At 50.4% G+C, this 140,959-nt stretch overlaps 5 protein-coding genes across 9 annotated transcripts in view; 4 read left to right on the top strand and 1 right to left on the bottom strand.

The window, feature by feature from the left end:
- Golt1a (golgi transport 1A) overlaps positions 1–4,411 on the top strand; it is a 10,849-nt gene extending 6,438 nt beyond the window's left edge. The window contains exons 2-5 of the mRNA XM_036201978.1: positions 646–902; positions 2,408–2,586; positions 3,286–3,349; positions 3,961–4,411. Coding sequence (XP_036057871.1) covers positions 646–902; positions 2,408–2,586; positions 3,286–3,349; positions 3,961–3,999 — 539 coding nt within the window. The 3' untranslated portion in view covers positions 4,000–4,411. The remainder of the gene's footprint in view (positions 1–645; positions 903–2,407; positions 2,587–3,285; positions 3,350–3,960) is intronic.
- A 512-nt stretch (positions 4,412–4,923) lies between these two features.
- Positions 4,924–11,047, top strand: Kiss1 (KiSS-1 metastasis suppressor). Its single transcript, XM_036203098.1, has 3 exons — positions 4,924–5,146; positions 8,742–8,870; positions 10,650–11,047. The coding sequence occupies exons 2-3, from the start codon at positions 8,780–8,782 to the stop codon at positions 10,934–10,936; spliced, it is 378 nt and encodes a 125-aa protein (XP_036058991.1). The 5' UTR covers positions 4,924–5,146; positions 8,742–8,779; the 3' UTR covers positions 10,937–11,047.
- Positions 11,048–26,747: 15,700 nt separating this feature from the next.
- Ren (renin) lies at positions 26,748–36,950 on the top strand. The gene is made up of 9 exons (XM_036202557.1): positions 26,748–26,952; positions 30,392–30,542; positions 31,131–31,254; positions 31,893–32,011; positions 32,769–32,965; positions 34,853–34,972; positions 35,347–35,491; positions 35,798–35,896; positions 36,598–36,950. The coding sequence occupies exons 1-9, from the start codon at positions 26,858–26,860 to the stop codon at positions 36,757–36,759; spliced, it is 1,212 nt and encodes a 403-aa protein (XP_036058450.1). The 5' UTR covers positions 26,748–26,857; the 3' UTR covers positions 36,760–36,950.
- A 3,939-nt stretch (positions 36,951–40,889) lies between these two features.
- On the top strand, positions 40,890–61,649 carry Etnk2 (ethanolamine kinase 2). 4 transcript variants are annotated; one of them, XR_004946156.1, is made up of 9 exons: positions 40,890–41,365; positions 43,140–43,399; positions 46,414–46,536; positions 51,314–51,456; positions 52,328–52,411; positions 54,974–55,119; positions 56,516–56,589; positions 58,065–59,083; positions 59,214–61,649. XR_004946156.1 is itself a non-coding variant. In XM_036201917.1 (8 exons), the coding sequence occupies exons 1-8, from the start codon at positions 41,111–41,113 to the stop codon at positions 58,135–58,137; spliced, it is 1,158 nt and encodes a 385-aa protein (XP_036057810.1). In that variant the 5' UTR covers positions 40,890–41,110; the 3' UTR covers positions 58,138–61,649. The 4 variants fall into 4 exon arrangements, 3 of the variants coding, with proteins under 3 accessions (XP_036057810.1, XP_036057812.1, XP_036057811.1); XM_036201917.1 differs by having other exon boundaries at positions 58,065–61,649; XM_036201919.1 differs by lacking the exon at positions 43,140–43,399 and having other exon boundaries at positions 58,065–61,649.
- On the bottom strand, positions 61,540–109,993 carry Sox13 (SRY-box transcription factor 13). 2 transcript variants are annotated; one of them, XM_036201915.1, is made up of 14 exons: positions 109,431–109,993; positions 73,419–73,617; positions 70,588–70,699; positions 70,418–70,504; positions 69,414–69,586; positions 69,185–69,253; positions 68,697–68,811; positions 67,081–67,163; positions 66,732–66,894; positions 65,967–66,076; positions 65,770–65,866; positions 65,260–65,403; positions 63,813–64,029; positions 61,540–63,226 (listed from the first exon to the last, which is right to left on the bottom strand). In XM_036201915.1, exons 2-14 carry the CDS (start codon positions 73,614–73,616, stop codon positions 62,950–62,952), a joined length of 1,845 nt encoding a protein of 614 aa, XP_036057808.1. In that variant the 5' UTR covers position 73,617; positions 109,431–109,993; the 3' UTR covers positions 61,540–62,949. The 2 variants fall into 2 exon arrangements, with proteins under 2 accessions (XP_036057808.1, XP_036057807.1); XM_036201914.1 differs by lacking the exon at positions 109,431–109,993 and having other exon boundaries at positions 61,841–63,226; positions 68,697–68,808.
- Positions 109,994–140,959: the final 30,966 nt, after the last annotated feature.

Here is a 140,959-nt window from a genome sequence, read left to right as displayed (position 1 = left end):
AAAAAAGGCAGCATAATGAATGGTTGTTTATTGCCTATCACAGTGGCAGAGAGTCAAATTCACATTTCCTTATGAGATGAGAAGGACTTCAGACCAAACAACCACGTGTCCTGTCCATTATTTCTGAAGAGAATGATCAGAAGCACACACCACAGGCCGGAGTACAGCCCTTGACTAATCAGGTGCCCTGACTGCCCCACACTTCTGCCTGCTGCTCATTGGTTTTGTTAACTCCCGTGCTCTTCCATGGCACCCACAGGACATTGCTAATGGATAGGGACACTGTTAGTGGTGGCGGTCAACCCTGTCAGCCAATGACTGACTCTGCTGAGTTGAAAGTTAGAGGAGACTAGGGGGAGAGGGGTTACCTAGAACCCCCGCTGCAGGATAGGTGAGCGTCTTCCTAACTGATGGCTTCTCTTTTCCCAGTCACTTGGGGCAGGTCAGCACTGAGGGCTGAGGAGAGAGGAGAGGGCACAGAGGAATCCAGGAGCCAGCCAGGGCCTGGAGCTCACAGTCCTGAGCTTTCAGCCACGTCTCTCTCTCCTTGCTGCTGCATACGGCCCTGGAGCTCTCAGCCGAAGGAAAGAATAGGCAGGTTACTGAGTTCTGTCGGGGCTCAATCCTGAAAACAACGCGCTGCAGGCACAGGGAGGGCTGTGTTGACAAAATGTGAGGACAAAGCTGCCCAGGAGCCCAGCAGCTCCTGCCCATCTTCCTTCCCCTGGCCGGCTTTCTCCTACACAGAGAGCCTACACAGAACGCCTGACCCATGGGGTAGGGAAGCTGAGCTCTCCTTGCTTCTTGCAGAGATTGGTGTGGGCATCACCGGCTTCGGCGTCTTCTTCATCGTCTTGGGTATACTCCTGTACTTCGACTCCGTACTCCTGGCTTTCGGCAATGTGAGTCCCCCAGAACTAGGTACCTCTCCTGGATGGCCAGGAGGGTCAGCCCCGAGTTCATTCAGATCATAGCTGTTCAGGGTGGAGGAGGACTTGGGGAGGGGGGCGGACGACAGCAGGGTCTGTGGGCACGGAGAAACTGAGATGATTACACCAAGCTCTAGGTGAGGTCCTGGTGTTCCCACGATGAATCAGACCCTGTCCCCGCCACCAAATCCCTGCATTTAGGAACAAGGATATAACCCATGGTAGCAGAAGCTGTGGGGAAGCCAGAGTAAGATGAATGCTTCGCTATGAAACAAGGACTGAGAGGGAGGAGTGGACCAAAGACAGCTAGCTGGGAAGGAGATGGAGGGGTTGGGACATTGAAAGAAAAGGCACAGTGGAGGTGTGGGTGGGGCATGGAACTAACTACTAGAAGGAAGAGTTCAATTCTGTGGGAGCCTGGGCCCCATAAAGTGACCACTAGGAACCATGTGGAAGGCTCTGGCAGAAGCACACAGGGGGCACCTTTCAGGGACTTTGGGTACCAACATCTTGTCTGTAAAAGAGGAAGATCTCACCCCACAGCAGCCTCCCTGGGAGTCTATATGAGGAGCTTGGAGCTGAGGAACTGGGTGGAAAGTGAAAGGCCTTCAAGTCCATCCCTCTGCTTCAGGACATTTCTATTCTCTACTAGATAGAGTCATTTCCAGCTCTGGGATTCTGTCCCACTGCTGGGACACACACACACACACACACACACACACACACACACACACAGTGACACACACAGACACACAGAGACACACACACTGTGACACACACTGTGACACACACACACTGTGACACACACACACAGACACACAGAGACACACATACTGTGACACACACACACATCGTGACACACACACACTGTGACACACACACACAGACACACAGAGACACACATACTGTGACACACACACACATCGTGACACACACACACAGACACACACACACCATGACACACATACACATACACACACACACTGTGACATACACACACAGACACACACACACTGTGACACACACAGACACATACACACACTGTGACACACACTGTGACACACACACACAGACACACACACAGACACATATACACACACACTGAGACACACACACAGACACACACTGTGACACACACACACTGTGACACACACACAGTGACACACACACACAGACACATATACACACACACTGAGACACACCCACACCCACACACTGTGACACACACACTGTGACACACACAGAGACACACTGAGACACACACAGACACACTGAGACACACACACTGTGACACACACACACAGACACACACCCTGAGACACACACACACAGACACCCTGAGACACACACACTCACACGATGACACACACACACACAGACACACACACACACTGTGACACACACACATACACCCAGAGCCCTGGGGGATGGGGTGGAACTTGCTCTCTCTGTCCTCACTCACTCCCCTGGGCCTGCAGCTGCTGTTCCTGACTGGCCTCTCCCTCATCATCGGCCTGAGGAGGACGTTTTCCTTCTTCTTTCAACGACACAAGCTCAAGGGGACCAGCTTCTTCCTGGGGGGTGTAGCCATTGTGTTACTGCGCTGGCCCCTGCTGGGCATGCTCCTGGAGGCCTACGGATTTGTTAGCCTCTTCAAGTGAGTACCATCTCCCTCAACCTCAGAATACTGGGGTTTAGGGAGAAATGGCCTGGTGGCCAAGATTCAAATCTCCAATCTCCTTACTCATTCAGGACACTAGGGGTTCACTTCCCAGCCTGGCTGCCTCCATGCCCTGTGAACGATCAGGCATCCATCCCATCAGGCCTGGCCAGCTTGAAAAGGGAAGGAAGCCTCGGCGGCAGGAGGATGCTGAGACACAAGGCTGTGCCCACATGAACACAACCTCTAGCCGCCATCCATGCCAGGGGCTCAGCCTCTAGTGTAGATGTTCCCCACCCCATCAGGCCAAGATAATAATCATGAGAGTAACTCACAAAAATGTATGCCCTTTGAGCTTGGCTGTATGTGAGGTCCTATGACGTAGGTACCAATACTGTTAAGCACATTTGAAAACTGGCCATGGGTTCAGAGAAGTGAGGGATTTGTTCAGAGTGTACAGTGTTAGTAAGAGGCAGAGCCATGCATCTGTAAGACCCCCGGAGCTCAGCCTGAGGTTCTCAGTCACTTTACTCTGCTGCTTCTTTCAACAGACCCCAGGACATGTCTGTCCCCAGGGCCGAGGGGCTGCTCTCCCAGGAGCCAAAGTCTGATCCTTTGAGTAGGGGGATGTCAGTTTGCTACCTTCCTCCTCCCCTCCTGGGCCACCACTGACCCTGGTCTTCTCTTTGTTCCTAGGGGCTTTTTCCCTGTGGCCTTTGGATTCCTGGGCAGTGTTTCTAACATCCCCTTCCTGAGCACCGTGAGTAGATGAAGTCTGGGCTTGGCGGTGGTGTTTGGGGTGGGAGAGGGTATGGAATGGGTTAAAGTGGTCTCCTAAGTGCCCCAGACCCCCTGCTACCCTCCCTCCTGCCCCCCCCAAACCCTCTGAGACACACCCACCCCAGGTTCATTCCCCTCCCTCCCTGTTTCTTCTCCACTCGACAAGATCCAAAGCAAGGGCCCTGTAGGCTGGAGTAGCTGAGGTGTGGGTGAGAGAAGGCAGTCATGAACAGCTCCCCAGCCCAAGAAATGAAAACTCCAGGTGACCCAGGCAACATGTGCTTCTGGGACACATGATTAAGTCTGGGCCACGGGCATGTACGACAGCTGGTGACATCAAGTAAAGCAGGGAGTGGAGCCTGTTCTGGGCCCACACCTACCTCTGAAGCACCTGACAGATGCACACTGAGACACCCAAGAAGGGGGCCAGAACCCCACATCTTGCAGCGCCTGCCAGCTGGGCACACCCCACCGCCACTGGCCACGTGTAGTGCAGCATAGCCCCGCATCTCAAGGCCAGCTGGGTAATAGCCTGGATATTGAGTCCACTTCCCACTCTTTGTCTGGAATAATGATTCTTGGCTCCCACAGCTGTTGCAGAAACTTCAAGGCTCCAGCTCAATGGTCTGAACCGTCGAGATGCGCTCCTTGAACTTGGATTGTTGGTGGAGGGGGCTGGAAGGGAAATGGGGGTTATCCTCATGAGCCCCCCTCCCCAGCACTGACTTACTTCCCATCACACTCGGGCATCTCCAAGTCCGGCAGGAAGATGGAGCTGACTGACTGATCTTAGACCCCCAAGTTATCTCAAGACGCTGCCAGGAGTAGAGATCCTGACCCTGACACCCAGTGGAGGCTGGAAGCAACTTTCCCAATCTGAATTTATACAGGGGAGTGAAGATTAAATCCTCAAGCTGTGAATGTGTCTGAGATTTGGGGTTGATGTCTCCAGTCCAGGGTATCCAGCCCAGCCCTAGGTTGGACGTGCAATCACTTCCCAACCTAATACTACAAGGTGTAATTGCAACCTCTAAGAGTCGGACCCTGTAATTGGCGTAATTTTCATGCTGGTATTTAACATCCTAAAGGGGCTGATATGGTTCTAAGCTTCAGTTAACATTAGGCAAGCAATGGAAACTAACCCACACAGCACCAGGAAGAGTATCTCAGGCCTGAGGTGGCCACTCCAATTAGGACACAGCAGGTAGAGTTGGTGCAGAAACCACCTTCTGTTTGGGGGTGGATGGCGCCATTGCCTTCAGAGAACCCAGCCTCACAGAGGAGCTGGTCCTTGTTCTGGGGAGCCCCTCGTCTCATGGTAAAGGAGTTTTTCTGAGACAAGGTTGGCCTGGAACTCACGATCATCCTGCTTCGAATGTCTGAGTGGTGGGATTATATATATGATGCGCCATACAGGCTTAAAAGGAGTGGACCGAAGAAAGGCACAGGCCAGGCTTTAGTAGCACACACTTTGAATCCCAGTACCTGGGAAGCAGAATCAAACCGATCTCTGGTGGGTTCAAGGCCAGCCAAGGCCACAGTGAGACCCTGTCTAAAATAAAATAACAAACAAACCACAACAAAACCCTTAAGGGAAGAAGGGGGATCAGAGTCATGGTGAGCATCCACTGAGCTCCTTCCTCTATTTGCCTGGCAGCGGAGTAGGTGCTAGGGGGTACCAACGGAGAGGCTGCCCTCGCCCTTCAGGCACCCAGTGCTGCCCACTCTCTGAATCTGCTTTCTCAAGGCCAGCTAGGCAGCATCAAGTACAAAATAGGTATGCCCTCTCCTCTCTTCCTTCTGTAGTATGATTATAATTGGGGGGGGGGGCGGGGCAAGGTCTCACCATGTAGCACAGGCTGTCTTTGCAAACTCATAGGTCTAGCTGCCTCTGCCACCCAAGTGCTGGGGATGTACCACTATGCCTGCCACGTTTTGATTTTTTTTGAGACAATAGCTCAATTCTGTCAACCAGCCTGGCCTTGAACTCTCTGCACATCCCAGACCGACTTCAGACTTATCCTTCTGCTTCAAGCACCCAGGAGATAGAATTCTGTGTATGGGGCACTAGGGCCAGCTTTACTGTCCTTCCTTAGAGCCAACTGCTTATATAACTGTCCAGCACATCTGACCATGCCCTGTCTCATGCGTGTCATACCCCATGTCATGCAGGAGTTCGGTAATTGAGGGGAAAAAGAGGAGAGCAGACCCCCCAGCCTCACCCCCCACTCTCAATTCACAGCACAGGAGCCACCCCTGACAGAGGCCAATCTGACCTGGCTTTCTCTCTGAGGGGGCAGCATGTGGGCATTGAGCAGCCTCTGGGTCAGGCTGTGCCCTTCCTTTCCTCCTCCAGCCTATGTCTTCTATTCACTTCGAGGTGTGTGTGTGTGTGTGTGTGTGTGTGTGTGTGTGTGTGTGTGTGTGTTGGCAGAGAGGGATAAGACATTTCACACACACACTCCTCAGTCACTTTCTCTTTATTGTTTGGGGCAGACTGAGTCTCCAGCTGCAAGGGAGGGGCGTCAAGAGGATGGAGATGATGGAAGAATTAGTGAGATTAGGAGAGCAGCCTTGGATGGTTTCTGGGGGCGAGGAAATCAATGGCTCCAGCCAGGAGGCGGAAGCCAGCGGCGGGGCGTGGAGTTCCAAGGAGGGTCTGGGAGGGCAGAGGTGGGACTGTGCCTGGAGACGTCACCCACCCAGACTTCATAAAAGGGGCTGTGATCAGGGAGCCAGAGAGAGGGAACCCGGGAGCCAGTGGCTTCTCTCGGTGTGTTCCAACTATCCAAGTGGTTCTTCTCCCTCCAGCCCTCAAGCCAGAACCCAGCCAAGGTAGGTACCCTGCTGACAGGACCCGGGACTGCCCGGACCCGGGGAGGGTCTGGGGAAGCAGACCTTCAACCCAAGGCCAACTGAAGCATCAAGCAAATAGAATGCCAGGAGCACTGATCACTCCTGATTGACAGGCTAGCCACATGATCCTGGGATGCCTGGCTGAATACACTGGCCCTGTTTTGTGTGTGCGGTATGTGTGTGTGTGTGTGTGTGTGTGTGTGTGTGTGTGTGTGTGTGTTCTTTTTGATTTTCAAGCAGTTCAATTCTACTGCACACATCATGTGCCCTGTAGACTAAGCAGTTAATTAAGTCCGGGGTGTCTGTGTGTGGCATGTGTATGGTGCATGTGAGATATATGTGGTGTGTATTTGGGGTAATGTGTTGTACATTATTTTATGTGTTTATTATTATTTATTTATTTTGCTGTGTATGTGTGTGAGCAGAGCTCACATTCGGGAGTCAAGAGGACAACTTTTGGGAGTTGGTATTCATTCCCCTTTCATCATGTGGGCCCCGGGGATCAGACTCAGATTGTCAAGCTTGATGGCCAGCACATTTACCTACTGAGCCAACTCACCAGGCCCATGTCGGATGTAGTGCGTTTGTGTGTGGTCTGTGTGTGGTATGTGTGTATATGTGGGGTGAGGCCGTGTTGGGGGCCGGCAGAGTTCTCCCATGGTACACATGAGAAGTGCTGTCCATGATGGGACGGAGTACTACAGTGACGGAGAGGGAGACATCAGGATGCCCAACCTCCCCCTCTGATAACCCCTCCCCCCTCCTCACCTCCCACCCTGCTCTGTTCAGAGAAGCCAGGAGGCCCCATCTTCAGAGCTGATACATTCCTGCCTTCCTCAGGCCCCTTTGGGATAGAACTTGGGATGGTTTTCTCTCCGTATGAAGCTCTAGCTTTGTATCCAGCAGCCCCTATATATACCTAGCTCTGACTGCCATTCCAGCACCCTGGCACCAGTCCAGGCAGATCCCCTGAGGTGAGTGGCTTCTGCGAGCCCTCTTCATCTGGCATAAGCTTGCCCAGGTGCCCCCACCGCCTGGACCCTCCAGGTTGGGCTTCCCTGCCTTTTAACATGTGTCTGCTGTTGTTTTGAAATGATCCACTTGTCTAAGCTGCCTATGAGTCAACTTCTTACCTTAGGCTTGAGGTCAGCCATACCCTGTGTGGGCACCCTCAGCACCCCAGCACCTAGCACAGTCTCAGTTTGCAGTGCCTTCCAAACACTAGCCTTTAGAACTAAGGCTCTTCCTAGTGGATTTGGTCTCTCCTCCGTGTTCTATTCGGCCTTAAGGCAGCTGCAGAATGTATCTGACTTCCAAGGTGTCACAGAATCAGTCTTAGTAGCCATCTGATCAGGCAGCAGGTGGCCAGGCTAAGCAATGGTGCCTGGAGATGGGCGTGGCCTACTCATGATTCATGGGATGAGGGAAAAGTTGGAGTACTTCAAGTCAGGATTCTCACCCCACCATGTGTGAGTCTGCAGTTGGACTGGGGCGGGGGGGGGGGCGCGGTAGTAGGGGGCATAGTGGCGGGATGCATGGTGCTGAGAAACTGCTCCTAACACTTGGTCACAATGATACTCCTCACCCCTGTCCTCTGACAAAAGCCTAGGTTCAACCTGCTGTGGCACCAGCCTCCTGGGTACTTTGTCCTTAATCCCATCTGTTGGACAGTTTCAAAGTGCATGATGACTTCTTCAAAGGGAAATTGGACTTGGGAGCTGGAGAAGTGGGGAGGAATGGGGAGCAGGGGAGGAGAGAGGCAGAGAGGCTAGATGAGGGTCAGCTCCTATCTCATCAGTCAAATGGATGCGGCCAATTTAGTTGACGACCTCCCAGAGCCCGTGAGAATAGAGGCAACTGATGGGTTAGACGAGGGAAAGGCTTCCCCCGTCCTGAATTACAGGCAATAAGACAATTTGGTGATGGTCTCCAAGGCTGCGGAGAGCTTTGAGAATGTGCTAGATGATTGCCTCTTTCTTCCCTTTTTCCTGGAAGAGATAAGGAATTGGGTTTCTGTCTTAGCAGCAGGGCCAGGGCCAGACTGAGGAAGGCGTGTACTACCTGGGAGAGCTGAGCAATAAAGCATATTTGCACAGACCCCAGCACAAAGGGGAGAAGGGCTTGATCCTAGACTCCTGAGAGAATAGTTGAACCTCAGAGCACACTCCTGTGTGACCTCCTCTGCCTCCCCTCCCTGGTCACCCCCAAGCATGGCACCTTCCTCTCCTTCTACATCCTTCTCCAGCAAACCTACGACCCACAATCCCCCACTCCCCACTGTTCAGCATAAGCAGCTCACTCCTTTCATCAAATCTGACCCTTCCTTTTCATCCATCCTTCCTTCCTCCCTTGCTCCTTCAGTCCTGGTCCCTGTGGCCTTGTTTCAGGCTCATCCCTCCACAGGTCATCTCTGGTCACGGGGCTTTCTCCTCTCCCCCAGGCTCTCTCTCTGACCTAGGCTCTGGCACAGTGCTAACTCCGACCTGGTCTTTATTGCCTCTCTCTGTCTCACTCAGCCTCTGGACACCTTGTGGACCTGCCTCTTTCTGCCAGAATGACCTCATTGGCTTCTTGGCATCTGCTGCTTCTCCTCTGTGTCGCCACCTTTGCGGAGCCACCGGCAAAGGTGGCCCCTGGACCCACAGGTACGCACGGTCCAGGAAGAGGGGCGTGAGAGTCATTGCACATAAGACTTAGCGTATTTCTCAGACAGGAGTTTAATGACTGCACCTCATGGATACCTGGGGCTGGCCCCGGGCCCAGTCTGCTGTGAACACAGGAGGCTCAGGAGCCTATTAACCCCAGACCCTTTGTGACTGTCTCCTCCTGTGCTCTCTGCTCTATCCCAAGCACTTCTCTGTGTGGATGCTGGGAAGGAGCTGAATGTGTAAGCGGCTTTAATCTGTGACCTCACATCCCCTAAGGGGGGGGGGTGTTGAAAACAACACAATGAAAAACAAAAACCTCAACAGACAGACAGACAGCCCTTGACACCTATCAACCTCATGAGTTCACTGGGGGAACTGATGAGCTCGGGGAACTGAAGTCCATAGAGGCAGTGTGCCCCCAAGTTATTCAGCCAAATGCTGACGAATCCCAGCAGGTGCCAGGGTACCCCAAGAGCCTGGCTGCTGAGTTCCAGCATGAATTTGAATTCTCCTTGGTGGTCTGCTTTCTGTACATACTAGAGCTTGCTTAGCCTCTCTGGACCTCAGATCTTAGGCATGGGATGCAGGATACCCCCTCCGAATCTGACATCATTGTACATAACCAAATCAAAGGGAACAGGGCCCCAGACACTTCACCAATGGTGCCATCATTCCAGGGCAAGGAATAACCCCACCACTGTCCAGGGACATTGGCTCTGTCTGGCCACACAGTATATCCTGTGTATAGAACTGAGATCTCTCCCGCACCAGTTACCCAGAGAAGGTAGGAGAGGCCTCCCAGATGGTTATTATTAATCTTGGACCGTGGCCACACTCATCTCTAAAGTGTGCCAGGGAATCGAGGAGCCAAGCTCAATGCCATCCTCCGCCCCAACACCCACTCACACCAGGCCTCTCTGCTACTAACTCGCTATAATTGACTAGACTTATTGTGTGCTCTCAACTACTTACCCTGTTTTACTGCCAAAGAGAGAGGGGGAGGGAGGGGGGAGGGAGGGAAGGGAGGGGGGGAGTGTTTAATGAGCCTTGTCTGTGAAGTGTTTCCAGAGTGAGCCTTATTAGCCTCCAGCAGGAAGCGAAGACATTGCACCTGCCTGGGGAGCTGTGCCTGCAAGGGTAATGTAGGTAGATAATGTCTGGTCATCACCGAGTCTTGATACTGTATGTGGAGTTTTGCAATTGTCCTCGGTGACCAGGGTCAGGCCACAGGGGCTGGGGCCACAATGGCCTTGGCCCCACGTCGTTGATTTCCATTACTCCAGGTTTCTCATTAGCCTTTACTTGATGAGCACTTATTGAGGCCCTACTATGTGCGGGGGTACTGTTTCAAGCATTCTGAAAGATAAATGGATTGCCCTCCCTCCCCTGCGCCCCAGGTGCTCCTGAGGCACTCAAACTGCAGATGCAGACACTCAACTAGGCAGAAAGCCCAGAAGAGAGACAGAGTAGAGTGTCCCCCCTACACACTTTGGTTTTCTTGATTTCCAAACTCTCTGCTTCCTCAAAGGAGGTAGTTTAATCAAGTTATTTAGGAGAATTTTGGCCAGCACTAAAGCAAAGCTATTGAGGGAGTTGGGGGAGGGGCAAACATCCCAATCACTCTAACCAAGCAGCACTTTGGCTCCACACTGAGGTCAGAGCCCAGCTTCTGAGGTTGAGGACCCAGGGCCAGCATCCGGAGGTCTGAGCCTGTGTCCAAAGCAAGCCTTCAAGCCTTGCAGCCCCAGCCTCACTTGCCTGTGCTCTCTGTCCTAGGCCAGCGGCCGGGACCCCAGGAACTCATCAATGCCTGGGAAAAGGGCCCGCGGTGCGCAGAGAGGAAACCCGGGGTTGCAGGGCTGCGAACTCGTAGGACCTCGCCGTGCCCACCGGTGGAGAGTTCCGCGGGGCGCCAGCGGCCCCTGTGCGCCGCTCGCAGTCGCCTGATCCCCGCACCCCGCGGGGTGCTAGTGCAGCGCGAGAAGGACCTGTCGGCCTACAACTGGAACTCCTTCGGCCTGCGCTACGGCAGGAGGCAGGCGGCGCGGGCGGCGCGGGGTTGAGTGCAGGGCGGCCCGGGGATTGCAGCCGGCCCGGGGATTGCAGCCTCAGCCCGCCGGCATGCAGGGCTGGGGTAGACTTCTGGACTAGGGTAATAAAGTAATGCTGCTGTCTCACTGCTTGCGATTCTTCCCTGACCTCTGCGAACAGTGCAGATGGGGCAGGTCCTCTTCTCTCTCTCTCAGTTGCCTCTTAGCTGATTGCAAGATGTCTCTGGTGCCAAAGTTGGTGCTTTTGAAACTAACTAATAGTTAAGGAAGGCCCCAGCTGTTCCCCAGTCTGTTGCAACTCAAAGCATTGAAAATATAAAATAAAAAAAATAAGGGGCGGGAGAAATGACCTCGGCTGTTAAGAGCACTTGCGGCTCTTCTAGAGGATTCGAGTTTGGTTCCTAACACTCAGTGGACACAGCTACCTGTAACTCCAGCTCCAAGGGATTTAAAGCCCTTTTCTGGCCAATTGGGCATCTACCCTCACACGCACATACCCTCAGACAGACAGACATGCATACACTAATTAAAAATAAATCTTTACATTAAAAAAATGAATTGCTGAAAAAATATAAAACCTAAAGAGGTGCCCAAACTGGATACCACTTGGACACTTCAGCAAGATAAAATTTTGTTCTTTTTAAAAAATACATATCTAGCCGGGCGGTGGTGGCGCACGCCTTTAATCCCAGCACTCGGGAGGCAGAGGCAGGTGGATCGCTGTGAGTTCAAGGCCACCCTGGTCTCCAAAGCGAGTTCCAGGAAAGGCACAAGGCTACACAGAGAAACCCTGTCTCAGGCGGAAAAAAAAAAACTATTAGAATGAAGTTGTTTATTTATTTTGAGACAGTTTCACTACATAGCCCTGGCTGGCCTGGAACTCATTAGCTAGACCAGACCGGCTTGCAGATATGGACCTGCCTCCACCTGTCAAATGCTGGGATTAGAAGCTGTGTCCACCACTTCCAAGCCCAAGCTCAAGTTTCTCTGCAATGTTCTGGAGCGGCCTTCCTCGTTCTGAGACTTCCCTTCTTTCCTGATAGAAGTTTTGCCTCACACTTTGATGGTGGTGGAGGGGGACACAGACCCATCAAGTTCCTTCCCTTCAATTTCCATGTCAGTTGAACAGAGCGATCCACAAGATAGTGCCAATCACTGCCCTGTTTGCAGCGGATTAACTGTCACCTGAGCCTGTCACCAGGCTTCTGTAGGGGCTGCCTGGCCCCTGAGCATGGAGGTGAAAGGGATGTCAGGAGTATCCTTCTCTCCCAGGAAAGCTCTTTGCTTGGGACCATCCCAGCATGGATGTCTTTTTCTGGTCTTCATAGTACCATGCTGAGGACCCAAAAGATGGATGTCATGGAGTCCAAGCTTGTGACAGTGAGCTAATGGTTCCCCCCACCCCATCACAGCTGCACCTGCAAGCCTCTTTAAGATGGCAGGGCTCTCATCTGAGTCAACTCCTGGGCCCCCAACAGCTGGGGAGTAGAACTTTAGGCAGAAAAGAAGTAGAACCTGTCATTAGGAAACCCCAGGAAATCTACCCTCCTGCCCACAAGATGCCACAGCCTAATCTGAGAGCCTTGGGGCTCCCTAGTCCACTTCCTCAGGGATTATAGGGTCTCCTCACCCCCATGCTGTAAAGCACCACAGTGTTCTTCTGCTCATCACAGAAACCAGGAGTGCATAGGATGGAGGCAGAGCTGTGTTGCTATGGCAACACAATAGGCTATCATGGGAACATGACAACCTGTCCCCATCCCCATCTTTATCCTTGAAATTGCCCTCCAGGATCTTCTGTGAGCTCGTGTGGAAGCGTGTTGTGTCAGTATCGTGACACTGTTGATATTGGAAAGGGCGCTGCAATAGCATGGGCGTGCTGCTGTACCTTGTGGGGAGGAATAATAACACAACACCTATTCCCAGGAGTGTTTTTTCCCTCACAGACTCCAGTCCTTTTTTTCTGATGAAGCTTATAGGTAATAAAAGACTATGGGTCCCTGAGCTCTGTTCTCAGCCCAGTTTTTATGAAACCCCTGTGGCTCCCTCTACCCACCCCTTTGTTGTTGAGGCGAGGAAGATTGCCACTTTAGGGGCAGGACAGTGCAGTATGTTCTTTGCTATGAGAAGCAGGCCTCTCTGTGCGGAACTGGAGTGGAAGAGAGAATCTGCATGCAGGTACGTATGTGTGCGTGTCCCTGTGTGACCTGGGTGTGGTTCAGCCCCCTGACCACATTTCAGGCCTTGCTAGCTCTCAGCACAACCAAGGCATCCTGAGCCCTCTGTGGTAACTAGCCCAGAGGTCCACTGCAGCAGACAGCTGAAAGGGTTGCTGATTCTATGTCCCATGCCTCTTGACCCTAAACTGCCACCTACAAGACTCTGGGCTTCCCAATTCTTGGCCCCATGTCTCTGGAAAGGCTGGGGTCTCTATGGGACAGGAGAGATCTTTGCCTTTGTGTGGCTCCAATCTTAACTTTCAACCTGCTCTCCAGATTGAAGGAAAGGCAGAGCAAAAGGAAAGTGAAAGACATAATATTACATGTCCCCAAGGTTCCCAGGACCCTCTCCAAAGCTCAAAGACTTAAAGATGCACAGGAGCTCTCAATCCTAAAGTGCCCGGGGGTAAGGCATCTAGAGGGATGAGTCTACCCCCAGGCTCCACCCCTCTGGAGTAGTCTCCCATCCCTGAGGAAAGAAATACAGTGGTCAGGGGTAGGAGGGGAACAGGGAGATTTTGGCCTCTAGTATCATCCTTAGTATGTTCACAAGCAACGTTAAGTACCTATAGTTTGTCAAGCAAAGAGTCACCTCATTTCATCCTCACAATAACCTATGAGATGAGAGATATAATATAAGCTCCACTGCATAGAAAAGAAAGTGGGCTGGGTGGTGGTGGTGTACACCTTTTATCCCAGTATTCAGGAGGCAGAGCCAGGCAGATCTCTGTGAGTTCAAGGCCAGCCTGGTCTACAGAGCGAGATCCAGGACAGGCACCAAAACTACAGGGAGAAACCCTGTCTTGTAAAGAAACAAAAACAAAAACAAACAAACCAAAAAAAAAAAAAAAAAAAAGAAGAAGAGGAAAAAGCAAAGAAAAGAAAGTGGGCTCAGAGAGGTAGGTAAAATGTGCCCACATGATGTTCCTGGGAAGGTATAGCATCAAGAGGAAGACACATTCCTACATGCCCACCATCTATCTGCAGTCAGTCACCTTCCCCCAGCCCCTCCTTCTCCAGCCCCCACCCTTTGGAGCAGCACCCCCACCCCACTCCTGTCTGCCCAAGGATTTGCTTTAGGATGCAGATCCAGGAGCCAGAGTGACAGCACAGATAAGGTTCCTGGTCCCCCTGTGGAATATTCCTTCACACAGTGTGAATATACATCACTGTGATTGGTTTAATAAAGAAGCTGACTGGCCAATAGCTGGACAGGATAAGGTTAGGCGGGAGAGCCAAATTGAGAATGCTGTGGGAAGAACAGAGTCTGACGAGTCAAGAGCAGTTGCAGAGAGAAGCAAGATGGGCATGCCGTACTGAGAAAAGGTACCAAGCCATGTGGCAAAGCATAGATAAGAAATATGGATTAATCTAAAATGTAAGAGTTAGCTAGTAACAAGCCTGAACTATTGGCCAAGCATTTGGGTTTGTTTGTTTGTTTGTTTGTTTGTTTGTTTGTTTTTGTTTTTGTTTTTGTTTTTGGAGCTGAGGATCGAACCCAGGGCCTTGAGCTTGCTAGGCAAGCACTCTACCACTGAGCTAAATCCCCAACCCATTGGCCAAGCATTTGTAATTAAGTCTCTGTGTCGGTTATTTGAGAACCGGCGGGTGGGAAAGAAAAGTCTGCCTACAACCCCCAGAGCAGGAGAGCCTCAGACCTGCCTTTTGCCCTGTCTACTTCCTCTCTCTGTCAGCAGCTTGCCTGGGCCCAGATGTGGTCACAAGAAGGCTAAGGACATCAAGTCCAAAGAGCTGGTGTGCTCTTCCCTGACTGCTTCTGTTACCCATCTTTCCTCTTAAAGATAGCAGAGCCCAACATGGTTCCTTGCTTGAGTCAAAGTGGGGTGCCTTGGATAGGGGTGGCTTCTCTTGTGGGAGGGGAAGTAAGACATGACAAGCAGCCGTACGATCATCACTCAGGATGTGCTTTCTTGTGATTTCCTTCATATCAGCCTGATGCAGTCTGCTACTATCCCTTTAGTACGTTATATCACAAGAAGTAAAAAGTACCACCCTTGAGCCATTTGTGCCTGTGACCTGACCAGGCTCTCAAAAGTCAGCAGAGATGGTGTTGGGGCCCACAGAGGTTTCCTAGTGAGATCTGAGTTTGCTTTACCAGCAGTGCTGCATGAGAGGATGATTGGACCACAGGCCTGGGTACCAAGTGTTTGAAAGGGTCTACACTTGGTTGCATCTAGCAAGGGGCAGGTCTTTTGTCTCGCCCCTTGGCATTGTTGAGAAAAGCCCTTTTGAATAAAGTTCTGGGCCATTGGGTTTTGACCCAGGTCCTCCCGAGGCGATCCTGTGTTTCCATCTTTCCTCTCCTCATCATCTAGGTCTCTCTATCTAAATATTTCCCACTTCTCCCTGCTCAAGAGGACCCTGGACATAAATGTGGGAATGGGTCTCCCACAAGGAGGAAGAATAGTACAAAGCCACTTTGCTTGTGCAGTATCACTAACTGACAAGAAGGACCTTGAGGAGCAAGGGTTTATTTTGGCTCACAGTTTGAGATGAGACAGTCCTCGAAGGTGGGAAAGGTGGGATGGCAAAGACAGGAAGCAGCTGGTCATACCGGCTCACTTCCTCCTTCTGATTCCATCATGGAATGGTACCACCCACATTCACAGTAAGCCTTCACTTCTCAGTTAAAACTCAGTGGACATGTCCTCATAGACACATAGAGGCGCGTTTCCATGGTGATTCTAAATCTGGTCACGTTGACAACAAAGATTAATCACCACAACTCCCAAAGGACAGAGAGAAGATTTAAGAAGGGAAATAAATAAGTAAATGTAATTAAGACAAGACAAAACAAAAACAGAGATGGCTCAGTGGGCAAAGACACTTACTTGCTGCCAAATCTGAGTTCTGTTCCTGAGACCTCCATGGTAGAAGGAGAGAACATAGTCCCCCAAGATGGCCTCTGACTTCCGCAGGTAAGCATGTCATGCTCATACCCAATCCCCTCCCCACCCCACACACATAAGTAATAAAGGTAATTACCACACACTTTACAAAGAAGAGAAACAATGTCAAGATTTTGAGATGGAAACTACATGGGGTGGGGGGTGGCAGAGCAAAGGAGGTTTCAACTACAAAGCCAAGAAAAGCTCCTGACTTGAACCCAGTACCCAGAACTATGTCTCTGGATGGGAAGTGTTAGCTTGGCCCAGATGAAGCTTGGCCCAGAAACGGGAGGCTGGCTGAAAATTCCATATACAGGTATTGGACTTTCTTAGTGTGGTGCCCTTTCATCACCCCCAGCCTACATGCCCAGCCTTTCCTGCTAGCTGGGTATTCTTCCTGGAAGAGGCAGTTTCCTCTCCTGAGGACTGCGTGAGAGAGGGCAGGGCAGAGCCCTGTCTGGGCAGAGAGAGAGAATGTGTGGCTGTGGAGAGGCACTGTGTGGATGCTTAGGTGAGGCCTGAGTTCCCTTTCTCTCTCTGCTCCAGGAATCCAAGCAAGCAGCAAGGTTTATGTCCCTGGATAGGAGACATAAGGTCTGGAGAAAACACCTTCCAATATTGGAGAGTGCCCCAGAGAACCGTAGCATAGAAACCTATAGTCGACACCCCCAGTTGTGAGCATGGTTAGTGCAGTTTGCAGACCCTCCTACCTGCCCTGGCTCTTAACCCTGCCAGTAGAGAGGTAAGGAGGCATGGGCGACCTGAGAAAGCCTGGTGTTCCGAAGACCAAAGCAAACAGAGAATAGATGATGCAGAAAGTGTAAAGGTATAGAGGGCAGTTTTCTTTTTCTTTTTTCTTTCTTTCTTTCTTTCTTTTTTTTTTTTTTTTTTGAGACAGGGTCTCTCTACATAGCCCTGGCTGTCCTGGAACTCATTATTTAGACCCAACTGGCCTTGAACTCACAGAGGTTCACCTGCCTCTGCCTTCTGAGTGCTGGAACTAAAGGTGTGCATCACCACACCCAGCCCAGGACATTTTAAATGTATAGTTAAAACATGAAATTTACCATCATAATCATTGGTAAGTGGGCAGCTCAGAAGTATTAAGTATATTCTCATTTTTGTGCAATGAAAGTTTTCATATCAGAGATAGCATTTAAAATTACTCTATAATTAATATCTTACTGGGGAGAAGTAAGAGGGAAAATTTGCATCTATAAAAATATAGAAGATGAAATAAAAATAGGAAGAGGCAGATCGAAAACTTAGGAAGTTAAACACATAACAGCAAAATTAAAAAAAAAAAAAAAGAGTTGGAACATACACTTAAGGAATGCTGGGAAGACGAACAAAAAGAAACCAGGAGACAAAATAGAAAAATCTTAGAAAAGCATAAGCTACAAAATCCTTTAGTTCTGGGAAGAGAAAGGAGAAAGGGGAGGAAAGAAAACTGACTTCCAGAAGAGGAGCATGGTCTGCAGCTGGGGGTGGGGGTCCTTGTAGAGCGTTGAGGTCATGGTAGAAGTCAGTTTGTAACCAGACTGCCTAGAGTAAGTTCGGGCAGTGCAGAGATGTTTTGACTCTCCAGGCCTAGAAATGTTTATTTCATTTCTCCTGACCCCTTTTCAAGAAGCTCCAAGAGCCCAAACATAGGCAAGGGTGGAAATTGAAAAGTCCTCAAGCAGCTGGGACAGCGGGAAAGACGAGCCTGGTGTGACTCCCGGCAGTCCAGATGCCAGGATGTGGTAGCAGGTGCAAAGGAGCATCTGGGCAGAGTTCTCAGGGTCACGAAAGCCCAAAGGGGGGGTCAGTGGTGGGTTTAAGGAGAAGCATGCACCACAGGAAAAACATGATTTTACCCAGAATAGTGGCTCACACTTTTAATCACAGCACTCAGGAAGCAGAGGCAGGCGGATCTCTGTGAGTTCAAGGCTATCCAGGTCTATAGCTGGAGTTCCAGGACAGCCATGACTACATAGAGACTCTGTCTCAAAAACAAAAACAAACAAAAAAAAAAAACAAAAAAACAAAAACAAAACCACACAAGGGTTTGTCTTGTCAAAACCTGGAGGGTAGCCTCGGAGAGAAAGCCTCTTCTACTGTGAGGGATCAATTGACAATCACAACACTTAGCACAGAGAAATGGCAGGTTACATACTGCAATGTTCAAGAGTATAGAGCCCTGTGACCAAGCAGGGCAGGATGGCCAGGGAGGCGGGTGTTTCGGGGGGGGGGGTGGGTGAGGGAGCCGTGGCCCTTGGGGATCAGGGCTGACAGGAAGGACAGGGCTGGAGAATACTGGTTTTCATTATAAATGCTTTCTTTCCCTTTTCTTTTCTTCCTTGTAGAGGACCAATGCTCCCCCACCCCCCGCCCCCCACACACACTTATTTACACCGGGAACTCTTGAGGAATGAGGGATAAGAGACTTAGAAATAGAGAGAAAAGAAACAGAGAAAACACAGGATAGACTCGGATGGGCCTGGATCCTTATCCAAACGGGCCCAGAGCTTTATTCCAAAGGTCTATTTATAGCAATGCCAAGGGGTGGAGCGAAAGACCTCCCCCTTGCTAGTTAGATCCTTACAAACACCTGGTACCCAGGCCCATGGTCCCATCAACCTCCCATGCAGTCCTGCTGGGTACAGCCACCAGGAAACCTAGTGGGCTCCAACACTTCCCTTTCTTCCTTTTTTCTCTTTAAACTGGAGTTGTTTCTCTATACTTTCCCTAGCTAGCTTCCTGCTTGGTGAAGCTCAGCTCACACCCCTTAGCACCCCATACAGATCCACCCTGCATCACCCACTGGTCTCTATGCTGACACTGCTGAACCCTCTCTACCACATCCTCCTCTGTAAACTGGCCCCCAGCTTCTTCAATACCAAAGATCCCCAGTGGAAGTTGGGAAGTCTGTATTTCTAGCTTGTATCAAGAGCCTTACACTGAACGCCCCATCACACTGAATGCACTTTGTTTCGGGAACCTTCCACCAGACTCCCCCACCAATTCCCTGCTCCCTTGCCAACCCTTTCCTCCCCTGAACTCCTACAGCTCCTGAGGCCTGATACTCGCTTTCAGTTTCTGTGGGTCACTGCTTACCAGGGTCTCAGGTTGGGATGATCCCAACCCCATGGCTAAACCCCTGACCCCACCAAGGTCCTCATGATGAATAGTTTAGGACACATGGCTCCCCACCCCACTCCCACCTCCAGCCCATCCCCAGGGTTCTGTCCCAACCACAACACCTTGCTTGGGGCTCTGAGTAATCATCCTTGTATCCACCCACACAAGGGTGACGACTGTCGACTCTATTCTGGGCCCTTCTCAAGGCCCTGGTTGCTCATCCCTGCCAGGTTCAGCGCCAGTTCTCTGATTGAAAAAATCTCTCAAGAGCCAGCTGGGTCCTGGTGGGGATGGGAAACAAAGCAGACATGGGGAGGAGCATGGGGAGGAGGGCACCAGGAGGAGGGGGTAGAGAGGAGGGCGCAGGCAGGAAGCTGTGTCTATTTCCCATCTTCCTTCCATGTATCCATTTGCTATTTATGAACAGAAACAGGGCCGGCCCAGAGATGTTTGGCTCCCAAACACTACAGTGGATGAGTCCTCTCCCTACCACTGACAGACATCCCTGGGCAGGTATCATCTAACAGTGCGGATGGCCAGGAGTGAATCCATGTCCCTTTCAAAACCACAAACAAGATTTTTGATACCATTCACCCTCCCTTCCCCGGCTCCCAAGGCCCCCATCTAAACAATCATCTCCCGTTATCGCAGAGGTGGATGGGATTGGAAACCAAATTAAGACCAACCCTTGACATCGCTGTCTCTGGAGAGACTTCCTGGCTGTCATCCTGACCATGGCCTCTGACAACTGGTAGGAAAGCTGGGCTCAGCTAGATTTATGACTCTCCTGCTTGGTTCTCACATCCACGCTGCCCCTTGGGCGGAGAGTGGGTCAACAAAATTCTCTCCTCTGCCCCCACTCTGCTCCACTTCTGTAACCTCGACCTTGAGGTGACGCGACACAGCCTGGTCCTAGAAATGGCATCATGGAGAGGCCTGGGAGAAGAATTAGACCCCTGGACTAAGGGCCTGGGAGATGACCTGATAAGGGTCTTGAATACTCTCTGATTCATAATTCAGGATGCCAGAAAGTTCTAGTCCAGAGGGAAAAGAAGGCCTACCTGAACTCCCCCTCCCCAACAATGGAAATGGCAGAGGGTCAGGCAGGCCAATGGGCTGAGTCAAGACAGAGAGGGTCAACTGTAATGCTGGAAGACCCTTGTCAGCTTGGCCTCTCCCACCTGGGGAGCCTCCTAGCCTCTGAGTATCAGCCTCGGTGTGACCCTGGAGGGTCCAAGGACACTCACATGGCTCCAGGCATCTGTGCTCCTTCACGTGGAACCAAGGTCAAGTACCTCCCTGCTGCAAGTCTTGGGCCTCTCCTCCGCATCGTTGGCTGCACAAGAGCATCTGGCCCGGGGTTTCCTTGTCAAAGTTCCGCAAGGGCTTCAGGTCACCCTGGGGCTCCTCCCTTGCAGCTTCTCATCCGGGCTTATTCTTGCGGTCCTGGCTCACTTCCAGATCCTCACCAGGTTGCTGAGGGGTGATGCCCAGTGTCCAGTCCAGATGATGACCATGTCCAGCACTCCACTGCCAGGTGCTGCGTTAAGGTAGAGGCAGAAGGAGAGAAAAGGACACTGTCCAGCTGGAGAGATGGCTCAGCACTTGCAAGCCCTTGCTGCTCTTGCAGAGGACCTGAGTTCAGTTCCCAGCACCCACATGGCAGCTTACAACCCTCTGTAACTTTGGTTCCTGGAGATCTGACACCTTCTTCTGGCCTCCAGCACTGCATACGTGTGGTACATATTGTGACATGCAGGGAGAACACTCACACACATAGGACAACTTTTTAAATTTAAAAACAACAGTCACTGTCATTGCCGGGGCGCTGGCCCACTTGGCGACTTATCTTGCTCCGCTGCTCCATCCGCTTCCACAGCTAGGAGTGAGCACATGTTGCGTGGTGTCCCTCTCCTGGTGAATCTACTCACACTTCTCTTTCATACTTGTATGTACTGTTGGTCCCAGGGTCAAGCAGACCTGGAATCATACACACACACACACACACACACACACACACACACACACACACACACACACTACCCTGATGGAGGTATGTTGCACACACTGACAAGAGGCAAGGATGGATGCCAAGAATGAGGCTGTGTTGGGGAGACAGGGTGCTGGGTCCACTGAGGCCCAGATCTGCTGCCTGCAGTGGAACCCTGGGCCTGCCTTTGCTTTAGAAGAGTCCATATTTCACCCTAACATACTTGTGAAGGTCCTGCCTCAGTGTGTTGTGATCTAACCTGTGCTAGAGAAGGGCTAAGAAGCTATGCCCCGGTCTGTAGGTTTGGCATCATTCCCTCTGGCCAGCCTAAAGCTCAGCACCCATCACCCTGGACTCCCATCCATGCTAACACCCATAGCCACAGGGAAGTTACAAGGTCGAACCTTCAGCTTGTTCTTCCTCTCTCCACTCTGCAGCACCAGCATCCTTGCCTGAGTAGTGGGGGTAAGCTGTGCTTATGTCATGGGGCCTGCTAAGGGGTCAAAGCATGCTAGAGCTGCCCAATCAAGGTGGCTGGTGGGTCTGTGCTGTCAGTCACCAGTCACCACGGCCTCTTCCCTCCCATCCATCCTCTCCTCATGCTTCCCCTCTCCCCTCTAGGGCTTGGGAAGAGCAGAGGGAGAAAAAGGGTAGGTGGGTCAACACTCCCTCAGCCATGACAGATTACAACCAAGATGGAAAAAAAGACATCATCTGTTTTAAGCCCCTCTTCTGAGAGTCATGAGGGACTCTATATCAGCAAGGGCCTCAAGGTGTGTAGAGTGGGATTTGGGGGAAGGGCCCCACCCCCTGGGTGGGTTAGGATACACTGCTTGTCCTTCTGGATCTTGGTTTCCTCTTGTGTCCTCAGGGGCACCAGCTCCTTTGCCTCCCAGGCTGACGTAGACACCAGCAGATGACCTTGGCCTTCTAGCCCTGCTTCTCTTCTTGGACCTTCTCCACTCACTCACTATGTTATTGCTGGATTTGGAGGTCCTGCCCTGTCATTTATTATAGACTTTGGCTCCCAGCTTGCAGACTTCCTCTGCCCTGTGCCTTCTGTAATCCGCCCAGTGACATCACCAACCACGCAGATGGTGACCTGGCTGTACCCTGACCTCCTCGTTCCCTGGGTGGCTGATTGTGATAGCGCATGCCAGTAGGAAGTGCTGACGCAGCGGAGGCAAGAGAATCACAAGTTCAAGGCTAGCTTGAACTATACCTTTAAATGTGTGTGTGGGTCATTTGGTAGAATTCTCCAGCTCCTTGGACATCCCATTCCCAACAGCTTCACCTCTGTTCCACCTCAGCCATCATCCACATCCAAATCTGCACTCATCACCTGGCACGCTCCTCTGACTGGCCACCCCAGCCTGGGACTCAGCTGTTGTCACCATCCCTGCTTGCTCTTCTCATCCTGTGCTATCTGGATCTCCCTCCGTAGGCCCACAGTTCTTCAGTCAATAACAGTTTGTGTTAGGTGTGGGGATACAGTCCTGTAACCCTAGTGCCTGAGAAACTAAGACAGAATGATCACGACTTTGAGGCCAGACTGGACTATAGAGTGAGATTCAGCCTCAAACCTCTTCTCTTTTTTCTTTTGCTAAGATCATAAATTCCTTTGTTCTTATCACCGGCCCAACCCTAGGGTAAAGCCACATATTTCCTGTGTCTGTGTCTAAATAGCCTGGAACTGTTGCCTGATCTTTTCCTGGGGAGACAGGAACATCTACTCACTCCAGATAAGCCACCAACAGGCCATAGTATGATTCCATTAAAGCCTGCTCTGCTGAACAAATGAGTTGATTAGGCTTCCTTACAAAGCATGAGCAGCGATCCCAGAGCAGCTACACCATCAAAAGGTCTCACCTCAGCCCAGGTGATGACTTCCCCAGAGTGGCATAGGCTGAGCGCCCCCTTCTGGTAACCTTCTGCAGTCTCTGTACCCCAGCACCTCCACAGGCCACACAACTGGGCAGCTTGGGCAGAATCAGCTACATCTGGTCTAGGGAGGAGCAGCTGGAATCTCAGAAGGGTCTAATGACCTCACCGCCCTCTTCTGGGAAGGAATGTCAACAGGCTCAATTTTGAGGGTCGCTAGCAAGTAGCCAAAGCTGCTCCGATGAACATGCTAACTGCAATTGTGTTCTTCAGCCTCTGCAAGCCTCTGGTTTCCAAGATCGGCTTCTACACTCCCCACAATCATTTCAAAACCTTCGACGTTTCCTCCAGCCTCCTGGCTGGGAAAGACTACAGTCTCCAGAGCAAGAAAGTCCATCAGCTCCCAATACCAAACAGACCAAGTACTCCCACACACCTGCCTGCTGCCTTCTGTTCCTGAGGAGGGGTCACCCACTCCCGGGGTCACCCATTCCTGCGTGGAGTCATTAGTCCTGCCTCCCTGGGGCTGTACTGGATTGCCTCCCTCTCCTTCTGGTCATTCTGAGTTACTATTTGAAGTCACCTTAGGGCGTAGTGGCACACACCTTTAATCTCAGCACTGGGGAGACTGAAGCAGATGAATCTCTGAGTTGGAGGCCAGCCTTGTTCACAGAGCACATTCAAGGACAGCCAGGGATACACAGAGAAACTCTGTCTTGAGAAACCAAAAAGAAAAAAGAAAGAATAATTACCTATCTGGTCACTCCACTGTGGCCTCGTCTGCAGACTGCTCCTCCATGCTGGTCTATTGGAGTACTGATCTTGCTTCCTGTCTCCTCCCAGGCTCATTTCATTCACATCTGTGTTAAATGATGCATAAGCCCTTCCCCTGGGTCATTTGCCATCACCTCTGGGATTTCTCAAAGGAAGCCCACACCCAAGATGCCCTTAAACCCAGGATCTCCCAACTTCCTTCCCTTCCCACTACGCAATCACCAAGATTCCAACCGTTCCTCTCTCAGTCTCTATGCCCATGTACTGCTGGGCCTTGTAGATTTGACTGCCTAAATTCCTCCCAAATCCTCTAACTTCCAAGCCCACCCACCCTAGCACAGGCACACTCCAGTGTTATGGCCTTCTCACTGGCATGGGTCATGCCAGCCTGGACCCACCCCAAGTCCCTGCTAGTCCACAAAGCCAGGCTATCTTTGCAAAATGTGTTGATTACATCATTCCTTTTGTAACCATCAGAGGCTCCTCAAATTGTTCTATCTGTAAATCTACAACTGCTTAACATGGGTTTGGTGAACCCAGCTTGTTCGGAACTCTGCTCAGCTCTGTAAAGGGTTCTGGGTTCCACCCAATTTATAGTTTGACTCTGACACACACTGTCACTGTGATTTTTGAGCAAGTTACCCGAACCTTTCACTATCTAATAAAGGAACTACCTCATACGTGAGGTACAGCGGCGTTAAGTTTGTCAAGGACCTACAGGAGTGCTGCTACACATAGGCATTTGGTAAGAGGCAGTCACCTCTGCACCCCAGAGGCGGGACATCTCTGTCCACACTCTCTGTTGTAGAAAGCACTGGCTTTTTTCTGGGCCTTACCTCACCACGTTTCCTCCATGCACAGGGCCTTTGCACGTGTTTTCACTGGGTCTTGTCTCTTTCATTATTCATTGCCTGTGCAGCCTGGGGTCCCGCTCGTGTGATGTCCTTGGAGGAGCCCTCTGGAAGTCCCGGCCACATACCGCTCATCAGTACAACTGTATGTAGATTTACTTGTTTTCACTCATTTACTATTTTAGTTCTGGGGACGGGCTGTTGTATACTCGTGTGTCAGAATAACAATCCTTCCTCGGAGGCTCTGTGTTGTATTTTAAAAGTGGCGGGAGAAAGGAGTCACACCATAGAACAGGACTCACATGGAGGGTGTATTGAGGGGAGGGGAGAGAAGGGGCAGAGACCGGTCCCTGGGGACAAGAGCAAAAGAGATGGGAGGTGAGCAAGGCCCGCCTTTTATAAGGAAGCATAGTGAATGCACACAAGGGTGCTCTTCGTGGCTGCAGCTGAGGATACATCCTGTCAGGACCCTAAGGGCAGGCCAGTACAGATACCTAAATGCTAACACTTTGGGCTCAGCAAGCAGAAATTAATTTTTGTCGACTTTTTAACTCTAGCATCTAAGCCAGGTGTGGTGATGCACGCCTTTGATCCCTGCTCTTAAAAGGCAGAGAGGTAGGCAGATCTCTGAGTTCAAGGCCAGCCAGGGCTACATAGCAAAACCCTGCCTAAACAAAACAAGACAAAACAAAACAAAACAACCTCCAGCTACTAGCAAAGAACCTGACATGCATAATAAATGCTAAGTGAATGCTGGAGAGAGAGAGAGAGACAGAGAGAGACAGAGAGGGAGGGAGGGAGCCCTCTGATGCCTAGAGACATGTATAATCAATGCTTATTTAACCTGACAAGACATCTCCTTTAGAAGTTCTCTGAAGTCCTTACCTGTCCCCAGACATCTGAAAATTCACAAGGGAGGGTGTCATCTCCAAGGTGAAAACACACTCCTTACTGCACATCTGGCAACAGAGACCAGCTCCTCCCATCATCTTTGCTGCCCACAGCTGGCATAACAGCACTCCTAACACGTGCATCTGAGCCAGTCCTGCCCTTGGGGTCCACCCAGCTGTGTCATGAAGACCCAGAGAAGGGAAGCGGGGCCTCCAATCTCAATGTCACACAGCAAGTTCTTGGTAGAATCTAGGGCTCTTCCCTGCCCATTGCCAGTCACTGGTTCTCTCATTTGATAAGCCGGAAGCTTATGTCACCAAGAGGCAGGGGCACAGACATAACTTGGCTGCAAAGGGATGGAGGTCACACCCCGGAGGAGGGCTGGTGAGAAGCCACAGCAGAAGATAGTCCATGTCAGTCAGGGTCTATCTCATGGAATGGATGGACTAGTTGAAGTGGTCCCTGAGAAGTAAGCAGGGAGAAGGGCGGAGAGGGCACCTTAGGCGGCATAAGTACTGCCAGCCTGGGAGAAATAGGAGTCAGATGCATTTGGATGGCTCTGCCAGGCTGTTGTGAGGCTACAGGGAGGAAGGAGGAAGGCAGAGAGATAGGTCTAAGGGAGTGAAGGGCCGCTAAGAGAGCGTGAGCTGGAAACCAGCTGCCCTTGAGACAAGCCCCCTCTAGTCCTTAAGATTTACCCTTCCCTCCACCATCACCAACCCCTGGAGAGGACAGACACCCCATCCCACTCCCTGATGCCAGAGGTGAGATGAGATGTTACTTTTCCCACCAAGCAGCAGCCAAATGGAATCACCCATGAGCAAGATGGAAGACTCGGGCAGACCCTAGGAGGGGCCAGGCAGCGGTGATGCAAATGTTAACACAGAAGATGCAGCCTTGAGCATAGGTGGTGGTGTCTGAGCTGGGGCTTAGAGGCTCAGGTTCTATGCTGTCTGTACCCTGACCTCAGGCCTGAGCAGACAGTTCCTCCTCAGCCTCTGTCTAAACTAGAGGTGGCAGGACAGGACCAGGCCAAGCAGGGACTCAACTGTTACTGGGCTCTGCCATGCTTCCCACACCAACACTATCCCCCACCCCCAGCCACTGTGTTCTTCATCCAGGACCTGCTTATCCTTCACCTACCTAGCTTGGTCTCACGGGGTAGGATTTATGAGGGCTGCCCCGCCACAGGTCCTGGGGGTAATAAATCACAGCAGAGCCCGTGTATATGTGTATAAAAGAAGGGTCAGGGGCTCTGGGGCTACACAGATCTTAGAAAGCCTTGGCTGACCCAGATGGACGGGGGGAGGATGCCTCTCTGCGGACTCTGGTTGATTCTCTGGAGCTCTTATGCCTTCAGTCTCCCGACAGACACAGCTGCCTTTGGACGGTAACTTGAGCAGAGAAGGGGTGGCAGGGTGTGGGGGCTGGCCGTCTTACCAACACTCTCAGCTTTCAGATACGTTGGGTCACCCAGTTCTTATAGCCAGTCAGCCATGGTATGTGTAATCTTGCTCTGAGAATTTGAGTGATGTGCCCAATGCCACACACCCATAACTAATTAGGCCTGGAAGGGTTGTCTTTGGAGTCTCATCCAGAGGACCACATGTTTCTGACCCCTCAGTTCATACTCCAATGATTGAGGAGGACACAGGTAAGTTAACACTCCTGGGCAAGGAGAATGGTAAAGAGGTCAGGTGCAGGTCCTCTAGATTTTTCCAGGTTAAATTTTCTGCTTCACTAGCAGTAAAACCAGATCCCGCAGCAAGATAATCTCACCAAGTTTTAGTGGACCATTTTAAAATAGGATAACAGACACTGCTTTGTGGCTTCTGGGCTGTGGTGGCGCACGCCTTTAATCCCAGCACTTGGGAGACACAGCCAGGCAGATCTCCGTAAGTTTGATGTCAGCTTGGTCTACAAAATGAGATCCAGGACAGGCACCAAAACTACACAGAGAAACCCTGTCTCGACCCCTCCCCACAAAAAAGAAGCCATGGCCATAGCATGTGTTACCACTGAGTGTAGTAAGGAAAGGTTCCTGGCAGCCCCATGCCGGGAAGATGAAACGTTCATTCAGTGCATTTCCAGGCCTGTAGGAGCTAGGCTTCTTTTTGTTGTTGTTTTAGAGACAGGATTTCTCTGTGTAACAGCTCTGGCTGTCCTGGAACTCACTCTGTAGACCGGGCTGGTCTTGAACTCACAGAGATCCAACCGCCTCTGCCTCTGAGTGCTGGGATTAAAGGTGTGTGCCACCACTGCCTGGCATGGGAACAAGGTTTCTTAAGGCAGGAACAGGGAAGAGGCAAGACTAGGAGAAGGTTCAGTCAGAGTCTGGGGATGGAGAGGGGGGTCTGGGGAAGTCCTGATGCATGCCTTTAATCCCAGCACTCGGGAGGCAGAAGCAGGAGGATCTCTGTGAGTTCGAGGTCAGCCTGATCTACAGAGTGAGTTCCAGAGCAGCCAGGGCTACACAGTGAAACCTTGTCTCAAAAAAAACAAAACAAAACAAACAAACAAACAAAAAAAAAAAAAAAACAGAAAAAGAAAAGTTGTGAGTCTATCTGGTGGAAGGATCTGATAGGTTGTTCCATCCTAAATAGAGTCCCCAACCCTCACCGCCCATTTTGCAGATGAGGATACTAGGGATGTCCTCACGGAAGTTCTGAGGCCCCTGGCCTCTGTTTCCGAAGCTTCCCCGTCCTTTGCTCCCAGGTTTGCAGAGAGCAGCGGCTGTGGCAGGAGGGTGGGAAGAGGGGTGTGCTCCCTACCACCCCACCCCAGGATAAATGCGTAAGAAAGCAAAAGCATGTGACAGAGAGAGTGCAATCAGCGAAAGCAGTCAGGCTCTGTGCTCTCTGCTCCATGGAAAGTACTGTACAAGACACCTGGAAAGGTCTCAAGTCGTTGCTTTACATACACACAGTGTCCAACCTCCAAGCTGAAGGCAGCTGAGCAGTGACTGGGCAAGACCCAACCGTCAAGGTGCCAGAGGCTGGAAAGGTTAGAGAATTATCAGAGTCACACAGCATGTCCTCAGCACCACGTGGCTCTATCCCCTTAGGCTAGGCTGGTTGGGAGCACTCAGAGGAAATGGCCCCTTGGGCTGGCGTCCTTAGGGTGAGCATCCAGGCATGCTCTGGTCATGCCTCGAAGGACCAAAGATCTAGGAGAGGAATGGAAGAGGATTTTTCTTTTTGAGACAGGGCCTCACCATGGAGTCTGGAACTCGCCATATAGACCAGATTGGACTCAAATTCACAGAGATCCACCTTCCTCTGCCTAAAGAGTGCTGGAATTGTGTGTAGAAAACCCACACTGAAGAGAGGTTTTTCTAAAAGGGGAAGGGCCACAAAGTGTGGCAAAGCCTGGGCCTTTTCAGGAGATGGTGGGGGATAGAGCTTGTTTGGGTATATTTTCCTTTCTTCCTACATAAAGCAGGAATAATAAAAGCACCCATCTCATCTCATGGGATGGCTGGCATCCAATAAAGTAAGTGAGAAAAGACTTGTGAAGAGTAAATTATGGTAGGACTGTAAGTCATTTCTGCTAGAGATCACACAGATAGGTGTGAAGTATGGGCAAAGCAAGGAGGGGAAGGAAACAGAGACCCAGCAAGAAAGGTCAGGACTCATGGTGGAGAGGAAACAGGGCCTCTGTGTGTCTGGGAAAGCACACTGCCACTGAGGTGGGCTTCTTCCAGAGTTCCCTGGCCCAGGGCCCGAGGTGTCTTCCTCTGACTGCAAAACAGTCTTCATGCCTGTCTGGGTCTGGCAGCCCTGGGTAGGAAAGACAGCCAGACGGAGCATGGACTCTCTGTTTAGCATTTCTGAGTCATCTTCACCCCTATGAGCCTTCAATGTCTCAACTGTCGTGTGGTTTGTATGAGGGCATGCGCCAGGCAGCTACTCTGTGGACAGGAGCGGCTCCGTGGGTTGCTGTTTGAACACCTTTTTAATTCTGCCAGTCAAAGGTGGTTGGAGGAGGGCTGATGTGAGGCAAAATGATGTGGGATTCAGGCCAAAGACACATCATTCCCCAAGTGAGGCACACAGGCAGTCTATAGACGCTGGCCTATCTCAATCTGGCTGGATTCAGCGGTTCTGTGACACCCCAGGGGTCCCCCAAGTCCCTGAAGCCTGCTGTGGGCATCTGCTGCCACCTACAGGCCCTACACGGCACTGCCTCCCCTGTCAATCAGAGAAGAGGTCAAGAGGCAGTAATGACCTTTATGTCCCAATTCAGAACGAGGCACAGTGAGGTGTTCAACACATGGTGATGATGATGGTGGTGGTGGTGGTGATGATGGTGGTGGTGGTGGTGGTGGTGGTGGTGGTGGTGGTGGTGGTGGTGGTGGTGGTGGTGGTGGTGATGGTGGTGGTGGTGATGGTGGTGGTGGTGATGATGAATGGGTAGACAAAAAAAAAAATCCTTATCTAGGAACTAGAGAGATGGCCCAGCAGTTAAGAGCACTGACTGCTCTTCCAGAGGACCCGGGTTCAATTCCCAGCACCCACATGGCAGCTCACAACTGTCTGTAATTCCAGTTCCAGGGAATCTGACACCCTCACACCAATGCACATAAAATAAAGTTTTAAAAAATTCCCTTATCTAATTAAAATGAAACAACAGAAGGGATTTGGGAATTATTTAGTACCAAAATAAGGAACTTGTGGAGGCTTGTATATTTTCCTGTAGAAACCCCAGGGCACAAGAAGTGATTCTTAGGTACCTGGAAGAGGGTTAGTGATAGATATACCAAAAGCAAAGAGCTCTGTGGATGCTGGGGAACTACATGGCTCTTCTGTTTTTCTTCTACCCTGGAGCAGGATCTTGCTCAAGAAAATGCCCTCTGTCCGGGAAATCCTGAAGGAGCGTGGCGTGGACATGACCAAGCTCAGTGCTGAATGGGGTGAATTCACCAAGAGGTCCTCCTTTGGCAATGGCACCTCCCCCGTGGTCCTCACCAACTACTTGGATGTGAGTACCTAGCTCAGCTGCTATTTCCCTTTCTCTCTAGGACTAGCAGGCCCCTCTCTTTCCACCATGCTTGACTGAGCCAAAGAGCACCTGAGTACGCTATAGAATTCCTATTAACAGCTGAAAAATCTGAGGCTTTCTTGGTGGTGGTGGTTTGTTTTGTTCTGGTTTTTTGAGACAGGGTTTCTCTGTGTAGTTTTGGTGTCTGTCCTGGATCCAGTGCTATAGACCAGGCTGGCCTCGAACTCACAGAGATCCGCCTGGCTCTGCATCCTGAGTGCTGGGATTAAAAGTGCCTGCCACCATCACTTGGTTTGTTTTGTTTTTGAGACATGGTCTGGCCTGGAACTCACTGTGTAAACTAGGCTGACTTCGAACTCACAGAGATCTACATGCCTCTGCCTCTCAGCCACTTTCATTAGGCTTCCATGCCTCAGTGAGTCTCCTATATTCCAGGATAACAGAGAATAAGGCAGAGCCCACACACTTCAGCAAAATGGAAAGCCAAGAGTCAAGACGGGGAGCGGGCAAGGCTCCCAAACCCAAGGCTCCTGAGCCTGGGGCCTCACTTTCCCTCTACCCCTGCAGACCCAGTACTATGGCGAAATTGGCATTGGCACCCCACCCCAGCCCTTCAAAGTCATCTTTGACACGGGTTCAGCCAACCTCTGGGTCCCCTCCACCAAGTGCAGCCCTCTCTATACTGCCTGTGGTAAGAGTCAAGCCCCATGCCTCTCCCCTAGCCCTTCCTGCTGCACCTAACTCGATTTCCCATTTTCCAGTGAACTGCTTTCCCTCAGCCCTAGGCCATTGATCCTAGAAAAGAAGAAGAAATGTTTTTCATCTTCCTGAATTGACCACCAAGGTGAATAAGCCAGCTTAGGGAAGTGCCTGGGCATCTAGAAGGCCATCTCCCGGGTCCCTAGGATTCAATCAGGAACAATGTTGCAAACCCGTTCCAAGGCCTGAGGCTCTTCCAACTAAAGCCTTAGTCAATGCCCTCGCACTAAGCACTTACTCTGTACCCAGAATCCTCTCTGGCATTATATCAATGTTAGCAATGGCTTTAGAATTCTTTGTTTGAGACAAATGTCTCAGAAGCATAAGCACATAAGACAAAACCAAGATACACCATCCTTGACTGGTGTACATTTTTTTTTCCAAGCTGGAGACTCAGGAACCCCACCACACACACACACACACACACACACACACACACACACACACACACACACACACCCCTGAGCTAAGTCTTCAGCCATACTAGCCACATCCACCACTTGGCCCACTTCTGAGCCTCCTGCCTAGGTCAATAACTCTTAATGCTGATCTGAGCCTGTGTTCTGCTAGAGATTCATAGTCTCTATGACTCCTCGGAATCCTCCAGCTACATGGAGAACGGGACCGAATTCACCATCCACTATGGATCAGGGAAGGTCAAAGGCTTCCTCAGCCAGGACATAGTAACTGTAAGTAGGACCAGCCCTCCTTACACCCATGGGGCCCATGTGGAGCAGGGCAGGTGTACTCCAGCCTACCTTGGGGAGTTGAGAACAACCTCCTTGGCAACTTCTAGCTGAAGCTACGAAGACCAGAGTTGCAGAGGAGCTGGCACTGCCTGACAAGGCTTTGCATCGAACTTCCATGTGGGCAAGCCTAAACTCCACAGTTTCCAACCTTGTGACAAGCCTGGACTTACCAATTCAGACCAGGCTTGGAGTATTGTTAAGATTGGGGAATCTGGGTTTTGTGCTGGGGCATGGGTTGCTTCCTTTTGGCCAGTATCTAAGTTCTTTATCTTGTGGAGTCCCTCGGCCCTGCTGTGCCTGAGCTAGAGAAAGACATATATAGAGCCCCAGAAGGAATCAGTGTGAGCCCTTCCTCTCCCAGTGCCTGTGAAATGGGGGAGGGGGGGCACAAAGGGAAGCCCTGGTTATGATGGGGAAATTCTGAGCATGGGCTGGTGGGGCTAGCATGAAAATGGGCCTCTGGGAGGGTTGCAGATCATCTGCCTGGTGGGACCTCTTTCTCAGCACTAGTTAATCCCCTCTCTCTGGCCTCCAAGCATGGATGTGTTGAGAGAGTATGTCAAGGCTTGCTGGGATTGTCTTACCCTAACTGCTGTACAGAACCTGCGTATCTCTGGGGTCCCTGTTGTGGAAGCCAGAGCAGACCCCAGCCAGGGTTGGACAATGACCTCTACCCACTCTGGTTCTTCTCTCACAGGTGGGTGGAATCACTGTGACACAGACATTTGGAGAGGTCACCGAGCTGCCCCTGATACCCTTCATGCTGGCCAAGTTTGATGGGGTTTTGGGCATGGGCTTTCCTGCTCAGGCTGTCGGCGGGGTCACCCCGGTCTTTGACCACATTCTCTCCCAGAGGGTGCTGAAGGAGGAAGTCTTTTCTGTCTACTACAGCAGGTGGGCCTTTGATCCCGAGGCTAAGGCAGGGAGGGGCAGAGAGCTGAAGAAACTGCAAGAGTCCAGGCCAGGATTTGCATGTTCCTGGTTAGGTGGTCCTCAATCCTTATCTAGAGCCACACACTAGCCAATTAAAATGAATGGAAATCAAACATCCAGTCCTTAGGGACTGGCCACAGAGATACAGCCAGCTTCATGTCTTGGCTTATTTGTTCTCTCACTGATCCAGTCAGTGCTCGGCGCCATGTGCTGTGGGAGGCTCCAGGGGTGCACAGTGAACAAGACAATCCCTACCCTCCAGCCTCGTAGAGCTTACTGTCCAGTAGAGGAGACAGGAAAAACAGCACACTGAATGCCTTGGGCACACCAGGCACCCGGTACCAAAAGCCCCAGATCCTTTTCAATTCTAGGCCAGGATTCTGTGCAGTTCAGCCAGCCTTGGGGAAGCTGTGGGCAGCATCCCAGCAGGGCTGGGATCAGCTGCCAATTTCTGGGTTCAGAAAGAGGGTCTGAGCTGGAGGTAAAATCATTACGGGTAAGAACGGAGGCCAGGGGTGATGAGAATGGAAGGGAGGGGTGGGGTCTAGAGCCACCTTGGAGGAAGCAGAAGTCTCCGGACGGTGACTCTGGAAGGGAGGCTTTGAGTGAATTACACCACTCAGAGGCTCCTGCAGTCAGGGGTCCTGGAAAGTCTGTGTTTCAAAGAGTAGAGGCAAGATAAACAGTGGTTAAGAGTGGTAGTGGGTGTCAGAAAGTATAGGTCACAAAATGTGGGCTGCCTTGGGAAATTCAACAGGGAAGAGGGTGTGGGGCAGGGTGTGGGAGAAGATTGAGAGAGAAGCAGGGAGTGGGAGGTGGGTGTTCTGAATGCTAGAGGACGCCTCAGTGCTGGAAGAAGAGCTGATGGGAAGACTTAAGATACATGGGGCTCGGAAACAGGGTCCATGGAAGGAATTAGAGTCCGGCAATAGACAGCACGCAGGCCTGTAAGCCGGGGTCCTCTTGGGCTAGAAAGAAGTGACATTTCTATAAGTAACTGATCCTTGAACAGAACATGTGCACACCTACCCCATGCACACATGTGCACATATGTGTATATCGTGGGTTCTGAGAAGCTCCTTCACATACATGTAAGTACCTTGGAAACCAGCCCAAGGCAGCCCTGGGCTGAGGCAGAATCATGAACATGGAGAGGAAGGTGAGGGCAATCAGCTTTGACTGGGAACGAGAGCCTGGCTCCAGGTACTGCATGTCCACCAGGCTCTGGGTGATTTCACTCTTTGGCGACTCAGCTGCCTGAAGCGTGAGAATTACTTCTACCCCTACCAAACAAGAGGGCTGCTGAACTTGGCCCACAAAGAAGGCCTCGTCTCTACGTCTCTCTCAGCCTCAACAGAAATCTTTAGGAGACAGGAGCCCCATGTGGCCCTGAACTCCAATACTCCCCGGACCTTTGTCCCGGAATCATGGCCACCACCCACACAGACTCCCACTCATCAGGCCCAGCTCCCTTACATGTCTGATTTCTCCCTAGACTCTAGAGTCTGGAGTCTACCCCACACATCTGTTGCACCCGAGTGAGGAAGACATGATTTATGACTTATTTGCATCTATCCTGTATCCTTGAACTTGACGGTTTTCTGGAGGCAGCTAGACAGCCTTAGAAATACATTCTGTTGCCCCTGGGGAGGGGCCAGCAAGGGAGAGAAACAATGGGTTCTGTGTACCACTCTATTACAGCTTACAGCCTTGCCATCCACCCCCTAAATCCTGCCTCTACCCCAAAGCCCTCCACCCCACCCTGCACCTCACTCAACTTCCCCTCATCCCTGAAGTCTCAGGTTTCAAAGGTTGTGTGTCTCTAACTTCTGCTGGCCTTTCCTTTAGGAGCTCCCACCTGCTGGGGGGAGAATTGGTGCTGGGGGGCAGTGACCCCCAGCATTACCAAGGCAATTTTCACTATGTGAGCATCAGCAAGACTGGCTCCTGGCAGATCACAATGAAGGGGTGAGCAATCATAACCTTCCCAACCCTCCAAACTGGTTTTGTCACTGGGATTGGGGTAAAGGGGGGAGGGGCGCCATTCCTTCCGGCCCAGCCACTGTCTGCCCTCTGCCAGCTCTGTCCAGGATGGGATTTGAGGATGGGAAGGAGAGGACTCTGGGAGAGGAGGCGGAGTCTCTAGTCTATGTGTTGATGACAAGGAACAGCCAGCACCTTCTCTCAGTGCCTCAGCTTCCCTCCAATGAACCACAAGACCACTTGTATGACCTCCTATCACCCTCAGTTGGGAAAGACATGCAGGCTGGGGGTTGCCTGGCAGCATCTGCCTGCCTGCCTTTTTGTCTGTCTGTCTGCCCGTCTAACAGTAGCCTCCGCAGGGTATCTGTGGGGTCCGCCACCTTGCTGTGTGCAGAGGGCTGCATGGCAGTGGTGGACACTGGTGCATCCTATATCTCGGGGCCTACGAGCTCTCTGAAGCTGATCATGCAAACCCTGGGAGCCAAGGAGCAGAGCACAGATGAAGTAAGAAATAGGTGGAGAGAATGGCAGGGGGTGGGGATGGGGTGAGGGGATTGGGGTGAGGAGGGGATGGGGGGTGGGATGGGGCACGGGTAGCGCCACCTGGCTCTAGTCTCCAACCCACCTGGACAGTACTGAGTCCCAGACAAAGCCATTTCAAGCCATCTCCTCCTTACCCCTCATACTCCCTGAATGGGTGGCATGTCTCCCGTGGAGGGTGAGCAAAGACTGTGTCCAGGACTCTCTGGCACAGGGCTCTGGACTTCTCAGAGTTCTCCACACTGAAAAGAGCTTTCTTCATTGCCCCAGTATGTTGTGGACTGTAGCCAGGTGCCCACCCTCCCCGACATCTCCTTCCACCTGGGAGGCAGAGCCTACACACTCACCAGTCTGGACTACGTGCTACAGGTGAGGCTCAGTGAGAAAAGCAGGCAGGGGCTGCCGAAAGGAGAGAAGCTGTAATGTACAGATCACCTACTAGCCCAGTGGGTCATGAACGCAGCTCATGCCATCTAGAGAACTGTTAACAATCCCAGTACCCATGCCTCGCCCAGCACATCAGAACTTCCATGACAGGCACCAGGAAGTCAGAGTTTTCAAAATGCCCCAGATTCAGCTGGGCGGTGGTGGCACATGCCTTTAATCCCAGCACTCAGGAGGCAGAGGCAGGTGAGTTCAAGGCCAGCCTGGTCTAAAAAGCAAGTTCCAGGGCAGTCAGGGCTACAACGAGAAACCCTGTCTCGAAAAACCAATAAACAAACAGACAGCTCAAACAAACAAACAAAACTCATGCTGTGACTCAGCGACAGTCCTCTCTCCATTTCCGAGAGGCCTTTTACTTCTCTGCCCTTTTCATGCTCACAGGCCTAGACAAGTTCAGTGATTTGGTCTGGGTCAGAAGCTAAGTGAGCCTGTGAACACAGGGTAGACACATTGTTTGCCTGATATCTGCCCCAGTGCCTGCCTGCCCCAGGAAGGCTGGAATTTAGGCTGGGCTAAAACGGTTCTGGAAGGATGTAGAAGAGTTGGGGCATACAAGCTGGGGTCGGGTGGTGGGAAGGGGTTGTGTCGTGAGCAATAAATAGAACAAGCCTCCGGCTTCTTGCCAGGATCCCTACAGGGCTGATGACTTATGCACGTTGGCTCTCCATGGTCTGGACATCCCGCCACCCACTGGGCCTGTCTGGGTCCTGGGTGCCAGCTTCATCCGCAAGTTCTACACAGAGTTTGATCGGCATAACAATCGCATTGGGTTTGCCCTGGCCCGCTAACGCTCTCGGTCACCCAGTGACCCTAGCTTCAGGCCGAGGCAAAGCTGGTGCTCCTGAGGGCCATTTTGGTCAGGGCTTGCCCCCCCTACAGGGACACTGGACACAGCTCCTCATGAGTGCTTGCCCCCTCGCCTGCCCTCACCCTTCCCTGCTTTGAGGAAAGACAGAATAAAGACTTCCCATTTACAGCCTGTTTCGGGTAGCTTCTTTTGAGTCTGGAGCAGGACGGACGGACAGTTGTGTGGTCACATGTGGAGAAGACACATAGGACAGATGGGGCTGGAGATGTAGCTTTGTCCGTAAAGTGTTTGTTTTCCAAGTGTGAGAGCCTGGGTTTGATCCCCAGAACCTACAGTAAAAAAGAAAAAAAGGGGGTGGGGGGTAGAGACAAGCAGATCCTCGGGGTTTGATACCAAAGGAATGATAACTGAAGTTGTCTTTTGGCCTCTACACACACACACACACACACACACACACACACACACACACACACACACACACACGGGGAGAGAGAGAGAGACAGAGAGAGAGAGACAGAGAGAGAGACAGAGAGAGAAGCACAGAGACACAGAGAGAGACAGAGAGAGGGAGAATGTGACAAAACAGACACCCGCCCCCACATGCTTTTTTATATACAAGGTCAATGCGTTCCTTCTACAGTCAACAGGATTCACATAGAGCTTGTTCATGCAACCTTGGCTTGGGAGTTTGCAGAGATAGGCCCCTGTTCCTCTAGGGCCATTGGGGAAAAAAACCCCTTAGGGCTACTGCAATAGAGTATAGGTAAATATACTGGCTAGTTTTATGTAAACTTTGTAAGCATTGCAGCTCGGATGGAAAGGGTTCCTGGTAGCTGGAGCCAAGGAATACCACAAGTCACTGTAAGCCTAGCAGCTCACAGCCCTGCGGCAGGGAAAGGTTTCCCCAATGTAACAACTCTGCCCCAGCAGAGGAAGGTTTCCCCCGTGAAGTTGTTACAGTTCTGCTCAGGTCCCCCGGGAGTGTAACAAATCTGTGCCACTAGGGGAAGGTTTCCCCAGCCAAAGTGTTACAGCCTTGCTCGGCTCGCAGCTGCCCAGGCTCTGTCTCTGCTCCAGGGCAAAGAAGGTCTCACCCAAACCCCATTCAAGAGCTTTATTGGGAGGGAAGAATCCAGGAGGGTGGCTGCCTCTGCCAGGGTGGAGAAAGGCAGCTGCAAACAGAACAGGTGAGGGCTTATATAGGACTTCTTAGGGGCGGAGTTTTTCCAGGGAGATGATTTTTAGGGTGGGAATTGGTCAGATTTCAATCCCTTTGAGCTTGGACAAATTCAGATTGGCTAGATGTTGTGTTCAGGAATTAGTTGGTTTTCCTTCTCAGGGATTGGTTGGTTTCATGATCAGTTAGTTGGTCAGGGGGCCGATTTGGCTCTGGTCTCAGGGCGGAAATGTGTTTCTTTCACTGGCTCTTTTTAGCCTTTGGGCTCTGGTTCCAGGACCAAAGTGTGTTTCTTGGACACTGCTTTCAGGGTCAGGGTGTGTTTCTTTGGTTCTGGTTTCAGGGTCAGAGTGGATTACAGAGCCAGGGTGGGTTTCTTAAGCTGGTCCTTTTCCCCAACAAACTTGACACAAGCTAGTCATCTGAAATGAGGGAACCTCAATTAAGAAAATGCCTCCATAAGATGGGGCTACAGGCAAGCCTATAGAACATTTTTGTTTTGTTTTGTTTTTCGAGACAGGGTTTCTCTGTGTAGCTGTGGGCCTTTCCTGGATCTCGCTCTGTAGACCAGGCTGGCCTTGAACTCACAAAGATCACCTGCCTCTGCCTCCCGAGTGCTGGGATTAAAGGCCTGTGCCACCACCGCCCGGCTACATTTTCTTAATTAGTGATTGATGAGGGATGGCCCAGCCCATCGCGGGTGGGGCCAGGCTCTATAACAAAGCAGGCTGAACAAGCTAGAGGGAGTAAGTCAGTAAGCAGCCCTTTTTCATGGCCTCTGCATCAGCTCCTGCCTCCAGGTTCCCACTCTGCTGGAGCTCCTGCCTCGACTTCCTTTGACGAACTGTGGAAGTGGAAGTCAAACCCTTTCCTCCCCAAGTTGCTTTGGTCGTGGTGTTTCATAACAGCAATAGGAACCTTGACTAAGACAGTCAGAAAGATGCTCACAGAAGCCAACACTGATCCCAGGCTCTGTGGTGCTGAGCAACTGGACCTTACATGGAGTTCCCTGGGAAACTCCCCTCAGCTTGCTCTGCATACCTCTGCTCAGGTGACCATTTACACAGGCAGTCTAAGTCATCACCACCTAAGAACACAGGACTTCCGATATCCAACAGTGATAAGTACCTCACATGCGATAAGTACATGAATGATCTTGGGAAAGGAATTTTCCCAAGATCATTTGGTGAAGAGTCAAGCAGGAAAGAATCCTGAACAACAATGAAAAACTACCCCAGAACCCAGTCCAGATGACTCAGGCCCTAGGGACTTCCACCTCAATCCCATGAGAGTGGTGCTCACACAGGGACAGGGCTTCAGACACCTTGGTTTGGGTCGGGTGCACACACACAGGCTGCTATCTTCCACCTCAAGGCCTGAGGACACCACAGGCTGAGGGCTCTTCTCCCACTCACCTGCCTGCCAGGCTGCATAGCTTAGGGGATGAGAAAGCAGCATCTACCAGTAGCTTCTCATCCCTCTTTTGACCAAAAAGTATAAGGTACTGAGTGTCCCAACGAAGCCCTTGGTAGGATTTCACTCTCCTGGGGTTAAAGGTCCCCGGGCTTCTCCGAGGTGGTATTTGCATGGTAGGAGCTGCTTGCTAAGTCCTGGCACAGAGCTGAGAACAAGAGCCTGGACTCCCACTGATTATGATCCCTTGCCCTGCATGGTTTTCTTTGCCTATTGCAAAAGAAAGAGCTGGAGGCAATGTCCTTTCCAACGCTGGCATCCTGGGGCTTCATGACCTTAAGTAGGCGGTTCATCCTCTATCAATCAGCTACAATGTCCAACACAGTGGCTCCAAATGGCAATTTACATCCTTATTAAGATTAAAGTTACACAAAATGCCGCACTGGGCACATTCCAGGGCTGAGTAGCCACGTGAGGCTGGTGGCCACTGTAAGAGGCATCAGCATAGAAAATGTACCAGAAGACCTGGGTTCTGGACAGTAAGAATCAAAGGGCCTTGTGGTTGAGAGCTCCCTGAATAGGTCAAAAGAACAACTTGGGAACACAGAAACACATCCATTTTGTGGCATTTTTCAAGTTGCGGCAGTGTGAGGTGGTAAGCACTGAGGTCTCTGAGGCAAGTTTTGCTATAGCAGAAGGCAGTAAGTAGGTAATATGGTTTGCTCTGGAGGTGACCAGAACATATGGCCAAGGGAGGGGCTTTCCAAAGGCTGGCATTGCATCTTTCCACAAGTTTCCTCTCCACAGCAAGTCTGCCACAGGATTTATCATCCTTTCCTCCAGGATCTGTATCCTCAGCCACTCCACATGCACTTCTGTCCATAGGTTGTGCCAGGCCTTTGATCACCTCTTTGCTCAACAAAGCACTGAGCTGCAGGCACCTGTGCACACACCTACTCTCTGGGCCCAGTCAGCCTCTCAGGACAGGGAGGAGATTTAAGGATTATTTAGTGAGTCACAATGTGCTCGTGTACTCATAAAGAACCCGGGAATGTTCAGTTAGAGTCCAGTCTGCCTACGGGACATTCACTCCGGCACCATCACCATATGGCTTTCCACTGAATGTTTGTGGTGGTGAGTGATGCCTGGAAGCCTTAGAAATGCAGCCCGACCTTTTCCAGGGGTCCAGGGATTTGAAGGCAAGCCAAAGCCCACACTTTGGGAGCAGCCGATCTCCATATTCCAGGATGAGGTGGGGACAAAGACGAGCCCTCCCCGGCCCAGCCCTACGCCCTACCCTTGGCTACTGAGAAAGAGCTGGCAAAGAGCTGTGGGCCCCAATGGGAAACGGGTCATCCCGCAAGAGGATGCCCAAGCAGGGACCTGGGGAGGGGCCTGAGGCTCCGCCCTTTGCGTCATTAAGGCGGGGCATCACCCCCACCCCGAGTTCCAGGTAGCCACGGCCCCAGCTAGGGGAGGTGGCGGGCGGCACTGGCCCGGAGGCGGGGGCGGGGCGGGCAGGGGGCGTAACTACGGCCCGTGCTGTCACTGTCGCGGCGGACCCCGGGCGATCCCCGGCCAGCTGTGTTGCGGGGCTACGCGCCGGCGATCGGAGCGGGCAGCTAGCTCATGAGTCATGGACTTCCCCTGGCCCCTCCTCGACCACTCCCACTCCCTCTCAAGGCCCCCCCGTAGGGGCTAACGCGGGCGCGGCGGCTCCGAGGGGGTGGGGCTGCTGGGAATGGCTGTGCCCCCTTCAGCTCCAGTGCGGTGCTCGCCCTTTTACCTGCGGAAGCAGGCGCTCTGCCCGCAGTGCTCATGGGGCATGGAGGAGAAGGCGGCGGCCAGCGTTGGCTGCTGGGAGCCACCAGAGCCCCCGAGGGCCGCCGTCCCGTGCTTCGGCGTCACGGTGGATCAGGACGACATCCTCCCCGGTGCCCTGTGCCTCATCCGGGAGCTGCGACCGCACTGGAAGCCCGAGCAAGTTCGGACCAAGGTAGCCGAGAGGGAGCGAGGCCGGGGATGGGGCCCTGCCTGAGCTGCAGCGGGGCTGCGTGGACGCCCGTCAGCGCATCCTCCCGAGTGCGGGTCCCAGGGTTGCGCGGCTGTTGCGCAGGAAAGGTTTTGGACCGTGGTTTGTATATGTGTTTAGCTCTCCATCTCTTTTGATCCCTATGCAAAGCTGGGCTCACGCTTCCCTGGACCCTCCCCACTCTCCTGTTCCAGGGGTTCCCAAGCATGCAGCCTCAAGTCTACCTGCCCACTGTCAGCATGCTGCGCGTGCGGCCCCACCCCCTGTCGCTGAGTGCTTGTCCCCCTAGTTGCCCATAAGTGCGCACTCAGCCACTCTGAAACCCGAGGAGGCACGAACTTTTAAGGAAACCTCCCCCTACTCCTTCACCCTAACATGAGAACCAAACCCTCAGGGATCTGAGCATTCCCTGTGGGCCCCAGGAACCAGCCTGTGGAATTCAGAATTCCAGTAAAGCACCTTTACTACGGCCTCAGGCTAGCTCTGAGCAACGCCTCCCCTCGCACCCCCACCCCCAACATACAGATTGTCTTCCCACCTCCGCTGGATATATTCTCCCACACACACCTGTGGACAGAGCTGCTCACCTTGGCCCCTAGCTTACTCCCCAGCTGTTCTGTATTCTCTCTCTCTTTTTGTTTTTCTTTCTTTTTTTGGAGCTGAGGATCGAACCCGGGGCCTTTCGATTGCCAGGCAAGTGCTCTACCACTGAGCTAAATCCCCACCCCACCCCCAAACAAATACTTTTTTTTGACCAGAGCTGAGGACGAACCCAGGGCCTTGCGCTTGCCTAAGCGCTCTACCACTGAGCTAAATCCCCAACTCCTCCGTATTCTCTTAAAAATAATGTTTACACCTATCCAGCCACCCACAGCCTGGGCAGCCTGCGCAGGAAGGTGCAGAGGGGTAGAGTTCCGTGTCACAGACCTTCTGAGAGGGGGAAGGCACAGCTCTGAGGAGAATCTGGGCTGAGTGTGGTAGCGTTTTTTCAGAAGACCCAGTCAGGAGCAAGACAGACCTGGAATGAAATCCAGCACTAGCATAGCAAATGCTAATCCTTACTCACTAGGCCTGTTTCCTCACCCAGAATGGGTTCAGGTGACCTCTCAAGTCCCATCCAGCCCTGTCTACATTGTGCCCATACAACTTCAGCTCATGGTTCCTCTTCCCTATCGCCATGACCAGAGTCTGTTCCCACCCCTGGTGTCTCCTGTGTCTTCCTTCTGGTGTGGAATTCAGAGATTCAAGGACCTCTGGCCACCAGAGCCCTGGGATGAGTGCCAACCCCAGTATCCTCCTTGTCCCTCTGCCACTGGGTGGAGAGCAAGAGATACAGCTGAGAACCCTTGCCTGCCTTGGTGAGAGGCAGCTGGTCGGGTTGTCTGGGCAGTTTCCAGCCCTCCTGGGCCATATTCCCTTCTGTGGTGGGTGCTTTCAGGGTCGGAATGGAGAAGGAAGGGAGGGGGCGGCTACCTCCTGCCTAGTGTGGACATGCCCACTCTGCCAAATCCCATGCTCTGGGGGCAGACTTAGGCGGAGTGAGTGTGCATGGGCTCAGCGTGGCTGCTGCCCTTCTCCGCCTGTGTTTTAATCCACTCCAAGGCAGATGTAGTGCTGGCTGGTGTGGGGTTGTGTTCAGTATTCCGATGAGCCCAATCTGCCTTGATTGAAGCCCTGGGAAGAGACCAGAGGATTATACCCCACTCTCCCACCCATAGCTGCCCTCTCCCCATGCTAGCGCTTCAAAGATGGCATCACCAACAAGCTAGTGGCCTGCTATGTGGAGGAGGACATGCGGGACTGTGTCCTGGTCCGGGTGTATGGGGAGCGGACAGAGTTGCTGGTGGACCGGGAGAATGAGGTCAGGAACTTCCAGCTGCTGCGAGCACATGGCTGTGCCCCCAAACTCTACTGCACCTTTCAGAACGGGCTGTGCTATGAGTACATGCAGGGTGTGGCCCTGGGACCGGAGCACATCAGAGAACCCAAGCTCTTCAGGTGAGTAGAGTACAGGGCACTATGCACAATTTCCTCCTAAGGCTATGGTTTTGAGGTTCTTGTAGTGGGGTTCATGAAGAAGAAGTCATAAACGTCATAAGTCATATTTTCATATTGCTTTGAAAATAGTTGTCGATATTGTCTGCTCCGAGGCTGCAACATTCCATAGCCATAGGAAGGATGAGCTCCAGAACACAGTGGTCCCGTAAATGGAGCAGAGATCCAGTTTTTGTTGTTGTTTCCTCCCACCCCATCCCCACCATTTCTCAAGCCTCTGCCCACCCTGTGTCAGATGCGGAAACATCCAGAAGCCTGTAAATGAAATCTGGGGCAAATTCTGAAGGTACACAGGCTGTCTACCCTCCTGTCTTTCTTTTTTCCCTTTTTCTTCATTTTGCTATTATTTATTTATTTGTTTATTTATTTAGAGACAGGGTCTCTCAATGTAGCCCTGACTATCCTGGAATTTGCATGTAGACCAGGCTGGCTTCAAACTCACAGAGACCCACCTGCCTCTGCCTCCCAAGTGCTGGGATTACAGGCGTGCGCTGCCTTGCACAGCTCCCCTCCCATTTTTTGCAGAGAGTGAAAGGTGTGAAGACAAACAGCCTTATCCAGGGTGAACTTGACTTCTGGAGCTAGCCTCCCCCCCTCCCCATCTCCCAAGCTGAGGGCCTTTTGGGTTTCCTGACAGTGGAGACCCATGCACGTTTGGAGTGAGACTAAGCCTCCATGCAGAAGGCCCACCAGAACCGGGCCCAGCTCCCAGTGAATACCTGGATATATAGGGCCTAGGAACTGCATTTAACTTTCAAACCCTGTGGATGCTACTGTAGGGCCCAAAATGGGGAGAGCCAAACAGCCCCCAGTACACCACCCTCTCTGCTCTCACTAGACCAGGATCCAAACAGCCCCCAGTACACTACCCTCTCTGCTCCCACTAGACCAAGAAGGAGAGTCAAGCAGTATCCTCTACCTCCCCACAGTGGCATGAGTTTGTGGATGAAGGCCACCAGGCTATCATAGTGAGGCACGGGCAAGCTGAGGTTTATTCCCAATGCTGGGGACAACAGTGCAGGGTCTGCCCAGGTGCTTTGCTTGGCATCTGTGGTGTCCATCTCAAGAGGACAGAGACTTTGCTTGCATCCTGAAGGTAGTAATGCCCACCTAGGGGTAGGCCTGGCTTTCTGGGGCCTCCTCAGCTGCCCACCATTCAACCCAAGTAAATACACTTGGCTCTCTGCATACATGGCTGTCCCTCCACACTCACCTCTGAGACTTCTGGCGGCCCCAGGACATTGTATTTGAGTTGTGTGTTATAGCTGTGTGTTGGTGGGGGCATGTGCGTGAAGGGCATGCCCACCTATGTGGGGGTCATCGGGGTTCAAGCTGAGTATACCCAAACTGGAGAGGAGAGGTCAAAGCAGGGTACAGGGGACCCTGCCCGCTTTTCTCATTGCTCCTTCCTTAGTCTTGTGAAAATAAGCTCAAACACTGGCAGGTTCTCACCACTCCTAGTCTCTCTTCGCCTCTGTGAACCTCATCCGTCACTCATCCTCTTTCTGGAAACAATAACCACTGTCAGGAAGATTGAAGGGGATTTAGGTGCCATAATAAGAAGTTGGTGTTTGGGGGAGAGCCAGAAATTGGGGTGGGTGTAGGAGGTAGGCCTTTCCTTGGTGACTTTCCCAGGATGGAGCTTTCCCCACCCTACAGGGTGACAGGGTGTCTGCAGGAAAGCGCTTCCCCCCACCCCCACCCCCCACTCCATATCTCTTGAGCCCACCCTCAGCCTGCTCTGCTGAGGCTCTTCAGCATAAAAATGCTGAGTGTTGAAGTTACTTCAATTGCTATTCACACTACAGTCCTTTTGACATTCAAGGAACTGCTCTGTTTAGAATCTTCCTAGGGAAGGAAGACCAGAGCTGGGCCTCAGATCTGTCTTCGCTTTGCCCAGCTCCTTGGTGGGCTCTCACCTACCCCAGGACCTCTGACCTCCATGCACCTCCTCAGCTGCTAATGGCCCTCCACCCTTGAGGAAGTGGGAGGCTTGGGGAGGAACCTGAAATTGCCATCATCCTGATGGTGTATAGCTGGTCCCTTCCCAGGCTGGGCAAGGGGAGGAGTAGCCTTAGGACAACTGCATAACAAGGTTTCAAACAACCAGGGTCTTTGTTGTTCTTCCCAGTGATTATTATTCCAGCAACAGACAGAGGCAAGGGAAGCCCAGAGGCTTGGATGTCGCTTGGCAGGCAGTTAGGGTTGGCAGAGCCCGGCTGGGACCCCAGCCTCCATGCTGACCTTGGCACTGGCCTTGATGTGAGGCTCTTATCAAAGTCCTTCCCTCCACAGTGGCCAGTCCCTTCTCACTCCCAGCAGACCTCCCTGCTACCCAGTCCTCCCCCAGACAACTGCTCATTCTCCCCCAGGACCTTGGATAATGTCTGTAGAGGAACTTGGAGATAGAAGGTTAGCTTGTTTTGTGTCCTTGGTATCCGCTCCAGCATCAGCTCCCTGTGGAGTCAGAAGGGGCTGCCCTGGGCCAGCCTCTCCATCTTGGCCAGACTGATAAAAAGCTAACATTTCCTCCTTGCCTGGCATCAACACCCACTATTCTCTTCATGGAAAGGGACCTGCTGCCACCTCTCCAGAGAGGTTGGGGCAAACTCAGGAGGTGGGGTACTGCCCTTATGCCTGGTTGTCCCTGTGTTCTCAGGGGCAGCTATGAGAAGGCTGGAGAAGGCCAAGCCACTGGCCTGGGGGGAATGGTCCTCTGCTTTTCTCTGGTCCAGCTCCGGGATAGAAAAAGAGCAATTGCTAAAGGTCTTACTGCATTTTCCTGCCTTCTACTGAAACCTTGTTTGGAGACCAACGGTTCCTGGGACCTGTCAAGATCCCACATGTGGCCCTCTGGCTAGTACCCAGAACCTTCTAAACCCTCTCTGGTCAGGAGGGGCTGGGCAGGAGGACAAGCCCAGTCCTGACACTCACTGTTCCTCCCATTTCTGTTGTAGGTTAATCGCCTTAGAAATGGCAAAGATTCACACCATCCACGCCAATGGCAGCTTGCCTAAGCCCACCCTCTGGCATAAGATGCATCATTATTTCACGCTGGTCAAGGATGAGATCAATCCCAGGTACAGAGATCTGAGGGGGCTCAAGGCTGCCAATGTCTCTGCCCCGCCCCCTACTTTTGGCTCCAGGTCACTCTTAGAGAAAGTCCAGGGATGCAGTTCCCAGTGAGGAGGAGTTTCTCTCGGGCACCTTCTATCCTGAGCCACAGTCCAGGCAAAGAAAAGCTATTGGCTGCATCTTAGCAACATGGATTAGCAGTTTTGTACAGCAGGACTTCTTTCTCTTTGAGTTCTCGGTAGGATTAGGGACAACTCTCATTTTCCTTAGACGAGACTAGGGTTGCAAAAAGAAGCTCTTCTCCCCTGTCAGGCTGTCAGTGAGGTTCTAGTTTCCCACCTGAGGACTTAATGCTGGATGACTGTCTGTCTTTGGAACCACGGGAGAGCGGAGCCTCTGAGAAGCTGAGGTTCTAAGCTCAGTAGGTCATAAGAGTAGATAGACAGCCATGCCCTTGGAATGCCACGGTTTCCTGCTGATTGCCTGGACAACTCTGTGTGCCTTTGGGAACCAGGTCCCCATTTTATTCCTTCACACACCCACTGCTCCGTGAAGTGCTCTTTCCAGGGGCAGAGGTCTCCCTCCCATCCTGATTCTACTTTCAAGCAAAACAGGGTCCCCCAAACTCCCCCTTTGCTCATTGGCCTGCAGGTACCCAACTCCTGACACACCTTGGAGACTAAGGCATGGAAAAGATCCCACAACATGGTCTCCGACATTCCAAATATCCTGCAAGGATTAAACATCAACTTTTTTTTTTTTTTTTTTTTTTTGAGTCAATGGAGCCACCACTGGCCTGGAACTCACTATGTAGATCGAGCTGGCTTTGAACTCACAGTGATCTGCCTGCCTCTGTCTTTCAAGAGCTGCGATTAAAGGTGTGTGTTATCATACCCAGCAAGCACTGCCTTTAAAATGTATTTGAATGTCTTTGACGGACATATAATTATACATACTATATGTGATGATGAGATTGGGGTGACACATGTCTTCAAATGTTTATAATTTCTTTGTGCTGGACATTCAAAGTCCTCTCTTCCAGCAGTTTTTGAAATATACAATTAGTTTGAACACTGCCTCTTCTGAAGTGTTCAGAGTGAGGTGGCGAGAGGGAGGTCTGAGAGAAAGGAGTCTCATTCCCTCCTCTTCCATGGCAGTCATTAACTCTGATCCCATAATTCATCCCTTCCACACACCATGACTTTATCTAAACTCTCACACCCAGTGAGCGTGCTATGAGTGCCCAGGATGGCCCTAGCATCAGACCCTGGGACAAGGACTACCATATCCCTGAAGACTAGAGTGTGACACATCCCTTTAGCCAGCACCGTTATTTGACAGGTGGAGATGGGACTTGCTATTTCTCGGTGCAGGGCTGGTGCTCATTCATGAACGGACACCACAGCATCCTTTGACTGCTGTCCTGTGTAGCCGTGGTGAATGATCTTGTCCAGAAGAGAGGGGTCCTCGGTGAAGAGCTAACCAAATTCTTCCTTTGTTCTTGTCAAGCTGTTGGCCTTGGGGAAATCAAGGCTTCACTTCTCTGAGCCTCTCTATAGGATCATCCCCTCACCCTTTAGAACTGCCTTGCATATCCCACAGCAGGACAGTCCTGAACAGTCATCCGAGTTAGATGGAGCATCTTGAACTCCTGGCATTACCTCATAGCCCTGACTTATTCAACTCTTCACTTCACAAACATTGGGATTAAAATGGCAGGAAAGTGAAGGTGATTGTGACATGGTCCCTGCCTGTAAGGAGTTTAGGAGCCATCTGGGTAAACAGAACATGCCTGTGCTTGGCACAAAAGAAGGCAGGGTGTGTAATACACACAGAGGTAAGAAGGGGCAGCAAAAGTCATCTTGGCAGAGGTGGCAGGGCAAGATGAGAGGCTTGCTCCAGCTCAAGAGACAGCCTGGAGGGGGGGGGTCTGTTGACAGTTACCGAGTAGGTAAATGTGGCTGGAGTAGACGTTTAGGAGGTTGTGGAGTGGGGAATTGACGTGAACAAGCATCAGGAAGTCATAAAGGTGTGTTTGGTTTTTGTATGCTTGTTTGAGACAGGGTCTCACTATGTAGCCCACACTAGCCTCAGACTCACATAGCCCAAGCTAACCTGTCTTAAACTCATGGTCTTACTGCCCAAGTATTAAAATTATAAGTGTGTGCCCCCCATGCACACTAGTACAAAGGAATCTGAGCCAGAACTATGGTTTAGGAAAGGGTCTAGCAGGCATAAGGACCGCCTTGGTGAGGGGCTGGTTGTGCACTTGAGGCAGGGGGATAAGCTGGGGGCAGGTTCTAGGACTGGGAGACCCAAGCTGGGAGAACCTGTCCCCCACAGAGTACTTGCTGAGTGTACTCTGCCAGGCCAGACCAGAGAGTGTGCCTACTGGACCAGGACTGCGTTTAGGCGGCCTCCCTGAAGCACAGAACACATTTGGGGCAACATTGCTTGGGGCAGCTTGGTGGGTAAGTGGAAATGGAGGATAGACTGTGTCAGAGGCTGCAGATGGTGACTTGATGGCCCTGAGTCCTTAGGGACATCATGAGGGGATACTGATGGGTGGTCTGATGAGTGGGCAAAGATGGGAAGCCAAGAGACTGGAGCAGTAGAAAGTTGGTCCCTTAGAGGAGAATGTGTGTTTGTCCAGTGGGAACTGAGTGGAGATGGCCATGTGGCAGTCTCTCCACTGGCAGGAGTCCCAAGCTCTCAGCGACCCCAGCCCTCATCCCTTCCGCTGGTTCTGGGGTGAGCATGTTTCCGGGTGGCAGCGATAGTTGTTTACTGCCCACCCTGCAGAGGTGGAGGGGTTTAGGGCTGGCAGGATGGAAGGCAGCAAAGCTGGCTGAGGTCTCCATGTTCCGGGAGGGACAGTGCCGTTGAAGGGGGCCCCTGGAGATAGGCCCGGATTGTTCTCACAGTAGGTATCACAGTGGCCTTGGCATGATAGGGCAGGGTCAGACTGAGGCCAGCGACTGGGAGTGGGCATCCGGCTGTCACAGGCATGATTTTCAGACTGAGACCTGGGCAAACCAAAGGAATCCTCCCCGGCCTTTATCATGAAGTAGCCTCCGAGTAAGCGGGGAGTTCTAAAGTAGCTTCAGGGAGGGTCATGTGCATGGCCGAGGACAGAGCTTGGCCCTCCCCCCTGTCCGTGGGCTGCCTGGTTGAGAGACGCCGTCTTAGAGACTGAGGGAACAGATCATGGGTACACAGCCCTATGATGAGGGCACATGGTAGGTGGGCTGAGAACCCAGCTGGGCTGAGGTGTTGGGTCCAAGGGTGCCAATGCTATGAGGCATCTTGGGTCTGGAGCTGCCCATGCTATGGGGCACCTGGGGTCGAGGGGTCCCTATGCTATAGGCATCTGGGGTCCAGCAGTGCCCATGTTAATGAGACATCTGGGGTCCAAGGATGCCCAAGCTGTGAAACATCTGGGATGAGGCTCTTTTTCTTCCTGGAGCCTCCATTTCCCAATCATGTAGGATGGAAGACCTAAGACTCCTCTAGCATTGGCATCCCTTTTCTTCAGGGGCACATGGGGACATCTTAGACAGGTCTGTCCAGTGGAGAGGTGAACCAGAACCCATCTTGTTATATTATCTTCCTCTGTGAACCTTTGCTGTCCTGGGTGGAGACAGGGGTGGAGACAAGGCCCAGCACTCCCCTCCCAGGGGTACTTCTGAATTTTGAAAGATTGTTGTTTGGCTTTTTCGTTGTACATAGACCTGTGTACCTGAAGGGCCAAAGTTCAGAGCACCTGAGTACAGCGTGTCCTTACCCAACTTTGCATTGATTGACCTGTGATAGCTCATTCCCCAGCCCAGCATGCTTGGCAGACAGGGCTGCTTCAGTGACACGGGGTGGGTGGAAGTAGCCTTGTGCATTTTTGCTCTGCCTCCAAGCTAGTTAGGCTAGCAGATGTCAGGGACAGGAAACACTCATCACTCCAGGTGACAGGAATTAGTTGCTGGGAGTGGCAAAACAGGTATCTCACACAGGGTGTGTTGGGGGGGGGGCGGTTGTTTCTCTGATATTTGCCCTGTGGGTAGCTGGCCAACTGTTATAACCCTGTGAGATGATTGATTGATTAGATCACAGTCTATGACCTCAGCAGCTGAGGTATGAGGCGCCACACAGGGCACCCCTCTGCCGTGCTGAGAAAGTCCTGTTTCTCTAGGCCCTCTTGGGGTTCTGTCACTGGGGAACCTCATCTTGGAGGAGCACAACCCCTCCTAGGGAGTTCCTGGTGTGGTCTATTCTCCCTCTCACTATTGATTCCATGGGCCCCATTCTCTCTTCCTCTGGAGCCATGGCCTCTGATACTTGTCACCTCTCCTGTCTTCTCCTGGGTCCCCCTTCCTCACTCTGTCCTTACAAAGTAGCAGGGATACCATTTAGTTTTAGTGACTTTTTTTTTTTTTCAAGATAGGGTTTCTCTGTGTATCCCTGCCTGTCCTGGAACTAGTTCTGTAGACCAGGCTGGTCTCGAACTCACAAAGATCCGCCTCCTGGGTGCTGGGATTAAAGGCGTGTGTCACCACTGCCTAGCTTAGTTCGTGACTTTTATGTTATGACCAGGCTTTAATTGCTTCTTATTTAACCCTGGGAACCAGGACAGGCTATGCTTATGTGTAACAAAAGTCGGGGCTCTGCTGGGCTGGCCTTTTGTCTGAGCTCTATACAGTAAATAAGTGATTGGACTAGGGCTTAGGGCTTGCCTGTCTGAGCTGAGTCAACCTCCCTCGACCTGTAATGTTTTTTTTCTCCACTGTCTAGCCTTTCTGCAGACGTCCCTAAGGTGGAGGTGTTGGGACAGGAGCTGGCCTGGCTGAAGGAACACCTGTCCCAACTGGAGTCCCCTGTGGTGTTTTGTCACAACGACCTGCTCTGCAAGAATATCATCTATGACGGCACCAAAGGTACTGCCCCTCAAGCCCCTCGGATGTGGGGACACGGGCCAGCTGGCTAGTCTGCTGGCTTCAGGGGTCTGAGAACAAGGAGCAGGAGACCTGAGCTTTGACTGTCCTTTACCATGGAAGACACAGGTATGCCTTATGGTGATCTAGAGGAGGAAAACGGAACAGGAAAGTACCACTTACAAAAACATACTGTAAGAAAGGACTCCAAATCACAGTTGGGAAGGTCTTCAACATCAGGGCACCCAAGCCATGTATCCTGATGACTTTATGGGCTTCTGAGGACCTCGTGGCTTCCCCAAGCCTTGAGAGGGCAGGGGGATTGTGAAGAGATGTGAAGGGGAGATTGTAGCAATCTTGCTATTCATGAGAATGCAGTTCCCCTGGAAATACAGATGTCCCTTGTCACACACCGAAGATTTGTATGTGCATATGAATTTTTTAATGAGTGTTCTTTGGTATGATTATTTTGTTTGCATGTGTGCCTGTGTGTCATGTACATGTAATGCCCACAGAAACCAGAAGAGGATGTTGGATCCCTGGACTTGTGGTTGTGGTTGGTTATGAGCTACCCTGTGGGTTCTGAGCCTGTACTTTTAACCGCTGAGCCGTATCTCCATCCCACAGATCAAATGTATAGATTTTAGTCTATAGTTAGTTGAATCCATGGCTGTGCGACCCACAGACATGGTAGGCAGGAAGACCTTGCTTTGCTTCGGATCCTTAGCTATGCCACGGGCAGATACAAGTGGCCTAGAAGGTTGCGGCAGAGATCAGGGAGGCCCGGAGGGTGTGTCGTGGAGGTCTGGAAGTCTGACCATGCCCCATTTCCTGATCTGGGCCCAGCCCTCACTGCTTCTCCTTCTGCTCACAGGCCACGTGCGGTTCATCGACTATGAATATGCAGGATACAACTACCAGGCTTTCGACATTGGCAACCACTTCAATGAGTTTGCAGGTAGGGGGTTGACTCTGACCTCAGTGTCCTCCTTATGATGGGGTGCCAAGTCTATAGGGAGGACCACACGTGGTTCTAGACTTGAGGTTTGATGGATGGGAGGTGGGCACAGCCTGCTTTTAAAGAGCACTGCATCTCACAGAAAGGAACTCCTCTCCAGAGCTGACCTCCGCTAGCCTATGTGGCAGGCAGTTTGGTACAAACGAGGAAATGCATTCACTATAGGGTCCCAGGGGCTACTCAGCCTGACATGTGAATTAAGAAGGACCCCCTTCCAAGTGGGGCTCAGCAGTTCAGTGCTGTGATCTCAGCTACTTGAGAAGCTGAGGCAGGAGGATCCCAGTTCAAGGCCTTTCTGGGCTGTAGTATGTGTTCAGGGCCAATCTGGGGGACTTAGTAAGATCTTGTCTTAAAATTAAAGATAGTCATGGATATACCTCAGCGGTAGACAGCTTGCCTAGCATGTACAGAGAGAGAGAGGGAGGGAGGGAGGGAGGGAGGGAGGGAGGGAGGGAGGGAGGGAGGGAGGGAGGGAGAGAGAGAGAGAGAGAGAGAGAGAGAGAGAGAGAGAGAGAGAAAAGGAAGGAAGGAAGAAAGAAAGAAAGAAAAAGAAAAGAAAAGAAAAGAAAAGAAAAGAAAAGAAAAGAAAAGAAAAGAAAAGAAAAGAAAAACCCCTCAGGACAGGCACAGCCCCCATCAGCTTGGCCAGCACTCCTTCATGCCCAGTACAACTTGTACTATTGTCCATGAAGGCCTTGAATGCAGGCCAAAAAAGCTGTAAGTAGCTGTTTACCTGGTGTCCTAAAGTGAATAGTCTAGGCAGAGCTAGTTAAAAGTATTTCCACATCTTGATTTCCTGACTTTCAGCCCTAGTTTTGTTGTCAACTAGTGGTGGGGTTCAGGTCCAGGTCACTCCTCTCTGCTCTCCGTGGCTGTAAAATGGAGATGGTATAATACCTACAGTGACCTAAGACACACACACACACACACACACACACACACACACACACACACACACACAAACGGCTGTGTGTGGTGGTACACGCCTTCAATCCCAGTGCTCAGGAGGCACAGAGAGGCAGGCAAATCATTGTGAACTTGAAGCTAGCCTGGTCTATATATTGAGTTGTAGGACAGCCAGGATTACATAGAGACCCAGTCTCTAATTAATTAATTAATTAATTAATTAATTAAGATTCCCCTCCCCCATTCCCTTAGACTTAGCAACTATACTATAAATGCATGGTAATCTAGACCCATCCATGTAAGGGTTACAGGGCATAGGGCCATGGGGACAACTCCTCAGTGGAATTGGACACAGCTGGAGGGCCATCTGCAGGCTGCTAGGTGGGCTTGCCAGTGTGCCCTGGCTGGCCTCTAGGGCTTAGGAAAGTTGAAGTGCCCTGACCAACTGTGGAGCCATCCTTTGGCCATTCCCCTGACCAACCCAGCCCAACCCAGGCTGATGAATCACATCTCTTTTAGAGCCTTGGAGGACCAGGTCTGTCCAGTTGCTTGCACCCAGGGGCCCAGCTCTCTAGGGCACTCAGAGAGAGGCATTGGGCCTCAGCTGAGCTGTGGGGAGCTGAAGCAGGGGCCTGCCCTGCAGGGCACATGTCTGGCAGTGCTCAGCTGCTGGGAGGCCTTTGCAGAGGTGGTAAGTCCTCATCCAGGGCACAGAGCAAAGTTCAGCTGGAGCTTCTCCAAAGGGGTGGGCTATACCCTTTAGAAGCCGGCAAACAAACTCTGGGCAGTAGGAAGATACAGATCCAACCCAACCCCGCCTCTAACTGGCTGTGTGCCCTGGGCCTTCTCATGGGCACGGGGAGATTCTTTACTACCCACATCCTTGGAACTCAGAAACACTGTGTCTCGAGGGATATCAAGGACACATGGGAAGTGTGTAAGAAGGAAAGGAGAGACCCTGGAGACAGTGGCCCAGCTCTGCTCCCACCTTAAATAAACTACTTCTTTCTAGTTCCTGGCCTACCCTGTGCTAACCACAGAGCTGGAGGAACTGGGAAGTAGCTTGGGAACACTTCGGACAGGGGAGGGTGCAAACGGGGCTATTGTCAGTCATGGGGAGCAGTGGAGGTGGGGCACTTCCCTGGAAAGGCCAGTGTGAACAGCAACGTTTTAACATTGATAGGGAAGGCAAACTCCTTGTCTGGAAGGTGAAGGAATTAGGGTCTTGAGATACAAGGGCTGAGCTGAGGTCAAGTGGTAGCAAGCCTGAGACCTTCCATGAAGCATCATCACTTTATAGAGGGGCAGGTATAAGGTGATACTGCCTTGGGCTTCCCACTACTTACAGAGCAGCACCTGGCCCTTGACCACTCAGCTTCTCCATCCTCAGTGCTAGGCTCTTGACTACTCAGCTTCTCCATCCTCAGCGCTAGGCAAGTGGTACCCTACTGGGTAGAGGAGACCCCCTCCACCAACTGAGCTGCCTGCCCTCTCAGGGCTCCTCCTCAAGCCAGCCCACAGCTCAAGGTAGGAGACTCCTGGGCTCAAACCTGAGAGATGCTTTTCCGGCAACTTGGGTCTCACTTGCCTCCCTAGGTGTGAATGAGGTTGATTACTGCCGGTACCCAGATCGGGAGATCCAGCTACAGTGGCTGCGCTACTATCTTGAGGCACAAAAGGGGTCGGCTCCAACCCCCAGGGAGGTAGAGCGCCTTTATGCACAAGTCAACAGATTTGCTCTGGTGAGTGCTTGGACATGCCACAGTCTCCCCACTCGGAGCCCAGGGTCAGTTGTTCTTAGGGATGAAACACCATGACCAAGCAACTTGGGTAGAAAGGGGTTTATTTTGCCTTACAGCTTAAGTCTGTCATCCAAGGACATCAGGGCAGGAACCTGGAGGTAGAAGCTGTAGAGGATAGGAGTGCTGTTTCCTGGCTTTGTTCCCCATGGCTTGCTCAGCCTGCTTTCTCATGCCATCCAGGACCACCAGCCTAGGGAGTAACACTGCCCACGGTGGACCAGACCCTCCCAAAGCAGTCACGAAAATGCCCTACAGACTTGTCCACAGGCCAATCTGGTGGGGTTATTTTCTCAATTTAGATTCCCTCTTCCAAAATGACTCTGGCTTGTGTCAAGTTGACATAAAACTAACCAGTCCAGTTGTGGACTACACCCCACCAAGAAGGGGTCTGAAAACAGCCATTCCTGGTGTCCCCTTAGTGTTCCTGCCACCCAGCCTGGGCACTTGCCTCTCAAGATGAATATTTCAAAAAAAGCCCTCGCTCAGCTCATCTGTTTGGATGGGTAGTTCTCTCGGCTAGCTAACCTTAGTGTTTCATGCTGCAGTAAAATGCTCCTTGTTACCACCATCACTACCAAGCTCACAACGTACCAGCCTTGCCTCCCAGGCTCCTCCTCCCCCACCACTCCATTATGGCATTCGGTTGGGAATGTCATTTCTCCAAGGAAAATGGTTCATGCCAGGTGTCTGCTGGTGTGTGCCGAGGGGACCAGGACTTTAACCCGCGGGAAGACAAGCCAGCTCCAGGCTTCACCTTTCATAACAGAGTTTAGACAATCTGTCTTTTCCGGGATTGATTGCTTGTCCTGGTCTACCCTGGCCCACACCTCACCCTCTTCCTCCTCTGTTGCACCTGAAGAACAAGTCTTCTCAACCTTTGCTCAACTTCTAAGCAAAAACAACCCCATACTTACTGTAGGCTCACCTACATCTCTTCTAAGCCATGGAAAGGGCAGTAGAGGGAGCCCTCCTTAGCAACTGCGTGACCAAGGCTTGGGATGAGTGAGAAAGCCCTAAGGGTGTGCCCCCATGCCTAGGAAGGTGAGGTGGTGTAGCTTTCAGGGGTCCCTGGGAATCATGGCTTTCTGGCTCTTTGAGCCTGGGGTAGAGAGAGGCAGGCTGGGGAACCTTGAAGTCTTTGGAGCCCTGCTTTTGATCACCTGGATGATAGACTCTGGGTAGAACTGGCTCTACTTGCCTTTTACTGGTGGATGGTGAGCTCCCCAGTGCTATCCCGCGGCCTGGCCTCCACTTCTCCCCACATTGGCCCGGGTTCACCCCAGGTGGCCGTGTCTCTGCTCTTGTTGAAGGCTGACCCTCTCTGGCCTGTTTGCAGGCCTCCCACTTCTTCTGGGCACTCTGGGCACTCATACAGAACCAGTACTCCACCATCAATTTTGACTTCCTCAGGTCAGTATGGGGGGCTGCGGGGGGATGGGTGGGGGGCAGAGAAGGGGGAGCCCCGACTACCCTGTGGCCAAGCTGGGCAAAACAGAATGCCCGAGTCCTTCCATTGCACAGCTGACCCAACCCCAGCCGCCCAGGGAGCCCCATCAAACCTAGTGAAAGTGCTCCCACCCCCACCAAGCCTTCTGCACTGTGCCCCCCAACACTAGGGCCCACTCCGCTGGTGCCATCTTAAGCCAGAACCTGGAACCAATAGGCAGGCCGGAGAATCAGTGCGAAAGGACGGAAGGCCAATGAGATGGCTTGGTGGGTAAAGGCACTTGTGGCCCAGCCTGGTGACCCGAGTTTGACCCCCAGAATCCACGTAAAAATGGGAGGAAAGGACTGAATACTGAAAGTTGTCCTTTGACCTCCACATGTACTGTGGCACACACACCCCTGCACCCACACACTAATAATATTTTTAAAAATTAAAGAGGAGCTAACGAGTACACAGATCACTGGGGTGACTTTGATCTACCCGTACTGTCCCCTCATATCCACCTCTTCCTTAGGCTTAGGGGCCATATCCAAACTCTTAATATGACAGCTTGGGAGCCCATGAAATGAGGCCCCTTGGTCCTTGCAGGCAGGGAATTAATTCCTCCATTTGTCCCCGTCCATCCTCAGCTATATGCTGGCTCAGACACTGGGGCACACACGGGAGTATGTTAGGACACCAAGGACAGAAAATGAGGAACATCTGCAAGGGTGTGGGAAACTGGGAATGCAAACTGGTCCGGCCATTCTAGGGAAGAATGTTCCTTCAAACACTGAAAAATACAATTCCCATCTGATCCAGCACACCCCCCCCCCCCCGTGTATGGCCCAGAGGACAGAAGCAAAGGCTCACAGTTGTGTTTGTTTAGACACTGGCTGTGCAGATGAACCTTGAGGACATTTTGCTAAGTGAAATAAGGCAGCACCAAAAAGACCTTAGGACTCAGAGGGTCACGTGCATAGGGACAGAGCAGAGCGCTCACTGGGCTGGGACCAGAAAGTGACGCAAGTTTACAGTTTTAGCTTTAAAAAGATTACAAAGTTCTGGAGGTCCACTGTGAACAATAGGCACATCAGCACTACAAAATAATAAAAACAAAACACCAAACACATCTTTGGGAGGGCTGCTCCAGTCTGATTGAAGAAAATGAAACCATAGTGAAAAAAATTTTAAGAGTTGATTTGCCCCTAGCGGGGTGGTGGGGTACACACCTTTAATCCTAGCACTCAGCAGAGGCAGGCTGATCTATGTGAGTGTGAGGCCAGCCTGGTCTACAGAGTAAGTTTCAGGACAACCGGGGCTACACAAAGACACCCTGTCTCAAAAACGAACAAAAGAGTTGACTTGCCCAGACCTCGGTGGGCTTGAGCTGGGAGGCAGAGTCTTCCCTAGGCTGCCAGCCTCCACGCCCAGCCACTTCCTTGTCTGTCCTTGGCAGGTATGCGGTGATCCGATTCAGCCAGTACTTTAAAGTGAAGCCTCAGGTGTTGGCCTTGGAGATGCCAAAGTGACCAGCCTCCTGCTCCTCCGTGTGCTTCTGATGCCAGACCTGTTCTCCAGGGTACCCTCCTGCATTGCGATGGGCACCCTTGGGGAATGTGGGCAGCCATGGTAAAGGCTCCCCGGTGGATGCCAATGAAGACTTCATTTCCCTGTTTGGAGGGGCTGAAACCCAGCATTGGGGTGGGGGCTCCTCTTCACCCTGACACGCTTGGAGAGGAAGTGCCTGCAGGTGGCTGGGGCCTGGGCTGTCACCCTTTGAGAGCACACCATTGCCAGCTCAGGCCTGCTGCAGCTTGGGCTGCCTCAGTTTGCCCTTGACCCTTCCTAGCAGGGGAAGGGAAGGGCTCATTTCTACCTCTGGTGCCCCAGCCTCCAGCTGAGCTGTATCCGCCCTAGGTGAGAGGTGCTGAGCCCCAAGCCAGCAGGAAGCTAGCTCTGCTTGTCACCTTGGGGACAGAGCTCCCAGCTAGGCCTGTCAGCTCTGCCAGCAGCTGCCTCATCTGAGCTGCGAACTTCTCCAAGCCAGATGCCACCCAGTCACCCCTTCCCCAGCTCCCCTGTGCTTCTGCTAGGCCCCAGCAGAGGAGAGGGAACCGCAGACCTGGAGTAGGTTTGGTCTTGGATCAGGTGGTGGCAGGCACCAGAGCCAGCAGCAGCCTCTGCTTCTCTCCCTCCAAGGATCTGTCCTTTGTCTTCTCTGCATATAGCTGAGGAAGTCTTCCCATTTGGGAAAGAGCAGTGGAGGCAAGGGGGGCATGGCCAGATACCCAAAGTGTTAGCAGCTGTCTCGGCCTCCCAGTCCTTACAGTTCCTGGGGTGGGGGGGACCTGCTATAGGCCCCCACTGTGATTCATTTGTAAATTGTTTCTCTGCATTAAAATGTTCCTGGAATGCGGTCTCCAAAGGACAGTGGCTTGGAGTGTGCCTGTTATAGGTGTGGAGGAGCTGGGTCAGGTACAGTTTTCTTCCCGCTGTGCTTGAGTTAAGGCACCTCTGATGCCATCCTTGCCCCAGCATCCTGCAGACCTGGGCAGGGCTGATGCTGTCGTCCACAGCCTCTGCACTTCTAACATCCTGCTTACAGGGCCGCCGACATGCAGACTCCAAGAACTTACGCCAATCAAGGGAAGGGCCTGCGGAACCCGGAAGAGAAACCCTCAGCCTTCCCTCCACAGTCTGCTCTGGCCCTCAGCTATCGGGGTCGGGGAGAGCCACTCTGCCTGGCAGCAGGCAAGGTGATTTTTGAAACCAGCCTCCTCAGGAGGCCAGAGCAGAAGTGCCAAGTGAGAACACCCCAACTGTCTTGACCAGGAGCAGCTGGCCGGAGCGGGGGTGGGGAAGAGTCTGGTTGTTTGGCATTTGCCTGCAAATGCACCAGGCGTCATGGCAACAGCTTTAGTAGACACTGGCAGCTAGGGCCTTCAAGGTCACATGCTCCAGTGGAGGTAGGCCCTCCGGAGTGTGCTGATGGAGGGCCTGGAGGAAAAGACGTGCCCGGGCATACAGATGGTGACAGAGCTGGGAAGGAGGGGTCCCCAAGGTCACCTGTAGACTGGGGGGTGGAGGGGGCAGGGCCATGGGCATAATTACATAGCAATGCCCACCTTATTTCCAGTCACCCTGGAACCAGGGGCAGAATTGTCCCTATTGCAGTCAGTCACGCACAGCCTCCTAGGGTCTCTGTGGTCTCACCCTGTGGACAAATCTGCTGCTGGGGTGGGCAGGAGGAGGAGGAGGGCTCTGGGCTCCTTCCCCACAAAGCCTGAGACCCACTTCTCTCCTGTCATCCTAGGCAGGAGCTCCAGGCCAAGGCCATCTTCCCAGGTCTGACCTTTGGCCTGTGGAGAGGGGGCCAGATGAGCTTGTGGCTAGCTTTCCAGGCAGCGCCCAGAACACACTGTCCCTGTTTGTGCCCACCTGATCATGCCCTGCTTCTCACAGGAAGGGGTGAGGTTCCAGTTGGCCAGAGGACTTAGGCGGTAATGGCGCAGCAGCTGGATGAGGTCTGTGGACAAAGGTGCCTGGAATACCTTTGGCAGCCAGGGCCCAAGCCCTCCAGGCTGCAGAGGACCAGCCACAGGGTAACAAGGGGGACTCGGGACTAGAAGGAGTCCCAGCGAGATTACAAGATCTAGTTTTGACCAAAGTGGGAGTTTGGAGTGTAGTTAGGGGTTTGAGCCACACTCCCCCCAGTGGCCACTTAAATGGGCCAGGCAGCAGCCAAAGAAGTTTCCAGAACCCTGGGCTGGTCTCTTGTTGTTGGCCCCTGCCTCAGGGCTGGGCAGGACGCCAAGGTATGAGGATAGGGAGGAAAAGCAGCCAGAGCTCTGAAGGACAGGGCCAGGAATCAGGACACCCCGATTCACTGCCTCTAGCTCTTGGCAGTGTGTGGTCTTAATCCCACCATGCCTACTGTCTCACCAGCACATAAAAATAATAACCCCCTCCCCAGTGCCAAGTCGGAACCATTAGTTCCTGGGTTCTGAAGCTCCCTCTCTTCTGAACGTCTTTAGTGAAGTGTGTGTGTCCGTATATGTAGCCAAAATAGTGATCTTTGAGACTATCAGCTCAGGATTAATCTCACAATACGTACCTATCCTTGCTACCCAGAAACTGAACACTCTCCTCCCTCCTGCCCCGTTTGTGGACTGGATGATCCTGGCCCCTTTTGACCATCCCTCTAAGGATATACCTACCAGGATCTTTTTATTCTCACAGGCTGATTCTGGGCCCTTCCAGATGATAAAGAGGGGGTTTGGACTAGACTGATACACTTTGGACTAAGCCTGTGTAGAATATACACTGCCCCATAGCCTCCCCCTCATTGAGGACATAACCCTGTTCATCTGGCCCATTTCTTTCATAAGAGATGCTATTCAGTTTTGCAACCCCCCCCCCCAATACCATGATGATGGTATTAATTCAACCAAGACCCGTCTTATAGAATCCCATTAATTTTGAACGTCACAACTATGCCTTTGAAGTCCCCATTCAAAGTGCAAGGTCACAGAGTCTTGAAGAACATCATTAGAGACGCTGCTCCCTTAATAAGTATGGCAGGGAGCCCACAAGAGAGCTCCTGGGTGTCTGTGCGTGATGGTTCTTCCGGGATGGGCCCACAGCTTTCACTGGATTCAAGGGGCTCCCTCTCCCAGAGAGGGGGTGAAACAGTGTAGCCCAAAGGGGAGAGCTGAGCCAGGATTACACTGTTCCTCCAGGCCACTGCACTGCCTCCCTCCGCATCAGTATGTCACCATAGACCTGTCAGTATGTCACCTTGGTCTCCTTGCCAAAGCCGTATCTTCCAGACACTTTGCCTGATGCTCCCACATGCTGCCACCAGGGGGCAGCAGTGCCTGGCTGGTGCCAGACTTGGGAGTGGGTTCAGGCCAGCCTCTGCAGAACAAGGGTCCGAATTCTGAAATGGTTGGTCTTTATTATGCCATCAGAAAACAAATGTGCTGGTTAAGTTATTCATCATTATCTTCTTAGTAACAAAATAAAGCACTATCTATGTTTACAGTCATAAAAAGAAACAGTCTGGAAAGAAACAGGGTCACAGGGTGGGGGGGGGGGGCACCTGGCCATGTGGGGTTTGGGGTCATCTTCCTGGCTGGGGACTGTTCCAGATCTTTGGAGCTAGGTGCTAATGGGCTTTGATTTTCTTGGGAATCAACCAGGAAGCTTATCAGGAGTGAAGCTCATTCCCCAGGACAGAGTGGGGAGGAAGGAAGCCACCCCGAGTTCACGAAGGGATGGAGACCAGCTGCCACGGGGTCCCCTCTGCAGGGCTGTCACTGACAAAAAGAGGCGCTATCAGTCCTCTGGCCCCCATGCCTGGGGGTCAGGTTGGGACTCAGGACAATGCCCCTTGGAGGCCGCAGCACACTCTCACAGTACAAGGAGCTAAAAATGGCTCCGTGGGAACTGACTGGCAAAGTCAGGACGGAGAAAGGGGTCGGCATGGGGTCAGGAAACTGCCAGTCCCAGGGGCAGGCTGGGCCCTGCGGAAACCCAGAGGATCCAGTGGGTGTGGTGGGAGCGGGGAACCGACGGAGGAACGGAGTCAGAAATGCACACTGGGTGAGAACACACAGAACCTGAGACACCAGACTGACGAAGAGGTAGCAATTTGGGGACGAAGCACAGAAAGAGGCCCCCAGAGAAGCATCAAGAGACACATCACAGAGCTCATCAATGTGCCTGGCTCACAGCAGCCACTTAGCAAATACCTTCTGCCCAGAGAGGCGAGATGGAGATGTGAGCACATGGGCACACACGCGCACGCTGCAGCCAGAGGCACGTGGACTTGGAAGACAAAGACAGAACTGCCAGACCCTTCTTCACGAAGTACAAAGTGACCCAGGCGACAGAGGAGTGACCTGGGAGCTCCCGGGGCAGAGATCTTGTCCCACAACTGGCTGGTTTGGCCATGACAAAACGGAAACAAAGCCTGTTTGGGGACAGGTGTGTACCTGCCGTCCCCTCGCGGAGCAAGACCTACAAGAGGGAGTACGTCCAGTGTTCCCTGGCCATTAGCCCCAAGGGCCAAAGACCTCAGCTGTCTTGGCCTATCCCAGCCACAGGAATCCCACCCAGCCAGGCCAGTATCTCCTCAGATGTGCCCGAAGGTGTGGTGAAGAGGAGAAACCCTCCTCCCACCTTGGGAATGTATCTACAAGTGTGCAGCTTCACCCATCACCTGGGCACACCCAAGTCCAAGTACCAACATAGTTCAGGATGGCCGGCTGTGCCTGGCGGGTTGGGAAGCGCGAGGTCTTCCCCGGTGGAAACAGGCCAGGCCCGGCTAGCGGGGGGGATCAGTCTGTGAGTACCACCAGTTCCCCATCACTCTTTTCTTCACCCTCTGAGTCCTCGTCCTCGCTGTACCGGTACATCTCTCCATCAGCCACTGAGTGCCTGTCATCTGTGCCCTCCCCTGCCTCCCGGAGGCTGCAGGTATTGATGATGACGGGCATGTTGGGGTCCAGGGCCTGGGGGACATAGCGCTCCACCAGTGGTTGTACCTGGGGCACGCCTGCTGCCCGAGGGAACAGGACATCTGAGGAGCTCACCTGTGCCTGGCCAGCCTGCGTGCTGAGAGGCAGAGAAAAGGTGCAGTTACAGACATACCCCTGCGCCCTCCCAGCCCTCCCCACTGGCTGCCCTCCAGGCCTCACCCCTGTCCTGGCTGGGTCACTGGCATACCCTGGCCCCCCTGTGTGTGCATCCCCATAGCCAAATGAACTGTCAGCTTTAGCTGGAAAATCTAGAGCCCTGGGTATATTCTTGGATGGTGGCACATGAATTCTATTTCGTTTTAGTGTCCACGTCGACAGGACTCCACTGTTGTGCTTGTCAGGGTTATACTAGTTAAGGAGCCTTCCTACAGGCTGAATCTTTGCAGGGCATCTGAATCGGCCCTGCATTTGTCTGTCAGGCGGCAGGTGCCCCACAGGCATTCTGGGTCTGACCCCCCCCCCCCCCAGTCACCCGAGTCTCACATACAGTCATGATCCATCAGAGATCATGCACAAGCGGATGACACACAAATCTGCACACAGATGCCCCGGTTGGCAGCCACACGAGCCCCGCCTGCCTCACACGAAGGCCAGCCACACACAAACCCAGCCTCTCACAAGCAGCCACAGCTGCCTCTGGCCACCAGGGAAGGCCTGCTCACGGGATGGCGTAGTTCTGGCGAGCACCCTGGCGCCTCGTCCTCATCAGGGCCTTGTACTCGCCCACACGCAGCCGCCGTCCCTCCACCACGCAAGTGCGCTTAGGCCGTGGCTTGTACTTGTAGTCGGGGTATTTCTCCAGGTGCTGCCGGCTCAGGCGGGCCTGCTCCTCGTAGTACGGCTGCTTCTCCTGGTTTGACATGGACTTCCAGCGAGAGCCTGAGCCAACCCCAGGCAAGAACTCAGGGCCAGACTCTCTGAATGCCACAGGCCCTAGAAGCCCTGACTGGACGTTGGTCCCCAAGTGGGATCAACAGGTGATACAGGTGATAGGCACTCAGCAAGGGCCTGGCCCAGGGTGGACGCTGGGCAAAGGGAATGGAAGAGACTGGTAATGGCAGGTAGTTGGCACCACCCTCATGCTGAACAACTCCCATCCCTGAGAGGTGTCTTCCCAAGGGCATTCACAAGAGAGAAGCCACTCCAGGCCACCAAGTAGCCAGGGGCAGTGTGAGGTGCAGCTCCATGGTAGAGCAACTGCCTAGCATGTGCCAGGCCCGAGGCTGCACCCCCAGCAAGACAGAGCTAAAACAAAACTGTGGGAGCCCACAGAGGCTTCCTAGTGAGAACTAACTCAGGGTCAGAGATCTGGGCTTGTTTACCCAGCAGAGCTGCATAAGGAGATGATTTGGCCGAGGGCGTAGTTATCAGGTGTTTGGAAGGGGCTATACTTGGCTGTACTGTGTGCTCTGAACTTGCAAGGGGGAGGTCTTTTGCCCTGTTGCTTGGCACATTATAAAAAGCCTTTTTGAATAAACTTCAAGGCTGTTGGGTATTGATCCAGGCCCTCCCGAGGCTATCCTGTGTTTCTGTCTTTCTCTTCATTGGCCAGGTCTATCTTTCTGTCATTTCTTAATTCCTCTCTCCTCTACCTAAGAACGCTTCAAAAAGTGGGAGTAGGTCAGAGCTGGTCTCCTAGCATTCTCCCACAGAAAACCCTAGTGTTCCAGACAATAAACTTGTGCTATTACTGGAGGGCTCAGCCATGAAAACATCACCCTCAGCCTTGTCTGCTCCGCCCCCTCCTCAGTCTCAGACACAATGTGACATTTAAAGTCTTGGTACTGATGGTCCAGAATACCAATTTCCCATTTATTGCCACAGCACAGGCTAGGAGGCATTGGGGGCTATGTGGGTAGTATGGAACACACCAAGTCCCAAGGGAAGAAGCAATCCTAAGAGCCTGTGCTGGTACAAGGTCCTAGGATCCACCTGCCCATTATATCTCAACTCCTACACTCTCTAAGATTCTACCAGGGTTTAACAAGGCATGGAATATCACCAAGCAAGCCCTAAGTAGACCCAGCTGTCTCCTGGAATCCAGTTCTACTGAACTATGACCTGGGCTGAACCCCTTGAGCTGTAGAGGACCCATCCCCTGGCCCTTACCAAGAATCTTGCTGATGCTAGAGTTGTGCATGTCTGGGAAGGCCTGGAGAATTTTCCTCCGCTCATCCTTGGCCCACACCATGAAGGCATTCATGGGTCTCTTGATGTGGCTGCTGTTCCGGGACTCAGAGAAATGGCGGGCGCCTGGAGAGTGGGCAGACAGAGTCAGGCAGGCAGCTGCTCTGGGGCTGGCAGAGACATCCCTGGCATGACCACCAGGAGGCACTGAGGAGGCTCACACAGAGCTCAGCTCAGGCGGGAAGCAGAGGATAGGGAGGAAGGCAATGGCCAGCACCCACCACAGCCAGAGAACAGGCACAGCAGGGCCCCAAAGAGGAGCCACAAGATAGGGGAAGGCAGACCTAAAGACAGACCCCTGGGCACAGTGGGGATGCATGCCAGGACCCGAGGACTTTATCCCGGGAGGACCCAAGAAAGAAGGGAGAGAAGGGATCAGGGACAGGCACGGCCCCAGCGGAAGGAAGCGGCGCCCAGCACCAGAGGCCTTACTGTCCACGTCACAGTTCAGCATGGCCTCCTCCAGGGGGTGCACACAGCTCTCCTCCAGCCGGTCCTTGGCTGGGGAGGAGTCCAGGCTGATGAGGTCCTGCAGGGGACAACCTGTACATCAGTACCTCCCGTGTCACCCCGTCTACACCTTCTCTCACCTGCTCCCGCCCTCTGGGAAGAGGAAGTGTGGCCCATACCTTTCGGAATGGGGTATTAGGGGAGTTTTCCAAGGCCCCACTGTGGCTGTGCAACAGCTGGCGAGCATCCTGGATGGCTTTGGTGACAGCATCCCCTTCACCCAGGAAGCCTGTTGGAGAGGGAGGAAGGTGAAGGGCGGGGGACCTGAGGACCTTATCCCAGGAGCCGCCCACACTTCTTACACTTCCTGCCATGTCCCTCCTCGGAGCGCCTTGTGGTGGCACCTTCCTGCCCATTCCCACACACCCTTGCAGGATGGCCCGTGGCAGGGTGCTAAGGGGCTGGGATGAAGTAACACTCCCCAATCTGCAGCTCAGTGGCCAGACCCTGTGGTGTCTAACCTGATCCTGGGGGACAAATGGGACATGGAAGGAGGCCTCCTCTGAACAAGCCTAGACCCTGGCTTTAAGAGTGCAGAGGCTGAGGGGGCTGGAGAGATGGCTCAGCAGTTCAAGAGCACTGGCTGCTCTTTCAGAGGTCCTGAGTTCAAATCCCAGCACCACATGGTAGCTCACAACCACAGTGGGATCTGATGCCTTCTTCTGGGATAGAGTTGTACGTGCAGATAGAGCCCTCATATACCTTAAAAAATAAATCTTTTTTTTGGAAAAAAAGGAAGAAGTAGAACGCAGAGGCTGGAGTGGAGCTCAGTGACTGTAGAATTTTAAAAAACCCCAAACTGGAACTGAGAAAGGGAAGGCGCATGCCCCTGGCGGCATCTGACTCATCTGTCCTCCTGGGTGAGAGCGGACAGAAAAGCTTACCCAGAGGCAGGCTGGGGGGGCTGGACTGCAGGTCTCTTGTGGGAGCCCCGTGGCTGGAGGGGCGAGGCCCACAGCTGTTCATCTTCAGGCTGGGGGAGCTGGAGGCGTTGGGCAGCTCAGACGCCTTGGGCTTGGCTGTGAGGTTCAATGGCTGGGGGGGCTCCTGGGAACCCAGAAAGTCAGAAAGTGAGAGACACCAAAGGAAGATCCCCCCTGCCCCCCATCACGGGACAGACAGGACTCAGGGAGAAAGTGAGGCTAGAACCTTCCAGAGCAGAGGAGAGGTAGACAGTGAGAGCAAAAGACAGCAGGCAGAGGGCCCCCCAGGAGGCAGTGGGCAGGGCAGTACCTGCAGGGGGTGGTGGGTGGCCACCCCGGGCCTTTTCACCACAGGGGCAGGAGGGCTGTGAAGCAGCTGCAGGGGGTACTCCACTGTGGAAAGAGAAGCGGGGTCAGAGTCCCAGATGAGTCCAGAACAACCAGTCCCAGCACTACACATCACACTACATGTGACAGACCCTAGGCACGACATGTAGGTGGGCTGAACCTAGAGCAGGCCCCACTTGCTCTGTTCCCATCGGGCTCAAGCAGCACAGGGGCCCATCTACCCCCTCTTCCTACATGGCCCCCCCGCAGGCTCATGGCCATGCCCGCCCTTTCCAACCTAAAGAGTTTCCCATGGGACATGCAAGGGAGGGCATGTTCTGGTCTTGTGCCCGCTGAGTGCAGGAGGCACAGCAACTGTGTTGGGAGGAATATGATAAAGAGCATGTGGTATGTAAGGCGCTCAAAATATCTGTCTCATTTTACAGGTGTATTAGTCAGGGCTCTCTAGAGATCGCTGCAGATAAGCTAACAGGACTTAGAAGTTCAGTGGGTTGCCCATGAGGCCATTTAAAAGCAACACCAGGATTTCAAACCACAACCTACCCTTGGCCTATACAATGCTCTCTCCTACCTACCCTGTCTCACTAGGCTTTGAAGTGAGGGGGCGTGGCAATTCAGCAGAGATAAGCCTGTATACAAATCACTGGGTAGCGATCAGTGCCCACAGGAGGTGTGTCAAGGCACTCTGTTCCAGCCAGGGTGGGGATGGGGTTTTTAAAGATTTATTTATTTATTATGTCCACAGAAGAGGGCGCCAGATCTCATTACAGATGGTTGTGAGCCACCATGTGGGTGCTGGGAATTGAACTCAGGACCTTTGGAAGAGCAGTCAGCGCTCTTAACCTCTGAACCATCTCTCCAGCCCCAGGGATGGGGTTTTAAGGTATGAGGATACGATGAGGACCATGAACCCAGCTGGCAAGCGAGGTTGGCTTTGTGGCACAGAGCTTGTACTCTGTCGTGGGCTTATGGAACAGGGAGGGTAGGTAGACCAGGAGTACTTCATTGCTACCCACCCTGTTGGGACAGTTACAGGCAGCGTGTCTGCCCTGTCCCCAACTCTCTCTGTTGCCACTATCACCAGAAATCATTGGGATCATCCCATCAGTCACCTCCGTTCCCACTACCCACGACCAGAGACAGCGCACTCACTGCTCAGGGATTCCTACGCATCCACTGCCCAGAACCCACGCTCCAGTCCTCAATAGCGTCCCGTATCCCTATCGCTCACACGCCTCCGCAACCTCTTTTCCCTCAGCCTCCAACCCCAGTTCCAGCTTCTCCCTCCCTTTCTTACCCCCGCTTCCAGGACTCAATCGTCAAGTGCCCCCTCCTCAAGGAGCCTCCCCAGGCCTTTCTCTAGCCTTCTCTCTCTTGAGACTTTCTGTGCTTTGCATTACGCTCTTCTTTGGCCATCCTCCCAGCCAAGCTCAGAAAGGACTTATGCTTACACGGAGCAGACCCCAAACTGTGTCCTAGAAAGACCCCTGAGCAGACTCATGGATAAATAGTGGGTCTGGGCTCCTCTCTCATCTCAAGGCAGCAGCCTCTGTGGCGGCCCTTCCTTGGCCCACTCACCTGGTTTGCAGGGAATGGGCTGAATGGGCAGAGCCAGCTGGGAGTCAGGGGTGACAGACAGAGGCTGATGGCTTGGGGGGAAGGCTGGGATCATGACGTAAGGCATGTTAACCTGCTGAAGGCAAAGAAACCTACTCTAAGCCACTGGAGACCCAAAGAGCTGCCCAGCTGGGGTCCACCCAGGACCTGAGGTGTGGTGGGCACGCACAGGGCATAGAGTTGGGGGGGGGGCAATTTCCCAAAGGATCCATCTGACCCTATATCACACCTGTGAGCCCATCTCCTTGTCCTTGAGTCTTAATGGGGGGGGGCAGGGAGAGACATTCTGGGGTCACCCCCTAAAAACAGGACTCCAGAATCAGAGGGAACTGGAGACAAAGTATGGCCTCTTCATCAAGCCTGGGGGGGGGGGGAGCCTGTTCCGAGGCCCCCTTCCCCAGTGGCTCTGCCGGCTAGTACCACCCTCTGCCCATACCCGCCACCGTCACCTGGATCTGCTGCTGGAGGACGTTGATCTTGTGCTGCTGTTGAATCAGCTGCTGCTGCTGCTTGGCAATCTGGGAAGGCATGGAGTCGACAGGGGAATCACAGCAGGCCCTTGCCCTCCTCCAGGGCCTGCCCCTCCCCAGGAGGCCGAGTGACGAGCGCAGGGGGGCGGGGCGGGGGGGCAGGGGAGCGCCAGTTCTCAGAACCCCGGCTCCTCTTGTGGACAGTCACCTGCTCCTGCTGCTGCCGTGCCAGCTCCACCTGTTGCTGCTGTCTCTCGAACAGCATGGCGGCCATGTTCTTCTGCTCCGAGTGGGCCGTGAGGAGCTGGTCCCGAAGGGCGGACAGCTGGTGGATCATGACTAGAAGCTGAAGCTCCTTCTCAGCCAGGCTCTCTTGGGTCCCTGCTCGCAGGGAAATGCCGCCACGGAGAGTGTTTGTTAGTTCTCACCTGTCTATCCGCCCACCCACCCATCTGACAGCCTCTCTGTCCCAGGCTCCCGCCAGCCCGGTGCCCAACTTCTCTGTACTTTAAGAGATTTTTTAAAAAAATCTATTGTTTGGCACAGTGGCAGTTACTTCAAAGGGTCAGTCTGAGGGTGAACGAGCTAATGTGTGGGAAGTTGTTTGTCTAGGATCTGACAGTGTCTGCTCACGTCCCTGCCTTCCATTCCAACCTGGCGGTCTGATGTGGCGGCAGTTTATTCCTAAGAGCTTAACTGGGGACCATTTATAGTCAGGATGCCTCTGGAAAATGCCAAAGCTCAGGCCTCCACCTCGGGGGCTCCCAGTCAGGAAATGGGAGAGCAAAAGCATGGATTTAAAGCTCCCACTGTGGGTGTACTCAACAACACTGAGAAAAATGATCACTCTGAGGAGGTACGCAGCAGCCCTCAGGACGGTCCTGGAAGCCTAGCCTCCAGCGCCAACAGTGAGTGGCAACTCTCAGCTCACTTCAGACTGCGAAGGTTAAATGACAAGCCTCAGTCCCAAGGGTCCCTAATGAGAGCCTAGATCCATCCCATGGGACCTGCTTCCAGCCTGGGGATGGGCCAGACGACTGCTTAGAGATTCCCAGGTGAGGCATGGCGATAAACTTCACAGTCAGGTGGGAGTCAAGACACAGGGCAGGTGTATGAGGCACCGCCCTGTCTCCCCAGAGTGCGCGGCTAAACAGAAGGAAAAAGGCTCTGGGTGGTGTGCCCTCCCCTGCTCTCGACACACAGACCCCGTACCTTTGACATCCTTGGTTTCCACAGAGCTTCTTCCCAGAAACCGTTCCTTCCAGTCACTGGATAGCAGCTTCTCAATGGCCGGCACAACTGGAAGAAAGCAGGGTAAGGGCTGGGTGAGGGCCCACCAGAGGCCAGGCCGGACCTCACCTCTGACTGGACGAGCACTCTACCTTCTTGTAGGTTACGGTTGAAGTCCAGCCTCTCCTGGCTTCCCGAAGCGGCCTCAGAAGCTGCTGGTTTCTTGGGGTCTGGGGACCCACTGCTCTCTGGTGAGGCACAGTCCTACAAGAGACACTGAATTATCACTGCCACTCCCGAGAAAGTCCCAGGCCTGGCGCACACTATCTGATAAATGACACAGTGAATGAAATAAACAGAGACTCAGGGACAAGAGACCAGGGTATCAGTCCAGGCTTGGCGTCTCACAAGGGGCTGGTCTCACACAAGCCCCTGACAACTCTCTGGAAGTCAGGACTGTCTTTGGGATCCATATAGTAAAGCATCTGAGTGAGGGGCCGATACATCGCATGGGAAGGAGCTGATGATGATTTTGGAATCACCATGGAAACACATCTGTAGGTTTGTCTGTGAGGATGCTTCCAGAAAGGGTTAACTGAGAAGGAAAACCCACCCTGAACGTAGGGTCCTGGACAGTTTCATCTCCCCACTTTCAGACTATAGGTGCAACAAGGCCAGCCGCCTCAACTTCCTGGCCACCATGCCTCCTCCACCATGTGTACCCTTAAACTGTCAGCCAAAATAAACCCTTCCTTAGGTTGCCTCCATAGACATTTTGTCCCGGCACTAGAAAAGTAACTAATAGAGAGCTCACCCTCAGCTAGCCATCACTTCGAACCCATGTGCTGCTCCAGCCAGGCTACTTGATTACAGGCACTCACTGTGGCTTCCCTAGATGATCCCTGGGGCTGAAACACTGCCCCAGCAGTTGAGAGCTCATACAGAGGACCAGAGTTCAGTTCCCAGCACCCAATATCCAGCTCCAGAGGATCCAACTGTTGTGGAATAGCTGTTTAACTATGCAAAGATGTGTTGCATTTGTTCATGTTGTGGAATATTTGTTTATGTAAAATGTGTTGCATTTGTCTATGTAAAGAAGTATGGCTGTTTCATCTTGCCTGCCTAAGGCACCTGATTGGTCTAATAAAAAGCTGAGCAGCCAATAGCGAGGGAGGAGGTATAGGCAGGGAGAATAAGTAGGAGGAGGAATTTAGGCTTGAGAGGAGAGAAAGAAAAGAAAGAAAAGAGATGCCAGGGAGATGCCAAGGGCCAGCCTGCCAGATATAGAGGAAAGTAAAACATATAGAATGAAAGAAAGGTAAAAAGCCCTGAGGCAAAACATAGATGAAGAGAAATAGGTTAAATAAGTTAAAAGAGCTAGTGGGACAAGCCTAAGCTAAGGCTGAGCATTTGTAACTAATAATAAGTCTCCATGTCTTTATTTGGGAACTGGTTGGTGGCCCAAAGAAACTTCCAATTACATCCAACATCCTCTTCTGGCCTCTGAGGGCAACTGAACTCACATGCACAGACTCCTGAACAGACAGACAGAGAGGCAGGCAGGCAGGCAGACAGACAGACACAGACACACACACAGACACACATTTTTAAACAAAAATAGGGTCTGAAGAGACAGCTCAACAATGAAGAGCATTTGTTGCTCTTGCAGAGAACCCAGGTTCAGTTCCCAGTACCCACATGGTGGCCCACAACCACTCTGGTTCCAGGGGATCTAACACCCTCCTCCTCCTCTGACCTCTGCGGCACCAGGCACTCATGTGACACACTTACACAAGTTTAGGCAAAAACAAAACCAAAAAACCAACCAACCAACCACCAAACAAACGAAAAAACCCCTCATACACATAAAATAAATAAATCTGAAAAATATAAATAAGTAAATGAATGGATGAAAACAAAGCTTTAAAAAAGAAGTATTCAACCAGGCATGGTGGTACATGCCTTTAATCTCAGGACTCAAGAGGTAGAGGCAGGTGGATTTCTGTGAGTTCCTAGCCAGCCTGATCATAATGGAGACCCTGTCTAAAAAAACAAGAGAAGACGGAGGAGAAGGGGGAGCTAAGAGGCAGTGGCAGCGGCGGCGGCAGCAGATTCCATGTCTCATCTAACCCAAGCCCCTGGTGTCTTAGGCCCACTATTCCAAGATGTATTCCCTGATCACCTCCACTCTTCCAAACTGAGTTTCTCCTTTAGAGTCATCAAATTCAATTTCCTGTATAGAAACAGAAGTTTAAACCTGAAGAATCCCTACAACGTATTTCAGCTCTCTCTTCTCTGTGTACGTGCATTCCACATGTGAGTGTGGGCAGGTGTGTGTGTGTGTGTGTGTGTGTGTGTGTGTGTGTGAGAGAGAGAGAGAGAGAGAGAGAGAGAGAGAGAGAGAGAGAGATGGAGAGAGAGAGAGAGATGGAGAGAGAGAGACAGAGACAGAGACAGAGAGAGACACAGAGAGAGAGAGAGAGAGAGAGAGAGATGGAGGCCCAGCTTTGACAAGCACCTGTCATTTTATTTTCTGAGGCCGATCTCTCCCTAAACTCAGTGCCCCTGTTCCAGGGACTCCCAGTCTCTGCCTCCAGGCAGCTGCCACACTTTCTTGGCTTTTACAAGCATTCTGGGAATCCAAACTTCCATCCTCACGCTTGTGTGCCAGGCACTTTGCAGATCTTTCTCAAACCCCAGTTCCCTTGTCTTCAGGAAATCATAGTCTGAAACAGCCACTCAGGTAGGGATGGAAGGAGACAGCCCTGTCCTGCTCTGACAAGTGACCCAGCTTCTAGCCCTGACCGTGATGGCTCCACCCCTCTGCTCACCTGGGCCCCCTTTTGCCCTTGCAGAGACCATTTCTGCACCCAAGCTAGACACAAGCATGTAGACCTGGTGGAAAGGGTGGGTCACACCAGGTGAAGCCACAAAGGCAGAGTGGGGACAGTGACTGAGGGGGTCCCTAGAAAGTGCTAGATACCTGAGCTGGAGCTTGTGAGTTGGCAGCATCCTTTGGAGCCAGGGCTGGGTCTCCAGGCTGGGGCTCCTCTGCAGTGGCTGTGCCTTGGGGGGCCTCGTGATGAGGCTCCTTCTTCTCCTCAGACTTGATGGTGCAGTTCACCATGGTGCTTGCACTGTCTGGGGCCAGCTGCACAGAGACGGGGCTCTGCATGGACATCCTGCAGGAGGAAGGACAGAGGACACGGAGTGAATGAGGTCCATGGCCCAGTTAGAAACCCACTCTGCCCCCCCAGCAGGTGCCTCCATCCTTTGTCTCCCCAACCCAAGCAACTCCTGGCACCCCTCAAAGATGCATAAAAATATGAGCCTACTTTGGAACCTGCTTTCTTATTTTTTTTTTTAGTTTTTAAAATCTATCTAGGGATCCCACCTCTGATATTCACTCTCTCTTTTTCTTTTGCGGCGCCACGGCCTTGCACATGCTAAGTGAACGCTCCCTGTTTCTTGCCATGCTGGGTCTAGTGAGCTGATGGGGTCAACCGAAGAAGCCAGAAAGGGTTAACTGGCTGCTTCTGAACCCAAGATAACCAAACACTGTATGTGTGTAAACATATGTACTGGAACTAGTTATTAAGACTTAAAAGCAAGTGTCAGCATTATAAGAGACTGAATCTGAAGACTGGGCATAGTGGGTTTACACCTGTTATCCCAGCACTCAGGAGGCAGAGGCAGGCAGATCTCTGTGAGTTCAAGGCCAGCCTGGTCTACAGAGCAAGTTCCAGGACAGCCAGAGCTACACAGTGAGACCCTGTTCTCCCCTAGCTTCCCCCCACCACCCAAAAAAAAAGAGTCCAGATTTGAATTTCCAGCCCAGTGATCAACTTGGCTAGAATTGGCAGGGACCTTCACACACAGGCAAGTTTACCTTAGTTCCCAACTTGACCAAAAGGAAGCAGGAACCAACTCCCCAGTACAAGACAGTTACTCTTTATAGTGAATCTGAGGATCAAACCCAGGACCCCACCCAAGCTAAGCTCCTGCTCCACCACCGAGCTACAGCCAACTCTTCTTCTCACCGTAGGAGCAAGTCAAAGCAAAATGTTTCTTATATTTTGCACATACCCGTATAGCACATATCTAATGCAGGTTGTAAAATATAGATGGACGACATTCAGGAAATACGTTCTGCTCTCTAGCTAGAGTCCCTGGTGGAGTCTGCCCCTGATGGCATAGATATTTGTAGTGCTAGGTTTGAGGATTTGGAGAGGATTTTTTTTTTTTTTTTAAGATTTATTCTTCATTTTTAATTACGTGAATGTGTGTAGATATGTGCATGTGTGGGTGCCAAGAGAGGCCACAGGAGGGTGTCCGATCTCCTGAAGCTGGAGGGGTTACTGGAAACTCAGGTCTGGTTCTCTGCAGAGCAGCAAATACTCTTACTGCTAAGCCATATCTCCAGCCCCTTGGTTGTTATTTTTCTCCCAAAATAATTTTTTAATATTTATTTACTTTATGTATATGGGTGTTTTGCCTGTATGTATATATGTGTACCACATTTACGCCTGGATTCCCTCAGAGCCCAGAAGAGGGCATTAGACACCCTGGAACTGGAGTTACATACAGATGGTTGTGAGCCACCATGTGGGTGCTGGGAACTGAATCCAGATCCTCTGCAAGAACAGCAAGCGCTCTTAGTTAGAGGCTAACTAAGCCATCCATCTTGCCAGTCCCCAACCCCTAGGGCTTTTATGGTTTTGTTTTTCAAGACAGTGTCTCAGATAGCCCAGGCTAGTATTTAAACTCACTATGTAGCTAAGGATAGCCTTGAACTCAAGTGCCTGTGCCACCATGCCCAACTTGCAATATGCTTGGGAGACTCTTGGGAAGCTGCCTTCTCTCCTACCACACTGCCCAGTGCCACCAGAGGGTGAGCATCTGCAAGATCCTGGAGAGCTGTCTCCAGGTTACTTCAGGCTCCAGGCCAGAGCATCAGCTGCCGCCCTCTCTGGTCCCCAGGCAAGCACTCAGAGATGTACACTGGGCTCCAGTAGCACACAAGGGTCTGGTATTGTTGAGGGTCTTTTGGCTCTCCTTTGGGGGGCCACCATCCAGCTCCCAAATAAACCATACAGAGGCTTATTCTTAATTATGAATGCCCGGCCTTAGTTTGGCTTAGTTTCTAGCCAGCTTTCCTTATCTTAAATTATCCCAATTATCTTTTACCTCTGGGCTTTTCCTATTCTCTAACTTCTGTAAATCTTACTTTTATTCTGTGGCTTGCTGTGTAGCTGGGTGGCCGGGCCCTGGAGTCCTTCTCTTCCTCTGGCTACTAGATCTTAGATTTCTCCTCCCAGATTTCTCCCTCCATCTATTCTCTCTGCCTGCCAACCCCGCCTATCCTTTCTCCTGCCTTGCTATTGGCCCTTCAGTTCTAGACCATCAAGTATTTTAGACAGGCACAGCAACACAGCTTCAGAGAGTTCAACAAATGCAACAGAAACAAAAGTAACACCCCTTAAAATATTCTACTACAGTCTGGCCTCCTTCAAAAGTGTTGGGAGGTGAGGCCTCACTAGAGGTGACTAGGTCAGAGCCGGGGGAGTACATAGTGGTATTGGAAAAGCGAGTTTACTAGAGTTGACTGGTAGCCCTGTGCCCTCCTGCCATGGAGTGGCACTCGCCTTCCCAACCTCTGCAACAGTAAAAAATACATGGACTTAGACGTAGAGGGATTAAAGAGCAACCATCAGATCAGTAGCAGACCCCTAAACAACAGAGGCAGTGTGACACCCCACTCCCCAGCACAACCAAGCCAGGGCCCCACAGTTTGCAGTTTGAGTTGCAGCAAAAATGACATAAAATCCTTTTCCTTTCTTCACGATTCCACAGTCGACGTCTTACTAGGTTTTATCAACTTTAGCAAATCATTGTCCCCCTCTGTTGAGAACTTTCACCTTTTATATGCATGTGTGTGTATGTGCGCGTGCCTGATGAATATGCACGTGTGTGTGCTGGTGCCCACGGAGGCCAGAGAAGGCATCAGATGAACTGAAGTGGAGTTACAGGTTGTTGTGAGCAACCCAGTGGGAGCTGGGAACCAAACCCTGGTCCTCTGCACCAAGTGCTCTGAATCGATGAGCTACCTCCTTTCACCTTTCCAATCAAGCACTTGGATTCCAGCGTCACTAAGCTTGCAGGTTAGTGCCACCGTCAGTAAAGTAGGAGAGGCCTGAATATAAATACTGCCCAAGCACCAGTCCCAACAGCTGATGGAAGGAGATGCCACCCAACTGACCCACATATTGTGTGGATACATTGGACAAAGGATGGTCCACAACCCAGAGAATTTAAGATTCCATCATGCTACAGAGAATAATATGCTATTTTAAAAACGCACAGGGATAGAGATGTAACTCAGTGGTAGAGTGCTTGCCTAGCATGCATCAAGCTTTGGACTCCATCCCCAGCACCATATTTAAAAAAACAAAAAACAAACAACAACAAAAAAACTAGGTATGGTAGCACACACCTGCGATTCCAGAACTCTGGAGGTGGAAGCAGGAAGGTCACAAGTTCAAGGTCATCCTCACCTACATAGGAAGTTAAGAGATGGCCCGGGGCCCAATAGACCCTGTTTCTAAAACCCAAAACAAGGCCAGCAAGATGCCTCAGCAGATAAAGGTGCTTGCTGTCCAATAACGCAAGCCTGGATATCTGAGTTCTACCCCTGGAACCCACATAAATGTAGAAGGGAAGAACCACTCCAGAAATGTCATCTGACTTCCATTCACTCCCAGACACAATAAATAAATTTAAAGCAAAACAAAAACCGTTATGAATTATTTACTTCTAAGGTTTTCCATCTAATACTTTCAGATCACGGTGGACACCTGAAACCCTGTTAAGTGAGGTTGAAAATAGAGACTAGTGCATGTGTATATCATATCAATTCTGCACAGGGCACACTATAATCTATAGATTACACCAACTATTCTGGTACTGTGTACTGAATCATACAATATCACAGCTTTATAGTATACAACAGAATACATAAGGTGTTTTATGAAGAGCTACAGGAATATTATAGTCGACTGAGATGTATACATATTTATTTGATTTGATTGTACCCTACAGATCAGAGGACAGCAGACTCCCCCACCCGCTTTCTGAGTACAAGGTGCCTCAGGAACCCAGGATAGCACAGGGCAAGAGAAGGCTAGCCCACCCTGGTTGGGCCCCATCTCACCTGGATGAAGAGAAAACAGACCTCAGGCCAGCTTGGCCCAGGGGTGTGTGTGTTGGGGGGGTGGGTGCTGCCTAGAGAACCTGCAGAAAGCAGGCAGCTCCGCCTATCCGGCTGGGGAGGGGCCAGGAGGCAGGCCCCGCAGGGGGGCAGGAGTGGGGGCGGGGGCATTATCCTGGAGCTGAGGGCAGCAATTACATAACAAACAAACCCGGGCTCAAGCTGTGAATTAATCAAACCGCTGAAAATAAAACCTTCCTCTCAGGAACTTCAGACAAAAGAAATGAAAACAACCAGGCTGGCTGGAAAATAAAAGGCAGCGGTGCTGAAAGCCGGGACAAAAGGAAACCAGACAATAGGGTGCTGGACAAAAGCAATGAAGCCAGAGGAAGTGTGACAGGCGCACAATGAAGGCCTGTGGGCTTCTGATCCCTCGGCTCTCAGCCACCTCGTCCCACACCCACTGGCTGCCACCAGGTCGACTCCTCGGGCCAGACTTGGGTCCCAAGGGCTTTTCTTCTTCTTTAGGCCCCAGCCTCAGGCTTCCAACTCCTACCTCAGTCGGAGCAGTCCCGGCCACCAGAGCCAGAGCACAGGGTCGGATGAGTGCCTGAGGCCAAAATGCTGCCCCACTGGATGTGGTGACCATCCACCACCCCTCCAGGGGGAGATGGAAGAGTCAACGGCCTGTCCTGACTGCCCAAGACCAGCCCCACTGGCTACATTTGGCTACTGAGCCCTTGTAAGGCAGCCGGTCTGGGTGGGAATGTGCCGTATCAAAACACACCAAGGGTCCCAAACCTTAATACACATGTGCACTAGCTCATTCATAATCAGTTGTGGTTACAACCCGATGGATTATTAGGTTAGATAAAACACTCTCTTTCTCTCTCTTATATCATTTGACGATCTATTTTGTTTTTAATTATGTGTGTGTCCTATGTATGTGCATCCATAAATGCGCGTGCCTGGCACCAGAGGCATCAGACTCCCCTTGGAGCTGGAGCTTACTTGTCCTTTGCAAGAGCGGTACCAGCTCTTAATCTCTGAGCCGTTTTGCTAGCTCCAGACAAAACATTCTTAAGACTCCTTCCACCTTTTTCTTTCTTTTCCCTTAGACAGGGCCTGCCTGTGTAGGCCAGACTGAACTAAGATCTACCTGCCTCAGTGCCCGAGAGTCACCTGATTCTTTTTCTTATTATTATTTCTCTATTTTTATTTTATGTGCACTGGTGTTTCGCCTGCATGTACGTTTGTGTGAGGGCGTCAGATCCCCTGGAACTGGAGTCACAGACAGTTGTGAGCTGCCATGTGGGTACTGGGAATTGAACCTGGATCCTCCTCTCTCTGGAAGTGCAGCCTGTACTCTTCACCACTGCGCCATCATCTCTCCAGCTCCCATACCTGGTTGAAGTCTTTACAACTTTGTTTGTTTGGGGTTTTAATGGGAGCTGTACCCAGCGTCTCGCACAGGTGAGCACATACTCTACCACTGAGCAGCGCATCCAGCATTTAATTTTTTTTAACATTTATTTACTAGGAGACACAACACTATGTGAGTGAGTGCTGGTGTGTTCCTCAGGCCATCTCCTACCCCTGAGCCTCTATACCCTTTTCCACGTCTCCCACACCCATCCAGTACCTCAGTCTATACTCCGGGTTATCTGCTATGAAGAAGTGGCATCTTGCGGCTCCCAGCACTGGTAAGCTAAGGAAATGGCTCCCAGTAACATCAGGCTGGTTTGGAGTTGTCGCCCAGGTCACCTCCGCCTGGTGCCCTCACGTAACCCTAACAGATCCTGTTGCCCATATGTGGGTACATCCACGCTCACAGGCACCTGGTTCATCAGAGGCAGGCACAGGGCTCAGGGCTGGTCTGCTCTGAGCTTACTTAAGGGGAGGCACAACCTGGGACCAGGAGCCAGGCCTTGGCAGGTACCTCCGTGGGCTGTACTGCTGGGAAACTGAGTCCTGGACCACCTCAGTGCGTACCCATCCCTGCCCTGTCACAGCCTTGAAGGAAGCAAGGTCCCAGACCAGCCATGGTGAGAAGGGACGTGTCTCAAGCACAGCCTTGGGGTTTTGGAGTCTGTCATTCTCTCCTGATCCCGGCTAACCCGTGGGAACACTGTCATTCTCTCCCTGTCACCTCCTCTCCTGCTCACTGGGCAGTTACCCACACCTCACATGAGGCTATGGGGTTAAGTACCGCAGGGCAAGCTTTCTGTACATGTATGTGGAATAGTCCAGGATGTTGAGTCAAGTGGGTGACAAGCCACACACACCTGGATATATCTGCACCTGAACTCTGAATATCACTGCTGTGCCACCTTGGGCAAAGAACTTAACCTCCCTGAGCCTGTTCCCTCCTCAGTAAAATGGGAACCAGAGAACCAAAGCTGGAAGAGGTAACCCATGAAATGTGCCTGTTTTACATTCTCAGGGCACCTTGAACTTGGCCTTCAAAGGACTCACCACAGCTGCCGGTGCCTTCGAATGGCTGATGTTTCTGACTCACCCAGTAGCTTGGGAACCCAACCAAGACAGGGTGAAAACATACCCGTTTACACCCATCATTGTAGCCCCAGTGCCTAGCACAGTGCCTGCAGCACACGGAGGACCGGATGCTGCTCCCTGCCCTTCCCCTGTGTGAATGACACCCAGCAACAGAGAGCTCATTTCTTTTTCTTCCTACCCCGACTGATAAGAAACCTTTTCCTCCTTCTTTGGATGTAAAGACTCCTCAGGAGCCTCATTCTTAAGCCTCTTTTCCAGGGACTAAAAAAGACCCCACCGACTTCCTTTACTCATCCTTCCAAGCACATGCTATGCTTTCTCAGGGTATCTTCCTCTCTCTAGATGCCCAGAAGCCAGAAGCCCTCAGTGCACAGGAGACAATTATGGGCTCCCCCAGTTCCACCCTATTTTGCAACCCCAAGTCCTAGTCAGGAGTCAAACCCAAGGCAGCCCACTGCGCCCAACTCAGTGGAAGTTCCCCCGTGCTATCCACCCCCTCCCTCTTGTCCAGCATCACAGATCTTTAAAATAAATAAATACATAAATAAATACATAAATAAATAGGACCCTGAGGTCTAGAGATGTCAAATTTGTGTGCTTGTTGGGACAGCCCTGCTTCAGAACTACAGTCAGGGACCTTCCACCAGTAAGGAGGCTGAACAGTAAGTAGTACCTCTTGCTAGTTTCTGCCCAGGCAGCAGCCTGCCTCTGCCGCCAAAGTCCTTACATTACATTGTGACCCATCACCAGGGGCTAAAGGACATGAGCACTCCCTTGAAAGCGCCCGCCAGTCACAGCTCACTCTCTTGCCTCTCTTCTTCTTCTTCTTCTTCTTCTTCTTCTTCTTCTTCTTCTTCTTCTTCTTCTTCTTCTTCTTCGTCCTCTTCCTCTTCCTCCTCCTGCTCCTCCTCCTCCTCCTCCTTCTTCTTGTCTCTTCCCTGTTGTCTATCTGTCTGCCTGCCTCTCTCATGTCCCCTCTCCCTGCGACCTTTCACTCCCCCACCCCCAAATAAACCTTTAGCACTAACTCTGTTGCACGGGGCGTGGTGGTTCAGTGGCATACCTTGGTAGGGCCTACCTGCAGGTACCCATTTCAAATTTCTTTTTTATTTATCATTACACCCTTCCACTACCGTCCCCTCTCTCCTAGGGACCTCACAGGTCTTCTTCCACACTCCTTCCTCCTTGGCTTTATCACACTAAGCACCCTTAATGGGCACCATCCCCTAAGAGGAGGAGGCTCCAACCATCTTCTCCCTTGAGTTTCTGAGCTGGCGCCTGGGACTTTGAATCCAGTGTCTGGATAAAGGCACAGAAAAGCCCCTCCGAGGATGACTAGGGACAGAGTGCTGCCGGTACACAATATACGGCCCCTGCTCTCCCTATGGGCAGGCTTCCCCATCCCTACTCCCACCCTCTCCCAACCCCTTTGTCCCCCAAACCATCAGCCACTCAACGACAGACCCAGCTGAATGGGAATCAAAGGAAAGTCTTCACTCTGAGCTCTTCCTCCTCCGATAATCATAGCTCCCATCCCCCGCACCCCCACCCCCCATGTCTAGATGTAGAGAGAAGATTCCAGTTATCATAGCATGACTGTGACTCAGACCTGGGGCACAGGAAGACCCTCTGAGGGGGGCCACTGGGCACAGCAAACTTCCCCTGCTGCCCTGTCCCTCAGCTCGTCAGAGTGGCTGGTGCCAAGGGCATCACCAGGGAAAGAGATCCATGCCCAGGGGTGGGGCAGGCCTTAGTCCCAGAGGGACTGTCACTTCCTCTGAAACCCCAGAGAGCTGAGAGCCTCAGGCTGCCCTGAACAATAGTCCCAAGGCGTGGGTGCCCAGAATGGTGCCCCGTGCCACATCCTGCCATTCTTCCCACAGGCCGCACCCTGCCACCCTTCCTGGCTCCACCCGATCCTATCTCTGTGTTTACTCAGAGTGGGGAGCTGGGCTGGCCTCTGCAGGCTGAGGACTAAGCTTTCCCGACAGTCCCCTCACCCCTTACAGCCTGAGGCGGATGGGATCCAGCTGTGGCTGGTCTAAGTCTCAGCTGGGTAAAGGACAGCCAACACTCTAGCCCCTGGACTGACAGACACCATTGGCTGGTCAAGGCGGTATCCATCCACCTGGGCAGATGGAGGCTCCGTGAGATTCCAGTTCCTGCCCCCAGCCTGGAAGAGGTGGTGGCCACTTATCTGTAAGTGCCCTGAGCCCAGAACCCACTGAGCACTGAGCTTGCCCTCCCTGGCACTCAGAGACACGAGCCCCCACGAGCACAGTGGAAAGCCGTGGTCTGGAAGAAACAGTAGCCAGGATGGTCCACCACCACTGCTTGGCCTTCCAGCCTCAGAGTCACTTGAGCACTGTCAATATATTGGGCAGCTCGGAAGAGGGGACAGCTCGGAAGAGGGGTCAGTTCTGAGGTGCTGCTGGGGTTCACATTGTGATGTGTCCCCAAGAGGTCTTCTATGGAGACCTGATGGTGTCTCCAGGCATGGTCCCTCCCAACGGTGCCAGGGATGCGACTGGGCCATTCTTGTCTCCCAGGAAGGGAAGAATTCTAGGCCACTGCAGCAGGGACTGGCCTATCTTGTCAGGCCTCATAAGGGACAGGCCTGAGTTATTAACCAAAGGAAAGAGAAGCAACATGGAAGAGGCCACGGGGTAGCATTTACTCAGCTACAAGTTCTTCCGGGTGCTCCACCGTCTCTTCCTCAAGAGAACATCACAGAAGCTAAGGGCTGGGGCATTCTGTCTGGCAGAGATGGGATATTTTAAGTCACACTCATTGATGCCAAGCCTACATCTTGCACTCAATGGCTGAGGCCCATTCTCATACCCCCGTGTTTTAGCCCAACAAAGACAAACTGATCACTATGTTCTCAGGTCACAAGGTCAGTTCTCGACGGAGTTCTGGCTAAAGAAAAGGTCGTCAAAAGAAATCAAGGCAGCTTTGGGAACTTGGAGGAAAAACTATTTCTCAAAACCTGAGTTTCAGTCAGGCATGGTGGTAATCCCAGCACTGCGGAAGAGAAGTTGAAGGATCCAAAGTTCCAGGCTATCCTAGGCTACATGAGATCCCCTTTTAAAACAACAAAAACCCCTCCGTTTCTTGCTGTATACAAGGAATCTAACACTGGCTTTGTGGTTACGAGGGTGATGCACACTTCGAGAATCCAGCCACATGTATGGTTGGGGACAGAGGGAGTAAGAAGCAAGATGGTCTCCCTACAACTTTCCTGGAATTGTGAGATACATATTTAGTCCTCACTGGTCTCCGGGCAGATGACTCTTAAAACCCTCACCCTCTCCAAAGTGATGATCTCTTTTTATGTGTTAGTGATCAGGGTGGGGGCTGCCAGCCTCCAAGCAGCAAGAATGAAGCAGGATAGAGCTCTGGACTCTGCTCTCTACCCTCCGACTGGAGCTCATCCACAGAACACTGGCCTTGCAGTCCAGCCCTGGCGCTGTAAGAAAATGAAATGATAAAAGGGAGCAAATACACCCATCCTGTAGAGGTCTCAAGACGGACTGGGCTGGACCTTTATTTATTTATTATGTACACAGAAGAGGGCGCCAGATCTCATTACAGATGGTTGTGAGCCACCATGTGGGTGCTGGGAATTGAATTCAGGACCTCTGGAAGAGCAGTCAGTGCTCTTAACCTCTGAGCCATCTCTCCAGCCCATGGGCTGGACCTTTAAAAAGCAAACAATGATTTTGCTCCCTGAACCTGCCCCACCATCCTTAGATGGTCAGACAAGCAAAGATGAGTGTGCCTTCATCACACAGGTTTGTGTGGAGCCTTTGGCTCCATCTCACAGTCTTAACTCAAGATGACCTCTGTCTGCACGCTCCGCACTGCCCCCCCCCCCAAGTTCAGGCTGGAACCCAGGGTTTTATGATTGCGAGTCTGTCACTATGAGCTCTCATGAAGGCGTAGCACCCCCAAACCTTGACCTTTTTTTTTTTTTAGGTTTGTGCTATTTTTGTCTTTTTTTTCTTTTTTTAACTGAAAATAGATTTTTCCACACAATATATTCTGATCAGTTTCCCTTCCCCAAACTTCTCCTAGATTGTCCTTCATCTTCCCAAACCCACACCCATCCACCCACCCACCCATCCATCCATCTATCCTTCCACCCATCCATCCATCCATCCATCCATCCACCCACCCACCCACCCACCCATCTCTGTCTGTCTGTCTGTCTATCTATCTATCTCTCTTTCTCATTAAAATAAAAACAGGCATCTAAAAAAATGATAAAATAAAAAACAAACCAGACTAGGACAAAAGACAAACAGAAACCAAAGCGTTAAGGAAAAGGTACAAGAAACACAGACACCGAGAAAAGCACATTTACACACACAGAAATCTCATAAAAACACAAAATGGGCAACCATAATACATAAGCGAAAGACGTGTAAGGTGAAAAGCAAACAACCATTAAATGCATTCTCTGTTGGCCATCTGCTGCTGGACACGAGGCCTCCCCTTGAGTGTGGTTGTACACCCAGTGAGACTCGATTGGAGCAAACAAAAGTTTTCCTTTTCAAGCAGTTACCAACTGCAGATCAGTTCAGGCTTAGGGGTGGGAGCTTGTGCCCACTTCCCCTCACAGCACACTAGGGTCCCATATGGCTTAGACCTGTGCAGGCCCTGTGCATGCTGCCACAGTCTCTGAAGGGACACCAGCCCGCTCGAGCGGGGCTCTGGCAGGCCTTGCCCTTCTCCCCAGTCCCTCTGCCTTGCTAAAAACTGCTAGATCACATTCCTAAAGCTAGCCACCAAGGTCTAGTCCCTTATTTGGCCACGTCCTCCTCCTGAGGCTGACTACCAAGGTCCAGCTATCAGAAGCTCCCTTTGGTTCACCTAATTAACATGCCCAATTAAAATTAAACACCTCATCCTAACATGGGAGTTTCCCCTTTACCTTTATAAACCACCATTTGCCCATGTGCCATGTCTGTCTCCCCTCAATCCAGAGGCAGTCCTTTGTCCTGCTGGGATAAATACCCGTACCCCTTCCCCTTCCCCCTGAAGCCCATCTCCTTTACCACCACCTCCTAGCCCCTTCTAACACAGACCTCCCCTCTCTCTTCTTCAAAATGACACCTGCAAGGTCATTTGCTGCTGTTTTCTGCCTAAGTTAGAAAGGAGTCATTTTAACTTTTCTTTGCTGCTTAATAAAGGATCTCTCGGTGAAAACAGGTGTTCGGGTGTGGTTTGTGCCTGCTCCTGGGTCTGGGAGGGAGCCCCCACTGTGCAGGGGTTCCCTTCAGTCTCCATGAATGTATCAGTCCTGTTGTGTCTAGAAGGCCTTGTTTCCTTGGTATCTTCCATCCCCACTTACCATTTCGGTCTCCTCTCCCACAGGGTTCCCTGAGCCCTGAGGGGCGGGATTTGATGGAGACATCCTGTTTAGGACTGAGTGCTTCAAGGTCTCTCCCTCTCTGCCCACTGTCCAGTTGTGGATTGTATTTGTTTCCATCTACTACAGGAGGCTCTGTGATGATGGCTGAGCAAGGCACCGATCTGAGTGGAGCAGAATGTCATTAGGAGTCATTTTATCGAAGCAATTCCTTCAGAAGAACAGCAGAATTTGGCTTCCCTTAGGCCCATGGCCTGTCTAGTCTCAGGGTCTTGGTGACCCAAGCAGAGTGGGGCATGGGATCCAATCAGACAGTGGTTGGTTATGCCCACGACATCTGTGACACACTGCACCAACGCATCTTCCTGAAGGTCACTACTTTAGACTAAAGGTTTGCAGCTGGGGTGGTGGTGTTTACGTTTCTCCTCTGGTAGTGTGCTGAGTACCTTTCAGTACCGTGAACACGAGTCAGTAGGGACGAAAGCTCTAGAGAGGCGTCAGCTCAACTTCTCTGTGTTCAGTGAGTTATTAGGTATTGTCTTCAGCCATAGTTCCTCACCATCACTTTGTAGAGAAGAACCACAGCTTTGGCAACAGTCTGGGCTGTCTGCGGTTTCCATGGGGTCTCTTTGGCCAACAACTCAATTAGGTGTAACTCATTCCCAACCTTGGAGGTTTGATTCAGTGGTAAGAGCTATCTAGCTGGGACTGTGTCTTCCCGTTATTTGGTGATTCTATTTAGATTGTTTTCATATATGTACATATTTTAAGAGGCGTCTACTGCAGATTTCCATCCTACCCCTCAAATGGCCCTTAATTTCAGCTGTGCCTCTCTCCATTTAACCCAGCTCCAGGCAAAGCACTCCCCTCCCCCAGCCCTTGCTATTTCTGAGACAGGATCTCAGGCTGACCTCCATCCTCTTGCCTCCTTAGCAGCTGGTGTTACATGTATATGCCCCCGGAACCAATGTCCTAAACGTCCTTTTGGTGTCCCCAACAACTAGCCTCTCTCTGACATGCATGACACAGTGTAGGTCCTCAGATGCCCACAGTGAGCACACTGGCTTGGGAAGGAAGCCCACATAAGCAGAGGGCTCTGCTTATCTGGACCAGTCACTGCACCAAGCATGAACTACCATACCTTCCCTCCCTGGACACGTCTCTTCAGAACTCACCAGCTCTTCAGAATATCATTTCCCTCTAAGGGGTGCCCACCAGTGGGAAATGCCATTCTACTAACCAGGGCAGTGGCATGCCAATCCCAAGAACAAGGGGAATGTGGGGACCAAAGGATGGCCACAGATTGAGACAGTCTGCAATAAGCTGCGTTTACCCATCACACAAGAGGAATTTCATCTTTGTCACACAGAGCTTCTGCCATGTCTGGGCTGGGCAGCATGTGGCTTCAGCTTGGTGACATGTCTAGTTTCTACAGACTAAGCTCTGTTTCTCCTTTCAAAACATTAGGTGGTATCAGGTGAAACTGTGGCTTTGCAGAACCACAAAGAGGGCTGAAACCCCAGTTCGCCCCCCTCTTAACTTCCATTTTATATACATGGGTGTTTTGCCCGCATATATGTCTGTGTACATACATGTGTGCCTGATACTCAAAGGGGCCAGAAGAGGGTGCTGGATACCCTGGGACTAGAGTTAAGCAGAACACAATATGGGTGCTGGGAATGAATGTGGGTCCTCTGGAAGAGCAACCATGTTCTTAACCACTAAACCAGCCCTTCCTTTTTTCTCTGTTTCTTATTGTGCTTTTAATCTGTTCTTTCAGTGTTCTCATCTTTGCTAATAGGATGGGTGCTGTGGAGAAGACACATGGCCGAAGTCATCCTGAACAAACACCGCGGCAAATGCTCTTACTTCAAATGCATCCCCCCCACCACCACCGGACACCTTTTTTTAGAGACAGTGTCTCTCTCCCTAGCCCGACTGTCCTGGAACTCACTATGTAGCCCATGCTGGCCTCAAACTCACAGAAATCTCCCTGCCTCTGCCTCCCTGAGTGCTGGGGTTAAAGACATGCACCACTACCCCTGGCTTCTAATGCACTTTTAAATAATTACACCCTGCTCAGCCTGTATAATATCACTCGGACATTTTCAAGGCTGACCATTTAGTACTGGATAAACAACTGGTGTGCTCTTCCCAGGGGGAGACTCCTTCCCCTGCTCTCAGCATCCTTTTGTTGTCTATAGGTCTTTGGGTAGAGTTGAGGCCTCGGGAGCATCCCCCCTTCATGTTAGCACGTCTGTTGGTGCCATCCTTGTTCAGTACACATTTAGGCAGCCATGTCTGTGAGATAACATGGGTGTGGCTTCTGACATTTCTAGGAGATACAATCTTACAGTAAGCTTCCTGTTCTTCTGGCTCTTAACAATTTTCCACTCTCTTTTGCAATGATCCCTGAGCCCTAAGTGCAAGAGTTGTGCTGTGGATGTTCCCACTGGCACTGGCCTCCACCTGTTGCAAAGAGAAGTTTCCTTGATAAGGGGTACGAACTCTGCCTATCTGTGGGCATGAGGATAAATATTCAGAATGTAATTAGGGATTGTGCTGGTTCAGTAGAGTGGTGGTTATAGATTCTCCTTTCAAAAATCCATGACTTCATGAGACCTTGGTGGTTATCTAGATTTCTAGAACCAGGCATGATTTCTCTCTTGTTGAACCGTCTTAAGTCCAATGAAAGCCATTGGTTACGGCCAAGGTGTGTACCACAACTGTGCCTTTAAGGTGTTGTGCCGTGCTGTGTGCTGCTGTGGTTCAGAGGCATTACAGCTGGATAGAGCTGTGGGTTGCTTCCTTCCTTTGGAGGCTTACATGGTGCCTTTTTGGTACCAAGTCCCCTGGGAGGAGCCTTTCAGGTTAAATCTAGTTCCTATCCTCTCTCTGGGTTCTGTATCCAAAGCCAAGGACTTTTTAATAGGCAACATATTAACTCTCTACGCCTGCTACCTCATCTGTAAATATGATGATGTGGACATGGACACACACACACACACACACACACACACACTGTGGTTCTGAGTAGTAAATGAGATGATAGATGAAGCCCAGTTCCTAACCACTTGACTGTGACGACTGTAACCAAAACAATCAGATAGATTAGGAGGCCTGCGGGCGGGAATGGGGAACCGCCTGACTTGCTTGTCCATCATTGAGACTGCCTCACTTTACACTTCTGAGTCTCCACCTGTGGTGGAGCTAATACTCACTACCTTCTTGCAGGCAGGCTGGAGAGTTATCAAGTTACTGTATATAAAGCACTTAGCATAAGTCTGCCGAAGTCGGAGTGGCAACCAACCTACCACCCAGTTCTAATAAATGTATATTGAATAAATGAATGAATTGTACTGCATGAATGAATGAACTGGATAAAGTGGGTATCTCTGTGGGGCCCAGAGCTGTAGCTCCAAAGCAGGATATATTCTGAAGGTCCTCCTTGGGGTATTTAAACATCAGCCTCCACACCTCATGCGCCCACACCCTGTTCCGTGATTGGCACCTCCACACAGTAGACTAGGGTCCCTGCAGACTGGGGAAAGGCGTCTGACTGTTGTCCTGGTTCCTCTCACTCACTGCCTGCAGCCATCCCACTGCAGCAGCAAAGAAAAGGACCGGCAATCAAGATCGGTAAGGGCCTCAAAAGATGAAGAAGTCAGTGGATGCTGGTCACCAAGAAAGCCACAGGCACTGTGGACAGGAAGGTCGTCACGGCGGCAGTCGGCTGGGACCACCCATCTGTGCTGCCATGGGAAATGAGGGCTTTCCCAGGGACTCAAGGACCTAGCTCCCCAGCTTGAGCAGACACAAAAGGACAAAGCAGGTGGCCAGCATCACTCAGTCACCAACCCTGGCACCAGTAACCAACACAAGTCTGTTTCTCCCCTACTGCTTCTCTTCCGCATCCAGGACTCTAGGTGGGATACGAGTAAGCCTAACTGTCACCATCTCCCAAACACCAGGTTCCTCAGAAGCCCCAGTTCAGCAGCCAGTGATCGTGGGACGTTCACTCACTAAGGAACAGTGTTTCGTCCATTTTCTCTGCAGAGGCCGCATTTCCTCTCCCATTATCTACTCCTGGGCCAGCCACAGATTGACATTTCTTCTGTATTTTCACAGGACACTCCCCCCCTCCCCCAGCACCCGTGCCACACCATTTTGTGTGTGTGTGTACACATGTATGTATACATGTGAATGAATGTTCATGTGGGTACAAGCCTGTGTGTAGGCCAGAGTTCAAACTCGGGTGTCCTTCCTCAGGCGTGACCTTTAATTTTATAGGTACCATTACGATTGGCTTTGGCTCCTTTTCAAAGGGGCAGAGAAGCAAGGAGGCAGCAGCCTCTTAGCCTCTAACCCATCTGAAAGCATTCAACAAACAGTGGCCAGCCTTCCCAGAAGTCTGCCCTGCCCCAGCCTCAGCTTCCCTCACCAACTGTCTTTGGAAACTGAGGCAGCAACCAAGGCAGACTTGGCAAAGGGGAAAAATGACTAGTGGGCAAGGGAGGGATCTTGAGGCAGCGCCAAGAAGAAGAGACTTGTAGTGGAGACGTCCACAACATTTTAAAACATGAGCATTAGGCAATCAGACGCGTTTCAGGTGGCCGCTACGGTGAGTCACGCCGGTGCATGTGGCTAAGGACCCCCAACTACAGCCTGATTTTCTTGAGTGTTTACTTCATGCCCAGTATTATACAAACTGATTTTCACTCCTGCTAATCCATTTATTCTTCAGAGGAACTGTCTGAGGTGGGCAGTGTTGTTAACCTCCATTTCTCACTGAGGCGATCTGAGCTCCCGGCAGCCGAACATTGCGATCTACCTCTCAACGAGGAAACAGGAACTGCGTAACATGGAGTGTCAGCTTCAGCTGTCAGGTCAGTCATGGGCCCTCTGAAACAGTTACTCTTAATCATCTCTCTTACTGATGAGGACACAGATATAAGGAGGCAAAAGTCGCAGCCAATGGCACTTGAGGCTGCACTCAAACTGGCTGATGAGGCCCCTCTCTAAAGCCCGGTGTGGCCTTGGAGAACTGTCACCTGGAACCTGAACCGGCCCCCTCCTGCTGGCCTAGCGCTGCTCCCGGCTTGGGGAAGCTCCCAGCAAGCCTGGCAGAAAAGACCAAGGTTCCCAGGCCATGACGTCACCCACTCCCAGAGACCAGAACAGTACATGTGGGGAGCTCTGGAAGGGACAAGGGTTTCAAAGCCTAGTTGTAGCCACAGTATCTTCCTGGCACATGAGGGGCTGTCTGGCCCCCCCTCTCCCTCACACATATCACATTGCTTTGGTTTCCAACCTCTCCTTCATGCTGCCTGTCCCTAGGCCGTCACTACCCTCTAAATTAGCTTCCTGTTCGCCCCCAGACTCTCCCCAGCATTGACAGATGTGTCATGAGTAGGTGTGGTCACTCTTGCTTTTTTTTTTTTTTTTAAATACTGTCAAAGGAATGTGTACTCTCTGTAGAAATGTACGAAAACACTATGTAATGTAACATAAAGACAGAAACTTTGAATTCACCTGGCTCCCATCAGTCTGGAGGTGGCTGCTCACTGATCATCCGGCATATGTCCATTGATGCTTTTGCCAATCCTGGTTCGCATCCCTGAGCTTGGAATCAAGTTTTTCCTCCTATTTCTGCAAAGGAGTCTCCGTGCTACTGAATACTAAATATTCTTTGAGCTGGGTGTGGTGACAAGTGCCTGTAACCCCAGCACCTGTGAGGCTGAGGCAGGAGGATCTCAAAGCCAGCCGAGGCTACACAGTGAGTTCAAGGCCAGTTTGAGCTATACCTTAAGACCCTATTTCAAAAATCCAAGGGAGGGCTGGGTGGTGGCGGCACACGCCTTTAATCCCAACCCTCAGGAGGCAGAGGCAAACGGCTCTCTGTGAGTTCAAGGCTAGCCTGGTCTACAAATCAAGTTCCAGAACAGCCAGAGCTGTTACAGAGAAACCCTGTCTCCAGGGGAGGGGGGTGGGAGGCTCCAAGGGATGAAAATACAGCCCAGTGGCAGTATTTTCTCAGCACTCACCAGGCCTTAAGAGTTCCTTGGGCAGCCATTTTTAATGTTTGTATATCTTCCACCCTATACCCCATACCACCACCCCAACCCCAGCATCACTGTTCTGCTATGACAGGTGCGGAAGCAAGAGCACAGTGGACCTCACCTGCCTCCTCCTAAAGACAAAAGAGCAAGGAGACTTTATATGGAGGAGGGGGGCCATGACTAGGAATCAAGCCCAAGGCCAAAAAGCTTCTAGAAAAAAAAAGAGGTACATCTACATGTCACAGGGCTTCACTTCAGAGGAAACATCACGTCCCGCTCTATCTCTGCCTTTTGCCGCCACGAGACGGGGGCTCTCACTGACTCTGGAGCGAGGCTGGCGGCCAGCAAGCACTGGCAACCCTGTCTCGGTGCCATCCACCCACCCCGAGCAGGGGTTACAGGAGGCATGTGCAGCAATCCATGGCTTTTTCTTAAGGCACTGGGAATGCGAAATCAAGTCTTCATGCTAGTGAGGCCAGCACAGAACCATCTCTTCAGCCTCAGACGACTGACTCTTTCTTTCTTTCTTTCTCTCTCTCTCTCTCTCTCTCTCTCTCTCTCTCTCTCTCTCTCTCTCTCTTTCTCCCTCCCTCCTTCCCTCCCTCTCTCCCTTCCTTTAAGATGGAAATAAGTATTGGTTATGACATGGAACATAAAGTGAGGCTGTTGTGGAGAACAGCCTGGTGACTCCTCAAAAACGAGCAGACGTGGAATTCCCGTGCGACCCAGCATTCCCTTCCAGGTAGACATACAGCCCCAAGAACCCCAAGCTTCTAGACTTGCTGCGACACAATGACAACCAAAGACAGAAACAAACCAACAATATGCAGTTTGTAGACGCAATGGATTCTTTGCCTTAAAAAGGAAGGAAATGACATGGTATATATAACATGAATGAAGCATGAAACATAGTAAGTGAAAACAAGCCAGACAGAAAGAACAACCACTGTGTGTTTTCACTGGTGAGGGGCTGGGAATACAGAGACAAACAGGCCAGAGTTCCAGGCACTGAGAGGAGCCAATGTCTGGGCAGAGTGACCTGCTCAGAGGAGGGATGGTGGAGTTGGTGATGATCGCCTAACAATGTGGAGGGCGAGAATGCCCTTGAACTATATTTCACAATGGTGTATCGTAAAGTCCATGCTATGTATATTTTGACACACGTTGTTTGCTTTGTTGAGACAGGGCCTCAATCTGTAGCCTAGGCTGACATTAAACTCATGGTAATCCTCCTGCCTCAGCTTCTCGAGTGCTGGGATTAGAGGCATGTGCCACCACCCTGGCTCACTTTGCTTGTTTGCTAGTTCTTTTCTTTTTAATCAAGAAGCAAAGTCTAGAGTTCAGTGGTAGACTTGCCTAGCATGTGTCAAGGCCCCGAGTTCCATACCTAGTACCCCCTCAACCCACACACACGAACCAGTGAGAAACTGTTCATAAACTGCACTTCGAGCACCTTCAATCCACATATAAGCTGAGACAGGAGTGTGACAGCCCCCTAGACTGGTGACTAGCCTGAGATGGAGCTGCTCACAAGGCCATAATTAAAGTCACTAATTGAAGAGTCTAGAAATGGCCAGAGCCAGACAGTGTGAGCCCAGCTCTGCCGTCGAGGTCTTTCCCCACAGTCTCTAAGAAAAATTAAAGGCTTCCGCATGCAACACAGACATAAAGTGTACTCAGACCCTTCAGCTGGGAGACAGGAAGCCTGGGGTAGGGGAAGAGATTTAGTCTTCCCTCAAAGCTGTCTTTCCCAGAAATCCCTTCTTCACAGGTCCCTCTTGGGTGACCGTTTGGAGCTAGACTGACCCCTGGTTTCCAGAACAGCTCTGCTGTGGACTTGCAGTATACTCTAGGCTATGGAATGAGGTTACTTCCAGGTGCTCCACTGTGTAGAGGACACAGGACAGTGAAGTGTCCCAGCGGCTGCCCTGTGCTGAGGAACCACTGGGAAGGGCAGGGCCATTGCCATCCCAATCTTCAGGAATAATCCACTTGAGGTCATGGACACTGGCTTCTGCTGGCCACCTGGGCATCTTTTTCCTTCAGCAAGTGACAAGCTGGCCCCAAAGTCCCACTATCCCTAAGGGCCATCTGATGTTTGATTTTCTGATTTTTCTAATTTATGTATTTTATGTATATGAGTGATGTACTTGCACGTATGCCCGCATGACAGAAGAGGGCATCAGATCCTATTATAGATGGTTGTGAGCCACCATGAGGTTGCTGGGAATTGAACTCCAGAGTATCTGGAAGAGCAGCCAGTGCTCCTAACAGCTGAGCCATCTCTCCAGCTCCATTTTCCGATTTTTTATCTAGTATTTTACTGACAAAACCCACCCTCACTCTCTCTTGACTAAGAACATACCGCGCAGAGTTGGCGGCGTCCACAGACCAGCCTGTACCCTGTAGCTGGATGACGATGCAGACCCTCGGATGGCAGCCCACCTCAAGGATGCGAGGGGCTTCCTATGGTGACAGGAAAGCCACCAGCACCCTCATAAACCTGTTTGATGAAAGACAGGGCTGACAATCCTGAGGCAGCTCTGATCCATCCGACCAGAGGCTCCTCCTGCGCCTTCCCTTCCCCCAGTCTGCAGACCTGACCCAGGGGAGGGCAGGGGGTCAATGATGGGGTCAGGGGAAGCGCCCAGCTCTGCACTTAGGAAGAATTTAACCCTCTTCCTCCCGGCTCGAGACTCTCCAGCCTAACAGCTCTGCCTACGTGGATGAGGAAAAATAACTGCAGAAAGCCTAGAAGGGTGCAGGGAGTTCAGTGTGTGCTAGAGAGAGCATGCCCAGATGTGAGACACACACACACACACACACACACACACACACACACACACACACACACACACACACCCCGAGCAATTCTGGCCGAGCTTCCTAAGGTCTTCAAGCCTCACCACTCCGCACAAGAGATCACTGGGGGGCCTCAGCACACTTATTTTCTGTCCATGTACTTGATATATTGGATGATTTACACAGCCCCATTCACTCGCAGTGATCTGGACACCTTTAGTTCACAGAGGAGTCTGGTGCACATCACCCAGACATTTGCACAGAGAGTCAGTTATTACTTTTCCCAGTGATTAAATTATAGGTGAGAAGGCTCAGGCCTTTGAAGCAAAGTCGGGGAGGGGAGTGGGGGAAGAGAGTATGCTAAGGCCCTAACTTCCACCATGATGAGCAGACAGCGGCACAGCCATCTCCTGGGTGATCTCAAACTAAACAGTATGTTCAACGTTTTTTTTTTTACCCCTGTTTTTTTTTTTTGGAGACAGGGTTTCTTTGTGTAGCCTTAGCCATCCTGTAACTCACCCTGTAGACCAGGCTGGTATAGAACTCAGAGATCTGCCAGCCTCTGCCTCCTGAGTGCTGAGGGCGTGCACTATACCCAGCTAGTGTTCAACCTTTTGACATTGAAAGTCCACACTACAGAACCACACAACCAATTTACAAAAACAAACAAAAGAATTGCTTGCAACAACACCCCATGACATTTCAAGTAAGTTTACGATCTTGTGCCTGTCCCAATTCATAGCCACCCTCGGTGGCATGCATCCCTGGGCTTGGAAATCCCTGGAATCTTCAACAAGGCTGGTCTGCAAGCCGGACACATGTCACAGACTAGGAAATCGAAGCAGGATGCAACCTCGGGGCAGCTCGACTCCAAATCCCAAACCACAGACCAGGCCCTCTGTGAAGGAGCTGCTTCTGAAGGACTCTCCGGGCCCTACTGAACCCTTGCCATCTGTGGGATCTGCCTGCAGCAGGGACAGTGACCCAGCAAGACTGTTCCCTGCCGCCATGGTCCAAGGAGGAAGCAGGCCCCTAAGAGCCTTGTAGCTTCACTTCCTGCCAGTCTCCTGCAGCATCAGAGTCTAAAGGTCAGCTAAAGGCTGTTGGCTATTCTAATTATTAAAATGCACAGTCCAGCTTCCAGCATGTGTGTGTGGCGGTTCCAGACCTCTGTTGGCCCTACCTGGCTAGAACTACTACCTTTAGTTTAGAGGAGATAGAAAAGGCAATGTCCTCTGATTGGAACTGTCATTTTTGCCACACCTACCCTGTACGTTTATTCTTTCAGAGCCCATGCCCAGCTGCCCGGTGGGGAGTGGGGGGGTGAGGGGGGGGAGGGGAGGGTAGCCATTCTCACTTTGGTTTCTTTGGGTAAAATGGCCGCTGATAACACAGTGACCACAGCAGCCAGGAACAGCAGCAAACACCTGAAGAGATCCCTCCAGGTCAGGCTCCATCCTAGGCATTTCTCACATAAACCTTTTTATGACCCCTCCCCACGCCTGCACCGGTGGCCAGCACTTAAAAAGAAGCGCTGAGGCAGCGTAACTTGGTGAAGGCGTAAGGTGCATCTGCTTCCCGAATCCAGCGGAAGAAGGCTGTGGAAAGCTGAAGGAGGCATGCTATAAGCCAGTGTCTGTGCCCACCATGCCTGGTGAGGTACTCTTCCAGAGAGCGTGATCGGGGTACCCACGTGGCATCTTGTCCCTGCCCAGGACAAGCCTCAACGGCCAGCTGCTTCCACACTGGCCACAGATGAAGAACAATAACACACACATCACTTCACTGAATCCTTTTATCTTATCTTTTATTATTCCTTTTCCTACTGTGAGAAAACTCTACCCTGAGGAAACAGCTTCCAGGCTGGCCGCCTTGCGGCTTCAAAAGTCTGCTCTTCTGAATCACTCAAAAAAGTGTTAACATTTCCTTTTCTTTTCTCTCTGTTGTAAGCAAGACTTCTCTGCTTCTTTGGCGTTCCTTATTTTTCTCTAAAGCTGCCCTCCCTGCCATGTGGGTGCTTATCCGCCATGTCCACCATGTCCGTCATGTGGGCTAGCTGACCTCTGTGATGCCCTAACTCAAATCACATAGCATTCCCTCCCTCACCCTCCCCACCACCCCCTTCTCTGTTCTCCTCCAAGAAGCTGCTGAGATTCACAGCTTGCCGGCCCAGGGTTTGTTTGTTGTTTTTTTGTTTTCTTTAAGATCTAATAAATTTGTCCTTAAATTTCAATCAAGGTGGGGGTGGGCTGTCCATCCCGATATTTGCCAGAGATCATAGTTCTGAGGGAGCGGAGCCAGGACACAAATCTAGGTCTGACTTGGCCTCTCACTCAGTCTCTCTCTCCAGGCACACTGGGATGGCTACAGCCCCCTTGCCCCCACTGCCTCAGACCCCACAGAGCCGTCTTCAAAGAGAGTGGAGCCTGCTTGCCTCTTCTCCCACCTCACCCAACCCTTCCATAATGAGGTCTTGGTAAAGTTTATGGGAATGTCCCTCATTTCCAAATACACATCAAGTCAGGCAGGGCATGGTAACTGTTGTGATCATCCTCAACCACATAGCTCAAAACTAGTCAGGGCCACCTGAGACCCTGTCTTGAAAACACCGAGCACCAAACCATTGCCTTCTAAAGAGGACATGTAGAGATTGGCCCGGAATGCCACCTGGCCCTTCATCAGAATGCCTGAACATGCAGGAGTCTTAAGCAAGGTGGTGACACCCAACAAGCCATGGGCAGCATGGGTCAGGCAGATGGTTAGAATAACATGGCTCCCACGCCGCTAGCCCGAACCCCACACCCTAGAGCCACCACCAGCCTTGGCAAGTCAAGGCAAGGCCCCTCAGTCACCAGCCATTCAGCACAATGGGGAAGGCAGCAACAATGGCCTCAAAAGCAAAGGAAAAGAAGAGAGGCTGCTGGGAATTTTCCGGGGTCAATACGAGACACTTCAGCCTGAATGAACCAGCGGCCCATTCTGAAAGTTCTCTGAAACACCCTCTGTGTCCCCATTGTCAACAAAGTCCCAATATTGTGGCTGGGTCCAAGGTTTGCCTGAGCTGGGTGGGCTCCATCTAATTGCAGTCTACGTCAATGCCCGCTGCTCCTTCTGACCCTGTAGAGCTCTGGGCTGGTCTTCATAGCACCTGACCCAATAGTGTCCCACATGTGCTGATGTGAAGAACACTGGGGATGGTATGGAGCTTAGGTGCCATGAGTGGTGTCTCGACTTTTTGTGAGCCCCTGGCAGGGACCTTGCACTCCTGAGCGATGAGCAACTGGCCTCGAGGTGAAGAAGCCACCAGCTGTCCCTGGGAACAGTAATGGGGCAAACCTCACAGGTAGAAACACCATCCAGGCTCCTGTGGCCTAACCCACACAATGTGTTCATCAGAAAGTGCACCTGACCTTCAACAACCATCATGCCCGGGATGCCGCTGAGGTGCAAGAGGTCGCCACTCTCACCAAAGCCAGGAGCAGAGCTCTGGGAAGGAGGCTCCACTTTTCCTGAGCTGAGGTTTCCCACCATGAATTTGGTATCACGGCTTCTGGGCACGACCTTGAAGAAAGTGTGGGGATCGCCTGTAATCAAAGCCGAACATTTGGGAGGACGATGGAGAAATGAAGAGGAAATAAAGTCTGCTTACCTGAGAGATGGAGAGAAGTGGGGGACTTGCCTCCAGAAGTGGGGATCATGGATGTGCCCCAGGAAGCATGGAGAGCAGCTGGGGAGAAGGGGCACCCCGGATGCCAGCTCTGCTTTCTCCATCCTAGATCCCCACATGACAGTCTGCACACACACACACACACACACACACACACACACACACACACACAGCCCAGGCGCCCACAGACCTCTATCTGCAGCCCGATCTTGCAGCCACCGACTGTAATTCCACCAACTCAGCACATTGCGAAAAGGGGGTGTTTTGCTCATGCACCACTCTTTCCACGGGGTGGCCATCTTGCCTGCTCCCCCTCTTCTGGAGTTCTCTTACATGGTTGCCCTCCTTTTCCTTATAGGGGTCTTTCCAGAGTGCTTGAGGAATACTACAGGCCTGGTCAGCATCACAGCCCAAACTCCGTTTGACAAACAGCAAGCCCGAGTCCAAGGTCGCTCAGGAATGGTGCAGGACGGAGCTGCCCACCCTGCTTCCCTCCCTACGCTGGCCAGGCTCAAGCCAGCCTATGGCTCCTCCATAGCCCAAGACACCATCGTCAATCACAACTGTTGACCCTTCCTCCTTCCTGTCTGGCCTTGCCACGTCCAAGTGTCTTCCCCCAACGCTGGAGAACAGAATGTGCTTGGCTAGAGACCCGGATGCAATAAATTGCTATTAACAGACTCAATCTGAAAAACAAAACCAGAGGCCTCTTCCTTTCTGCTCCTCTCCAGCTCAACACTAGTCCCTGTGAAGCCAAGGAGAGAAAGGCTCTGTTGGCCAGTCACTTCCAGAGAAACCGGTTCCCACTGGCTCACCTCTGCCTCTGGCACCCTCCCTTCTAGCAGCTGCCCCTCACCACGAAGCCTCCTTCCTAGGCACAAGCCAGGCCACAGGAACCCTATATGCTGGCTCCTCGCCATGCTGGTTTATGTCACATTTACTGAGCCTGCTGAGTAGAGCCTGAAGGTGCCCTGACCCCGGTAGGGTGGGAGAGGCTGAGCATGTGCCCTCTGTAATGCAGAGGGAGAGACCAGAAGCGCCCACCTTGAGGAAAACAGTGAGAGATAAGCCTAGGTGTTTGTACGCAGGCTTGTAAACGCAAGTTCCCTGTCCTGGCTGTACTCAAACTGTATTAAATAGGGACAAGGCCCTGGGGAAGGCCCAGGGGTCCCTGCTGCTGCTTTCTCTTCCTTTGCTCGTTTGTGAAGTCTTCCTACAAAGCCACCTTCGTCACCTGGCTATGTGGACCCAGGGCAGTGTCCCAGCTCCATTTCCCAGCATCCACCCTCAAGGCAACTCCGTCTCTTGGGTCTCTGTTCACCTTGTGGACACCTAAGAAACATGACTCAGGGGAGGAAGAGACAAGGACTACACTCATGACGGACACAGCCACGGCGGCAAGTGACAGAGGTAAGGAAAGGAACAGTGGCCCCTGCCTAGCGCATGCCCTTTCCGATGTCTTGGATGGGCTATCTGTGGCTGCTCGGAGACCCAAAGTGCCCTGTCACCCAGATAGAACGGATGATGGATGGCCAGCCCCATGGGTGGGCAGCTTTAGGTATAGTCCCTGCCTGGTCCTGGCTCTGTGACTTTCCCACTGGGGTGGAGCCCCTAGAGCCCAGAAAGTTCTATATACACCCAGGCCTTCTCACCACCAGCCTTTCAAAGTAAAGCTCCAAGAGACTAGGTGGCCCAAAACACACAAGCCAGCAGCAGCAGGCGGTAGACCAGGGTGCCCATAGTCCCCTACTTCAAAGGATATGCCAGAGGGCTCCTCCCCAGTGAGAAAGGCATGGGAGCAGCTCTGGGCAGCCCCAAGCAGAGCCTGATACCTAATGACACCCCCTCTTGAGAGCAGGCCTCCTCATTCAGTCCTGCAGAAGTGGCAGAGCCCTCAACAAAGCCAGGGGTCCTGGACCTCCCAGCCTCACCCATGCACTCAGGCCATGGACAGTCTGCCCAGCCCATCAGCTCTCCAAAGCAGAAGAAAAGACGCACACATTGTTTCCTTCGTACAGACATGACAGATTTGGGCTGCCACCCCACCTTAGGGAGCACCCTCACCCACCTGGCCCTGTACACCTGGCCACGCTCCCTCTCTGTCCTCACGCAAACCCCGTGTAGATATGAAAGATGCAAGTGTAAAAGAAAAAACAAAACAAAAACCAAAACCTAGGTAAACAGCCCCAAGCCAACACTCAAAACCTAAAAGTCTAAAACGTCCTAACTCTCCCCGCAAGGATATTTCACAAAGCCATCCTGCCTCTCTGTAAACTGAACACTAACCCAGAGTGAGCCGGGGGACAAAGGATGCCAAGAGGACAGAAACTGGAACCTGACCTGGAGGGGACGAGCCTGGGGCACACCCTAACTCCTCACATGCCTTCAGGATTGCCCAAGCCACCCTTCAGCAGTCAGCCTCCCAACACCGAACTCTAGGTACACCATGAACTCACGCTTCTGTGCGCTGGCTCCCAGGACGGCCTTGTCAGAAGGGCCTTGCCTACATTCCTGAGCAGCAAACGCCTACACTTCACTCAAAACCCTTTTAAATGCCCCCCACACACACTTTATAAGCCCTTCCTGAGCATTCCTAGAAGAGAAAATTATCCACAAGAGGCAACCTGTGGACAGACCTTGGGCAGCCCAGCTCTCTGGTACTTAACTAGATCGCAATTACCTGTTTCCTGTTTCATTCCCAGGCTCCCGCAGAGACTCTCAAGTCCAGCAACAACAGCAGGCTTCTCCTACGTATGCCAGGCTGTTTCACACCTCACCACAGTTGAACCAGGTTGAACCATCAGAGCATGAGGCGGATACTACTGTTATCACCCCCATTTTACAGATGAGGAAATAAGACTTAGTCTGGCTGCAGAGGCTTCCTGACTGCTGGCACTGTCTCCCCAGTCCCTAGAACAGAGCCAGCAGTAAAGGTCAATAAAGGTCTCTCAGGAATGATAAAGGAGGAGGGGAGGGGATGTTGTCATGCTTTAGCATCCCCAGCCCCAAGCCCCTCCACCCCAGGACCCCATGGATTTCCGGGGATCTCCACTCCTGACACTCACTACATCCAGTCCTCCACCAAGCTCCAGGTACTCTTCTCACCTCCTAAATCCTCTTGGGCTCACTGCCCCAGCACGGGGAAACTCAGGCCCTTAGAGACCTCTGGGCTATGGGATTATGCAGACCCGTCCCCTTCCTCCTTGGGCGTACTTGCAGTATCTATCTGTCTTAAGTGAGCATAAACACAGGCTGAGAGACAGTACCTCAGCTGACCTGGTCGCTGGACTCCCGGGCAGGCCCGAGCAAGGGAGGGGGCTGCCCCTTGAGGCGGGAGGATGGGACGGACAAGAGGCCCTTTGTGTCAGTGGAGACACCTGTTCTCCACCCCTGCCTTCTCTGGCCCCCCTCCCCCAGCCTGTGAGCAGCCTTGTTTATCCTTCGGTGCTGACACTGGTGGCTTGTCCCCTGCATGGGGCTCCACAGCCCCTGCCAGCACCTGCCTGGTCCTGGCAGCCCAGAGGCTCCGGTCAGACACAATCTCCCGAGTTGACACTGTTGTTGGGTTTAGGGAGGGCAGCAAAAGGTGGGCAGGCAGCATAAGCATTTTGCCAGCTTGATTAGCAATGCTGCCCGGGAGAGACGAGACTGGGCATCCAGTCTCCTGGTAGGACACTGTGCCCAAGCTCTGCTAGAAAGAAAGGCAGCTCCCTCCAGCCCCTATACATGTCACACACAGGAAAGCCAGCCCCTACCACAGCCTCCTCTGCCTCCTTTATCATTATCTTTGGATTAATGAGGCCCTAGCTGGCTCCCAAGTTAATGCCTTATGGTGTGACCTGTGAAGCTGCCACAACCCCATGTACCTAGACTGGTTATATCTGAACAGGCCGTCATCTCCAGGCCACAGCACAGTGGACCTCTCCCCATGAAGAACACGGATGGGTGAGTTCGGATGGGTGAAGGTAAGAAGGCTCGGATGCCAAGACCTATATGTTGAATGAAGCCATAAGGGCAAGCAAGACCCTTCTCACTTCCTGTTCTTCTTTCACTGTGTCAGGGCCCCATCGAAGCACTCTGAGTCGAATCAGCCTTGACTCAGGCATCAGGAGTGCTATTCCCTTATCCACTTAGCCAGAAGTTCACAGACCCTTTCTAAACAGGCAAATGCACCGCACTTGAACACAAGCCCTCCCCTCAACTCTGGTCCCCCCACAATTTCACATACACAAATAGTCAAAACCATTCTCCAATGCGGGTGTTATGCTGAGGAACACTGATCTGAGACCAGGCAAATAGAACAGAAAAGACAAGACAATGGAAGAGCAGCTCGACAGGTAAAGGTGCTTCCCGACAAGCCTGATGACCTGAGTTCAATCCCTGGAACCGTCATGGCGGAAAGAACCGACTCCTGAAAGATGTCCTCTAACCTCACATGCACGAAACACACACACACACACACACACACACACACACACACACACACAGAGAGAGAGAGAGAGAGAGAGAGAGAGAAGGTACAATATGGAAGTCACAGTGATGTCCTAACTCTTCCCCACAGTGTTTTCACAAGGCCATCCCGCCTCTCTGTAAACTGAACACTAACCCTTCTCTCTCCACTCGGGGAGGGGGATGGGGAGGGTCCTTGAGCCAAGGAATGGCAGGAGCTGCAGGCCCTTCCCTCTGCTTTCAACACTTCCTAGTCCTGCCCCACCCAACACCTCACCTGCTCCCAGAGCCCCACTGTACCTGCACACAGGCTTCCTGACAATCTTTTATCCTTCCTTCCTCCCCCCCTCACCCCCCGCCCCAAGACACAGGCTGAGCTCCCTGGCCGCCCTGAGTTGGTTGAATAAGCTTCAGACTCCTTCAGCGGAGCTGGGGTGGGGGTGGGGGGGGGGTTGGAATGGTTCTGGTCACAGAAAACCTGCAGAGAGAGCCAGACCCCTCTGTGGGCTAGCCTCATTGCACCAAGGCCAAAGTTGGAGGACTGGGGAGTTCCTGACCACCTCAGCCAGTGCTGCTGAGTGTTCCAGGGGCCTCTGGGCTGTTACAAGTTGGCCTGGTCCAGCCTCACAGGTCCTTTGTCCCGTGAAGGTCACTCCCCCTGGCAGGAAGGCCCTTTCAGCACCCAACTCCTGTAGTCTCCCATGGAAACACCCATTCCGTTCTCTGTCTCTCTGGCAAATCTACATAGATCTTACATCCTTTTTTCATTCTGGTAATAAGAGTAACCACACTGCTGATACTACTTTTAGAGACTAGAAATGACTGAGTATGTGGCTCGGGGCTAGTCTGCTTACCTAGCACGGTCAAGCAAGGCACTGGGGTCCTTTGCCAGCACAGAAAAAATCTACGAAAAATCATTAATTAGTGAGCCACAAGTTTAAAAAAGAAGTCAGCAAAGGCCGTTGGCTTCAGGGGGGCCTGCCAGACTCCGGGGCTGGGGCTGGGGCTGGGGCTGGGGCTGGGGCTGACCGCTTTCCCTGTGGAGCCCCCTCCTCACATGGGCTGCTCCGTCCACTTGTCACACCTGGACCCCAAAGCACCTGTCTCAGCCCCAACGCCGACTCCTCGTCCTTCCGAGGGGCGGGGCGGCCCACAGGAACCGGTTCTCCGCCCGGCCGGTTCCGCAGCAGAAGGCGGGGTGCTTGGAGGACAGGCCGGCCGCCTTGGGGCGGGTCTCCCGGGAGCCAAGCTTGGCGGGGATTCCGGACCCGAACACCAGGGGCTGGGCGCCAGCGGAGCGCCCTGGGCTGCCCCTTCCCCTTTCTTCTCTCAAGCCAGACTACGGAAACCTTCCTTACCTAGGACCCCTGTACTTTGTGTGGACAACGAAGGGGGAGATACTGATGCTCCTCCCCCTGCCCTGCCCCATCCCCATAGACAGTTTATGAGGCTTCCTGCTAAGACCAGCAAGAGTCGGGGTGGGATGTGGGCTCCTATCTGGGAAACGGAATTCCAGATTTGACAACTTCCAAGAGACCAGGAGGGCCTAGCTAAAGAACGTTAGTTAGGAAAACAGCAGCAGTTAGGGATATTGTTCCATTTCTTCCTTGTCTGGTACTCCACAAGCCTGCCCCTTTCGGTAAGTGGGGCTCCTCTTCTTGCTGATCTGGTCCCAGGAGCACCGGTGGGTACCAGGATGCCAAGCCACACTTTCAACACTCAACTTCTTTAACTCTGGCATGGGAACACCCATTCCTTTCTCTGCCTCACTGACACATCTAGTTATACCTTACATCCTTTTTTCATTCAGGTAATAAAAAGTAACTGCACTGCTGAAACTACTTTTAGAGACTAGACATAACTGAGTATGTGCACAGACAGAGCTGTGGCCAGCTCTTGGATGAAGCAGAGAAACCAGCTACTACCTCCCTCACAGCCTGTAAGACTGTAAGGCCATCTAGCTACTTCTCTGGGACTTGGGGTCCCTCCTGACAGTTATCAAAGCCTGACAGTCCTAGGGGCCTCCAGGCCAACCCAAAGATGTCAAGCCATAAAAAAGGAGAGGTCTACTTAAAGCTACAAAAGCCTGCTGCTGCCAACCTTGGGTCAACAGGCCCAGAATTCTCCTGTGGGAGCAGCAGCAGGGGTCTCCTGTCTCCTTGGTATAGATGAGGCATGCTTAGGAGGATGCACCCGCCTTTTAAGAAAGCACAGAGTGACACATAACCCCTTCGGAGGCAGTAGCAAAGGGTGGAGGTGGCCTCGCCCAAATGGCAAGTGATGAACCTTCTACCCAAGTGTTCCCAAAGACTAAGGAAGAGACACTCAACCAGAGGGGACAAGGACCAGCATTCAGAGCGTGCCTTCTGTCTTTGCAGGGAGATTATGGGTGCTGGTTACCCATATGGCATTTTGACGGCCACCCTGGTTGACATTTCATGTTCCAGGAAAAGGACTAGCAAATGGCCGCCAGAGCAGGCCCTCCTAAGCAAACAGGGAAATAACTCCCATTCAACGAGGCAGCCCTCTCTGCAGAGGCCTTTTCAAACACCAAACTTCACCCATCAATGTACTGAGGATAGGGGTGCATGACAGGGGCTATGGAACCCTCTCTTACCATGGCATCAGCTTCTTAAAAACTTACCCACGGTAGCCCAAGAAAGGCCACCCCAAACCTCTGGAAAAAACCTTAGTGCATATGAGCCAGCATCAGCCCCTCAAAGGGTCCCCAGGAAGGGTAGGTGCAGCTCGGGCCAACAGCTCCCTGGCAGCCTCACAGCCCAGATCCAGGACCGGAGATGGCACATCTGCTCTGCTTTTCAGTCCTTCTCACAGTTCTCAATTCTGTGAATTTCCCAGCACAAAGTCAAGGGTGGGCCTCTTCCCATCTGGAAGAAAGGCTGCAGGTGGACCTGAGGTCTTCACCCTTGCACTTCTGGAGCACACATCTATGACGGGGTTAGTACTATGCAGGTGAGGCCTCCAGATAGTCCCTTACTGGCCCTTCCCAGTTCAAATCTCCTCCCTCAGGTTTCTCCTGAACCCTGCCTGCCCCACCCTTCCCTCCCTACAACTGTCCCCACCTGGATATACTGATCTTTTTGTTTGTTTGTTTGTTTCAGCTGGGGCCATCTCTTTCTTTGACCTCTACCATCACACACACACACACACACACACACACACACACACACACACACACACGCTGTAATTTTAAAAATTTTTAAATGAAAACCTCTATGTATACACTTCTAATTATATTTACCAAGTTGTATTATTATGCAGCGTGTGTGCATATGCACATATATCAGGGTTGGGTTTTTTTGTTGTTTTTTGTTTTTTCAGGTTCTAAGCTGTTCTGCTAAATGTACTATTGGGTATGGGGCATAGTTGATATGTGTGCACATACATTAAATTTACAAAGGACAAAATCAACTACAGCAAAAACACAGTCTTTCCCCTCAGTAATTTCCTGACCCGGGGCAATGAGGATCACAGTTTCTCCACTATCACATCATCTTTAAAAGTCATAAATCGGTCATTTCATTTTATCCCCCAATGGCTTCCTGTGGTGCTGTCAATAAAATGCAGCCCCACACCCACCCCCAGTCACTCCCTCAGGTGCCACAAGCCAGGCTCTGAGCCTCCCGATCCCCCAGGCTCTCTTCTCCAACCACAAAGCTGCATACTTGGTTCTGACACGGGCGTAGGAGGGCATCTGTGGGTACCTCCGCCTGGAATGCCCCTCTTTCCAGCTGTATGCAGCTGGCTCCTTCTGTCTTCAGGCCTATACTGAGTTCTCCCCAGGATAGTCTTCACCGGCCTCCCAACGCTCCCACCGCCGCCTCTGCTGATGCCGCCCTACGCACCATTTCCCCACCTAGGTATTTCTTCTCATGATCTGGTACCGTCTTTATCACACCCCCTTTACAAAGCAGCCTCCCCAGAGATAGGCAACCCACCTGTCTGTCCACCTAGCGTCACACCGCCTAGCACAGGCCTGGCAGGTAACCAGCATATTCCTTCCACGAGTTTCTGTGAAGGAAGGAGGCAATGTCTTCTGCACATGTTTCAACTGCAGACGGCCCACTTGCAGGATCTTTACAACACCACGATTTCCCACACTGGCCACCCTCCCCAAGTGCCTGGTCAGGGTGACAGGAGGAATGGGATGCCCCTGGCTCTCCCTCTCTGTGCTACGCAGCCATAAAGACTAGAACTGGTGTCTATCCTACACTCCCAGAAACCCCTCCAACAGCCACTGGTAAGTTGGAGGTGACACCATGGCTCCTCACTTATCTAAGTCCCAGACGCAGCATGCCCTGGCAGCAGGCTAGCGAGAATAGGTTCTCAAGTGAGCCCCAGCAACAGGAAATGGATACTACCTAGGGAACAGAACCCTCCTGGGCAGGCAGCCTGCCTGTCCCACCTGACTTCCCCTGAGCCCAAGACACCTGGGTTCCTCTCGGTGGAAATCCACCCAGTCCCATCGACACAAATGCACACCCAATCCCGAGCCTGCAGCACAGACCAGGGTGTCCAGGGACAGCCTCTTGAAGACATTTCCTTCCTAGGGCTTTTTCCAGGGAGAATGCTCCACGGTGCCAAGATGAATTTTTAAGAATGAGGGAAAGAGGGAATGAATGGCCTCGCACAAAAACTGTGAAGGGAAGGAAAGGGAAGACGGAAGGAAAAAAATATGCAAGAAGGTTGAAGCAGATGAGCAGCAAGAAGTTTGATCTGAGGGATCAGAATCAATTAGAGGTGGGAAGAAGTGTGAGGTCTCCCCCCAACCCCCCGCAAGGGAAAATTACTAAAATTTGGGACACAATCCCAAAGACTTCTTCTGGGCTCAGTACAAGGTCATTTAAATTGTATTGGCACAGGTTGGAGATGCTGCATCATGATAGTATGAACCAGGTCCTGGGCTCCATAAGACTGTTACTACAATAATGACAACAGCTAGCCAGGTGTGTGGGCACACACATTTAATCCCAGCACTCAGGAGGCAGAGGCAAGCGGATCTGAGTTCGACCATCCTGGTCTACAAAAGAAGTACTAGGCCATCCAGGGCTACACAGAGACTCTGTACCAAAAAACTAATAATAATAATAATAATAATAATAATAATAATAATAAATTAATAATAACAATAGACAATAGCTAACTTCCCAATGCACACGCTGAATATGGTACCCAGGAATTCCTGCACGTTAGGCTAGTGCTCTACCACTAAGATAGACCTGATCCCAACAGCTAACAATTGCCCAGCACTTACTTACTATGTGCCAGGCACGGCGTTCTGAGATTACACTAATTACACTAAGACTTTTCATCCTCAAGACCATCCCCACGAGGTGGATATTGTCAGAATCTAACCTCATTTCACAGATAAGTAACCTGAACAAGGGGGATGGGTTAAACTGCCCATGGTGATCCGCACCACCAGCGACTGCACTGGTGTAAGACTCCAGCTTCCTGGTTCTAACTACTGGGTTATCTGGCTCTCCGTGGTACCGGCTAAAGCCTTCCCAACAGTATCCTCCAAACTATCAGCACATATCAGTTTCAAAAATAGGTGCACAAATCTGCCCTTTGGAAATCGCCAAACTCACACTGCCCCTCTCGGTGAGGAACAAGAGCCAAGCGTGCTGAATCCCAGCACCCAGAGAGGAACTTCCTAAGGCATGAAGTGGTTGGACACAGGGTCTCTGGAAACCCAGCTCAGAGAGCAGCAGCAGCATCTCCGACTGCTGTAGGTCAGACCCCTCCGCCAGCGCCAGAGCGGGGGCGCCGGGCCCGGAAATTCCCACAGAGCTAAAGCAAACTTCCCAGGAAAACTCCTCGGCTTCCTCCAAGCCCTTGTCACGGAGATCGCTGCCAAGAGCGCCAGCTGCTGGGGACCCTCCCAGGCGGGAGCCGCCGCTCGAGCGCCCGGGGTCCTCCCGGAAAGGTCCAGGGCTGAAGTTCAAAACTCACGTCCAGCCCAGGCCAGACTCCCGGCCCCGCCAGGGACTCCGGGGCAACTCCCACTCTCGCGTCCTTCTCCCCCAGCTCCAAGTAATGGAGCACCTCCTGCCAGGACATCTAGGCTGGCTGCGGCGAGATCTCGCGGGCGACTCTAGAGCTCCTGGGGAATCTGAGCAGCCGCAGCCGGCGCGTGCACACACACGCATGCACACACAAACACACTCGCGTGAGTGTGTGTTTACGTACCGAACGTGGGGTGGGAAAACAATGGCGAACCGCTGGGACTAAGCGACCACCCCCTTCCTCATCCCACCAGCCCTGTGCTCTATTTATTTCTGCCGTGAAAAGGGGTGTGTGTGTGAAAGGCGCTCCCCGACACCCCATCATGGGAGGTAGGGGTGGCAAGGGGCAGGCTGGCGTGGAGAGAGGACAAGAGCAGCAACCGCAGAGAAACGGGAGGCGGCGCCCGGCTGATACGCAGGGAATGAACCAGAGCAGTGGGAAGGGTGCGCGCTGGACCTTAGCGGCCCCTGCACCCAGGAACCGGAGTTCCGCGTCGCAGGCACCGGAGCCCCTGAGCCCCACTCTGGGCGCGCACCGGACATCTAAGCTCGGACTGGGAATGCTAAAACTGAGCGGGTTGGTCAGGCTGGGGAGAAAAGACCTGGAGCCGGCGGGTCGCAGAGGGCGGGCGGGTTGAGGACTCCCTAAGCCCAGCCCGCGCAGCGCGCGCACGCCACCCCCAAAGGCTTGCAGCCAGCCACTGCTCTCCAGAAGGACTCGGGTCAGCGCGGAGCCACGGGCCAGCGTTGTGAGGGGTCCGGTAGGATCGGCTCCGCCTGGCAAAACTTTGCCCAAGATGGAAAGTCGCGCCGAAGAGAGCCAGTGTGTCCCCAGGAACGCGGGGGCGCGCGTGTCAAACTTCGCGAGGCTGGGGAGAGGGGTGCACTTACTAATCGGTCAGGCGCTGGCCGGGGGTCGCAGCTCCGCGCTCCCGCTCCTGCTCCGTACGTCCGGGCGACTAGCAGCCTGGCCTTCCCGCTCACATGCCCCGGCAACGCGGCGAGCAGCGAGCCGGGGCGGCGCGGCGGGGCGGAGGCACGCCCCCCGTCGTGGGCTGGAGGTGCTCAGGACCCCGCGGCCCGCCGGGCTCCGCTGGCCACCGTCGCGGGCTCCGAGCTGAGGCCGGGCCGGGCGGCGCCCTCCGCCGAGCCAGGCCGCTCGGCACTCTGCCCTCTGGCCCCGACTGGCCGCCGCCGTGCTGCCTTCCGCGGTCCCGGACGCCCGGCTACTGCGCGGGCCAGGCCGGCGGGGAGTGCGCTCTGCTCCTCCGCGCAGTTGCGAGCCCGCTCGGTCCAGAGCCAGGGCCTCCGAAGCTGAGCGCGCCGCCCCGGCCTTCGAGCCGCACCGGCCGCTCCGGAGCTCGGGTTCCAGGAGCAGCAGCGCTCGTACACTTCAGTTCCCAGCCGGGACTGGAGCAGGGCGCTCGCCACTCGCTTCTGCGAAAGCCACTCAACAGCGGCGGAGGAGAAAGAGGGAGGGAGGGCGCGAGCGGGCGGGGGAGGAGGGAGGGTGGAGAGATGGAGAAGGAGGGAGGGACTGAGTTGCCTCCTCCTCCGCCTCCTCCTCCTCCCAGCAGCTGGTCCAGCCAAGCCTCAACAGCTGGAGGGAGACCTGTGCTGGGAAGGGGACAGCAGAGGTTCTCCAGAGCGAGGCTGGTGGAGATGTAGTGACCACGAGGTAAAGAAAATAGGGAGAAAGAAGGTGAATTCGGCCCACTCCCTCGACCCAGGTTTGAGAGTTGCTACAGAGAATCCTCATTCCTTTGAACAAGCCCTAAGAAATTATTTGTCCTGCTCACAGCCTCCTTTATTTTTCTTCTCACTGTGTAAATCTGGCAGGACTCACAGAAACCCTCTTGCCTCTGCCTCCAGGGTGCTAGGATTAAAGATGTGCTCTACCTGGCCCAGTTTTAGATTGAATTTTTAAAAACTGTACTTGAGAACAGCCCTTGAAGCGAGGTGTGGTTCATACCTATAATACCAACACAGAGGAAACTGAGGCAGGAGGGCCTTACTTTGAAATCAGCCTCAGGGGGAGGACACACCTGCTTTAACCTGATCTGTTCTCTGAGAGACAGCTTCCAAATGTCTCTGACCACTCCCTAGTCCTTCGTTTTCAGAGTCTCTGCAACAAGACCTTCATTTTCTCCTGCCCTGTTTAGAAGGAAGGCATACATGAAGACTGGTTCCTCCTCATTCAGCCCATTTATTGAATGCCCACAACAGACCTGACCCAAGCAAGTGCCAGGGACTGCCATGATGAATGGCAGAGTGACAGCTCTTCCTGGATTCCCATGTTGTGAAGGAATGAGTCACCTACAATTCTAGCAAGTGCTGGAGTACTCAGGCAGGGTAAGCCATAGGGCCTGCCAAGGACACTATGCCTTAAGGACTGGAATCAGAGTCTCCTTATAGAGAGGCCACCATCTGAAGTGGGTCTTGGGGGGACCCGTGGGAATAGGGCAGGTTGAAGGAATGCCAGTTGTGGAACTGTATAACTGTCCTGAGGGGTGGCCAACTAGGAAGATTACAAAGCCTTCTAGGGACTACATTTCATCATTCCCCTTTCTCTGTCTGGATGAGGACTCCTTTTATTTATTGTCTTTTGCCTTTCGGATCTCAGTCTGGTATCAACACAGGAATTCTTTCTTGGGGGTCAAATCAGGGCCAGGAGCTACATGCATGGGTACTGAGAACCCCTCAATCCCTTTGACTGTGTACCCCCATTAGATGGTAAACTCTGAAGGACAGGGATATGCCTCTTGTGCATGGTTAGATCCCTTGTGTCTAGATGGGACTTGGCAAAGAAGGGACTTAATACATTCTTGTTTATCAGTTGACTGATTAAAGGGAATGGGGTTCTAAGCAAGGCTCTGATAAGGTCAGTCTAGCCAGAAGTATGGAGATAGGCCAGGGACCAGCATCAAAAGGTAGGGCTAGGGTTATGGGAAAGCAAATGAGAAAGGTCAACATTAACTATTGAAGGTCTGGTTTTAGGGTCATCAAATATCCTACAACATCTCTCCTTTTCTGTCTAGATAAAAAATAAAGTTGTTGTTGTTTTTTTTTTAACACTTACACAGTAATACTATATACAATAAGAACAATGATCAGGTATTGTCTAAATAAAAAAGAAAGGTTTTAACTTTGACACAGTAAAACTATATATAATAAGAACAATTATCAGGTATTGTCTATTATAAACAAGAAAGGTTTTAATTCTAACACAGTAAAACTATATACCTTAAGAATAATTATCAGGGGCTGGAGAGATGGCTCAGAGATTAAGAGCACTGGCTGCCCTTCCTGAGTACCTGAGTTCAATTCCCAGCAACCACATGGTGGCTCACAACCATCTGTAATGAGATCTGGTGCCCTCTTCTGGCATGCAGTAGAATAGTGCATACATAATAAATAAACAAATCTTTAAAAAAGAAAGAAAGAAAGAATAATTATCATTGAATAATTACATTCACAATGTCCAGTCCATTTGTATTTGGCAAATTTGGAGAAACTACTCTGTTGTTGGTTGTTTTTAACTCTTTTCTCTTTTGACTCTTTGTAGGGCCTGCCACCCAGCTCCCAAATAAATGCACATAGAGGTTTATTCTTACTTACGAATGCCTGGTCTCAGCTTGGCTTGTTTCCTGCCAGCTTTTCTTAAATTATCCTGTCTATCTTTGGCCTCTGGCCTTTACCTTTCTCTATTTCTGTATCCCCTTTCTTTCCTTCTTACTTCGTGTCTGGCTGTGTTCAAGGTGGCTGGCCCCTGGAGTCTTCCTCTCCTTGTTCCTTTGCTCTTTCTTTTTCTCCTCCCAGATTTCTCCTTCTATTTATTCTTTCTGTCCGCCAACCTCCCCCCATCCTTTCTCCTGCCTCACTATTGGCCATTCAGCTCTTTCTTAGACTATCAGGTGTTTTAGACAGTCAAAGTAACACAGCTTCACAGAGTTAAACAAAGGCAACATAAAGGAATGCAACACATCTTCGCATCATTAAGCAAATGTTCCACATCATAAACAAATGTAACACATCTTAAAATAATATTCTACAACACTGCTCTATTATCTATCCTATCTTGGTAAATCCAAAGTTTTGTACCTAAACCACTTTCTATCATAACTTGTATTACCAATCAAAAAATATCTTTTTAGACCTTAAAACATATTTTTAGATAAACAACTTAAGCTTTTATGTCTCTCAACATTATAAGCTTTACATCTCTGTATAAAGTTTCTTTTCTGAATTAAGCAAAAAATGGTATAACTATCTAGTCTTCAACCCCCAACAGAGACCCTAGAAGGATAAAAATTACCTGAGTAAACAGGAAGTACAGGCCAAGCAACTTCTAAAACCATAAAAATCACTGGGCGGTGGTGGCGCACACCTTTAATCCCAGCACTTGGGAGGCAGAGCCAGGTGGATCTCTGTGAGTTCAAGGCCAGCCTGGTCTCCAAAGCGAGTTCCAGGAAAGGTGCAAAGCTACACAGAGAAACCCTGTCTCGACAACAACAACAACAAAACCATAAAAATGACGGAGACAGGTGACTACCCCAAGTTTCCTCTGCAACATTGGGGCGTTCATCTTCAGCCTACAGGCCTAGAATATCTGTCAGATTCTTCTGTGGACAAGAATTTTAAAGGACTGACCTACCTTACCTTGCAAAGTTCAGCAGTCAACTTCCTACAGCGAGCTTTCTCAAATATAGGTCAGATTACAAATATCCCACAACTTCCTTTGTGTCCTGCTTGTCCAATTGGGACAGCATATTGTCCACAGTTGAGGCAAAGGCAGTTTTTTGCCCAGTGGCCAACTTTGCCACAATGAAAGCAAACTCCATATGCAGTTTCTTCGATGCCCATCATCTTCTCTCAAGTAGATTGGTGCTGCCAGGAGCAGACATGTCTCCCTCTCGTGAAAAGCCTTATTTATTAAAACATCTGAAATGCCATATTCTGTAGCTCTCTGAAGTGTTCAACGACTACCTATCTATCTGATATATATGTTTAGTCCTCAAAACATACCTAACATGACTACAAGTTTGATGGTTATAGACGACCAACTACTAGCCTGCATTTGTTTGTTTGTTTATTATCTTTGTGTGATCAGACTCCAGACAACCTGGGAATTGAACCCAGGTTCTTAAGTGCTGAGCCAACTCTCTCCTCTCCTAACCTTGCATTTCTTAATTATTCTAAACAGCTTATAATAACAGCTTTCAAGAACTAGAACTTTTCATTACATTTACATGAGCTACATAGGTACCATGCCTTAAACAAGAGTAGAAACATATAGACAGTATGTTATAATAAAAATAACCTTAAATTTGTATTAATATACAAAAATCCATCAGTGAAAAATATTTGAGATGAATAGTTGCTTTTTAGTCTAAAAGTAGATTTAATAATCTACCCTTTCATCCTATCTTCCTATATCTTCTCTTCTTTCTTTTCATAAAGAGATCCCTATATCTAACCACTTTGTTAGCTTTCTCCCTGACCATGACCAATAACAACTTGCAACTAACCCCCCTAAACAATGGCAAACATCTATAACCACTGAACAACCAAAAACCACCCATCCACCTCTTGGGGGATATGGGTATCATGTTCTTAAAATTACTTCTGTCTATCTGGAGGTGATGGAATATTTAGGGGACCCTGAGAAAATTGAGATAATGGTAAGTCCTGGGAGAGCTAGCCATTGTCCAGTCTCAGTGTGATAGGAAAGTACAAAGCTTATCTTAAGTCCTGGCTGGAGTAGTCTGTGAGGCTGGACCATCGCAGCTAGCAGCTTTGAAATTATCCTGAGCACTTTATAGTCCAAAACAGATCTTTGGGTGGTGTTTGTCAGCTTAATGGCATTACTATAGTCCAAGTGGATTTGTCATTGCAGGGCTCCACATCCTTTTTGAGGGAGTTGAAGATTAGATAGTTATAGTTTTCCTTCTTAACAAATTCAGAAAAGAAACTCACTGCAGAGGTATAAAGTTTATAAGTTCAAAAGACATCAAAAGATAGTTTTTGATGGGTAATATAAGTTAGGATAGAAAATGAATTAGGTACAACATTTTGGCCTCACCAAAATAGGATAAATAATGGAGTTTCTTGTCTGAATCTGTCAAATGTTAATGGACTGGACATTGTTAATGAAATTCTTGACTGTATATATTATATATACTTATTGTATATAGTTTTTCTTATATTAGTTATAACCTTCTTTTATTATTTTAGACAAAAAAAAAGGGGGGAAATGTGGTGATATATTGTGTATCCTAATAAACTTATCTGAGGATCAGAGGACAGAGCCAGCCACTAGCTTAGACATAGAGGTCAGGCAGTGATGGCACACACCTTTAATCCTGGCACTTGAGATCTCATGCCTTTTCTTGGGAAGCACATACATCTTTAATCCCAGGAAGTAATCTGGTAGGGCAAAGAAAGGTATATAAGGCATGAGGAAACAGGAACTCACTCTCTTTAGGCTAAGGATTTTGTAGAGGTAAGAACTGGTGGCCGGCTGCTCTGCTTCTCTGATCTTTCAGCTTTCAACCTGATATCTGGCTCTGGGTTTTTTTTTTTTTATTATTAAAAGACCATCTAAGATTTGAACAACACTTCATTTTTTTTTCCACCTTTAGAATGGTGATGATGATACCAATGCCACAGAATCAAAGTAAAGTACCATTGGATATTGCATGGGGAAACAGTACATGTCTAAGACTCAGCAGGCAGATACGCCACAGCTTAATTTGGTGGCAGTGATGGGGGAGAGCTATTGCAAATGAATTGTCAGGCAGTGAGTTCTGGAGACAGGAACATCTGCCTCTAAGCTCTATTTCATTGTTTTTAGAGATGCTAGGGGTTTTGTTTTAAATTATTATTACTATTACTATTATTATTATTATCATTAGTATTACTATTGAGACAGTGTCCCACTATGTAAGCTCAGTTGGCCTGGAACTTGCTGTGTAGACCAAGGTGCTTCCAACTCACAGAGATCCACCTGCCTCTGCCTTCTGGGACTGGGATTAAAGGGGAGCAACTCCACACTCAGTTCAAAGGCTGTCCTTCCTATCTGTGGTGGTTTGAATATAATTGGCCCCCATACTCTCATAGGGAGTGGCACTATTAGGAGATATGGCTTTGTTGGAGCAGGTGTGTCCTTGTTGGAGGAAGTGTGTCAATATGGGGGTGGGCTTTGAGGTTTCCTATACTCAGGATACCACCTAGTGTCTCAGTTGACTTCCTGTTGCCTGCAAAATGTAGAACTCTCAGCTACTTCTTTTTTTTTTTTTTTTTTTTTTTTTTTTGAGACAGGGTTTCTCTGTAGCTTTGGAGGCTGACCTGGAACTCACTTTGTAGACTAGGCTGGCCTTGAACTCACAGAGATCCCCTGCCTCTGCCTCCCGAGTGCTGGGATTACAGGCTTGTGCCACCACCGCCCAGCTTCTTAGCTACATCTTTAGCACCATGTCTGTCTGCATGCTGACATGCTCCCTTCCATAATGATAATGGACTGAACCTCTGAAACTGTAAGCAAACTCCACTCACTCAAATGTTTTCCTTATGAGTTGTCATGTTCATGGTGTCTCTTCACAGCAATAGAAACCCTAATATTCTATCTGTCTCCATCTACTATATGTAAAGGCCCACAGAGAAGTACCCCACCAAAGTGTATCAGAGGCTAGAAGGAAACCACTAAGTATGGATGCACAGGCATGATGTCTGGGAGGAGGAAAGGAGGGTGGAACTGGGATAATTCTTTCCTGACTTCTGAAATGGTCCCATCCAGTCACTGCTGTGGGATATGTGATCATACTGTGAAACTTCTAGACTGTGTTAATGAAATTAACCTTGGGTCAGAGGGTGGAGCCAGTGACTAGTTGACAGGAATTAGCCATAGATAGTATGGAGGACTGAGAAAGATGAATAGAGAAGATGCACAGGAAGGGGTAGGGAGGGACTTAGAGATCTGAGGGTCTTTTTGGTTTGGGACAGGTGGAGAGACATTCTCTTGCTGGGTCTCCAGCCAAAAAGGAAGGTTAGCTGGTTGCTTCTCAGCTTCTCTGATCTAACATCTGACTCCCGGGACGTAATTGGTAAATAGAACAACTTAGATAAAAACAACAGTGTATGTATCCTAGGGGGAACTTAATAGATTGTGGTCTGCTAACCTTTAGGAGATCCGCCATCTATGACAATGTTTTTTTGTTGTTTTGTTTTTTTCAAGACAGGGTTTCTCTGTGTAGTTTTGGTGCCTGTTCTGGAACCCACTCTGTAGACCAAGCTGGCATTGAACTCACAGAGATCCGCTCTGCTTCCCAAGTGCTGGGATTAAAAGTGTGCACCACCACCGCCCGGCCGTATATGACATTTAAAATGTTTAAGTTTTTTGCAGTGAACCATTCCTAAGAGAAGGAAATAATATTACCTAAGTAAGCAGGAAGTGCAAACAAGCAACTTCCAAAAAATGTGAGAAATGACAGAAACAGCTGGCTGTCTAGACAGTAGCCCAGGGTTTCTATGCAATGTTGGGGTATCCATCTTTGGCCTATGGGTCTAGCATATCTAACAGACTCATCTGTGAAGTAGGATTTTCTAAAGGCCTTCCTACCTTGGCACTTTCTTTTGTGTCCTGCCCCATTTTAGACAGCATATTGTCAGTAGTTGAGGCAGGGGCACTTTCTTGCCCACTGGCTAACCTATCACAAAAAAAGTAAACTCCATATGGAGTTTCTTCCATGCCCATCATCTTCTCTGAAGTAGATTGGTGCTGCCAGGAGCAGACATGTCTCATATTTATAAAAAAAAAAATCTATGTTATTAAAACATCTTAAATGTCATATTCTGTAGATCTCTGAAGTGTTTGAATATAACCTGTCTAAAATATATTTCTGTTTGATCTTGAAAACATACCTAATATGACTACAAGTTCTATTGTAATAGGTGACTAAATACTAACTTGCATTTCTTTATATCCTGATTAGTTAGTAATAATAGCTTTCAAGGACTAGTAATTTGACTTACATTGTTAAATGAGCTGTACAGGTACAATACCTTGAACAAGATTAGAAATATATGTACAGTATTTTCTAACAAAACCTATCTTAAATTTGTATCAATATGACAATTTGTATACAATATACAAAAATCCAATCAATAGTCTACCCTTTATCCATATATATATATATATATATATATATATAGAGAGAGAGAGAGAGAGTAGATTCAATAGTCTACCCTTTATCCATATATATATATATATATATATATATATAGAGAGAGAGAGAGAGAGAGAGAGAGTAGATTCAATAGTCTATCCTTTATCCATATATACCATATATATATATATATATATATATATATATATAGAGAGAGAGAGAGAGAGAGAGAGAGAGGGAGTAGATTCAATAATCTACCCTTTATCCATATATATATATATATATATATATATATATATATATATATAGAGAGAGAGAGAGAGAGAGAGAGAGAGAGTAGATTCAATAGTCTACCCTTTATCCATATATACCATATATATATATATATATATATATATATATATATATAGAGAGAGAGAGAGAGAGAGAGAGAGAGAGAGTAGATTCAATAATCTACCCTTTATCCATATATATATGTAGAGAGAGAGAGAGAGTAGATTCAATAGTCTACCCTTTATCCATATATATATATATATAGAGAGAGAGAGAGAGAGAGAGAGTAGATTCAATAGTCTACCCTTTATCCATATATATATAGTAGATTCAATAACCTTTTATCTTATTATATCTATATCCTGTTTTTCTTTTCTGTTTTCTTTTTCTTTCTTTTTTTTTTTTTTTTTTTTTTTTTGAGACAGGGGTTTCTCTGTAGCTTTGGAGGCTGTCCTGGAACTTGCTTTGTAGACCGGGCTGGCCTTGAACTCACAGAGATCCACCTGCCTCTGCCTCCCGAGTGCTGGGATTACAGGCGTGCGCCACCACCGCCCGGCAAAATATATATATATATATATATATCTTATAAATACTGATATAAAATTCATACCTAAAGAAAAGTTTTGCTGAATGGTGGTGGCGCACGCCTTTAATCCCAGCATTTGGAAGGCAGAGACAGGCAGATCTCTGTGAGTTCAAGGCCAGCCCAGTCTACAGAGCGAGTACCAGGACAGGCTCCAAAGCTGCACAGAGAAAACCTGTCTCAAAAAAACCAAAGTGGGGGGGGGGGGCGTTAAAGAGTCAAAATAAAACCAAAAAATTATGAGATTAGTGGCAATAGAATAGTTCCTTAATTCTGGTTTTTCTTCTGTCCCATATCAGGTGGCTCTTTTGACATGATACAAAGATTTTGCACTTTCTTTTAACAAGCATGCTTGGGTTTAGAGAAGGAGAAAGCCACACTCCAACTCCAAAGCTAGCTTTAATTTTTAATTGAACTGGGACTACATAAAGACTATTTGCATTGTATGTCTGTAGATAACAGCAGAAACAAACATTTAGGAAGACTCATGAAATTTTATCCTGTTAGATATGTGATATACCATTAAGCCAATTTACTCTTTTTCTTGGGACATTTTTTTCCTGGATGATCTGTCCTTTTTCTTAGATATCTCATTTGTCCAATGTTCTTCAGATTCCTTAGCCTTCATTCCTCTGAAAGACAAAAACAAAACCCTTCTCCAACCCTAACTTTGGGGAGGTTCCAAATCTAATTCTGATGTATGGTTTCTCCTGATTTTCTTGTTCTCTCTTCTATGGCTGTTCTACCATCAACAGCAGTATGGTTCTGTACAGTAGGCATTAGGTTCTTTAATTGCTCTGGGAAGGGGTTCTTCCATGATGGCAGGAAAGGACTGAACAGAATTGAACATGGGGACTGTGAGAGGCCCCTCAGGGAGTTTCCCAGTGGCAAAGGCAACACATTGCCTGGTCTGTTCCTTGTTGATCTGCATTCCTTAGTCCAATGTCTTCCTTTACCACACCTTCTGCATAATCCAGAAGGGAGGGGTGTTCTGTTGTCATTGTTCCTTGAAAATACATTGTTTCTAGGAATGCCCTGTTTACAGTCCCTTTTTAGGTGACCTTGTTTTGCACAATTAAAACATTTGACATTACTATTTTTCTTCAAAGCTCCAGAAATCACCTCTCCTATCCAACTATCATCATGGTCATGAGATTCAATATTCATTGTATCTTAGATCCATCCCTTCAAGGGTGCTGATCTTGTCTTTAATGGCCCAATTACCCCTTTGCATTGTGCATTAGCATTTTCAAAAGCCAGAGATTCAATTATTATCGTTCTAGCTTCTGAATTTGGTATCATTCTATTAACTACTGAAGTCAATCTTTGTAAGAAATCAGTGAAGGTTTCTTTTAGGCCCTGTATAAGTTTTGTAAATGACTCAATTTTCTTTCCTACTTCTTCAGTTCTGTCTCAAGCATTCAAGGCTGCCATTCAACATAAAGTTAGGGTGTGGTCATCATATAAAGAGTGTCTTTGTATATCAGCATAATCACCCTCTCCAAGAAGTTGATCTTGGGAGATTTCTATACCTCTAGCCCTTCTTTGTTGTTCAATGGTCTTAGCCTCATCCTTCCACCAGGTCTTCTATTGTAATTGGGGACAAGCCTCTAAGACAGCTGTAACCAAATCTCTCCAGTCTTGAGGGATAATTCTATGACAAGTTGAACACAAGATTAACATCTGCTTTATAAACAGGAAATGCATGCCATATGACACTATAGCTTCTTTGAATCTTCTCAAATATAACATTTGCACAGGAGTCTAGTCAGCTCTTACATAGCCTTGGGGATATCTATCATTTAGCAGTTCCTGTAAGGTGACTGGATAGATTAAGGTTGGCTCTTTGAAAGCCTCTAGGCTGTTTCTCTGTAATTGTATAATGCAATGCTGAGATTGGTCCTCTGTCTGGATCTGAATTTCTCTATGATCTGTTTTAACAAGTTTTTCTACAATTTTTTTCTTGGTACCCACATTAACCAACTTTTTAAATGATAAAATAGAAATGATCAAACAAATAATATTTATAATTGACATTATATAAATCCCATCCATATTAAATATCCTCTCATTTAATTGTTCCATTTTCAGATTGTCAATTGTATTTTCAAACAGAGACCAAATTCCCTCCATTATAAAAATGTTTTCCATTTTTTAATGTGGAAAAAAGTTCTTTTTTAACTGATTTCTCCCTAAGAAATCCCAATCATCTCACCAAATCTGCTGACAGTGATGATTCAGATGTGAGGCTGACTGCTTCTGTGTGGAACAGTAGAAGCCTGAGTGGGTATCAAGGCAGCTACCTAGTGTGGTAGCAGCCCAAGATGGGGATCCAGGAAGAGCCCACAACCCACCAGCAGAGAAGAAGCCAAAGAACCAGCCATCTGCATGAGGGAACCCGAGAAAGCGGCTAACTCCAATGGGTTTTAGAGCCCAAAAAACCAATGGAGTTTGCTGCAGAGAGGCTGCAACAAAACCTTAGCCAGCAGGTTAGGGACTCGGGCCCAGGTTGGGTGGAGATTCCAGCCATGAGCAGCTTGGCGCTGAGCTGGGGCCTGCAAGGCCACAGGCAAGCAGCTTTTTTGTGAACTTGTGCCCCACAAGTTGGACACCGGATATTGTTCTAATCATAGATGGTCTTTTAATAAAAAACCCAGAGCCAGGTATCAGGGTGAAAGCTGAAAGATCAGAGAAGCAGAACAGCCAGCCTGCTTCTTACCTCTATGAGTGAGTTTGGGGCCGGTGAGATGGCTCAGTGGTTCAGAGCAACGGCTGCTCTTCCAGAAGATCTGTGTTCAATTCCCAGCAACCACATGACAGTTCACAATTATCTGTAGCTCCAGTTGTTGGGATTCCTGGCCACTCCCCCAGCTGCATGACCACACATGTGCAGTTCAGTAGCCAAGTGAGGGGCTTGATGTCCTACGTAATTTGTGTGCTGGGTGATTGCATAATTTGCATGCAGCGTGATCATGCAATCTACACGCATGTGTGGCGCAGCTCCATAAGCCCATATGCACATGTGCAGGGAAATCCATAAGAAGCAGATCACAATTGGGGGTTTAGCTCAGTGGTAGAGCACTTGTCTAGCAAGCACAAGGCCCTGGGTTCGATCCTCAGCTCCAAAAAAATAAAAAAGAAGCAGATCACAGACTCCTCCCCCTTCTTCTCCTCTTCCCCACCTTCTCCTACAGGACTGGTCACGCTCTCCTCTTCTCCTAATAAAGCTCTGATACTGTGTTTTGTTGTGCCTTGTGGTCTTTCTTGCATGGTAACAGTGCCGCCTAATAAATAACACAGTGCTGTTGCATTAAAATCAACACCAGTTCCAGGGGATCTGACACCTTCATACAGACATACATGCAGGTAAAACACCAATGCACATAAAATAAAAACAAATCAGAGAGAGAGAGATCCTGTTTCCTCACACCTTATACACCTTTCTCTGCCCTGCCAGATTACTTCCTGGAATGAAAGGCTCGTGCCACCACCGCCTGACCTCTGTGTCTAATCTAGGGGCCGGATCTGTCCTCTGACCCTCAGGCAAGTTTATTAGGGTACACAGTATATCACCACAATGAAGTTCAAGTTATAGACAGTAAGTGGAGGTAGAAAACAGGCTGACAAAAGTTCCTAAATCTTTCTTAAGATCATACCATCAAATTTATACCTTTAACTTAATCCTTGAAGTACTCACTCTGCATCCCCCCCACCCTCCAGAATATCCTCCAGCTTCACAGTGTGTCCTTTCTCTGTCCTATCTAGGAGTGGGGGGTGGAGAGGCGGGGCTTCTTCTGGGATCCTCTCCTGTACCTCACTTTCTTGCCCATCTACCTTCTTTCTTGGGATTAAAAAAGGGGGCAGGGGGACTCATGTCATTCAGGCTATCCCCAGACTATATAGGCTGAACTTGAATTTCTGATCCTCTTGTGTCTGTCTCCCAAGTGCTGGGATTATAGAAATGCAAACAGCAGGTTTGTGTGGTGCTGTGGATGAAAGCTACGATCCTGTGAATGCTAGGCTACTGCTCAACCAACTGAGCCACATCTCCAATCCTCCAGTCCTGAAATTTTATCTGCTTTCATAATGTTGGGTGCTAGATACCACTGACTCCCCCTCCCCCTCTCTGCCACCACAGGTGATTAAACTACTTAGGAGCTCATGTGCTAGGCAAGCAAACAGGCCCTACCTTAAGCTATATTCCCAACTCCTCCTTTTTTTTTTTTTGGTTTTTCTTTTTAATTTTGAGACAGTCACACTAAATTCCCCAGGCTGGTCTTGAGTTTAGGACTCTTTTACCTCACATCCAGAGTAACTAGGATTACAGACTCCTTCCTCCAGGTCAATCAGTTCACTCAACATGCTTGTGTGCGTGCGCAATGACTCTAACCACTGAGCCATATCTCTAGTTCACTCATGCTGCCTTTAAAAAAAAAATTATTAAAATTTTTTCCATTTTACATACCAACCCCAATTCCCCCTCCCTCCCCTTCTCCCGCCTCCTCACCTCCCTCCCACTCTGCCCCCATCCACTCCTCAGAGTGGGTAAGGCCTCCCATGGTAGTCAATAAAGTCTGGCATACCAAGTTGAAGGAGAGCCTAGCCCCTCCCCATTGTATCAAGGCTGAGCAAGGTATCCCACCACAGGGAATGGGCTCCAAAAAGCCAGTTCATGCACCTGGGATAAGTCCTGGTCCTGCTGCCAGGGACCCTGCTAACAGATCAAGCCACACAACTGTCACCCACATTCAGCGGGGTCTAGTTCAGTCCCATGCAGGTTCCTGGGCTGTCAGTCCAGAGTCAGTGAGCCCCAACTAGCACTGGTCAGCTGTCTCTGTGGGTTTCCCCATCATGATCTTGACCCCCCCCCCTCCTCCTTCTTCTTCTTTTTGAGTGCTGAATGCCATTTATTGAAGGAGGGAGGTCTTAAATATAGGCTTTCAGCACAATGGGAGAACCCTGGTGGGCAGAAGTTTACTTATTTTTGAGACAAGGTCTCTCTATGGAGCCCTAGAGTTTGCTATATGGACCAGGCTGGCCTTGAACTTCCAGAGATCCTCCTGCCTCCACCTCCTGAGTGATGGTATCAGAGGTGTGCACCACCACAGCCAGCTCTGTCTTCTTACCCCAACCAAACCTCATTCTTTATAAAGCAGGCTCCTTGTCATCATCTCATGGGAGCAAAAACATCCCTGGAAGTCAGCCACAGCGAGTACTTTGTCCGTTTCTGGTTTGCTTTAGTTTTTTCCTGCTCCTCTGCAGATGGTAAGCTCTGTAAAAGGGAGATCTTGTCTGTCCTCTGCCCCATTTAACTTCTACTGTCTGCAGTAGCTGCTTAAAAGGTAATTCCTCAAGGACTGAAGATATGGCTTAGTGGTTAAGAGCACTGGCTGCTCTTGCAGCAGACCTGGGTTCCATTCCCAGCATCCACATGGTAGTTCATAACTATCTACAACTCCAGTTCCAAAAGATCTGGCACTGTCTCTTGGCCTCCATGGGCACTGCATGCAAAACCTGCAGGGAAAACACTCATACACAGAAAATAAATGAAACATGCAGGCTAAATACTCATATACATAAAATAAAATAAGTGAAATTTTAAAATAAATAAGTACCCAGGCGGTGGTGGCGCACGCCTTTAATCCCAGCACTCAGGAGGCAGAGCCAGGTGGATCTTTGTGAGTTCGAGGCCAGCCTGGGTGAGTTCTCACTATAGAGTGAGTTCCAGGACAGGCTCCAAAGCTACACAGAGAAACCCTGTCTCGAAAATGCAAACAAACAAACAAGTACCCGGTCTGGAAAGATGGCTTATCAGTTGAAGTGCTTACTGCTTTATCAGAGGACCATCATTCAGATCCACATCCGACGGCTGCAAGGATCTGACATCCCCTTCTGGCCTCTGTGGGCACTTGCATACACATGCACGTCCTCCATACACACATAAATGAAGTAAAACAACACTTTAAAAAGTACTTACTCAAGTGATGATGTAGGTTGGCAGGATGTCTTTCTGCAGTTCAGGCTGCTCCAGGTTAGTCTCAAACTTGAGGTGATCCTTCTGCCCCAGCCTCTCAAGAGCTAGATGTGAGTCACACATCAAGCCTGTTCGAACGTGTTTGTATGCTTGGTTGATTTGCTTTGGTTTTTTGAGGCAGGGTTTCTTGTGGCCCAGACTGGTCTCAAATTCTCTATGTAGCTAAAAAATTACCTTGAAATCCTGGTCCTCCTAAGACAGACAAGTTTATAGGTCATAGTTTAGCAACCTAGGACACCATATGCTTTGGACTATACCATTCCCCTGTTGTAACAATTCACTTGGCACCTTTGCATCCCCACATGTATGTATTACACACACATGCCTCTGTCCTGACAATATATTTAACAACCTAGGACCCTCACCTGTGTTGGGCAGCTCCTGAACTCTCCTAATGTTAATCCCAAAGATGCAAGGAGAAAAACCATTGACCCAAATCTTCTGGCCAAATTAATTAAAGCAAGCTTTTTTATTCATGTACACAGACTCCCTCTCCCTAAGACAGGGTTCAAGAGGTTAGCCTTGGACATGAAGAAGACAAGGCTTTTATAGCTCAGGGGTAGGGGGCTTCCAAACTGGGAATTTGGCAGGCAAACAGGCAGGGTTACAGGAGCAGAACATAATAAGGTGGTCATAAGAACAGGTGGTTATACAACCTTTTGAAACAAAGGTAGGGTTGCAAGATGGTCATAACAACTTTTCGAAACAAAGACATGGTTGCCGTTTCCTGGAACAGGCAGTATAGAACCGTGTATAGTTAAGGTTACAGGTGGGGCATAGTCCAATCCTTGAGAAACAGATTTAATCATAAACAGGAATGAACCTAGTTTCTTTACTATAAAAGGGCTTTAAAAAAAAAAAGAAAAAGAAAAAAGAAAAAAAAGAAAAAAGATGGCTTTCAAGCCTAAGATGGACATATTGGTGGTAAGGGGGCTGATCTTACCTGAACTAGTTTTGGGAGCATTCACAAGGCAAACTGTGACCATTTGGTGAACTTTTAGTCTCTGTTTATCATCTTATGACTATTCATAAGAGGTATAAGATAATTTTTAAAAATTATGCATTGATGATTGTTTTCAAAAGATGCATCATGGCAACAGGCATATGCTGTCAATCAAAACAGAGACCTGCCCTATTTTGCTTCTTCGCAACTTAACCCCTTCTTCCCTAAGAAGCCCCAGATGGTAACTTCAAGCCCTAGAATGATCTTTTACTCTAATGGCCCTAGTGAGAGCCATGGCTTAGCTGCCTGCACTATCGTTTGGCTTTGCAATCCTTAATGCTTTGCAATCTGTGTCCAGCTTTATTTCATTCCAACTTTACTGTATGTGCTGCTGAAGTCAGTGCTCACCTTTATTTCAATTATATGTACAAAATGTTATGATACTGGAAACACCCAATCCAGAACCTACCAATCACCATTAACACTCCACTCCCGTCCTCCCGAAGTCTGGGATCACAGGCATGGACCGCCACTCCAATTTCCAATGTGCTTTGCGTGCAGCTAGCACTTAAAATATTAGTGGACTTGGACTACTCAGGGATGGATGTTCTCATTTAACTTCTGAGATGAGAGACGTGAGCTCACGAGCAAATGCCTCTGCTGGAGGCCATGAAAGGGTTAAGCCCAGAGAAGTTCTGCATTACTTAGTTAGGGCCAGTTTCCTGGAACATGATGAAACAGAAAGCAAACAGAGGAACAGAAAGGGGGTAAGAATGGAGTTTCTGTCTGGGTTTGCCCTGCCAGCTTCTAGCACGTGTCCAGTCCTCCTCTGTGTGAAGTCTAGAAGGAAGCGTCATGTAGGTTGGGTTAGATTGGGCAGCCCCACCCAGTGGGGCTTAATTGATGACACCAGGTCATCTTACTACTAACAGAACATTTCTAGAGATGGGAGTTACAGGTGCTCTGTTGTCTGCTTTACAAGGATGGAAACCACCACATCCCCTTCGCTTGGGCCTGTAACCTTTTGACCTCTGGAGGCCGGGATTTCTAACTTAAGAATGCTAAGGACACCACTCCAGTCACATTTCTCCATACCTCAGACCACATATATGCTCCAAACCCTATCCCCAGGGAGACATATTTGAAACTTGGAAGCTCCGACTTGTGTAGCTGCTTGTGAATAAAGTCCTTTGCAAAACTTAGTGTCTCAGTGATTGGTTCATGTTTGGTGGGCAAAATGGGCCACACTGAGTAACTCTTAGATTGTGAATCATATACACCAGCTCTGGGGTGTTACTAATACCCATAATCCTCTCCTGGACCCTAGAAAAACAAACAGCTCTCTGCTTTCCATGTGACAGTCTTCCAAGACCCAACCCATGCCACCCTGTAACACAGATGGGTGAGCCTTACACACACACACACACATACACACACACACACACACACACACACACACACACACACACACACACACACACACACACACACTTCTAAAATGCCTCCAATTTATCCCTCACATCTTAGTCACCATGAGGAACTAAAGGCTGATCATCTTACTCCAAAGCCCGGCCTGTGCCTGTCTCTGCTTTCCCCATTCTCCCCTGCCTCCTGAGGACTGGGATTAAAGGCAACTATGTACAATTTAAAAAAAAATAGATTTATTGACTTTTATGAGTGTTTTGCCTGCATGTGGGTGCACCGCACGTATGCCTGGTGCCCACAGAGGTCAAAGAAGAGGGCTGGATTCCATGAAACTTATGAATGTTTGTGAGCCTGGGTGCTGGGAATTGAACTTGGGTCCTCTGCATGAGCAGCCAGTGCTTTTAACCCCTGTGCCATTTCCCCAGCCCCTTGTGTCCAAATTTCATGCTCAGGTAATAATAAGCTGCATGTCTTTGCTGCTCCACTTGAAAGGGCAGGCCTCCTGCATCTCAGACGGCACCACAAACACCCACATGCACACACAGAACGCGGGGGCTGCCTTTCTCCTTCATTCTCCCCCATCCCTTCCTACCCACCTGAAAAGGCAGCTGATTGAAGGCAGACAGGAAGAAGGTGAAGAAAGCCTCCCCTCCCAGAAGCCTGAGCACTGTAGGAAAAGCTGTCTCTGGCTGGGGGGCCTTTCACTTCCACCCCAGCCAAGCATAGAGCGCCCCACCCCCATCCCCTAACTTTTTAAAACCCTCTTTCCTGTCTGGAGGAAACCTAGATCCCCATCCTGGGAGGGACTGGCAACAATTAACAAAGGCACCATGGAGTAAAGACAATTAACAATCCAGAAAAGAGGGGAAAGAGAGGCTTTGTTCTGGTCTCCATGACAACGGGGAGGGGGGTGGCAAGGGAGGAGGAGGAGGAATGGGGGCCATCCAGAGAGGCTGATCCTTTCACTTTCTTTTCAACCCTCCTTTCTTCTCACACCACTTTGGGTGTCTGCCAGGGAGACCGGGAGATCCTGGAGCGAACAAGGGTGAAGACTGGCCAAGTCTGAAGAGATCTGAGGAGAGTGACTCCAAGGCTTGATCCTGAAGAGCCCACCGGGGAATTAGGGAAGGCCAAACCAAGGCAACAACGGAGCCCTTCCTCTGAAGGGCTCACTTTGTCCTGAGAACCGCACCCAAATCTAGCCTGGATGGACAGCGCCTGGTCACAGCCAGCTTGATGGCCCTGGCTTCCTTCTTGCTTGGAGGATGAGGCAGTGGGGTGTGGGGGGTGGGCAGCTACAGAGCTTGCAGGGCCCAGAGTAAAATGAAGGGTAGAGTTGGTGCATCAGGAATGGGGCTTTAAATGGTGACAGCAAAGTGTTAATCAAAGGCTCACTAGGTTTCCCAGTGGCAAGGCCAACTCTCCAGGAGGCTGCCTCAGGTCTGAGCTCTCTTGGCCTACTTGGCCTACTTGTATTTTGTTTTGACATCTCACTCAGGTTCTACAGTTCCCTCACTAATTTCTGTCATGAGGGTGGACAGAAGGGATTCCACTTAAGACCCTGACACTTCTCTGCATTCTTGCAGGGTGATTTTTCTCACACTCTTTTCCTGGTCATACCTGCTTGCCCTGCAATGTTCTCAGCCTTTTGGGGGCCACCCTCACCCTGGCCCCCACACTCTCTTGAGTATTTCACAGGCCCATTCACAGGGGCCCTCCAGATATGTCATCCTCTGCACCAGCTTCGAGGACACCAACCAGGAAAGGTCGAGAAGGCCAATGAACTCATTAAACGGACAGCTCCCCAAGCTCGCCGTTGAACTCAGGGTATCTTGGCCCTCCCTCCTCCCCATTCCCTAACCTGCCTACAGGCTCTCCTACAGGTCTGAGCCCGTTTGAGCTCCTTTATGAAGGCCCTTCCTCCTCAATCACCACCTCCCAGCCCAAACTCCCCCACTGGCCGGGTACCTGATCCTTACTACTCCCTTGGTTGCCACGCTCCTGGGACATCCATGCTGGTACCATCTCTCCAGGCCCTAGTGGGCACCTATTCAGGATACATGGTCTGTCCAGCAGCTAGGACCCTCCACCCTTCAGTTTTCCAAGATGTCCTAATAAAGGGCCTATCTGCTCTTCTGCTCTGTACATTCATCTTTGCAATACAGCTAGGGCAGATGTTAATGATCTGGGTTTTTTGTGTTTGTTTGTTTGTTTGTTTCCCTAGAGACTTGTCTTCTTTGCTTCCTCAAGAAACAGATGGATGACAATTAACCGGATGCTCCTCCACTCACACCTCCTGCTGAATGTGAGCTCACCAAGTCTCGACTCCTCTTCCCCATGCCCGCAGGAAGTAGTCAGACTTGAACTGGCGTCCCTATACCCAAAGAGTCTGGAATGTTTGGAAGGAGTCTGGTGGAAGACCCACCTCAACTCCCCTCCCCATCCCTTCCCCTAAATCTGCCCCTTCAAAGCCCGCCAAACACAGCTCCTCCCCCAGAGTGGTTCAAGACCACGCCCACAGGGTATATAAGTGACATCCCTGAAAAACAGATTCAAGGTTTTTCTGGTCTCACGTCCCAGTCTCCTCTCTGAGGGGCCGGGGAATCACCTGGGAATGCATTACCATTAAACCTGGGCTTTTCCTGACTCAGTCTGATTTGGTTTGCTGTGTCAGCGGAGAGGCCTTCAGGGTGAAAAAACTTATCACTTAAGTCTGAGCGAGGGGCATAGATGGGACGCTAATTTGGGGCAGGTCTCTTCTCCACTGATGGACTCAATAGAGTCCATTCTGATCTCACACTTGTGGTGATTATCCTGCTTCCATTTTGAGAGTGCCAGAAGTACCAGTGTGAGTCACCACTCCAAGTTGGCCCCTTGGGTTTATGTCTCCTCAACCACTGAGGAGCCTGAACAACACAATCCTTGGCTGACTTCCCTCAGGAGAGTCTGTGCTGCTTCTCCAAGGCGAAAAGAATTTTCACTCTGGTCATGCGCTAACGTGCTTGTGGTCTGAGTGTTTGTGCCCCCACACCCACCCTTCTACACACAACTTCACACGCTGAATGCTGCAAGTGGACAGTGTGCAGAAACAGGGACTTTGGTGGCTAACTGTGTGGTGAGGGTTGAGCCATCGTGAATGGGGTGGCACCCTCGTTAAAGAGTCTTCCAAGTGTCTCTTTGCCCTCCCACTATGTCAGGATACACAGAAGAAGTCGTCTTTGAGGAATGAACCCTTACCTGACTCCTACTTTGCTGCTGCTACCTAGATGATGGACTTCCTTCCCATCTTTTAGAATTGCATACAATGAAGTTTGTTGTTGTTTGTTTGTTTTTGGTTTTTCAAGACAGGGTTTCTTTTCTTCTCTGTATAGCCCTGTTTGTCCTAGAACACAACTGTCTCTGTAGACCAGGCTGGCCTCAAACTCAAGAATTTTTGTTATTTATAAATTACCTAGTCCGTGGAATTTTGTTCCAGCATCCCAGACAAACTGACACATCTGCTTTAGAACAAGATAAGAATGATATGTTCTATCCAGGTGGTGGTGGCACAAACCTTTAATCCCAGTACTTGGGAAGCAGAGGCAGGTGGATCTCTGAGTTTGAGGCCAGCCTGGACTACATAGTGAGTTCCAGGAGAGCCAGGAATACACAGAGAGACCCTGTCTTGAAAAAAACTAAAAAAAAGTATTTTCTAATGGCCGGTGGTGAGTGACTGGACCCACTGGAGAAGAGAATGAGGTATGAACCCCAAACTATGGAGATCATATTTCCTCAGAAGGCACCTTGGGCCTTGTGAGATGTTTCTGTTCAGAGAAGTTTCTTGATAATCCAAGGCCACCAGTCCTGTTCTCATGGACACAGTAAGAGAACTGAGGCCAGGACCTTCTCTGCTGTCTGTTGTTTTAACATCATAAGGGAAGATGGGGTAGGACACTATGGCCTTGGGCCTCTAAGGGCTCTGCCATATGGGCCCAAGTGAAATGAATAAAATGTATCAAAAACTAAAACCAGAGACTGAAAGTCAATTGCATCAGAACCTCAAATCATGCCAGGCACAGTGGCACATACCTTTAATCCCATACCTCAGGAAGCAGAAGCAGAAAGATCTCTGTGAGTTCAAGACCAGCTTGCTCTACATAGCAAGTTCCAGGCCACCCAGGTTTACGTATCTAGACACTGACTCTTTGGTGCTGGGATTAAAGGCATGTGCCATCACTCAGGCAAGGGTTTACAGGAGCAATTCAGTTAAAACATGATCACCAGAGCAAACCCACTTCAGTTTGACTGGTGTCTTTACGAAACCAGGGTATTTGGATCCAGAACCACAGAGGAGGCTGATACTGTATAGAGTCAGAGGGCCATCCTCAAGTGCTAGAGAGAACCTGAGACACATCCTCCCTCAGAGCCTCGGAAGGAACCAGTATCCCTCTCCCCTTGACCACAATTTTCAGCCTCCAGAGCTGTGAGTCAACCTACTTGTGCCAGCTCTGTAGTGCCAGGGAGCCTTGGCAAATGGTTAGAGATGCTCAGAGGCTCCCGACTGTGTGAGTGGGCTGCCTCCACCCAGGCTTTGTCGGAGGGAGCCTGGGCTTGAGGCCCTGCAACGCTGCATTCCATTAACATCAAAGGAAATCGATCTATTACTCTGTTACTCTCCCCTGTAGCCCAGTCTTTTGATATACACATACACATATGCACATACGTGTACATACATACATTTTCCCCCTTCTTTCTTTACTTTTGTTTTTTGAGATGCCTCATGTGGCCCAGTCTAGCCAGGAACTCGGTTTGTGACTCAAGATGACCACCAGCTCCTCATCTTCCTGCCTCTACCTCCCAAGTGCTTGGATTACAGATGTGTGCCACCACACCTACTGGAGATTTCATGGCCTCTGCTAGCCTTTTAATGCATTTTATTGTTTTCATCTCTTTAGTCTTTTATTGTTTGGGTTTTAATGATTTTACTTATCTCTGATGTTTTTAATCTGTTTTGTCTTTCTTCTAGCTATTTCGTGTATTTCCTTTTGTCTCATCTCATCTTCTAGATTTATTGTTATTATATTATCTCTTTTCTCACGGTCTTTTATTTCTAACCCTTGCCTTATCGTGTCTTTGTTCTATCTTTTAATTTCTTTTTTAGTCTATTTGGCTTATTTTTAGTTCCTTCTTTATTACCTGCTGCCCCCTCTCCCCTTTAACTGTTCTTGACCATCTTTTTTATTTCTTTCTAGTTTAGCTTTTTATTGTCTGTTGTATTATCTTCCATTCTTAACTGTTTTCAATTCTCTCAGCTTATTAAATGTGGAGGATGGAAACAGCTCTTGGGAGAAGCGTCCAGGCTAGCCCGGATGCCATAGGGGGAAGGCTGCATGCAATCTGCTTTTCCCAGCTGCCTCTGCAGAAACCCCTAATACCTCATTGGCCTCAAAGCTGGCCTCTCCCTCCTGTGAGACCTAGACTGTGTAACGCAGGACACTAAGGGAGAAAATCCCCTCAGGAAGACACTAAGCTTGCTTATAGTGCTGCACAGTAGAATTGCTACGTGGATGCTGGGCACAATACATGCCAGTAATCTCCTTGAGAGGTAGAGACCGAAGGATCAGGAGTTCAAGACCCACCAATCTCAGCTAGGCAACACTTTGTCTCAAAAACACAAACAAAACCCTGTCAATACTGGTCATGACTCACGCCTATAATCTCAGTATTTGGGAAACTGAGGCAGGATGAAGATGGCAGCAAATTGGAGTCCAGCCTGCTCTACATAGTGCAGGTTAGCTCAGGCTACAGAGAGATCCTGTTCCTAAACTGAACAAACATCTGTTAAATTGACCCAGCTCTCTCATACCACAAACTATCAAATGGCTCAGTATCTGAGGGCCTAGACTGTAGCTTGGTGGTGGGACATTTGCCTGGCAAGTGTGAGACCCTGGATTCTGTCTCCAGCAGTGCAAAAATAATAAACAGTTATAGTCTAGTAAAAAGTTATGTACCTGATTATGTTACCAATGCTTTGCCTTTCTTCCAGGCAAGATTGTATGGGGGGTGGGGGGGTGGGGTGGGGGGAGATTGTATCAAATACTGCTGGATATCTCCAGTATCAATTTTTCTTTTCTTATAAGCAACATAAGTTTAGCTAAGAAAATGACTACCAATTAGAAGATTGCATTACTTAGGAGATTGCATTACTTAGGAGATTGCTTGCTGCTGAGGATGGGCGAATGCTTGGAATCTGCCGTGTAGGCAAAAGATGCACACAGCTTCCTGGTTCAGCCTAGTGAATCTGAAAGATGCACACTTCCTGGTTCTGCCCCTTTGCAAGACTTGCACAGAGTGGCACATGCAACCTCCTGGTCATGTCTCACAAAAGAAATGGGGGGGGGGTGGTACATATTCTCCCTTCTCCTTTTCCTGTTGCTGGCTAGGATGGAGGCGTGGTGGCCTGAGCTATGGCAGTCTTTCCAGGCCATGAAATAAAAGAAGGGGACTGAACATCAGTGAGGAGTCTGCCTGGGGCCCTGCTGACAGGGAGCCCCCATAAACCCTTGCAATGCTTGCTCCTCAATAACCACATGAGAGGCAATAAACTGAAGTTGTGTAAGCCTGTGTAACAGTGGCTTTTGTTCCAGCAGGGGAATCAATTCTCTCAGGCATGTAATTCTCCCCCTAAAAGCTTCCCAAATTTTAAGAGCCAAGGAATGGCCAGCCTGGCATCATATCACCCTGAAAACTTATAGAAAATAATTAGATCTGTCCCTACTGGGTTACCATAGGTAAGGAGAGCCCTCTGATGTCATTGGTGTGCCTAATGGAGGATGATCTGAGCACTGTGTGGTTGGGCCTCTGAATCCACACTAACCTGCTATGCTGGGCATGTCCAATGCTCTGGAGTCTAGGAAAGCAAGTGGGGTTTTAGCATTTGTTCATTTATTTATTTTGAGACAGAGTCGCACCAGGTAGGCCTGGTTGACCTGGAACTCAATATGTAGACAAGGATGGCCTCAAATTTACAAAGATCCCCCTGCCTCTGCCTCTGGAGTACAGGGATAAAAGATGTGGGACACCATGCTCAGCCTAGCTTCCAGATTCTTAAACTGTTGTCAGTGCATGAGAATATTGTGGTCGTAAGTCTCCAAAATGGGCTCCAGTGATCCCCATCTCTTGGTATTCACGCCAGTACCCAAAAATAATCCCTTCTCATTGAGTGTGTGTTGGTCTTGTGACTCATTTCTAATGCCTAAACAGACAGAAGTTACAATGTATGGCAGACCAGATCATAAAATAAAGAATGGCTTTTCGCTTGATCACTGGGTCAGACAGCTCTGTGGAAGACCCACAGAGTAACTGGAGCTACCTGCCACAGTGAGCTTTGAGTGCACTCCTCCAGTTCTAGTGAACTCTCAAGAGACTGCAGCCTGGGAAGAGACCTTACAGAGTTCCTAAGTCAGGGCCACTCTTCACGAAGGGAATTGCGTTCCAAGCTGGATCTATTTTATTTATTCAGGGTCTCATGCTTTCCAGGCAGGCCTAAAGCTCACTTTGCAGCTGAGGATGACCTTGAACGTCTTATTCTCCAGCCTCCACCTCCCAGTTGCTTGGATTGTAGGAGTGTACTGATCGTGCAAATTTTATACAGTGCTGGGAGTGGAACCTAGGGCTTCTTGTATGCTAGACAAAGCACCCTCCCAACCGAGTTCCATCCCTAGCTCTTATTTATTTATTGAGAGAGTCTCACACAGCCCAGGCTGGCCTCAAACTCCTGATCCTCCTGCCTCCACCTCCTAAAGGCTAGGACTGCAGATGTATAAGAGTACAGCCAGCTGGTGGATCTACTGCAAATGTCTTCTCTGAAGTTCCTGGACCATCCGTCACTCCCATCCTCATCCTCAGCCACATCAGTCACCAGACTTTCCATCTTCTTCCAGAACTCTCTCGTTATCCCAAGAAGACTCTGCTTTGGCACTTGTCTGTGGGTTGGCTGAGAACTTCCTGTCTTCCTCAGAAAACTGAAAAGTGGTTTTGCTTTTGTTTGTGTGCTTTGTTTTGTTTTTACTGGAATGATTTTGAAAGCAAAGAGAGTGATTTGTGCATTTTTTTTTCTTTTTTTCTTAGAACACAGCCTCTGGTGTACACTATAAATTCCCCAATATATCTGACATGTTTTCCTAACAGAATATATTAGTGAAGGGAGGAATGGGATGGCTAAGTGACCTGAACAAAACTGATTCCCACTATAGATTTGTGTTCCCCTAGAAAATAGAGAGGCGGCATAGAACTGTGTCTGAGATGGCTTTTCACAAAGACCCTCCTCCGTGGTTTGTTTATAACTGGAGATGGCGGAGCAAGCCTGTGCCCTTCCATGTCCTCCCCAAGGCAATGCTGGAAGAAAAAGACAGAAATCACTGAAATAAGAAAGAGACCAAGAAGGGTCAACGAGGGAATTTCAAATAAAGGGAACCAATGAGCCCTGGCTGCTTCCTTGAGAAGATCAATAAGATCGATAGATAACCCTTTAGCCAGACTGATTGACAACAAAAGAGGACATGAATTTCCAATATCACCAATGAAAAGACAGGATGTCATTACTTCAGCTCCTACAGGTGCAGAGAGGATAAGAAGGGAGTGTTGAGGCTGGGGGTGGAGCTCAGTCAGTCTGTAGAGTGCTTGTCCAGAATTTGTGAAGCTCTGGTTTCAGGCATCAACATGGTAGCGAATGCTGCAATTCTAGCATTTGGGAAGTAGAGGCAGGAGGATTAGAAGTCTGAGGTCATCTTTGGCTACATAGCAAATCTAGGACACACTGAGTTATGTAAGACCCAGTCTCAGAGCTCCTAAACCCCCAGCCAAACCAAAACAATGAGAAAGTATTGTTAGCAATGCTGTGGAATAAATTGGGCAACTTAGATGAAATGGACAAACTACTTAGAACACATGTATTATCAAACTGGCCCCAGAAAATATAGAGATTTTAATAGCTCTCTACCTATATAAACTTGTACTCACAATAAAAATGTATTATCAAAATTTGCCCCAGAAAAAAAAAATAGAAAATTTAATAGCTCTCTATCTATAAAGACTTGTACTCATAATAAGAATGTGGTTGTGCCAGGCGGTGGTGGTGCACGCCTTTAACCCCAGCACTCGGGAGGCAGAGGCAGGAGGATCTTTGTGAGTTCGAGGCCAGCCTGGGCTACCAAGTGAGTTCCAGGAAAGGTGCAAAGCTACACAGAGAAACCCTGTCTCGAAAAACCAAAATAATAATAAAAAAATAAAAATAAAAATTAAAAAAAATAATAATAAAGAATGTGGTTGTGCCCGGTGACGCATGCTGAGGCATGCATCATGTTGAGGCATGACCAAAACACTGAGGCAGAAGGATTACCATGAATTTGAAGCCAGCCTGGGCTACACAGACTGAGACCCTGCCTCACTGTTCCTCCTCAAATCCAACACCAACACCACAATACAAAATTCCATCAAACAGATGAAGCTGAAAATAACCCCAGTCACACAGCATTTCAGAACAGAGAGAAGAAACAATCCCCCCTCATTCTACAAGTGAGACAATATCCTGAAGGGAAGCCACTGACGTAAGGAAATCATACCACAGACTAGCATCTCCCATGAGCACAGACACAAAGCCTTAACTATTTTTAAAATGAACTCAGAATTATATAAAAAGAATAGTACATTAGGATCAAGTAGGGTAATCCAGGAAGTCAGGGTTCACAAATAGTCATGCTTGTTTGTTTGGGGTGTGTGTGTGTGTGTGTGTTACAAGTGTATGTTATATATGCACACACGGGTATTTGAAGGAGTAAATACATCTGTGTACATGTTCATGAAGGCCAGAGGAGGACTTTGTGAGCTTACTCTACTGGTCTGTATTTTATTCCTTTGAGACAGGGTCTCTTATTGAACCTGTAGCTCAACTGGTAGCCAGCGAACCCCAGTGACCCCCTGGCTTCATATAGTGCTGGGGCTATAGGTGCAACCTTCAACACCCTGATTCTTAGATGGGTGTTGGGATCTGAACTCAGGTCCTCATGTTTGTGCGCTGACACTCTTACCCACTGAGCCGTCACTCCAGTCTCTGTTGTATGTCGTGTTTTGTGCTAAAGATTGAGTCCTGTGTCACCATGTTAATCAGGCTTTCTGCAAGTTATAAATATGCTCAGCTAAGAAGCAGTAAAACAAAGAAATTGATTCTTTATTATTTTATTAAATTTATTTACAGTTAATATAGTACACATGGAAAACCCTAAGAATTTACCAACAAATTACAACAAACTTTGAGACCTAGTAAGTGACTCAAGTAGGCTATAGAATATAAGATATAATAATTATAGAATATAAGGTACAATAATCAATTATTGAATATAATAATCAATTATAGAATATAAGGCACAATAATCAGTTGTAAGAGGCTGAGGATGCAGCACAGTTCTAGAGTACTTGCCTAGCATTCTTAAGTTCCCCAGGTTTAACCTCTCTCTCTCTCTCTCTCTCTCTCTCTCTCTCTCTCTCTCTCACACACACACACACACACACACACACACACACACACACACACGAGTTTTATGCACTGAAAAATGAAAATAAGGTACTATTTACAGTAGCTTTTATTAAATGTGAAATATTTAGAGATAAATTTAATAAATGAATTGTAGGACATTTATACTGAAAACTATAATCCGTTTCTGAGAGAAAAATCTCAATGAGTGAAGAGCTATACCATGTTCATGGGTGAGAGTCTGTGGGGAGGGAGTGTATCCTGTATGAATATGTATTGCTGTCATGAGCTTGGCCACATCAAGGATCCCAATGTCTCAGACCCGTAGGAATGGCGAGGCCTTCCCCATGTCAGGTTCTGGGGAATGACAAGGCCTTTCCCTGGTCCTGGTACTCACATGGACAGTGTGTGGAGAAGGTGCCCAGTTTCCTTCTCCTGATGACTACATTCAGAGACTGCTCCCCCACAGAGCCCCCTCTACCAAGATTGGCTAGCTGGTCTCCTCATTCAGCTATATATAGTAAGCTTGCCTCCCATCCAGCTTATATAACAGATGCACTGAGTTTCCTGATGGCTGGTGCAGCTCCATCAGAGAAAGCAGCTCACATGATCCCAGCTTCTCTGAATGGGTGTCTCTTGTTTCTTCATGCCCTTTACCCTAGTCTGGTCAAGTCCAAAGCCATGCAGGCAATGGCAAGAGCCAATTAAAAAAAAAAATTTAAGATAAAAATCTGTCATTCTGGCCTGGAACTTACTAAGTAGATCAGGCTGGCCTTAAACATACAGTGATCTTCCTGCCTTTGCCTCCAGAGAGCCACCATGCTCAGCTTTAAAGATTTATTTTTGAATCCAGACATAGTGGCACATGCTTTTAATCCCAGCACCTGGGAGGCAGAGGTAGTCGAATCTCTGTGAGTTCAAGGCTAGCATGGTCTATAGAATGAGATCCATGACAGTCAGAGCTACATAGTGAGGTCCTGTCTTGGGGGAGGGAGAATTATTTTTAAATTGTATTTTTTATGTTTATTTATGTGTCTGTGTATGTGTACCACCTGAATGCAGGTGTCAAAGGAAGAGAGAAGAGGCTGTCTGCTTTCCTGCGCTGAATTACAAGGTGGCTCTGAGGACGGAACTCATATCCTCTGGAAAAGCAGCAAGTGCTCTTAACACAACACCGAGCAAGACAGAGTCTGGAAATACATCTCCATGTCTTCCCAGTGCTTTTGTCTGTTTTGTTGCTGGTTTTGCTTGATTTAGAGATACGGCCTTAGGGAGCTGGAGCTGGCTTCAGACTCACCAAGTAGCCTTGGAGGACCTTCTGGGTCCTTTTCTAGTACATCCCATGGGCCCGCGTTGCACTACCTTGCCCTTTCCAGTCGATCTCACAATAAACACAAAAATAAAGGAGAACCTAATCCTACACCTAATCATACACAAGATGATAAAGTTCTTGTCAGGTTTGGTTACACAAAACTGTGATCCCAGCACTTGGGAGGTGGAAGCAGAAAGAACAGGAGTTCAAGGTCATCCTCAGCTACTTACTCAGTGTGAGGCTAGCCTAGGATACATGACGCCCTGTGTTAGAAATGGGGGGGGGGGAGAGACAGAGAGAGAGACAGAAAGGGAGAGAGACAGAGAGAGACACAGACAGATACAGAGAGACAGAGACAGAGGGAGAGAGAGACAGAGGGAGAGAGAGACAGAGGGAGAGAGAGACAGAGAGAGACACAGACAGACACACAGAGAGAGACAGAGAGACAGAGATAGGGAGAGAGACAGAGGGAGAGAGAGATAGAGGGAGAAAGAGACAGAGAGAGAGACAGAGAGAGACAGAGAGGGAGAGAGACAGAGAGATAGACAGAGAGACAGAGACAGAGAGAGAGGAAGAGAGGGAGAGAGACAGAGAGACAGAGACAGACAGAGAGACAGAGGCAGGCATACCCTTGCTGGGTCTACACTGAGGCACTGTGAAGGGTGACTTGGACTCATCTTTGGACAGACACACACACCCATTCACATATTTTTAGCATCTTTTACCCCAGAGCCATCCACATTTGGTCTCCTTTCCCCGTGAAAGGCTCCTTTGCCTGCCCCACTGCCCTCAGCCCAGAGCTTTCTTCACCCGCCTCCACAATCAAGAGACTCCGGTTGATTCCAGTTCTATAGCTGGAGAAGTTGCCTCAGGGCTCTGGGCCAAGCTGTGCACACAGTGCATTGTGTTGGACAGATACACAGTTGGCCCTCAGTGAGACACACCAGCTCCCTCAGCTCCTTCAGGTCTTGGCAGAGGTGAGACTGCACACAGAGTCTCTGGCACCTTTGCCTCACATCTCAACACTTTTCCGTGGGCCTCTGGCACAGCCTTTCCTAGACTGCATATGAGTTTCCACCCTAACCTCATCCTCTTTTAGACCCAAGTTCATGCTGTCCCAAGTCCTTTCCTATACCTTAAGGCGTCATTACATAAGGTATCCCAAAAGATGTTGAAAAGAAAAAGTCAGCCATCGTGGTACATGCCTATAATCCCAGCACTCAAGGATAGATCAGGAGGACTATGGGAGTCTGCCGGAGTCCAGCTCTGACCTGCTCCCACCGATCAAAGGGTTCTTGGGTGAAGGAGAGCAGAATGAGGAAATACTAGGTAGAAAGATAGAAAGAGACTATAAGAAAGACAGAAACACAGGATAGCTTAGGGAAGGCCCTGGGTCAATACCCAGCCTTGCAGAACTTTATTCAAAAGGGTTTTTTATAATATGCCAAGGGGAGAGGCAAAAGACCTCCCCCTTGCAAGATCAAAGCACACCATATAGCCAAGTGTAGACCCTTCCAAACACCTGGTAAACACGCCCCTGGCAAAAATCATCCCTTTTTATTCAGCCCTGCTGGGTAAAGCAAGTTCAGATTCCCTGACCCTGAGTAAGGTCTCACTAGATAGTCAATGTGGGCCACCACAGAGGATGAGTGTTTGAAGTGGGTCTGAGCTACATGGGGAGAGAGACCCTGTCTCAATAAAACAATAGTTGTCAAGCATAGTGGTGTATGCCTTTAATCCCAGCACTTGGGAAGCAGCTGCATTTCTGTGGGTTCAAAGCCAGACTGGTCTACATGATGAGTTCTGAGCCAACATGGTTCAGAGGTCAGAGCTATCATAGTGAGATCCTGTTTTAAGAAAAAGAAATGTGTGTGTGGAGGGGGCAACCAAAACCAAAGCCCAACAGTTGTGGGTGGGTCTCAGTGGTAGAATGCATGCACAGAATTTATAGGAACCTGGATTTGAGGTGATATTGTGTTCCCCAAAATATTGTGCACCCTAATAAACTTATCTGGGGTCAGAGAACAGAACAGCCGCTAGATATAGGCCAGAAAATGGTGGCACACACCTTTAATACTAGCATTCCGAAAGCAGAGATCCGTCTGGATCTCTGTGAGTTCAAAGCCACACTGGAAACAGCCAGGCATGGTGAACAAGCCTTTAATCCCAGGAAGTG

This window comes from Onychomys torridus, chromosome 11 (genome assembly GCF_903995425.1).
Source record: "Onychomys torridus chromosome 11, mOncTor1.1, whole genome shotgun sequence".
NCBI classification, from domain to species: Eukaryota; Metazoa; Chordata; class Mammalia; order Rodentia; family Cricetidae; genus Onychomys; species Onychomys torridus.
The sequence above is the reverse complement of the archived record's forward strand: the minus strand, read 5'-3'. Positions and strand labels throughout refer to the sequence as shown.

What these genes read in the sequence shown, in the direction of transcription:
- Kiss1 (XM_036203098.1), top strand. Translation starts at nt 8,780, where the DNA reads ATGACCTCATTGGCTTCTTGGCATCTGCTGCTTCTCCTCTGTGTCGCC. An exon ending in GGTGGCCCCTGGACCCACAG is followed by an intron (nt 8,871 to 10,649) that starts GTACGCACGGTC and finishes TCTCTGTCCTAG; the next exon opens with GCCAGCGGCCGGGACCCCAG.
- Ren (XM_036202557.1), top strand. Translation starts at nt 26,858, where the DNA reads ATGGACGGGGGGAGGATGCCTCTCTGCGGACTCTGGTTGATTCTCTGG. An exon ending in TTTTCTGTCTACTACAGCAG is followed by an intron (nt 32,966 to 34,852) that starts GTGGGCCTTTGA and finishes CCTTTCCTTTAG; the next exon opens with GAGCTCCCACCTGCTGGGGG. An exon ending in TGGCAGATCACAATGAAGGG is followed by an intron (nt 34,973 to 35,346) that starts GTGAGCAATCAT and finishes TAGCCTCCGCAG; the next exon opens with GGTATCTGTGGGGTCCGCCA.
- Etnk2 (XM_036201917.1), top strand. Translation starts at nt 41,111, where the DNA reads ATGGCTGTGCCCCCTTCAGCTCCAGTGCGGTGCTCGCCCTTTTACCTG. An exon ending in AAGGATGAGATCAATCCCAG is followed by an intron (nt 46,537 to 51,313) that starts GTACAGAGATCT and finishes TCCACTGTCTAG; the next exon opens with CCTTTCTGCAGACGTCCCTA. An exon ending in CATCTATGACGGCACCAAAG is followed by an intron (nt 51,457 to 52,327) that starts GTACTGCCCCTC and finishes TTCTGCTCACAG; the next exon opens with GCCACGTGCGGTTCATCGAC.
- Sox13 (XM_036201915.1), bottom strand. Translation starts at nt 73,616, where the DNA reads ATGTCCATGCAGAGCCCCGTCTCTGTGCAGCTGGCCCCAGACAGTGCA. An exon ending in TCCTCCAGCAGCAGATCCAG is followed by an intron (nt 68,812 to 69,184) that starts GTGACGGTGGCG and finishes CTTTGCCTTCAG; the next exon opens with CAGGTTAACATGCCTTACGT. An exon ending in CTAATACCCCATTCCGAAAG is followed by an intron (nt 65,867 to 65,966) that starts GTATGGGCCACA and finishes TGTCCCCTGCAG; the next exon opens with GACCTCATCAGCCTGGACTC.